This window comes from Artemia sp. Qi Xiang Cuo, chromosome 13 (genome assembly GCF_049724085.1).
Source record: "Artemia sp. Qi Xiang Cuo chromosome 13, ASM4972408v1, whole genome shotgun sequence".
In the NCBI taxonomy this organism is placed as follows: domain Eukaryota; kingdom Metazoa; phylum Arthropoda; class Branchiopoda; order Anostraca; family Artemiidae; genus Artemia; species Artemia sp. Qi Xiang Cuo.
In genome coordinates this window covers 53501129-53632301 of record NC_142806.1, presented here as the reverse complement: position 1 = coordinate 53632301, position 131173 = coordinate 53501129, and the positions used below count along the sequence as shown (strand labels likewise).

The 131173-nt window shown below is 35.3% G+C and overlaps 2 protein-coding genes across 4 annotated transcripts; one reads left to right on the top strand and one right to left on the bottom strand.

Annotated features, from left to right (window-relative positions):
- Window positions 1-13203: 13203 nt before the first annotated feature.
- On the top strand, window positions 13204-96750 carry LOC148945421 (uncharacterized). Of its 2 annotated transcripts, none has more exons than XM_089098643.1 (5): window positions 13204-13508; window positions 46981-47082; window positions 66599-66763; window positions 89803-89891; window positions 96007-96750. In XM_089098643.1, exons 1-5 carry the CDS (start codon window positions 13397-13399, stop codon window positions 96619-96621), a joined length of 1083 nt encoding a protein of 360 aa, XP_088954769.1. In that variant the 5' UTR covers window positions 13204-13396; the 3' UTR covers window positions 96622-96750. The 2 variants fall into 2 exon arrangements, with proteins under 2 accessions (XP_088954769.1, XP_088954770.1); XM_089098644.1 differs by lacking the exon at window positions 13204-13508 and adding an exon at window positions 27343-27361.
- A 9357-nt stretch (window positions 96751-106107) lies between these two features.
- LOC148945420 (U8-agatoxin-Ao1a-like) lies at window positions 106108-123906 on the bottom strand. Of its 2 annotated transcripts, none has more exons than XM_089098608.1 (3): window positions 123786-123906; window positions 118694-118781; window positions 106108-106454 (listed from the first exon to the last, which is right to left on the bottom strand). In XM_089098608.1, exons 1-3 carry the CDS (start codon window positions 123871-123873, stop codon window positions 106289-106291), a joined length of 342 nt encoding a protein of 113 aa, XP_088954734.1. In that variant the 5' UTR covers window positions 123874-123906; the 3' UTR covers window positions 106108-106288. The 2 variants fall into 2 exon arrangements, with proteins under 2 accessions (XP_088954734.1, XP_088954735.1); XM_089098609.1 differs by having other exon boundaries at window positions 106108-106427.
- Between the last annotated feature and the right edge of the window lie 7267 nt (window positions 123907-131173).

Here is a 131173-nt window from a genome sequence, read left to right as displayed (position 1 = left end):
TTAAAAGTAACTCAATTGTTCTGAATATAATTAGTTTTTGTACAGATAAAGTTACTCATCAAAGAGAGGAATATCAAATACTGCGAAATTGTGGAAATTTTTACATCGATACAACGTACAACACTTTAGAACTTAGGAAAAGGTTCAGAGCAACACAAAGAAAACATAACATAACATTGAATTCTGATTGTAGTTCCACATCTTTTGATTCAGCTTTAAACAACCATGTTTTCGATAACCCGGGCCATTCCGTACTATTTGAAGAAAAAATTCTAATTATCATTGATCTGGGAATTAAAAAATGATCATGAAGCAATTAAAATTTGATGAAAATTAAATAATAATACATCCTTAAATAGGGACTTGGGTGATGACACACTTAAGCCTATGGGCGCAAAGTTAATTGTGAAAAATGATTTAATAAAACATAAAATCATTAACCTGTCAAAATGAACCCGTAACCAAAAGATGTAAAAAGTATTAATCGTATTTATTTCATTGGTTTACTCTTGTTTTTCAGTTTATTTAACTTCGGGCGGAAGCTAATAGAAAATGCTTGCTTTATGAAAAGTTTCTGATTGGACCTAAAAAAAAAACAAAAAAAAATTTGCCTTTAACTGGAATCTAAATTTTGTTAAGGTACAAGTCTATTTGCCATTTTTTTTTTTTTTTTTTTTTTACTTTTCTGCAATATAAATAGACATGCTTCAAAAGATATAGAGGCCTCAGAGATACAGAGGCCTCAGAGATCTAAAATAACGTTTTACCTGATTTCTCTTTATTTTAATTAATGGCATAAAGAAAGAAAAACGAGCAAACATGGGGTTTTTATAGGCCAGATGAAAATACTGAAAAAACAAAGCGAATATTTCGAGAGGACAAACGCCTATCTTCTTCAGCGCGAAACGAAATAATGTATCCAAGGAAAGTGCCGAAGAGAAAAACACAAAAAACAAACGCGGAAAGTCAATGTGAAAAGAACCAAAAAACCAAAACTTAAAAGATGAATAAAATTCAATAAAAGCCAAAAATTAAAAGAATTAAAACCAAATACCTAACAACCATAAAAGCGAGTTATTCGCCAATATCCGCGATTTGCACAAAATCCAAAAAAATATGAACTGGCATCGACGAATACTAGCGAACAACTGACAAAGATAGGAAACAATTCATTCACTCAAAAAACAAATCGAACCAGCAATTAAATAAGTTGGAGAACTATGTCATTTGATTTCGGATTTTAATTAATGCATTTATCGTAGACACCCTTTGAGACCTAAGGGGTTGTTCACGTGTTTGTTTATATGACTGGGAAAGTGGTTAAAGGTTTATTTCAGGGATTACTAAAGGATCGGCTTCTCTTTTGAGAAAACCGAAATATGACTCGTTTATTCTTAAATCACCGGAATCTCTGTTTAAAGCTAGACCTAAATGTTGGTATTTATAAATTTCAACAGCTTCTCTGTAGTACTGGACAAGACCTTTAATTGGATTTGTTTGGGGAAAAGGTCGGCGTGAGAGGGGGGTTAGTTGCCCTCAAATCGCTTTCAACTATTGAAAAGGGCACTAGCTCTTTGGATTTCCAATAGAATGAGCCCTTTTTCAAATTTCTGTGACAAAGCTTTGAATAAAAACCTTATATGCCCCCAGGGCATAACTTACAACCCTTACCCTGAGGACTGTGGTGGGAGTATCATCCTAAAAGATATTATTTCCGACCCTTTCAACTCGTTGAACAAAATGGCTATCTCAAAATTTTGATTGGATGTGTCTGGATAAGTGGTGGGCGTGGCAGGGGTATTAGTTGCCTTCCAATCACTTTCGACTATTAAAAAGGGCACTAGCCATTTCAATTTCCAAGCAAATAAGCCCTTTTTGAAGTTTCTACGACAACGCTTTCTATAAGAACCTTATATGCCAGGGCATAACTTACAACCCTTACCCTGAGGGCTGTTGGGGGATTGTCATCCTCAAAGACCTAATTTCCAAAACTTCTTTCAACTACGTTGAACAAAATGGCTATCTCAAAATTTTGATTGGATGTGTTTGGGGAAAAGGCGGGCGTGAGAGGGAGTTAGTTGCCCTCAAATCAATTTTTACTATTAAAATTGGTTTACTATTAACTATTGTTTACTTTTGTTTACTATTGTTTACTATTGTAATTGGTTTACTATTAACTTGTGCCCATTTTAATAGTCGAAAGTGATTGAAGGGCAACTAACCCCCCTCTCACGGCAACCTTTTCCCCAAACACATCCAATCAAAGTTTTGAGATAGCCATTTTGTTCAACGTAGTTGAAACTTCTGGAAATTAGATCTTTGAGGATGACGACCCCCCCCACAACCCTCAGGGCAAGGGTTGTAAGTTGTGCCCTGGGGGCATATAAGGTTTTTATAGAAAGCGTTGTCGTAGAAACTACAAAAAGGGCTCATTTGATTGGAAATTAAAATGGCTTGTGCCCTTTTAATACTCGAAAGGGATTGGAGGGCAGCAATCACGTATTCTACCCCCTCCATTTCCCTAAACACATCCAATCAAAATTTTGAGATAGCCATTTTGTTCAGCGTAGTTGATTTCCAGATAGAAATTATGTTTTTGAGGAGGACATCCCACACATAGCCCCCAGGGCATGGGTATTAAGTTATGGCCTAGGAGCATATGAGGTTTTTATAAAAAGTTTTGTCATAGAAACTTCAAAAAAGGCTCATTTGATTGGAAACTGAAAGTGCTAGTGCCTTTTGTAATAGTCGAAAGTGATTGGAGGGTAACTAACCCCCTCTCACGCCCACCTTTTCCCCAAACACATCCAATAAAAAAATTTCGAGATAGCTATTTTGTTCAACGTAGCTTAAAATTCTAGAAATTAAGTCTCTGAGGATGACAACCCTCCCACAGCCCTCAGGGCAAGGGTTGTAAGTTATACCCAGGGGGCATATAAGGTTTTTATAGAAAGCGTTGTTGTAGAAACTTCAAAAAGGGATCATTTGATTTGAAATTGAAATGGCTAGTGCCCTTTTTAATATTCAAAAGTGTTTGGACGGCAACTGGCACCTCTTCCACGCCCACCATTTCTCAAGACACATCCAATCAAAATTTGTAGATAGCCATTTTGTTCAGAGTAGTTGAAAGATCCAGAAATTATATCTTTGAGGATGACACTCCCTTTCACGGCCCTCAAGGTAAGGGTTGTAAGTTATGCCCTGGGGGCATACAAGGTTTTTTTTGAAAGCTTTGTCGTAGAAACTAGAAAAAGGCCTCATTTGATTGGAAATTCAAAGGGCCAGTACCCTTTTTAATAGTCGAAAGATATTGGAGGGCAATTAACCCCCCTCTCACGCCGAACTTTTCTCCAAACACATCCAATCAAAATTTTTAGATAGCCATTTTGTTCAACGTAGTTAAAAGTTTTAGAAATTAGGTCTTTGAGGATGATAGTCTCCTCAGAGCCCTCAGGGCAAGGGTTGTAAGTTATGCCCTGGGGGCATATAAGGTTTTTATAGATAGCTATATTGAAGCAACTTCAAAATGGGTTCGTTCGCTTGGAAATTAGAAGGGCTTGTATTATTTTTAATAGTCGAAAGTGATTGGAGGATAACTAACACCCCTCTCACACCCACCATTTCTTCAAACACATCCAATCAAAATTTTGAGATAGCCATTTTGTTCGAAGTAGTTAAAAAGTCCGGAAATTATGTTTTTGAGTATGACACTCCCCCCACAGTCCTCAGGGTGAGGGTTGGAAATTGTGCCCTTGTGGCATTTAAGGTTTTTGCATAGAAAGCGTTGTCGTAGAAACTTCAAAAGCGGCTTATTCGATTGGAAATTGAAAAGGCTAGTGCCCTTTTTGATAGTCGAAACTCATTTTTTTATTATTTATAAAAAAAAACTTCCATTTAACCTGAAAGGTGCTTCTGTTTTGAGAGGTAAAAATTACAACAAAGTAGGAAAATGAAAGCTTCGGAAAGGGTGGGTCCATGGGCTGTTCTTAGGAGAATCTTTTTCCCAGCCCGAAAAAGGTTAAAAGCTACACCAATTACATGACTGGAAGCCAAACAATACCGAGTGGGGAGCCTAATTTTCCTTGGTGCCCCCCCCCCCCCCGAAAAAGAAAATGTTAATTCCAAATCATTCCCCGATTTTCAGTACTTCATTGACAGCGTTTTTTTTTCAGGATTTAAACTCATTCCACTCATTTCATTTTTTCTTTGATTTCATCCTGGGTGGCCAAAATTTGCAAATCTAATGGCTTTCGTTCACGGGAACAGTGTTGTTGGAAAGTCAACATTTTTTTTTTTTTTGCACAGTTTTATCACTCAAATACCCAGGTGACTGTTGTGATTGCCTAAACGAAAAAAAAACAGGGTTTTTTTTGTCGACTTTCGTCTTCCTGGCAAAATATTTTGGGCTCTGCAGAAATAGGTCAGACCAAGAGAACCACCAGGATGAATTCGTTAAAGAGAACTTCGAGGAGCATCATATGTAAGTGTCGGATGAAAGTGAACAGAGGGAAATATCTGTCATACACTTTCGATTTTCAAAATCACTTCGCGCGAAAGAACTAACATATCACATTCGAAGAGGTATAAGTAGATGGCGAAGCTTGCCACATTTGAACAGACTTTTAACGATGCCACTGTTTAGCAGCCTTGCGTCTGGAGTAATCCTTCGCTCTACTCTGTTAAAAGTTATTCAGATTGAGATTTTTGTTTCCTTCCCTATAAAACCTATAATTTTATTGCAAAAATACAGCCATAACTTAAACCAAAAGGAAGGGATACTTATATTATATCATACTTGTACTTTGTCCTAGAGAACGTTTTGAACTTGCATTAAACTAGAAAAATTTTCCTATTCCCGTGTCTTCCTGAATCATTTTAGTGTATTTTTCATTTAAAAATGCATATATTAGTTCGAAAATGTAATTTCGGTAAGTAGATTAAGTCGAATCTCAGCAATCGAATGATAGCGAAATTGTCGTCTAACGTCAAAACATTGCAGTCATGGGACTGCAGAAAAAGTACACCAAATACTTGTGAGGCAGTATAAGCCTTAGTCATTATTTTGCCAATTGGCACCACTGATGGCTTGTGCCACTCTTCTTGTGGCTTATACACCTAGGAAAAAGAACTTTTGAATTACTGAGATGAGATTTTTGCTGATAATGGTGATATTGTTTTGCAAGTAATCCAAAGAGTTTGCCATTGCCGTACTCTGAAAAACGCATCGTTACAATTATTGCCTTCTTCTGCAAGGAAAAGAAATTCTGCGAGTTGAGTATCCACGGCACTTACCAAAATAAACCTTTTCTCAAATTCTTTTATGCCTTAAAATTTTATATTGCTCGAAGAAGCATAATGGTGCTCTAAAATATCAAAATAACATTAGGTGATCTGTGCTTCGGTAATGTGCCTGTTATTCTTCAAGAAGTGACTAATTATTAGTTTTTTTTACAATGTTTAATTTAATTGAAATCTTTGAGATGAAATTTTCCAACAATTTTCTGGCTTAGTTTCACAACGACTTACAATTCTTCTAAAAAAAAACTGGCAATTCGAGAATCAAACAGTTCGTGGTAACAAACTCTAAGTAAGGAGCGACCCGGATCAATAGCAGCCGAAACTCTAAAAACGGGATTTTGATACCAATAGATGCATCAAAATAATTAAATTTTAATGCTGATTTCAAATATATAAGTTTCATCAAATTTACTCCTACCCATCAAAAGTTACGTGCCTGAGAAAATTTGGCTGATTTTCGAAAAAAGGGTAAAAGACCCCCTAAAAGTTATAGAGTCTTAATGAAAATCACACCATCAGATTCAGCGTATCAGAGAACCTACTGTAGAGGTTTCAAGCTCCTATCTGCAAAAATGTGGAATTTTGTATTTTTTGCCAGAAGAAAGATCACTTGTGTGTTTATTTGTTGTTTTTTTTTCCAGGGGTGATCGTATCGACCCAGTTGTCCTAGAATATCGTGAGACGGCTTATTGGAATGGAAATTAAAAGTTCTAGTGCCCTTTTTAATTGACCCGAAAATGCTTGGCACCTAGGCCCCCTCCCACGCTCATTTCTTTTCGAAAGTCACCCGATCAGAATTTTGAGATAGCTATTTTGTTCAGCATGGTCGAAAATATGATAACTTTGTCTTTTAGGATGACTTAATCCCCCAAATGAACTTTACCCAATGTTAACATATAGTATTGGTTATTGGGAAGTATACAGACGTTTTCAGGGGGATTTTTTCTGATAGTGGGCGGGGGGGTATGGGTTAGGGGTTATATGGGAGGATCTTTACATGGAGGAAGTTTTCATGTGGGAAGGGACAGTGCTATGAAGGTGGCGCCGGATTTCCCAGCATTATTTAAAAAAAAAGATCAGAAATTAAACAAAACAAAAAACAACTTTTTCAACTGAAAGTAAGGAGCAACATCAAAACTTAAAACGAACAGAAAATATTACATATATGATTGGGTTCACCCCCTAGTCAATACCTCGCTCTTTAAGCCAAAGATTGTTTAGTACTTTCATAAGAGCTATTTATTCTAATTAACGGCCTTTGTGATTAAGGGGTCATTTTTAAAGAATGCGAACAAAATTCAAACTTTAGCGTAAAGAGCGAGGTATTGACTGGGGGGCGAACCCCCTAAGATACGTATTAAAAATATATGAATATAGAACTTCGTTACGTAAGTTACGTATATTTATTACTAATAAAAACGTTCGTAAATAAAATTAAACAACGTTCGAGAAAGCCATTTAACCAAATAAAAGTAAAATTAATATGCAAATTAGGCGTTGATTATTCATGTAACCCTCCTCAACGCCTCGCTCTTTACACTAAAGTTTGACTTTCCCACAACTCTATTTTTTAAACAATAAAAAACTTAAGAGTAAAGAGCGAGGTGTTGAGGAGGAGACAGCCTCTTTCATATACAGAATAATTTCTGTTCGTTTTAAGTTTTAACATCGCTCCTTACTTTCAGTTAAAAAAAACTTTTTTTTTTTATTTAATGTATGGAAAGGTCTATTTTGTCATTAAATAAAATAAAAACAAGTTTTTTTTTAACTGAAAGTAAGGAACGGCGTTAAAACTTAAAACGAACATAAATTATTCGTATATGAAAGGGGCTGTCCTCTCCTCAACGCCTCGCTCTTTACGCTAAAGTTTGACTCTGTCTCACAGCTTTAATTTTTAAAACAATAAGAAACTTTAGCGTAAAGAGCGAGGCGTTGAGGAGGGGACAGCCCCTTTCATATACGGAATAATTTCTGTTCGTTTTAACGTCGTTCCTTACTTTCAGTTAAAAAAACTTGTTTTTTTTTATTTAATTTTTAAACGTTTTTGAATTAATGCAGGTTTTGATTTTGGCTCACCGTACATGAACAATTAGAACAGAATTTGCATACTAATTTTACTTTAAGTTGGTTAAATGGCTTTCTCGAAGCTTGGTTAATATTATTCACGAACTTCTTTATTAGTAAGAGATACACGTAACTTACGAATTAACATACGTAACGAAGTTCTATGGTCATATATTTTAATACGTATATTAGGGGGTTTGCCCCCTAGTCAATACCTTGCTCTTTAAACTAAAGTTCGAATTTTGTTCAGATTCTTTAAAAATGACCGCTTAATCAAAAAGGCCGTTAATTAGAATAAATAGATCTTATGAAATTACTAAAAAATCTTTGGCTTAAAGAGCGAGGTATTGACTAGGGGGTGAACCCAATCATATATGTAATATTTTCTGTTCGTTTAAAGTTTCGATGTTGCTGCTGTTGCAGCTGAAAAACTTGTTTTTTTTATATTTATTTTCTGATCTTTTTTTAAATAATGCTGGGAAATCCAGCGCCCCCTTCATCGCAATTTCCCTTCCGCCAAGATACCTTTCTTCATTGTCAGATTCTCGCACATAACTCCCGACCACCCCCCCACTACCAGAAAAAATCTCCTCTGAAAACGTCTGTATACTTCCCAATAACCAATACTATATGTTAGCAGTGGGTAAAGTTCATAACTTTCAGCCGTCCCCCTGGGAACTTCGGGGTATTAAGTCATCCTAAAAGACATACTTATAATATTTTAGAACATGCTAAACAAAATAGCTATCTCAAAATTTTGATCGGGTGATTTTGGAAAAAAAATGAGCGTAGGAGGGGGCCTAGTAGCCTTCCATTTTTTTTGGTCACTTAAAAAGGGCACTAGAAATTTTAATTTCCATTCCAATGAGCCCTCCCACGATATTCTAGGACCACTGGGTCGATACAATCACCCATGGGAAAAACAGAACAAAAAACAAACAAATAAAAACGCACCCGTGATCTTTCTTCTGGCTAAAAATGCAAAATTCCACATTTTTGCAGATAGGAGCTTGAAACCTCTACAGTAGGGTTATCTGATACGCTGAATATGATGGCATGATATTTAATAAGGTTCTATAAATTTTAGGGGGTCTTTCTCCCTTTTTTCGAAAATCAGCCAAATTTTCTCAGGCGCGTAACTTTTGATGAGTAGGACTAAACTTGATGAAAATTATATATTTGAAATCTGCATTAAAATCTAATTCTTTTGATATATCTATTTTTATCAAAATACCGTTTTCTAGAGTTTCGGTTACCATTGAGCCGGGTCGCTCCTTACTTACAGTTCGTTAACCCCGAACTGTTTGATTATAGAGTTCTTTAATGTAGTGGCAATCCTGTTCTCATGGGATTCGCTGATGTCAAATCTGTGACTGCCTGCATACCATAGGATTTGATATAGCGTTTACTAATTTTACAAATAATCTAGGTCTCAAGGGGTTTTCATTTCATAGCTGCTATTAATGGGAACATAATTTAGAAATGCGTTTCATAATACAAATGATGTTTATCTGGTAAGCTTAACTTTAAAAAAAAAAACACAGAAGAGACGAAGTTAGCATAGTAAATTATGAATAATTGACTTAATGCAAGTTCATGAGTAGGTATAAAACATTTAGTGCCTTATGAGTCGAATCATAATAGGGTTTTAACAAATGCGATTCATATTGTGTAGATTTCGCTTTGATCTTACATCATTTTCCAGGGTTTTCAGGCCGTCTTCCGAAATTCCCATAATTTTTTTCATGGACAAAAATTTCTAAATCAGGTAGGTACGAAATAGTCCTACTTCATCTTTTTTATTTCTATTAAATTCCTTATTATTTGCCTGTTTTTTCCTGTTTCCTCCCTCTCCAAATAGACTCATATATATGCTCCTAGTCTTTCTCACTCATCAACTAAAAATTCCACGGATGCCTCGGTATTCATAAGGCCATTGTTTTGAAATTACGATTCCATTATAAGTCACTAATCAAACAGTTCGTGATAACGAACAGTAAGTAAGGAGCGACCCGGCTCAATAGGAACCGAAACTCTAAAATATGGAATTTGGATACCAATAAATATATTAAAAGAATCGGCTTTTTATGATGATTTCAAATATATAACATTTCATTAAGTTTAGTCTTGCCCATGAAAGGTTACGAGCCTGAAAAAATGTTCCTGATTTCCAAAAAAAGGGGAAAACAGCCCCTAAAAGTCAAATGATCTTAATGAAAATCGCAGCATCAGATTCAGCGTATCAGAGAACCCTACTGTAGCCTATAGGTTTCATGCTCCTATCTACAAAAATGTGGAATTTTGTCTTTTTTGCCCGAAGAAAGATCACGGATGCGTGTTTTTTTTATCTTTATTTATTTTTTCCCCAGGGGTAATCGTATTGACCCAATGGTCCTGGAATATCGGGAGAGGGTTCATTCAAGCATAAATCAAAAGTTCTGATGCCCTTTTTAAGTGACCAAAAAGATTGGAGGGCAACTAGGCCCCCTCCCCGCCCCTTTCTTCCCTAAATTGGCCGATTAAAATTATACTGGATCTGTCTTGTTCAGCCTAAATGAAAAGTCAAGCAACTATGCCTTTGGAAATAACATGACCCCCCACCGCCCTAGGGGAAAGGTCTTTAAGTTATAAAATTTGCCCATTATTTGGGAATAGTACCTGTTATTGGGATGTAGGCATGTATTATCGGGTGGGGGGATTTTCTGTTTGGGTTTTTTCCGCGGGGGAATTTTCCACGGAGAGGAAAGTTTCCAGGGAGTGAGATTGTCAGGGGAAATTATACACTGGAAGAATTTACCAGAATTCTTACACAAGATTCTCTTTATATGTCTTGCTTTCTCTCTTCCGTCTCAATTTTACGCACGGAGTGAATAAGAATAATTGTCCGGGGTAAATTTTCACCGGAATTGAATTGTGTAGAGAATATTTCCGTAGGGACGGGGTTTCTCCGTGAAGGTGGGGCCAGATTTCCTGGTATTATTTAAAAAACGATCAGAAATTAAATAAAAAGTTTTTTTCAACTGAAAGTAAGCAGCAACATTAAAACTTAAAACGAGCAGAAATTATTACGTATGTAAAGGGGGTCGCCGCCGTCTCTGTCGGCGGCGGCGCGCCTTTGGCACGCCGGCGGCGTTACGACACTTCGGCGGCGTTCGACCGGACCTCTCGTCGGCGGCGTTCGGTCGATCCGCCGGCGCGGTGGCGGGGTCTAGTTGTTTAGGCTTTCCACTTAACCAATTTAAGCAAGATATCATTTTTACTAACAGAAGGGAATAACAAAGAATAAAAACTCAGACACAGTGAACTAAAAAGAATAGCTCATTAGTTTGCCTGTGTGATTATTAACTAAACGGGGAAATGTGTTTGTGTTTTTTGACCCTAATAGCGGTCCCTCGTTTGTGGAAAGAAGGCTCTTGTAAATTTTTCATCAGTTTAATAAACAAACTTACATGACAAATTCAAGTTTTCTAAACTTCCAGGCATCTTGAGAACCGAAATACATAGAAACCAGATTAATAAAATCTGGCCTTTAAGGCCTGGCCGAATTCGCTACATAGAGCCTTTTTTGTTTTCGCGGCCATAGTTTGAAAGCCCCAAGTTTAAATGGTAGTTCCAAAAAAACCGGTTCTTTAACAAGGGTGTCCAAATTCTTTCAGCCAAGCTATTTATAATAATTCCTTAAGAGTAGAGCTTGCCTTTGTGCTACTACAATAAAGCGAAATACCCCAAAAAATTACAGTACATGGGGGAAATCATAGAATCTTTTCCGTTAGTCACAGAAGAAGTGAAGTTTTGTTGGTACTCCTTTAGTATATCTACTCTTTTATATACTGCTAGTTTGGTTAATGCTAATGAAATAAAATGAAATAGGATGACTATATAATAGTTTAAAAACAAATTTGGGCTATATATTTGCACATTAGGGGGGTGGGGGGCAAAGCATAGCATATATTAAATACGTAACCTAACCTAAGTTCCCCCCCCCCTAAAAAAAACAAAAACAAAAAACAAAAAAACAACACTTTAAATATCGTATACGCAATTAAAACCACGCTATACATTGTATTTCAATACAGCGGTGTCTTGTATCATCCCGTAAAAACGGGTTTTTCAGGGCGTCTCCAGTTTGAGATACATAAAAGAGTAGGTATGCTAAAGGAGTACCATTTTTTTAACGCTAATGGAATAAAACAAAATAGGATGAAAATTTAATAGTTCAAAAACAAATTTAGGCTATATATTTGCACATTAGTGGTGGGGGTGGGGTAAAGCATAGCACACATTAAATACGTAACCTAACCTAGGTACATTTTGTTGCCCCTTCATCCCCAAAAAACTAACGGATTCTTGACTATTCTCGTATAGGCAGTGGTTTTGATCGGGGGAGGGGGCAAACCCACCCTCAATTTTGGAAAATAGCTTATTTGGGTCGGTTCCATTGAAAAATTCCCTTTCGTGGGTACTGTGCTAAAATCCAGGATACATGCGAGAAGTGAAGTTTGGTTAATGCTAATGAAATAAAGCGGTACTTTCCCATTATAAGGGCCTTTCTAAAAAGTCAACTTTGGTTAATGCCAAAGATATATAATAAAAAAGGAGGAATGTATAATAGTTTAGAAACAAATTTGGGCTATATATTTGCACGTTAGGGGGGTGGGGGTAAAGCATAGCATATATTAAATCCGTAACCTAACTTGACCTAGGTACCTCCCCCCCCCTAAACGCCAAAAAATCACAGTTTAATATTGTATAAGTGGTTAAAAGCTTGCATCCCTAGATTTCTAAAATACACTCTACTCTCCCCCCTAAATCTTCATGAACTGACGCCGATGCTTATAGGCGTCCTCCATTTCATCTCACTTAGATCAAAATGACAAAAATGATTACTATATTCGTAAAGAGCATAAAAAAAGGCATTGAGTGGTATATTCACTTTAGTCGCAACTCAATAATATGATTTGGTAAATATTAAATATTTACTAACGTCATCAGCTGGCAACACTAATTGGCAGTAGTTTGGGAAGTTTTGCAAGTAAAATCTTAACCGTATTAGACTACATTTTTGATACCATGCTTGGATTTGCTTTTAATAGTTAAAGTTGTAATTAGGCCTATACAACGTACCATCAAGTGATAGGCTATTGCTCATCTTATAAATTCTGTGATGAGGTATCTAAAGTAGCCTATGTGCCAAAAGGTAGCCTAGGCCTATCTGCCGGTAAAATTCTACCAAATCATATTATTGACTTACGAATAAAGTGAATATACCACTCGATGCCTTTTTTATGCTCTTTCCAAATATAATAATCATTTTTGTCGGAAATCAATTTTACCCCCACCCCTATATATACCAATTCAGGGTATATATTTGCACATTAGGGGGGATAAGGTGGGGCCGAATTTTAATTCTGATGTAAATGGGAGGTAAGCTTAAACTTTACCCCCACCCCCATAATGTACAAATATATACCCTGAATTGGTATTTAGGGGTGGGTTAAAATTCATTTCCGACAAAAATGATTATTATATTTGGAAAGAGCATAAAACAAGGCACCGAGTGGTATATTAAATTTTTTTGTAAGTCAATAGCATGATTAAGTAAAAATTTACCCAGGGGTGTAGGTACTTTAAGAGCTTGTAAATAAATTAATCTCAGCAAAAAACGTCAACCGATTGACTTTGTGTTTTACTCTTCACGCTATAATTTTTAGAGTCAGCCAACGACCTTATAAAAAAATGTTTTGTCATTACGTAAAAAGAATTTCATTTAAAAGGAAAATAGTTTGCCTTGGAGCAATTTACCTAAAGGCAGGTACTGCGCCGCTAGCCTTCTCTTAGCTATGTTTCAAAATTCCAGTTTTTACCTGGAGTCTCCTACGAAAGTTGTACCGAAAATTTACCTGGATATATTTTGCACCGAAAACGCGCTATTTGTGGATATGCACAAATCGATGTCTGATAAAGTTGTGATTGATTTGTGAAGAGTGTTTATTAATTTGTCAAAATTCCACGAAAAGATTTCCAAGATGAGGACATGGACAGCAAAAGGAATGTTGTTTCTGTTATAGCACAGACTTTTGCTGTGCTGGCGTTTTTGCTTGGCGCAGTTTCAATTGCGGCACCCTATTGGGGTGCCTGGAGTGGAGGTATTTTTTGCATTGTGGATTATTTAGGCTAAGCCGTTGGGGTAAAGTTCTACGAAATCATATTATTGACTTACGCATAAAGTGAATATACCACTCGATGACTTTTTTTATGCTGATTACGAATATAATAAGCATTTCTATCGCAAATGAATTTCAGCCCCCCCCCTATATATGCCAATTCAGGGTTAGGTTAGGTTAGGTTGGGTTAGGTATAGCCTATATAGGGGGGGGGGCTGAAATGCTTATTATATTCGTAATCAGCATAAAAAAGGCATCGAATGGTGTATTCACTTTAGTCCTAACTCAATAATATGATTTCGTAGAACTTTACCGCCGTTGGACTCTGTGGATGCTTTTGTTGGGAGGGAGAGTAGGTTTGAAAAAGTTATTTTTCGGCCAAAAAAGCAGTGTATTTATCAGGATATTGCAAGATTTTACCCTTTTATACATTGGTTTTGAAATAAGGGGTTAAATCTCGACCGAATTCCTTTTTTGTTATTAGGATAGGCTTCTAGTGCCCAGCCTAGACCTAGCTATGTCCAGGCCTGACTAATTCAAAGCAAGATGAACATCAAAGTGTACTACACAAATGACTAGGCCTTTGGAAGTAGTAACAACTTTTGAAAAAATTGGGATACTTTTTGGAAAATTTTCCGATTGACCTTTACTGAGATAACCCAAAAACAGACGGCTTTAGAATCAGAAGCTCATCATGTATCCAAATATAAAATTAATTTCCGGCGGAAACAAATTTTACCCCTCTCCCCTAATGTGCAAATATATACCCTGAATTGTGTATATGCAGTGAATTTTCCGCAAGTCTTTTTAACTGAAAGTAAGGAGCAACATTAAAACTTAAAACAAACAGAAATTATTCCGTATATGAAATGGGCTGTTCCCTCCTCAACGCCTTGCTCTCTGCGCTAAAGTTTTTTTTATTGTTTTAAAAAATAGAGTTGTGAGAAAGAGTCTAACTTTAGCTTAAAGAGCGAGGCGTTGAGGAGGGGACAGCCCCTTTCATTTACGGAATAATTTCTGTTCGTTTTAAGTTTAATGTTGCTCCATACTTTCAGTTAAAAAACTTGTTTTTTATTTAATTTTTGAACGTTTTTGAATTCATGAAGGTTTTGATTTTGACTCACCATACATGAATAATTAAAAAAAATTGCATATTAATTTTGCTTTTATTTGGGTAAATGACTTTCTCGAAAGTTGTTTAGTTTTATTTACGAACGTTTTTATTAGTAATAAATATACGTAACTTACGAATTAACTTACATAACCAACTTCTATATCTATATATTTTCATTACGTATATTAGGGGGTTTGCGCCCTAGTCAATACCTCGCTCTTTACGCTAAAGTTCAAATGTTGTTCCAATTCTTTAAGAATGACTCCTTAATCACAAAGGCCGTTAATTAGAATAAATAGCACTTATGAAAGTACTAAAAAATCTTTGGCTTAAAGAGCGAGGTATTGACTAGGGGGAGAACCCAATTATATACTTAATAATTTCTGTTCGTTTTAAGTTTTGACGTTGCTCCTTACTTTTAGTTGAAAAACTTGTTTTTTTTTTATTGAATTTCTGATCTTTTTTTAAAATAATGCTGGGAAATCTGGCGCCCCCTTCATAGTAATGTCCCTTCCCCCATGAAAACTTCCTCCATGGAACGATACTCCCACATAGCCCCCAACCTTTCCCCCCCTACCAGAAAAAAATCCCCCTTGAAAACGTCTGTATACTTCCCAATAACCAATACTATATGTAAACATTGGGTAAAGTTCATCACTATCAGCTCTCCCCGCGGAGATTTTGGGGGATTAAGTCATCCTATAAGATATATTGATTATATTTTCGACCATGCTGAACAAAATGGCTATCTCAAAATTTTGATCGTGTGACTTTGGGAAAAAACTGAGCGTGGGAGGGGGCCTAGTTGCCCTCCATTTTTTTGTCACTTAGAAAGGGCACTATAATTTTTAATTTCCGTTTGAATGACCCCTCCCACTATATTCTAGGACCATTGAGTCGATACGATCACCCCTGAAAAAAAATTTAAATAAACACGCATCCGTGATCTTTCTTCTGGCAAAAAATAAAAAATTCCACTTTTTTGCAGATATAAGCATGAAACTTCTAAAGGTAGGGTTTTCTGATACACTGAATCTGATGACGTAATTGTCATTAAGGCTCTAAATCTTTCAGGGTGTGTTTTCCCCTTTTTTTCGAAAATCAGCCACATTTTCTCAGGTGCGTAACTTTTGATGAGCAGGACTAAACTTGATGAGACTTATATATTTGAAATCAGTATTAAAATTTGATTCTTTTGATGTATCTATTGGTATCAAAATCCCGTTTTTTAGAGTTTCGGTTACTATTGAGCCGTGTCACTCTTTACCATGAACTGTTTGATTGATTTGATGGTTTATCAAAATAAAGGAAAATTCATTTATATACGATTAAGGGTAGGCTATATATTTGCACTTTAGGGGGGTTGAGGTAAAGTTCAATTTCGACGCAAATGAATGTTATATTTGGATACTGAAAAAAAACTCGAATTCTAAGGGTATGTCTAGCCTATTTTTTAGCTATCTCATCAGCAAGTTAATCGGAAAATTTACCAATTTTCTAACTGCTTCTCAATGAGGAAGCATGGAGTCCTGACCGAGGGCGGTTTGAAAGCTTTTAAACCACCCTAATTACACCACAATTTGTTTCTGCTGTTGCTGCCTATCGAATTTATAAAAATATTGGCGAGTCAAAGCTTTTTTTTCAATCTTCTCTATCATGGACAGGATTTACCTATTCACGGCCTTAAGTTGAATGCCTCATCAAGTCCCCCTATTGTTCCCCCTCCAAGGAACTAGGGGTAATTGACTTCACAGATACTGTTTTCTTTATTTTAAGAAATTCACAAACAACAAGAAGAAACATAAACTAGAACGAAATTTTCGTGACTTTCATATCCTTGGTCTATGAATGTTCCAGTAAGAAAACGACTTAAAAAAATTCTCAATCTGACATCATGAAACAAAAAAAATTGTCAACCACAACACTTTTACTTTTAACCATAATGTAAACTAGCCTATTGGGCCAATAAAAGTAGCCTAATGGACAAGGGCCTAGATTTACACGATTTTGAGGAGGTCGCCCATAAAAATATCCTGAAACTTATTGCTGTGATCTGAAAGCTACCTTGGCCAAGCATGACGAACTACGGAGCAACCAAGACCCCAATGTCGTTCTATCATACAAAAAATAAGAAGTTATTAGACAGTGATTAAATCACGGTCGCCCCTTAACCAAATTAAATAAAAAAAACAAGTTTTTTAAACTGAAAGTAAGGAGCGACATTAAAACTTAAAACGAACAGAAATTATTCCGTATATGAAAGGGGCTGTCCCCTCCTCAACGCCTCGCTCTTTACGCTAAAGTTTTTTATTGTTTTAAAAAATAAAGTTGTGAGACAGAGTCAAACTTTAGCGTAAAGAGCGAGGCGTTGAGGAGGGGACAGCCCCTTTCATATACGGAATAATTTCTGTTCGTTTTAAGTTTTAATGTCGCTCCTTACTTTCAGTTTAAAAAACTTGTTTTTTTTATTTAATTTCTGATCGTTTTTTAGTTAATGCAGCTTTTATTTGTATAAAAATTTTACTTTTCTTTTGCTAAATGGATGTCTTTACAAATTAACTTACGTAACTAACTTCTATATTCGTATATTTTTCTTCTGGCAAAAAATACAAAGTTGCAGATTTTTGCAGATATGAGCTTGAAACCTATGTAATAGGGTTTTCTGATACGCTGAATCTGACGGTGTGATTTTCATTAAAATTCTTTCACTTGTAGGGGATGTTTCCCCCTCTTTAAAAAATCGAGTAAATTTTCTCAGGCTCGTAGCCTTTGATGAGTAATACTAAACTTAATAAAATTTATATATTTAGGATCAGCATTATAAACACATTCTTTTGATACATTTATTGACATCAAAATTTCGTTTTTAAAAGTTTCGATTACTATTGAGCCGTATCGCTTGTTTTTTTATTGTTTTTTTTATTACGTATATGTTATTACTTATATGAAGGGGTTCTCCCTTAGTCAATACCACGCTCTTTACGTTAAAAGTTAAAAAAATTTTGATTCAGAAACCCCTGAATCACAAAGGCCGTTTAATTAGAATAGATAGCTCTTTTGAAAGCACTAAAAAAAACTGTAGCGTAAAGAGCGAGGTATTGACTTGGGGGAGAATCCCCTCACATACGTTATAATTTCTGTTCGTTTTAAGTTCTAATATTCCTTCTTACATTTCAGTTGAAAAAACCTGTTTATTTTTATTTAATTTCTGATCGTTTCTGAAATAATGCTTGGAAATCCGGCGCCCCCTTCATAGAAATGTCCCTTACCCCAAAGAAACATCCTCCACGGAAATATTCTCCAGAGTAACCCCTCCTCTAGCCCCCCCCCTCCAGAAAAACTCCTTCCTGAAAATGGTTGTATACATTCCAATAACCAATAAATAATGCTAGCAAGTCCGGAGCCCCCTTCATGGCAATTTCCCTTCCCCCATGAAAACTTCCTTCATGAACAGATCCTCCAACATAACCCCCGACCCAACCTTCCCTCCCACTAACAGAAAAAAAACCTCCTGAAAACTTCTGTATACTTACCAATAACCAATACTATATGTTAACATTGGGTAAAGTTCATAACTTTTAGCCCTCCCTCTGGGAAGTTCGGGGGATTAAGTCATCCTAAAAGACATATTTATCATATTTTCGACCATGCTGAACAAAAAGGTTATCCCCAAATTTTGATCGGGTGATTTTGGGAAAAAAATAAGCGTGGGAGGGGGCCTAGTTGCCCACCATTTTTCTGGTCACTTAAAAAGGGAACTAGAACTTTTAATTTCCGTTCCAATGAGCCCTCCCACGATATTCTAGGACCACTGGGTCGATACGATCACCCCTGGGGGAAAAAAAACAAAAAAAACAAAAAAACAAATAAAAACGCACCCGTGATCTTTCTTCTGGCAAAAAATGTAAAATTCCACATTTTTGTAGATAGGAGCTTGAAACCTCTACAGTAGGGTTCTCTGATACGCTGAATATGATGGTGTGATTTTCATTAAGGTCCTATAACTTTTAGGGGGTCTTTCCCCCTTTTTTTGAAAATCAGCCAAATTTTCTCAGGCACTTAACTTTTGATGGGTAGCACTAAACTTGATGAAAGTTATATATTTGAAATCAGCATTGAAATCTGATTCTTTTGATATATCTATTGGTATCAATAACCCGTTTTCTAGAGTTTCGGTTACCATTGAGCCGGGTCGCTCCTTACTTACAGTTTGTTACCACGAACTGTTTGATACATGTTGAGCTTAATCAGTATGATTTGGAACCTACACATAATATTTGCTAAAACTTTGATTTTGGACCCCCTACTGACCAGAAATACCAACATACTATTATGTAATAAAATTGTAAATTAAAATTCCTAGATTAACATGGAAGGGGTATCTATTATGTCACAAGCAAAGCAATATTTAACTTATCTTAAAATGACCGGATTCTTGCCGTTCGGAAGGGGTCACAATACACCTCATCCACACTTAGAACTTTTCATCTCTAGATCTGACATACAACATTAGGAGATAGTCCCACTGGCGGATCAAGGGGATATCCCACTCCCGTTCCCATAATTTTTTTCTGGCGCCCTCGTTACTTGTTCTTTTTTCACTCATTTTTAAAAATAAATTTGTCAATTTGGTCAATCATTGATGCCCTTGTCACATTCCCCCCCAAAAAAAAAAATTTTGCTCTAGATCTGCCATGGATAGCCCTCTTCCAAAGTTGCAGTTGCAAATTGGCTTTACAACTGGTGTCCTCGGAAATATTATCCCTGTCATGGTTGTCACTCCTCTTGAGTTGAACTTTATATTTTATCAGCAAATATATATTTTTCACACTAGACTGAAAGAATCTTTACCTTATGGCAAAATGGTTCTAGGCGTTTACCGCCCCGATAAATACCCTCTCCCCCGGAAAATACCCCCCTGTGGAAATTAAGGCTTTCCAAATTTGAGAATTTTATTTGAGTTTTTTTTTTTTTTCGTAGGGGGAACGAATTTTAGTACTAAAATTCGAGAACACCCCAGTTTTTTTTCGTTACTTTACAAATACATTTAGGCTATAGGTTTGCAAATTAGGGGGGGGGGGGGGTAAATTATAGCGGGTCTGCATGCAAAATATGTTTGGTACAATTATTATGCAGATTAAATAGGTAGATAGAGAGATGTATTTTAAGCCAAACTTAGGCCATAACATAGTAAAATAATATAGAAAGGCACAAATAACAATCTTTGATCACGATCACCATAAAACACTTAAATGAAACATTACATTTACTATTAGTACTATTTACTTTACTTTTTTTTTTTTTTTTTTTTTTTTTTTTTTTTTTTTTTTTTAGTTACAAAATTTCCAGATACCTCGCTATTGTTCTGTCACTTTTTTAGTGACCATGCCTAGAAGGAATTGTGTTCTGACTTCAAACTGTCCAAATACTTTACCACTCCCCCCACCCCCGGGGCGGATCCAGGATTTTTTAAGGGGGGGGGGGGCAAAAGAGGTTGTTCCGATAAACTTGCATTAGGAGCAAGTTTAATTGACACAATCTTGCGTTAATTAAGTAAATTACACTACTTTAGACTACGTTAGGGGGCGCGCGCCCCCTTGATCCGCCAAAGCCCCCCCGCCTGTGTGCAAATATATAGCCCAAATTATATATTTCCCATCTATTCTGTCACTTGTCTTGGTCTTGTCTCATACTAAGATGAAAGAAACTAACGAAGAAACCGGTTTGTTCTCGAGTTTTACACAGTGTAAACTTGAGTCAGTGGCTTATAATACACAAGCACCAAAATTCCTTGCCCCTACGGAAAAAATTAAAAATAAAACTCAAATAAAATTTTCAAATTTGGAAAGCCTTATTTTCCACGGGGGGTATTTTCCAGGGGGGGGGGTATTTTCCGCGGGGGGGGGGGTATTTCCCACGAGGGGGGGATAATCACCGGAAGGGATAAACGCCGGCCACCGGCAAAATACCCTTTTTGACGATTATTTTTGTCTCTTAGCTAATATGCCTCATAGTGACAGATTTTATGGTACTTGTGTATTATAGCGACCACTCTCAAGAAGTTGAGTTAGGTCAGTCATAATGAAATATACCAGAACATTATGAAAATAAAATATTTTAGGAACAAAATTGAGGAAACTATAACAGAGAATTATCGAAAACAGGCCGCCCAGAACGCATTATATTAAATACCTGAACTAACCAACTTAATTTAATAATTATTTAATAACCAACTTAATTATTTAATCAAAATATACCTGCATAGTAGTTTATCTCACTCAGGCTAAGCTGATTATCTCCGAGTGCACACAGAGAATCCGGTTTTTTTACAACAGATCAAGAGCAACAGTGTGGTCGCTATAATACACAAGTACCCATTTTATAAATGTCTGCTGTGAAGCCATGAATATTTTTAAGACCCTTCCCTCTATGAAGTCCAAGAATTTGAGCTACACATTACACCCATCATTTTATTTGGGTTTTATAATTCAAAAACCTCACTTTTCTCTCAGAACCTCACTTGATCATTGTAAACCATCAGTTTTCTTCCGTTTTTGCTATTAAATATCTTTCAAAACTTTTTAAAACTTATTTTAAATATATTGTATATATGTTTTATACATTTTAAATATATTTAAATAAACATATTTTCAGAACTTATCTCAGAATTGTATTTTTTTTTTGAAAAAAGGGTATTACTTTTTAGATGTACTTTTGAGTCATTACCTTGGCAAATAAGCATTAAAGTAGCAGAAAACGTACTAGAGGTAGAAACCTATGTTCCCGAGCTCTGACTAAACAAGGTCAAGTCACAGGAATATTTGAATAGGATTTATACTTATTTGCGTGTAATCGTAAGTGTATCAGGGCTCCGGTGATAATTAGACAATGCCCAGAGAATGCAATTGCGAAGAAATACCAAGGTTAGAAAAAGGAATCCCAAGCACTAAGTACCAATAATAATAGTATGTACATGGGCGTATTCAGGGGAGGGTTTAGGGGTTTCCCCCCCCCCCCCCGAAATGTTTGTCCGACTCGTAAAAACGTGATAAACATGCAAAAAACAGGTTTTTGTTACGTTTATTAAGGTTTTTTGTAGCCCCTCCCACCCTGAACAAAATGTCCGGATACAGCCCTGAGTATGTATATATAAATATAATTCATATGCTTTTCATGGTAATGTGTAACATAAATACCTTTCCTAAGGTCCCTAGCCCTGTTCAAAAACGGATACAAATCGTATGTGTGTAGGCAACCTGACGGCACGTACATATTCTTTGGAGTTTACCATTAGATTATGTTTATACCCAGATAATACTTTATTTTATTTAGTTGCCATTTTCCCTTCCTTTCTGAAGCTATCTTTAGGCACGACTCTGTATCAAGTGAAACAAATAGACCATGTCTATTAATTGTACGGATTTTGAACACATCAAACCATTTATATGCCACAAAGCGCCACAGTGCCACAAAACTACTCATTTGTCCATTAAGCTTTTATATTGAATTTTTTTGTTAACTAGAAAGCTTCTTTTTTTCTGGATGCTTCTTAGGCTCGTAATTTTTAATTTTTCATATTCAAATTGCCCCTGTGGAGAACCATGGGCTTAATTAGCGGTGTGGCTACTCGAAAATCCTTTACAACAAGCTGAATATCCTGACAGATAATGGTGAATATTCCTCCCTAGCTGGCCTCTTGCACACCTCTCTCAAAAAGTATTCTTGGAAATTTCTATCTTTCCTCGGAAAAGTTTCCCTCGCCTTAGGTATTGTTTCAACAAGCAAAATCCTGCTCACTGTAAAAGTAGTGTCAAGTAGCCCCACTATACTACTACTACTACTACTAACAACTCACCGCAGCACCTAGCTGCCTAAGGCCAACACAGCTACGCACGCTCCTCCTCCATCCCAATCTATTCAAAGCCTCCCTTTTTACGCCCCCCCATTTAGTTTCCATTTCCTTTAAATCTTTCGTTATGACGTCCTCCCACCCCAGACGAGGACGACCAGTTTTCCGTTTAGCCCTAGACGGTTGGCCGAAAAAAACAATCTTCGGCAATCTGTCATTCGCACAACGTGCCCTAGCCACCTCAACCTTTCTTTAGTTATAGCCCTAGAGAGCGGTATTGAACCACATTTTCGTATAGCCTATTGTTTGAAATACGGTCAGTCAGCCGGGTACCCAGAACAATCCTTAAGTAATTTCTCTGGAAAACATTACACCCCCCCCGGAAAAGACCCCGCACGCGGAAAAGACCCCGTGGAAAACACCCCCCCCCCCCCCGCAGAAAATAAGGCTTTCCAAATTTGAGAATTTTATTTGAGTTTCATTTTTTGAATGTCCGTAGGGAGACGGAGTTTTGTTACTAGTATATTATGTACAACTCACTCAAGTTTCTGCTGTGCAAAATTTGAGAACACGCCGGTTTGTCCGTTAGTTTCTTCGTTACTTTAGAAATAAATTTGGGTTATAGATTTGCACATTAGGGGGGGGGATAAAATATAGCGGGTCTGCATGCAAAATGTGTTTGGTATAATTATTCTGCATATTAGATGGATAGATAAATGAGTGTATTTTATAGGCAAATATACAGCCGTGACCACAATAAAATAACACAAATGAAAGGCACAAATAACATAAACTTTGATCAGCAATCATCATAAAACACTTAAATGAAACACTACATTAGCCTAATAATAGTACTTAATACTTAGAAAAAAGGTCATTTAAAAAAAAAAAAACTCAACGCTTGGAAAAAAACTTAAACGAAACATTACATTTACTATATGCTGTGATTTTTTTTCTTTTTTTTGTAGTTAACAAAATTCCCAGATACCTCGCTATTCTTCTGTAATTTTTTAGTGGCCATATACCAGGAAAGAATTGTTTTCTGACTTCAAACTGTCCAAATAATTTACCCCCCCCCCCCCGGTATATACCCCTCCGGACCCTCCCCCCCCCCACTTCCCGTGGAAAAGAAGGCTTTCCAAATTTGAGAATTTTATTTGAGTTTATTTTTTTTTTATTTCCGCAGGGGGATGGAGTTTTGGCACTTTTTTTTTCAGCTTAGCGCGAGACGAGACAAAGACAAGTGACAGAATATATGGGAAATATATAATTTGGGCTATAGGCCTATAATTTTCACATAGGGGGGGGGTACAGTATTTGGATAGTTTGAAGTCAGAAAACAATTCTTTCGAGGTATGTGGCCACTAAAAAATTACAGAAGAAAAGCGAGGTATCTGGAAATTTTGTTAAATAAAAAAAAATCCCAGTATAAAGTAAATGTGGTGTTTCATTTAAGTGTTTTTTCCAAGTGTTGAGTGTTTTTTTTTTCAATGACCGTATTTCCAAGTATTAATTACTATTATTGGGTTAATGTAATGTTCCATTTAAGTCTTTATGACGATCGCTGATCAAAGTTTATGTTATTTGTGCCTTTCATTTATGTTATTTTAATATGTTCACGGGCGTATATTTGGCTTTAAAATACACTTATCTATCTATCTAACATGCAGAATAATTGTACCTTACACATTTTGCATGCAGACCACTATACTTCCCCCCCCCACCCCTACTGGACAAATATATAGTCCAAATTTTTTTATAAAGTATCGACAAAACTAACGAAAAAACCGGTGTGTTCTCGAATTTTACACAGCCTAAGGTTGAGTGAGTGGCGCATAATACAAAAGCACCAAAATTCCTTCCCCCAACGGAAATTAAAAAAATAAAACTCAAAATTTGGAAAGCCTATTTTTCCGCGGGGGGTATTTTCCGGGGGGTAAACGCCACCCACCAATCAAACAATAGTATGCGGCACCGAGTAGGGGGGTGTACCTTTCCTCTACTATTTAAACAATACTCTTTTTTGGTATTTTCATTGAAAATGCCTTTTTTAGGTATTTTCATAGAAGGAATAGAAAAAAAACAGCCTCCGCTAGGTTTAGAAAATATATTCCCCCGCCCTACATTTTCGTGTTTTGAAGCCACTGCAGGCCCCAGATTCCAGCGTAATTTAAATATTTCGAAGAGATTTAAGTAAACACACGATTTGAATCGTTTTTTTTTATATTCCAAAATTGAAAAGGATCGCTATACAATTTTGTTTTTTTTTCACGATTCTCATGAATTTACAATACCATTTTACTTAATCTCTTTTTCTGCGCCTGCATACCTAGTTTTTTTTTCACTACGGTTATTGTAATCGTAGTGAATTTTTACAATAACCGTAGTGAATTTTTACAATAACCGTAGTGAAAGTTACAATAACCGTAGGTTATTGTAACCGTAGTGAATATTTAAATATAATATATAAAATTTGCAAATATTTGCAAATAACTATGCAAATAATTTTATTGTGCTCTGTTCTCGTTTCATTTAAGGCTAATCAAACAGTTCGTGGTAACGAACGGTAAGTAAGGAGTGACCCTGCTCAATAGTAACCGAAACTCTAAAAACGGAATTTTGATACCAGTAGATACATGAAAAGAATTGAATTTTTATTCTGATTTCAAATATATAAGTATCATTAAGTTTAGTTTTACCCATCAAAGGTTACGAGCCTGAGAAAATGTGCCTTGTTTTCGAAAAAAGGGAAAAACCTCTAAAAGTCACAGAATCTAAATGAATATCGCACCATTAGATCCAGCGTGTGTCCTAGAATATCGTGAGAGATCTCATTCGCATGGAAATTGAAAGTTCTAGTACCCTTTTTATGTGACCAAAAAGATTGGAAGGCAACTAGGCCCCATCCCCCACCCCTTTTCCCCAAAAATCGTCCGATTAAAAGTTTTAGATAGCCATTTTTTTCATCATAGTTGGAATGCCCAGTAACTATGCCTTTGGATATAACATACCCCCCCCCTACAGCCGCAGGGGAAAGGCCCTTAGGTTATAGAAATTGCCCGTTTACGCATAGTATTTGTTATTGGGAAGCTTGCATACATTTTAAAGTGGGGAGACGAATTTTCTGTTTTTTTTTCACGGGGGAACTTTCCATGAAGAGGGAAGTTTCCAGGGGGAAATTGTCAGAGGAAATTACACTGGGGGAATTTGCCACAATTCCTATTCGAAATTATTTGTATATTTCTTGCTTTTTTTTTGTCTCAATTTTACGCGTGAAGCTGTTAAGGGTAATTGTCCTGGGTAAGTTTTCACCGGAACTAAACTGAATTGTCTAGAGGGTATATCCGTGAGGAGGGTATTTCTCCGTGGAGGTGGGGCCGAATTTCCTGGGACTATTTAAAAGACAATTAGAAATTAAATAAAAAACAAGTTTTTTAACTGGAAGTAAGGAGCAACATTAAAACATTAAACGAACTGAAAGCATTACTTATATGAAAGGGGTTGCCTCCTCCTCAACACCTCGCTCTTTACGCTAAAGTTTGAATTTTGTCCCAACTCCTTGAGAATGACTCCTAAAACACAAGGTTCGTTTAATTAGAAAAATAAGAAGCTTTTTTCAAAAGTACCAAAAAAATTAGTGTAAAGAGCGAGGTGTTGAAGAGGAGGCAACCCCCTTTATGTACGTAGTAATTTCTGTTTCTTTCAAGTTTTAATGTTGCTCCTTACTTTCAGTTGAAAAAACTTGTTTCATTTTAATATAAACAATAAGTAGGCTAATACGCATTATTTATTTTAAAATGATGTCTTAATAAAGGTATTTATGTAAACTAGGTGAAGATGTATAATTCACATCACACTTTTTACTTTATTTATTTACTTTATTTATATTTTACTTTATTAACAATCACTTTTTACTTTATTTACGTTCAGTTTATTTCAGTGACGAAAGAGTTTACACGAATGCGCTATGAAAAAAACTTTTCTGGTTGACGTATAGATATCCAGGATTTTTGTTACGGGGGATTTTTACGCGTCGGAAAAAAATCAGGGGGAGTTCAATCAAGGTTGCCCCTTGGATACAGTCTTGAGAGTAGGCATGTAGAAAGTCTGATGATTTGTATGATTCTCTTTGCCAATCCTTGAACATTTTCTGTTTTTTTTTGTCTTTTGAAATCCCCCCCCCTAAATGCATTATCTGCTTTTACATCTGACATAGGGCAACATTTTCCATGGAATCAGTCAGTCATACGCAAGTGTGGTTCTTGTGGAGATAACTGACGATTTTGCCAGAATATAAAAAGCTCCAAAATTTCTTCTAAGGTCACCATTTTTGATACTTCCTTGGGGGGAATCTTTTGGATCAAATTGAGGAACTTCCCTGAAAGTAGTTGGTATAGTGGCATATATAGGTACACAGTCCTTGAGAGGGACAATATTGCCCGGAGGCCTCATGTTTTAAAGAGTGTATTTTGTTTTTCTTTAATTCACAGGGGGGGCGGGGCTGCATGGGGTTCTCTTTTTCTGTGCAGGGCACATGCATGTCGGAAATAAAATCCCAACTTTCCTGTCTTCAGGCCTGCTGGGTATTTGAAAAGTAGATTTTGAAAAATTCAATGCGCAACCTACTCAAAAAAGCGCCGAAATAGCGGAAATGTGCCCCATCTGGCCACTCTGATATACTTGCGTGTCCTGATAAATTTTTGGTGATAAGGAAGCTGAATTCTAAAAATATTTGTTACTCATGTCTTTCATTCTAAAAACCAGTTTTCTGATGTTCATTGTGTTTTAGGGTGAGAAAAATTTGAAAAGTGGATGAATTTTTGGGCTAGCATCACCTCAACTGAATTTTCCAGTTTGTCAACCCTACTGAAGGTATATGTCGCTATACACTTGCAGTTACTTCACTCAAAATGCAGGCAACTTTTTTTCTTGCCGAAATATAATGTAAAAGCTTTTAGGGTGGATACACTTTTTATTTTTGAGTAATTACAGTTCTGTTAAAGGTAAGCTACAATTTTGGTACTCCTGTATTAAACGCATTTTTTTATATACTGCAATGGAAACCAGTCCCGAAAAAACTGGTTTTGATGGGTTAATTTAAGACACCGCTATAGGGTAATACAATGTATAGCGTGGTTTTCATTGCGTATACGATATTTAAACTGTTGTTTTTTGTTTGGGGGGGGGGGGGTTTAGGGGGGAGGTACCTAGGCTAGGTTACGTAATAATATATACTTTGCTTTACCCCCCCCCCCCCTAATGTGCAAATATATAGCCTAAATTTGTTTCTAAACTATTATATATTCATCCTATTTTATTTTATTTCATCAGCATTAACCAAACTAGCAGTATATAAAAGAGTGCATTTAATACAGGAGTACCCAACTTTTCAACCTGAATCGCTTTGGAACTTTAGGCTCTGCTGTCAATTTGAAACTTTTTTTAAATTTTTCTCTGCTATCATATCTGTAAATAATACGGATTTCCCATTTTGGTACAAAGGACCCAAAAGAAAATTATGACATCATATCTTTCAAGTTATGATCTTGGCTCCTTTTATATATATATATATATATATATATATATATATATATATATATATATATATATATATATATATATATATATATATATATATTGTTTATGAATAAGCCCCTTTCATGACAAAAAATAATCCAAGTTTCGGGCCTAGTCTGTACGCCATGTAAATTGAAAAATGGTAGTTTTAATAAAAAAACTGAAAAGTTCCTGTGCAGAATTTTTTTTGTTTGGGGGGGGGCTGGCGGGATGAATAAAAACACATTCTATTTGATAATTTGGTTGAGAAACGGCCCAGAAATTTGGGAAGATTTAGGATTTCGGTAAGGGGGTGAAAGGCTCCCGTGAGGTAAGGCCCTGATTATTTTGTTTTCTTTTTCAGACCCCAAAAATGGCTAGAGTATGCTTTACCGAAAATAAAACATCTTGAATAGTTTTTCTTTAGTTATCCTGGCATTAGAAAATATCAAAATGAGTTTGTCTCATGCTTCCAGGAATTTTCGATATCAGTATATTTTTAAAAACCAATTTAGTTTTACTAGTTTCATACGTCATAACCCTCATCAATATATACTTTTTCCTATTGCTTTGAAAAGGGACTCCTTTGATCATGAAGAATATTGCAAGATTCTTTTTTGCTGAGTAAGACATATTTCGTTGATTAGCAACATTTCTCCACTTCAAAGGTCCTTGCATCTGCTCTGCGGAAGGGAAGTTCGGAGCCGGGGCCACAAATCTCCGGGCAAAGATCAATCCACTGATCCATCGCAGAATAAAAACTTAGAGAAAACCCGAAAATTTTTTTGCAACAGGAAGGACTGAACCACATTTCCCAGAATTGCTATTCTTTTAAAATTTGGACTTAGAGAATGGTTGCAATTTGTTATACAGTACTTCAAATGGCATTCAACTTCCTTATTTTTATCCTTGTTACGTCATATTGGCACCGTATCATGTTTAACGGCCATGGTTGCATGAATATTGCCAAAATATTTGGATTACGTGCCTTGTAATACGACAAATTAATTAAAAGTCTTTTGTTTAAAAACACGCTTGTCATTTAAAAGTGGAAAATGTTTTATTCATGGTTAAGAGGTACGAAGATTACCTTACACTGAAAGATCTTGACTGAAGATGGCTTTATTGATTTAGAGTTTTGACCTGCATTTGGGTGGAACCAGATATGACATCAGAATATTAAGTGGTCAATTATTAGAAATTTGGAAAAGACATTTACAGACTATTTTTTTTTCAATGCTGTTATGATTGGTACAATCCCTTTATATCGGCCTTTCTAAAAAGTCAAGTTTGGTTAATGCTAATGAAATAAAATAGGATGAATATATAATAGTTTAGAAACAAATTTGGGCTCTATATTTGCACATTAGGGGTGTGGGGGTAAAGCATTGCGTATATTAAATAGGTAAACTAATCTAGGTACCTTTTCCCCGTCTAAACTCCAAAAAACCACAGTTCAATATCGTATCCGCAATTAAAACCACGCTAGACAAAGTATTTATCACAGCGGTGTCTTGAATCATCTTGTAAAAACGGGTTTTTCAAAGCGTCTTTGGCGTTTGACTGTAACATCTCTTCTTGGACTTCTTTAGAGAGGCCCATATAAAGGGATTGTACCTTATGATTGCTATCCGTAGTAGGGATACTGGTTCATATCCATCGTAACTGTGCAAGGGGGGAGGAGGGTGCAGGGTGTGCCAGTCGGAGACATTTTGGAAGTTTCTAATCGTAGTGAAGACTTTGGGACAGTGGCGGATCCAGGAGAGGGGGGCGCCCCCCTAGCGTAGTCTAAAGTAGTGTAATTTACTTAATTAACCCAAGTTTGCGTTAATTAAACTTGCTCCCAACGCAAATTTATCGGATCAACCTTTTTTTGCCCCCCTCCTAAAATTTTTTATCGGCTCAACCTATTTTGCACCCCCCCCCCCCCGCTAAAAAAGATCCTGGATCCGCCCCTGCTTTGGGATGCTAAAAAGTATGCAATTGTATGAGTGTACGGGGATTTATTTGAAGGGGGCAAATAAAAGCAGTATATGAATTGTACGGAAAGTGAGGGGTTGTCCATTCGGGCCTCCCCCCAATACCGTGTGCGTGCCTGTGGCTATATGTCCTAAATCGTAACCAGAATTTTGTTCGGGGGGGGGGGGGGTGGTATCGAAAACGTTTATGGTCAGTGAGCCTACCAAATAACTTTTTTTTTAGGGGTGAGGGCTTTCCGTTCATTCTTAAGATCAGTTCACGAGTAGAAGAATTTTTTTATTTAGGGGAATAGATTTTTCATTTGCATTTTTACCCCTAAATCACGGGTCGGAGAAATATTTCAGGGGAGGGCTCAAACCTGGACAATAAACTTCCCCCTCCTGAAAAGGTTTCTGGTCCCAAGCAACTAGAGGCTTGTGAAAGAGACAATCAAACAATTCGTGGTAAAGAATTTGATAACAATGGATACCTCAAAAGAATTGAATTTTTATGCTAATTCCAAATTATAAAATTCATTAAGTTTGATATTACTCATCAAATCTTACGAGCCTGAAAAATTCTTCCTTATTTTCGAAAAAGAGGGGCACCCCCGAAAATTAAAGCGATCTTAATGAAAATCACACCGTAAGATTCAACATTTCAAAGAACACCACTGTAGAGTTTTCAAGTTCCTATCAATACAAAAATATTGAATTTTGTACTTTTTGACAGACGAAAAATCACATATGCGTGTTTTTTGTTGTGTTTTTTTTTTCTTCCAGAGAGGATCTTATCGAACCAATGGTCCTATAAGATCGGGAAAGGGCTCATTCGGACAAGAAATCAAAATTTTGATGCCTTTTTTGAGTATCCTAAAAGATTGGAGGGCAGCTAGCCCACTCCCACGCCCCGTTACTCCCCCAAAGACATCTGGTGATAGTTTTGAGATAGCCATTTGATTCAACATAGTTGAAAGGTCCAATAACTATGATAATAATTTGCCCATTGGATTTTTGTCGGGGGGAGGGATTTTCCGGACGAAATTTTGATCGGGAGGGGGGGGGGGTTCTTTGCATGATTCTAAAAATGATCAGAAATTAAATTTCACAAAATAAGTTGTTTCAACTTAAAACGAGCAGAAATTATTCCATATATGAGGGAAGCTGCCCCTTCCTCAGCCCTTGCTCTTGACACAACAGTTGTGACTTTTTGTCACAATTCTTTAAGAAAGACTGCTCAAAAACAAGGGCCGTTTAATTTGAATTAGAAGCATTTTTAAGGAACTTTAAGACTTTGGCCTAAAGAGCAGGGGTTGATAAAGGGGGCAGCTCCCCTCATATACAGAATGATTTCTATTCGTTTTAAGTCTTAATGTTGCTCCGTACTTTCTATTTCTTTCTGTTTATCCGTAGTTTTTCTTCTATTTGTACAAAATACATACCAATTTAAAATTTTGGAGTAGGTCCAGTGAAAAAAAAACTTGACATTATTTTCTCAATAAAACTAAACAAAAATAAAAAAATATAAATTAATCAAAAATGAATTGTAAATAATGTCTATCAATGAAAATTACGTAAAAATACTTAAATAGGTCACTATTTTTTTATTTTTTTTTCTGTCTTGATCATCAATATTGCGGGTTGAGCAGCCTCTGCTCAGTGTTGCCATAACTAGTGATTTATCACTATTTCTAGTTAATATTAATATTACCTAAAAAACAATCACCAAATCAGCGCATAAATAACTAGACTATTGAAGAAAATCTCTATATCAACCAAAAAATCACTAAAATCTAATGACTTTTTTCACCGGTGGCTATACTGCCTGTGATAGACGGTGCGAGTCTGCATAAAAGCTATTTATTTTAACATTTACGGTTGTCGTGGATGTCAATGATGCTCAAATGCTACCACAACTCAACATCAATTTAGTGCAACAACTTTCAAACTTTTCTGCTATTTGGTTGAAAACAAACTGTATACACATATGTTGTGTTTTGACGAACCAACAAACTTATAGATGAATGAACAGGTTATAAACAAATGAATAGAGCTTGTTAACCGAATATGATTTTTCCAAGCAGGATTCAACTGGATTTTTCTTCTGGTTGTATGTGGTTACATTTCGTAACTGTTGAATGGATCCTATCTTGTTCGACGTAGAATTTAAGAAAAGCAAATCCAAGTGTCTAACCACGTGATGAAAATCACTAAGCTATTTGTTCAGTTTACGACCCTGTTCACGGCAAGTTCGTTTGGTTTGATCACTTAATTTAGAGAATTATATCACTACATCTTTGAGTAGGGCCGTATCCAGGAATTTTGCTCGGGGGAAGGGTGTTTTTGGGAGGGGTATTAAAAAACTGTAAAAAAAGCATCAAAAATGTGACTTAATGCATTTGAATTATGTTTTTACGAGTCAGACAAATATTTTTTTTGGGGGGGGCTCAAATCCCTTAACGCCTCCCCTGAATACGGCCTTGCCTTTGAGCGGAAAAAATGACCGTTAGTCACATTTGAGAATGTGTTCCAATTACAGGGAAGGCGTCAGAACCTTAATACGTTAAGACTACTACCGTCGAGACCTCGAAAAAATTCAACACAATATCGGTAAAACATATGTCAGAACATAAACATGTCAGGACGTTAGCAATCACACTCCCTACCTATCAGAACATCGACACGTCAGTTCATCGACAGTCACAATCTCTACCCGTCAGAACGTCGACAGTCATAACATCGACACTTCAGTTCATCGACAATCACAATCGGTACCCGTCAGAACGTCGGCAGTCATAACATTGACACGTCATAACATCTAAAAAAAATTTCATAACGAAAATCCGTCAGAACCACTAACCGTCAGAACGTCGAAAGTCATAACATCGACACGTCACAACATCTAAAAAAGATTTTAGAACGAAAATCCGTCAGAACCACTAACCGTCAGAACGTCGACAGTCATAACATCGACACGTCATAACATCTAAAATTTTAAAACATTAGTTTTTGAGGGTTAAGGGGGGGGGGGCGGTACCTAGGTTAGTTTAGATTACGTATTTAATATATGCTATGCTTTACTCCCACCCCCCTGATGTGTAAATATATAGCCGAAATTCGTTTCTAAACTATTATATACTTATTACTATTATATAAAATTATATTTTTTTTTCATATCGAAAATCTGTCAGAACCACTAACCGTCAGAACGTCGACAGTTATAACATCGACACGTCATAATATCTAAAAAAGATTTCAGAACGAAAATCCGTCAGAACCACTAACCGTCAGAACGTCGACAGTTATAACATCGACACGTCATAACATCTAAAATTTTAAAACATTAGTTTTTGAGGGTTAAGGGGGGGGGGAGGTACCGAGGTTAGTTTAGATTACGTATTTAATATATGCTATGCTTTACCCCCACCCACCTGATGTGCAAATATATAGCCGAAATTCGTTTCTAAACTATTATATACTTATTACTATTATATAAAATTATATTTTTTTTCAGATCGAAAATCTGTCAGAACCACTAACCGTCAGAACGTCGACAGTTATAACATCGACATGTCATAACATCTAAAAAATTTTTCATAACGAAAATCTATCAGAACCACTAACCGTCAGAACGTCGACAGTCATAACTTCTAATTTTTTTTTAGATGTTATGACGTGTCGACGTTCTGACGGGTAGCGATTGTGACTGTCGATGAACTGAAGAGTCGATGTTATGACTGTCGACGTTCTGACGGGTGGCGATTATGACTGTCGATGTTATGATTGTCGACGTTCTGACGGGTAGCGATTGTGACTGTCGGTGAACTGACGAGTCGATGTTATGACTGTCGACGTTCTGACTGGTGGCGATTGTGACTGTCGATGTTATGATTGTCGACGTCCTGACGGGTAGCGATTGTGACTGTCGGTGAACTGACGAGTCGATGTTATGACTGTCGACGTTCTGACAGGTGGCGATTGTGACTGTCGATGTTATGATTGTCGACGTTCTGACGGGTAGCGATTGTGAATGTCGATATCCTGACGTGTTGATGTTATGACTGTCGATGTCCTGACGTGTCGATGTTCTGATGGATTTTCCTTGTCGAAGAAATGACGTTTAGTGCTTGTGACGGTTGTTCGAAATGGTAGCATCCCCAATTACGAACTTTTCAGCTTGGCAATAAATCTGTGAAATTTTTACAAGCTAGTTTGCTACCCATCCCTCCACGCTAATGATCTTCTTCAGCCTTTCTAATTAACTATAATTTCTAAAATTATAAATTTTAAACACGTAACGAAAATGCTTATTTTATTTACGAGTTTTAGTACAAATTAACGGTTTTCGAAGGCCGAGGTTAATTCTTTTTGCTATCTTTTATGAGTCGTTATTTTTATAAATTGATCGGGTCCAACCTTGAAATTTTGATTTGAAGTGAAATCCTACTTCAACTAAACCTATCTGCTGTGTCATGGAGAATTTAACTACCATAGTAACAACAATGACAAATTGAAAATTCAAAAAGGCAGCCGTTAAACTGCAAAGATTTTGAATTAAGAAAAGCTAGCAGACTCGGAAGAGCAAACCGTTTAGGGCGAAGACCTGTCTAAAATGTCCCCAAGACGATTTAGTTCAAAAACATTTTTGAAGTTAAATTTTGTGGCTAGAACAAAATAGTTTTTTATTAAATGACAATATGATTTTTAAGGTTCAAGACGTCACATTTATGTTTGGCGTTGGAAAATTTTTCATTAAATCTCCAAATCTACGCACTTGCAGATGGCAGGAAAAAAGCTTTGCAGTCAAGACACGAGTGCGCTATGCAGAGGTAATTTTATTGGGGGGGGGAGGGGGAACTTGCCCCGGGCGTAGAAATTTTAGAAGTGCAAAGCTTTAAAATAAATAATGTAACGGCTATAATTAGGCTATTTATAATTTTGAATTTTTTATCTTATTAAAATAAAGTAAAAGGTGCAGTTTGCTGCAAGCATAAGCAAATAAAATACGAAATTTTCATTTCCCCCGTATCTTCATCACCATTCCTAAAAAATAAAATTAAGAAAACTGAATTTATTTAATTTAATTTTTTTTTGTTGTAAAACTATGTATTCAAACTTCGTTAATAAATGAACATTTTGTTAATAAATGAAAGTTTTGTTTAAATTTTGCCTGAAAATTTTGGGAAACAAGGGGGAGGGGGCTAATCAAGATTTTCCCTGAGTGCAAGAGAGGCCAGGACCTGCCAGTGGTAATATGCCCCAAGTGTAAAACAGTGTGGTCGCTATAACACGTAAGTACCATGTGCTGCACTGTGGAAGGTTAAATTGCATGACTTGACAAGAAAGCCTTTCCCGAAAACCTATTGTAGACTGGAGTTTACCAGTTCCAGTAAAAGTGTTAAAATATACCAGTTCCTCTAAAGCGTTCTGTTACAATTTCCTATGTGACAAAATAATGTATAAAAGGACTATTACTTCGGTTGAAGTCAATTGTACACCCACGAGAGTCAGCTTTGTCTGGTTTGTATCCCATTTTCTTCACAATGGTGAAACCCCGGGGCTCTTTGTAACTTAATGCCCTTAAAGGCTTCAATAATTTTTAAATCGATCATCAGCCGATAATCGCTTGAAAGGGTAACCCTTTTCTCGGTAGGGTTACACTTTCAAAACCATCTATTTCCTTGTTACAAATACCGGTTAAATTTTCTGATGGGTAGTCATCTTGAAAGGATTGGGTTGAAGGAGGAAATGACAATTTTTTTATTTTTGAGCTGTTATCTATATCCGGATTAGCAAGCAGAGCCATCTGAGACGTTTTTTCACCATTCTAACAGTTTGCTATGATCTGCGCTTCTGTGAGTAGTATTTGCGATTCTCGACAGTCAAGCCACAAAAAAAGGAAAAAAATATCATGTTTTTTTTATAGGATAGTTGATCCTGTTTTTTGTACTTTTAAAATTCCCTTCGAAATACACATATTTCAAGAGGTTTCTTATAGACTCGTTCCAGCCCCAGCTGGGCTGTCAAGCTTTTTCCTACCAGTGTGTTGGCTATGTGTTATAACTTTATAACTATTCCTTCCAATTGCTCTTTGTCGATCCGGAGCACTGTAGAGAAATTTATATCTCTCTGCAGTGATCTGGAGCTATTATCAAGCCAGCTAATTGCTTTGTGTGATATACACAAACCGAGTTTGGACACTTTTATAAAACCACGTTTGGCATGTTGTTAACAAGCATTATTCATAATTTACAAATTTACAACTTTTCAAATAGGGATAAATTCTTTTACTAGACAGTGAAAACAGACAGAGTTTATCTGCTGATGATGATCACTGTTTATGTGATCGAAATATTCAGAGATTTTTTCATTGTTTTCACTGTCTAGTTAGAGGGTTAATCCCTATTTGATCTTCGAAAATAATTTAAAGATTTTGTCATTGTTTTCACTGTCTAGTTAGAGGGTTAATCCCTATTTGGTCTTCGAAAATAATTATTCATAATTATACCCATGAACATAGGATAATTAAAATCTTTTGCTTGTCTTCCCCTTCTTTCTTTAGTCGGTCAGTGCCCATGCTTTTGCACCATATCTAGCTACCCTTGACATAAACCATATCACTACCCCCGATTACCCATTGCTGCTGCCTTGAATACCCTTTGCCTTGACCTCACACGGATACTTTTGCTCTCTTGCACATTCCTAAATTGAGTGAAACCACTTGTGCTTTCGCAACAAGACTTACTACATCTTCACTGCACCTTCCATTCTTACTAAAACTAAATAAAAAAAAAGTTTTTTTTTAACTGAAAGTAAGAAGAAGGGGCTGTCCCCTCCACAACGCCTCGCTCTTTACGCTAAAGTTTGACTCTTTCTCACAACCCAATTTTTTCAAACAATAAAAAACTTTAGCGTAAAGAGCAAGGCGTTGAGGAGGGGACATCCTCTTTCATATACGGAATAATTTCTGTTCGTTTTAAGTTTTAATGTCGCTCCTTACTTTCAGTTAAAAAAAAACTCGTGTTTTTTTATTTAATTTCTGAACGTTTTTCAATTAATGTAGCTTTGAATTTGGTTCACCGTACATGAATAATTAAGATGTAATTTGCATATTAATTTTACTTTTTTTGGCTAAATGGCTTTCTCAAAATTTTGATCTGACGTAACTTACGAAATAACTTACATAATGAACTTCTATATTCGTATATTTTCATTACGTAATTCAGGGGTTTTCCCCCTTGTCAATACCTTGCTCTTTACGCTAAAGTTCGAATTCTGTTCTAATTCTAAAAGAATGACCCCTGACTCACAAAGGCCGTTTGATTAGAATAGATAGTTTTTTTGAAAGTACTAAAAAAAATTTAACGTAAAGAGTGACGTATTGACTAGGGGGAGACCCCCTCATATACGTAATAGTTTCTGTTCGTTTTAAGTTTTAATGTTGCTCCTTACTTTCAGTTAAGAAAACTTGCTTTTTTTTATTTAATTTCTGATCGTTTTGTGTTAAATAATGCTGGGAAATCCGGCCCCCCTCATAGAAATGACCCTTCCCCCATGACAATATCCTCCATGCATAGATCCTCCCACGTAGCCCCCTCCAGCGACCCCCCCCCCTCCGCACCAGAAAAAATATCTCCTGAAAACGTCTGCATACTTCCAAATAACAAATACTATGTGTAAATAATGGGAAAAGCTCATAACTTGCAGCCCTTCCCCCAGGAACTGTGGGGGATAAGTCATTCTCAAAGACATATTTATTAGGTTTTCGACTGTGCTGAACAAAATGGCTATCTCAAAATCTTGATCGGGTGACTTTGGGAAGAAATGAGCGTGGGAGGGGACCTAGTTGCCCTCCAATTTTTTGGTCAATTAAAAAGGGCGCTAGAACTTTTGATTTCCATTCGAATGAGCCCTCTCGCAATATTATATGAGCACTGGATCGATACGATCACCCCTGGAAAAAAAAAAAAAAAAATAAACAGGCATCCCTGATCTTTCTTCTGGCAAAAAACGCAAAATTCCACATTTTTGCTGATAGGAACTTGAAACCTCTACAGTAGGGTTCTCTGATACGCTGAATATGATGGTCTAATTTTCATTAAGATTCCATCATTTTAGGGGTAGTTTCCCCTTTTTTTCGAAAATAAGGCACATTTTTTCAGGCTCATAACTTTTGATGGGTAAGATTAAACTCGATGAAACTTAAATATTTGAGTTTAAAATCAGCATAAAAATCCGATTCTTTTGATGTATCTACTGGTATCAAAATTCCGTTTTTTAGAGTTTTGTTTACTATTGGTATTTGGTGGTGATTAGGGGAGGTGGGTGCAAAAATCGACGAATTATATGTACAATATGTTCAATAATTTCGGAGACCACACTGCCTTTCCATGACGATAAAATAAAAGTCCAAAATAGGGATAAAATCCTTTTTAATAGACAATGTATAGAAAATTCACAAAAAATACCAGATATTTCGGTCACATATACAGTGACCGTCATCAGTAGTAAAACTTTTTGTTTTACTACTAATGACGTAGTTTTACTACTGATATTTACTACTGACGTAGTTTTACTACGTAGTTTTACTACTGACAAATTATATGTACAATATGTTCAATAATTTCGGAGACCACACTGCCTTTCCATGACGATAAAATAAAAGTCCAAAATAGGGATAAAATCCTTTTTAATAGACAATGTATAGAAAATTCACAAAAAATACCAGATATTTCGGTCACATATACAGTGACCGTCATCAGTAGTAAAACTTTTTGTTTTACTACTGATGACGTAGTTTTACTACTGATAACGGTCACTGTATATGTGACCGAAATATCTGGTATTTTTTGTGAATTTTCTATACACTGTCTGTTAAAAAAGATTTTATCAATCTGTTCAATTGTAGGAAAAATCATAAAGCTTTTGAGATATCAAGGGGAGGGGGTAGTAGTGATGACAAAGCCCTCACTTGCCTGTTTCTTCAATTACTATAAAATATTCCGGCACTGGTGCATTATAAATAATACCACGCTATAAACTGTACAAGGAAACCAGACATGGAAACCTGTCAAACGGATATTTGCTATCTAAATTGACTGCAAAGCGTGATTTCTCATTTGCGTTTACAATATTTAAACTGTTGTTTTTTGGGGTTTAAGGGGGGAAGATATCTAGGTTAGGTATTTAATATATGGTATGCTTTACCCCTCCCCCCCCCCCCAATGTAAAAATATATAGCCCAACTTTGTTTCTAAACTATTATATATTCATCCTATTTTATTTCATTAGCATTAACCAAACTTGACTTCTTTCGTGTGTTATATATAATGCACCAGTACCAATATTTCTTATTATATGAATTAATTGAAAGTCCTAGCTTCGCGCCTTGTTTTTTTTACTATTATTGGCACGCTTGCACTTCTCTAAAATGTTCCGAAATCGCCTGCATATTAAAAGTCAGATAGGATGACATCTTAAATTCGTTGCCATCGCAATCCTACTTGTACTAAATTGATAAACTTTAATAAAACCTTTTCGTATACTGACGGATGGTCTGCGTTGCGCAGGTACCGATCTCCTGATTCACTGCCTTCGGCCGCGAGTGCAATACATGGTTGAGAGCAAATCAGCCAACGCTTCCCGTGTTTTCCCCCAGACTTCTCAAGGAACCCGTTTAAAGCTTAGTGGACTCTGGCTGAGCTTACAGGTCAAACCATTGTCCCCCGTACAGAACCAAATAACCAGCGACACCAGGACCCAAACCCCTGAGAACAGGGGTTTGGGTTTAAACCCCTGTTCTCAAGTCCAGTGTGCCTTCCATAAATGTATGGTGGGTTTATATATTTAGGCAGTTTTGGCTTGACTTCAAGTACTTTCCCCTCCAAAAAATTAAATAATACCCCCTTCGAAAGAAGTTTCCGACTACATCCGTGGCAGAAGAATAGAGCGAGAGGCGGTTAAAGAAATTAATTTTGAGTCGACACTTGCAATTTGCCCTTTTGGAAAATAGTTCAAGCTTCAAAAGTGTACTTCTAAAACATTGTTGCCGCCCCGGCCTAACCTCCAAGATGTTGGCAAATTTAGGTAGCAAAGTCAGATTTTCATATAATTTCAAGTTTTATTAACGAAGTACTATTGCTTGGCCATTTTCTTCTGAAAAGAGGTGCGTGTTCTTTAATTATTAACCAAGATCCAATAAAACTGTTGTTGAAAATAATCAATAGAGATATGAAGCTACGACAGGACAAAATTAAATATTAACTAAGGCAGGAGTTTACGATACTAAAGGGCAAAGAAACTAAGATCCACAAAAACTGTTTATGGTGAATAAGATCAATAGAGAGATGAAATTACGAAATGACAACATTAAATATTAATGATGAAGGGACAGAATATGACCTGCGCCCAGGCCATAGCCAAACATTATAAATTCTTGAAGAAGCGAAGCACGGAAAAAAAGAAATCTGATTGCTTGAATTGGTTAAGTGGAAACTTAAAGTACATTCCAACTTTGGAAAAAAGTTAGTAATATTTAATAAATATTTAGTTTTTCGTCCTAGGTGAGAGTAAATTAAATCTTCAAAAATTTTGTTTAGCATTAAATTTCAGCATTCAGTATTAAATTTTGCAATGCATTTTTATGAAAACGGTGCATTAGTATCTTTAGTGCATTAACTTCTGCACAATCATCACCAAATTAGGGGAATTGGATCAAAATTACCAAATTTATAAGAATAAATGAGTATTAATCCATTAACCCTCATATTTTTTCACATTGTCTTCATTATCCATTAAAATTACTCATATTTTAATAAACATTATAATGCGTATTAGGGCATTAGTTAATAAACCAGGTTCACAGTTAATTCGTATTACATTTGAAATGAATGTGTATTAAGTTAAAATCTCCACTAGGAACATGCTCTTTGACAACCATGTATATATCTTGGAAAAACGAAAATTTTGTTTAAAAAAAAGTAGATGGATTATGGCACCAGGCAGCTTAAGAAAGGTATTAATTAAAAAAAAACACATAAAATATTTCCGAGGGAAGCAAAGAGCGAAGTTGAAACTTAAAACGGACAAAAATTATCACTTCACAGACTATTTAATATATATTAAAATAACTAGTACAAATAAACCAACTAATTATGTTTCCCTATGCTTTTATGATTATACAAAACTAGCGCTTTACTGAAAACACAAAAGTCAAATATAAAAAACAGAATTATTGATTTAATAGTCAAAAGTGAGTATGTAGCCTGGCAACACTAAACGAATCTATAATGTTTTTCATAGTCCTACACCAGTTGTGACATTAGTAACTTTCAGTATACAATTAAAATTATCTTAAAAATACAAGAATAAAACTAAATATATCTTAATAACCGCGAAGTAATTGAACAGCATACAGAAATATTGGACTGATTTATCAAGCAGCATTTTGCTCTCACCAGCTATAATACCAATAATGGGTAATATACAATCTTAAATTGTAATAAATATGCTTTAGTATCACTTGAAATGAAGATCAAATAAGACATAATGTGAACTCTGGAAATCCGATTATTTATCACTATGCAAGAGTGAATTTCAAGCTATAATACAAATTCTAAAGCTTGTCTGTAGTCCTAATGTTGTCAAGGTAGCCTAACTTTCTACTTGTGTACAAACTAACCATGACCTGTCCTTTTAAAAACCAGTACAAGAGCCAGTCATTCAACTGAGGCATTGTAGAGAAGTAATACCAAATCAAACGTAAAAAAATAAAGAACATCCTAAAATGGATTGTTGCTTTATCTTAAAAGGGATTGATAATATTTTGAATCTATCAAAGGTTTCCTTAATTGGTTTGCTTTTACTGTACCAAATATCCTATATTATTTTGTATTTTCAGTAAAGCGCTAGTTTTGAATAATTATAAAAGCGTAGGGAAACATAATTAATTGGTTTATTTGTACTAGTTATATTAATATATATTAAATAGGCTGTGAAGTAATAGTTTTTTTCGTTTTAAGTTTTAACTGTGTTCTTTGCTTCCCTCGGAAAAACTTTGTTTTTTTAAATTAATCTTTGTTCGTATTTGATTAAAATTTAATGCAGAAACAACGCTGCCATGATCTTGTTTATCTACACGGAACAATGCATGCTCGTTTTAAGTTTTAATGTCACTTCTTAGTTTCAGTTGAAAACGTATTTTTAATATAATTCTAATTATCACCGTTCTAGGGGAGATAGGACAGCTCTAAAAAATGCTGCAAATAACCTTGACAGCTAAGACAAATTTTAGTATATAACATAAAGTTCATCATCCATACTTCACAAAACAATACATGTTTTTTAGGAATGTTTGTTTTTCGATGAGCAAAAAGCTGTTTTTACTCGGCCGACTTCCCCTGAAAAAGCCATAATGAAGACAGCGCTTTATAAATCACCTACTGACTAGCATAAACTAGAGGGCTTCTGTAACAAAAGAAAGCCGTTTAAGGGCTGATTTAAAAGCTTGTATTTATACTTAATCGCTTTTTATAAATTTGACTTGATAGCACATTCCCACAAAGTGCACTTTCGGTTGTTTCCCCAACTTTTTTAAATGAAACAAGTGCCTTTACCAATGAAATGACCAAAAAAGGTGATCTCAAAACCTAGGCAAGAGCAAAAACTAAGGGTGTGGATGGTAAAATTGATAAAAAGCACGTAGATATGAGTAGTAGGTTTAAAATCTGCCTTCCCGGGACATGCATTAAAAATGAGTGCCATTAAACATCACTTCTTAAAGTTCTGCTAACCCAATAGCCCCAAACTGTAAAAAAAAAATCGTTGGAGACTCAACAAAACTGTTTGTAATGTTTATCAACAACAAAATTGGAATTTCAATAGCTGAAATTGAATATTGAAGACCATTTTGGAATTGCATGGCCATAATTGAATTTCCAATTTGTTGAGAAACAAAAATGTTGAATTTTAAGATCCCTATTGGATATCCATCTTGTTTGCTGGATTTCCCGTTCTTTTATTGGATTTCCATCACTTGCGTTGTTCAATTTCCTAGGTCTACAGTCTAATATCTAGTTCTCAGGATTCAGTTTCCCTTTCTTCTTTCTGAAGCATCAATAAATAAAAAAAATAATCTCATTTATTTTTACAAGAACAGAAAATTACAACAAAAAAAATTCTTTCAGATAATATGACACCTCTTAACGGCTGCATTTTATCATGGTAGATAGAAATCAGTAAATCAATGGCGTAGTAGCAGGCCGACAGAAGACACTTGAGTAAGAAACATCTTCCAATCAGGTAAACAGTGACACTCGGACCTGAAGTGAAGATCAAATCAAATCGAGACACGAATCCAGTCTTTTCTGAATACCTTCGACTTACTCATCAGATCTCATCAAATTGATATTGATATTGATATTGACCCTGTGCAATATCAATTTGCGGGGCCCCAATGGTTATTACTAAAGACCAGGAATCATGTTTATGTCATTCATTTAATGGAATATTATTGTGTAGGTGTTTTTACGGTCTTAAATGCGATTTCAGGGTAAGTTTTCGCCATACAGTATCAGGGATCGTTCTGTGCAATATTTCTATGCTGCACAGAGATGGGAGAACATTCGCAAGGCCTTATATTTTTAGGTTATGCCTACACTGAGACGCGGGTCACGTATGCAGCACAGTCCCTCCATGCGTGGCGTAGTCCCTCCAAGGCTTGACACAGTTCGGCCATGCTTGAAACACTTTCGCAACGCTAAGAACGCGCCAGCCTGTGTATCTGATTCTTGACAATCGAAAATCCCTTGGGCTTTATGGATAAAAAGGGTAGAAAGTAAAAATTTTGCCATTATATTTCCCATTAGAAACTATTCCATAGGAGGGCCATGTGATTTTCTTTTCCATTTCTTTTCTTAGGCTTCCAATTTGAATTGGAGGAAATGCTAAAGAAAGTATTGTCTGAGATGCGGTTAATTATCTTACCTCAAACTGATACACTGCCTTACAACCCCCCCCCCCCCAACCAGTAATATCAGCCTCTTCAAAGCGTTTGTTTTGGCTGTTCAATCTGCTCTCCATTGATCCACACACACATTCTTGTTCTGTTTATTACTGATCCGGCCAAGGAATGGTGCCAAGTTCATTTTGAACTATTGACTGCATAATTTTTGACAATTTCTTCGCAAACTAAATAGTATGCTAGTCAACATGCCGTACCTGCAGCTGTTACTGAGTTACTAGAAGCTACTGAAATTTTGAGATGAGCAGCATAAGCTAAAAGATTGTTTTTTTGCCAGGTATTGATTTTTAAGTAATTACTTAGTACATAGTTGTAAGGAGATGCTGATCTAAGATTGCTTACCAAAAGCATAGCCGAGGGGTCGCTCTCTCTCAGAAGTCATGTAGACCAGGTGGCGCGTGCCAAGCTTGGTGGAACTGTGCCACATACGTCGTGTTCTGAGATGTACACCAGGTGGCTAGTGCCAAGTGTGCAAACTGTGCCACATACGTGGCGTTGTGAGATCCACACCAGGTGGCGCATGCCAAAGGTGGTGGAACTGTGCGGCATACCTGGCGTTCCGAGATGTACTCCAGGTGGCGGGAAGTCAGCGCCCCCTTAAGCATAACATGCTCTACTATTCACTGGTTGACAAAGCTCAGGGGGAAAGCTTCAGGACAAGTTGGTTCTTTGAAATTTTTTTCGCAGAGGGGGGGGGATGAAAACAAGAAACCACTGGTGAATTATACGAAAAATAGGAAATAAAGAGTAAAATTGTAAAAAAAAACTTCCTTTGAGCAAGCCCACTTCAGGTTCTTCTTTCTAAACCTTCAAGATCTTGCAAGTTACATAGTTTTATAAGTACAATTATATTATGATCTAATTTAAATTTCACAAAGGAGGGAAAGGCTTCCTTTACTAGGCACACAAACTTGTACCAACTATCAAATAAAGTAGCTTGTAAAAGTGTTTGTTTAGTGTCACCTTGATTTGCTTGTGTACTCTCATTTGTCATTTCCGTGTCTAAAAGTACTTAATGTCAAAGTAGTAGGTTCGGAGGGTTATTTGTCGATTTTGCCGACAAAGCTTTTGAGCCCTAAGTTGATCTGAGTTAGCTGGCCACTACACTTCTTACATACGTCGGAATCGACATTGTGTAAATTAAGATACACAAGATTTTGACAAAATCCTTTAAGAATTTCGCAAGGGATCACCCACTTTCCGCCACTTGGTGTACATATCTGTGCACCATGTGCGTGCCGTAGTGCTGCCACACTTAGCACGATCCCTGCAGTGACTGGCATAGTTCATCCGCGCTTGGCACACTTTTGCCACACTTAGCACGTGCCACCTGGTGTACATGAATTCTAAAAGTCCAGTAACCTCTCGGGATTTTATTGATTGTTTCAAGATATTCTATACGGTGATTCGTAAACCTTAAAGGTGTATATTGCCTTTTGGTCTAAAAAACCTTCTAAGATATATTGAAAAATTTTCAAGGGAAAAATTGCAACAAAATCTTTGAAGGGTTTTGTCAAAATCCTATGGGTTCTAACTTTCCGGCCCTGTCCAGATTTCGCCCTATTTTCTACAAAACGCCAAATGCAGACCTGAATCCAAAATCCTATGGGTTCTAACTTTCCGGCCCTTCCCAGATTTCGCCCTATTTTCTACAAAACGCCAAATGCAGACCCGCTCTAGGGTAGCTTCACACTCAACCAGATACACAGCCTACCAAGAGCTTTTCTCGAATAATCTTGTCCTGTGTCTGATAATACTTTTTTTCTTTACAACCAGCTTTCATGCAAATGTTTTTAGCCGCTTTAAGATTTGGAACCATTTCCCATTGTAACCTATGACTAAGGTTATGGGTCTTGTGCAGAGCCGCTCAAAGGGGAGGGGGGCATCTGGGTCATCTGCCCTGGGTGCCGTAGTTTGAGGGTTTCACGTCTGAGGTTTGCCCAACTTGATCAAATTTTTCGCTTTGATTCGGCCTTTTTTTGCTTATATTTGGGTCGGGACGGGGTGCTGTAATTAATTTTGCCTTGGGCACCACCGACCCTAGGAACGGCTCTGGTCTTGAGTATTAAAGCTTATTTCCTATCATTGGATAGTTTTTCTTTACTAATGATCAACCACTTTATATTCCTATTTTCCCTCAGACAAGCCCCAAAAATTTGTATCCTCCTAAAGTTCGGGGCTATGACCAAGAGACTAGTATACCTGGCAGGAATTAAGCGTATTGAGTTAGGCGATATGAAGTTTATTGAAGGACTAACTAGGGATTGACCAGATAACGTTGACCACACATCATTAGGACAATTATGATTCCCCCTAAAAATTCTGCTTAGGACTATGCTAAAGGTTGCAAGAATGAGGTATTTATATAGTTGATCGAAAAAGAAGAGTACTCAAGAAAAATTCCCTGGGAGAAGGGCTGCTAATTAAAAAATTGTTATTTTTTTTTACCGTACTTGCTGACAATCAATCAATCAATCAATTTATTCAATTGATAAACACAACAGAATACACTTCAATATAAACTCCCCCGTAAGGCTCCATGGCCAGGAAAAAAACAGGGGAGAAACAAAAATGAAACAAATACATAAAAAAAAAACATTTTAAAAATAATACATTCACTCCTTTAAGAAACTCAACACAAGAGAAAAATAAATAAATAAATAAGAAAAAAAATCATAAAATACAATGATCCACATAAAAAAGGAGAAGGAAAAATCCAAAAAACAAAAACTAAGCAGGGGACTACCAAGCAATCAATTTATTCCGCGTGGACTACCCTATGATCAATCAATCAATCAATTTATTCAACCAATAAATTTACGATAAAAACACTGACCTGAAAAATGCATTTTTCGTGTTTTGAACCCGTTCCTTTAGATTCAAATTGCATTTTAGCTCTATTAGTTTAGTTAATGTAGCTAATTAGCAAAAAAATAATCCTTTTTTCTGTATTTTAGGTGGTGATGCGGGGTACTTCGGATTGTGGGACGTTTGCAGCAACAACTACCTTCTTGGTGATGCCAGCTGCAGAGCTGGTGCTGCTCAATATAGACTATCCTGTAAGTTTTGTCTCTTTTTTCTCTTTCTTTTCATTTACCGGAAAAAACAATAATAAAAATGTATCTGGGATTTTTCTTTTGGCAAAAAATAAATTAGTACAAAATTTCACGTTTTGTAGATAGGAGATTGAAACCTCTACAGTAAGGGTCTCTGAACTTGATGGTTTGATTTTCATTAATATTGCTTGACCTTTTTGGGGTGCCCCCCCCCCATTTTTCCCCAAAAATACAAATTTTCTCAGGCTCGTAGCTTTTGCTGTGTAAGAATTAAACTTAATGAATTTTATATATTTGGAATCAGCGTAAAAAGCCAATTCTTTTAACATATTATTTGTTATCAAAAATTTTTCTTTTAGAGTTTCGGTTACTATTGGGCCGAGCTGCTCCTCACTTATGGTTCATTACCACAAACCGTTTGATTTTCTTAAGCGGTCAATAGTTATTTACTTAAAATTTCAGCATTGTAAACACAATTAGTAACAGTATTTGTAGTAGTAGTAGTAATAGTAATAGTACTAGTAGTAATAGTAGTAGTGGTAGTAGGCTATCAGTAGTAGTAGTAGTAATAGTAGTGATAGTAGTAGTAGTATTAGTAGTAGCAGAAGTAGTAGTAGTAGCAGTAGTTGTAGTAGAAGTATTTATAGTAGCAGTAGTAGTAGTCGCTAATTAGCGACTGTGTTTGAGCTTTTTATTTTGAGCTATATGATTTATCCTTGCCCTTAGTTTTATTTTTTCTGTTTGCTTTATCTCATATTCTATTTGAAAATGTTCATTATTTACTAGTAGACTTTTATTCATTTCTAGGTTAAATAATGCAATAGCTTGAATAAACGTTGAAGGTGCCTTTTTTCTATCCAGTTAATTATTTTTATTTTCTCTATTATTTTTTTCTTCTGTTGTGATAGCTTCATATAATCTTTTCATTGTGGGGTATTTCATTCTAAGGAATCTTAGAGATAAGTCTATAAAGGATTAGGACCTTTTCCCTCAAACTCTTGTTTTGTAACAAATGATGCTCCAGTGCCCCACTAGCGGCGAAGAAAATAAAATAAAAAAAGGAGACATCACTGCTTCCCATGGGGGAACGTGATTATCCTTGTTGTTCTAGATGGGGGAATGTAATTATCATAATCTGAGTTTTCAACTATGGCGTTTCCAATGGTGCACTTTTCATTTCGATGCGAAACCATTTTATCTAGGCCTAGCTTCAGGCTATTTTTTGAAATTATTTTCACGGAACTTTCTTTATTAGTTTAATTGAAATAATAATTACCATTTCTGAATCCGTTTGAGATGGCGATTCTTCCTCACTTTACAGTTTCTTCAAAATACGAGTTTTCTCGAGTTTGTTCTTTATTATGTGTAAGCATGCTGCAGCCACGATAGTATTTATTTTCCAGTTGGTTTTTCTTGACCACTCTTTTGGTTCTTTTTTTCCATATTTTTGCAGATCAAAGCTGCATAGTAAATAATTTACATATTAACAAATTAAACAAGTGAAAATATTAAAAAAACGGGTATAATATTGTAAACCAGTTTTTTTTATATTTTCAATTTGTTTAATTTCTAAGACAGCGTCGTGGCCTGAAGAAGTAGTTAATACATATTTGATGTCGCTTATTTATTCAGTAAACTTCATGTTGCATAAACTACGTTCCAGCTTCGGCAAAAGTTGAAAATATTTAATAAGAAATCAATTTTTCGTTCCAGGTGAGAGCGAGTTAACTGCTAGAACGATCGAAAATTAACTTCGTATTAAATTTTGCAATACATTTTTGTGAATACTGTTAACTAGCATGCATAGTGTAATAACTTCTGCACAATTATCACCAAACTGGGAAAAATAGAGGCAAATGACCAAATATATGAGAATTCATGAGTACTAGGGCATTAACACTAGGTCATTATAATTAATGAGTACTAGGTAATGAGTATTAGTTTATTATATTTTACTCATTACTCATTAAATTACGCGTGTATTAAGGGTTTAGTTAATAAATCGTTCATAGTTTGTAGTTAATTCGTAGTAAATTTGAGGTATACAGATATTGAATGAAATTTCCGCCTAAAATGTACCCATAGATCCTACCCAGTCGTTCCCTATTCCTTTATATGGAATGTAATTTCATCAGGGCAGGAAGCAAGCTCTTCCGCTGTTCCTGGTACAGTCATCTGGCAGGTGATAGGGTCGGGACGGCCTGCCTGAATTGGGTTGTATTTGTTTTTGCACTTCTACGCCAAAACCACTAAAAACAGCTCAAGTGAACCAAGCGCCACTTCCGAAAGCTAAAGGCCCGAGCTCCTTACGACCAAAAAGGCCACGCAGCGAGGTTTTTGCTATATATATATACATATATATATATACATATATATATATTTATATATATATATATATATATATATATATATATATATATATATATATATATATATATATATATATATATATATATATATATATATATATATATATATATATATATATATATATATATATATATATATATATATATATATATATATATATATATTTATATATATATATATATATATATATATATATATATATATTTATATATTATATATATCTATATATTTATATATCTATATATATATATATTATATATATATATATATATATATATATATATATATATATATATATATTTATATATCTATATATATATATATATATATATATATATATATATATATATATATATATATATATATATATATATATATATATATATATATATATATATATATATATATATATATATATATATATATATATATATATATATATATATATATATATATATATATATATATATATATATATATATATATATATATATATATATATATATATATATATATATATATATATATATATATATATATATATATATATATATATATATATATATATATATATATATATATATATATATATATATATATATATATATATATATATATATATATATATATATATATATATATATATATATATATATATGTATATATATATGACCTCTCGGCCCGCGGCCGGCTTCTACATATGGATTCTCATTGTCGCTTGTCTTCTAACCGCAGACAATTTGAGACAATTTACTGTCTTTTCATACGGCTGCAAAGATATTTGAAAAGACTTCTTTTGAAGGTTATGATATGTTGTAATCCCTTGTTAAAATATATACGAATATTTTTGCAATTACCAGTTTTTTGCTCTTTACGCAATTCAATATCTTTTCATACTGAGGTCTTTTCAAAGATATTTGATTATTAAAGCAATTCCAATTTTTAACAAAAATTTCTACTAAGCTTCAAATTTTTGGTTTTCTTTATTAAGGTTTTTGAATTGTTGTAATCCTTTTTTAACAAGCCGCCGGGCCCCGTCACTCGGCACGCGACAGGCTTCTATATATGGATTCTCTGTGTCGCTTGTCTTCTAACCGTAGACAATTTGAGACAATATACTGTCATTTCATACTGCGGTCTTTTCAGAGATATTTGATTATTAAAGCAAGTCCGATTTCTGTAACTCCTATTATCTACTAAGCTTCAAACTTTTGGTTTTCCTTTTTAAGGTTTTTGAACTGTTGTAATGCCTTGTTAAATATATATAAAAATGATTTTGCAATTACCAGTTTTTTGCTCTTTAAGCAATTTAATGTCTTTTCATACTGTTGTCTTCTCAAAGATATTTGATTATTCAAGCAAGTCCAAGTTCTAACAAAGATTCCTACTACGCTTCAAACTTTTGTTTTTTTTAAAGGTTTTTTAATTGTTGTAAACCCTTGTTAAAATACAAAAAAAAAATATTTTTGTAATTGCCAAGTTTTTTTGCTCTTTGCGCAATTTAATGTCTTTTCATACTGCAGTCTTTTCAAAGATATTTGATTATTGAATCAAGTCCGATTTCTAACAAAGATTTCTACTAACCTTCAAACTTTTGATTTTCTTTTTTGAGGTTTTGAATTGTTGTAATGCCTTGTTAAAATATATACAAATATATTTGCAATTACCAGTTTTTTGCTCTTTAAGCAATTTAATGTAATTTTTTCCATGCATGAAAATCTTCATTTTTTTCACATAAATGAGACAAGTGTGACAACAACATTATAATGCCGATGTATATAAAAATTACGTCACTTACATAATTTTTTTTCCAAAACTAAGGCTCTTAAAAAATTTCCTCAAACTTCTGATCTATCTAGATCTTTTTTTAGGCTAAAATATCCCAGGATGCCAATTTTCTCGAAGAAATATGGAACTGTTTTCGAGAAAAAATACATACATAAACATATATTGTTGCTCCTTTATAAACATAGCATATTATATATATATATATATATATATATATATATATATATATATATATATATATATATATATATATATATATATATATATATATATATATATATATATATATATATATATATATATATATATATATATATATGTATATAGGCTATATATATATATATATATATATATATATATATATATATATATATATGTGTGTGTGTATGTGTGTGCATGTTCTGTGTGTTGTGTGCGTGTATGTATATATACACCCTTTCATTTTTGTCACAACGTTATGTGTTTTATCAAGAGTTTCTGGACCCAAATATTTTAAAATTTTTTTGCTAAAATTGTTTGATTTATTTTGCTATCTCGAAAATTTTATTTCAGGTTAACGTAAAATCACAGGAAACAAATTTGGCAGATCTTTTTTTATAATATTTATTCACATTATTTATACAGAACAGGCAGTGTGCTCTTCAGGTAATAAATTTTAGAAAAACTATGTCTTAATTAATTTGTAATTTTAGAAAAACTAAGTTAAACTAAAAACTAAGTTAATATTCAGTTATTCATCGAATATTAGCCAATTTTAAATTAATGGTCGTTTTAAACCTTTTTGCGTCTTTGATGTTGTTCGTTTTCACAATTTTTTTTGCTCTTTTTTGTGCGTTTTTTTTATTTATTTATTTTTTAATCCCAAATGTGAATTGTATCAGTCTGGGCTTGGTACTATATATTCGTTTGGCAATAAAGTGGCTCTGGTGTTTTTAAGGTAACGTACTATAGCGTACGGTACTTACGGTAATATTACGGTAATATATTCGGCAGATAAATGCAGGTGTCCAAAACCGAAAAATTGAAAAGTAAGGCTTAAAATAAGAAAGGCAAGGTCATATTAACTCCATTAAAAATACAGGGGCATAACATTTTATATTGTCTACCCGTAGGCCTAATCGACCTCCTCTCAGCTAAGAAAACATTTATATGTGAAGAGAATTGCAAAATGTTTGTCTATCCGCTACATTTTTTGTTTCATTTTAATGCTCTATTTAGCTGCAGACGTAATGTTTTACTAATTTTTTTTGCTGCCTTTTTATGAGCTGTGAATTCGTTTATTCCTATTCAATTACCGTGAAAAATGCAATGTTGCAATAGTAGAAGAAAAATGTAATGCTCTTAACCTTTCATTCTTACACTCTGGTCGAATAAAAAGTAGGGAGCGGGAGGGGTTTAAATCAGCTGACACGACAGAAATGAGTGGGAAAACTCAAGTTAAGTCTGGATTAAAGTCTAAGGAAATCCCAGGATTGAATCGTCAAGAATACCCACCTCTTGTCTATTTACAGAAAAAATAAGGTTGTTCTTCCAGAGTTTCAGTTTAGATGGAGAAAATGATGTCATGACTTATCGAAAAATCTTTGAACTCTTAAAGCCACTGAATTACGGCCTCTGAATGCAGAAATACGAACCAAACTTTGTAAATCCGCTTGCTGAATGGCCTGCTAGCTATGTCTCGGATTCAGAGATGTAAAATAGCTTATAATAGAAAAAGAGAAAATGCTAAAAATTTAATTTTCCTTAAAATTTAATGACATCAGTACACTTTCAACTTAATTTGGTTTAGAGTTACTTGTTGATTTTCAGCCAATCTGCTCCCTACATTCGAAATCCAAAAAAAATTTCAAAGGAAAAAATGGGAGGCCAATATTCGTCTCGGTGGTAAAAAAAATATCTTCTGTTTTCCACAGTGTAGTGCTAAAAAAACCTTCAATTCATCTACCGTCTTTACTAATAATACTGCCTAGGTAAGTGAAGCTATCCACTTCATCAATCTTCTTGTTACCCAAGATCGCCTCTTAACCTTTATTTATTCCTAGTGTCAGTGATTTGGTTTTCTTTACATTAATTTTCCAATCTTTTCTTTTACCTTTGAATCTCAACACGTCCAAAATATGATTCATTTTTCAGTATAATCTAAGCCTAGGAGTTTTACTTTCCAATTTGCTTCCATACTCTCCCATAGTCTCTGCCGTTTTCCTTAGGACGAAGTCCATCGAAATGATTCATGTAAATGGGAATAAAACGCAACCTTGCTTAACTCCTGATTCAATACAAAAACAGTTACTAATCTAATTTCCTAAGCATATCTTAGCACTTAGCCTAACCGAAGCACTAGTCACTTTAGTGTCTTTGTCTGGTATACCATACAAGGATAGGACTTTCACTAAAGCTCTTCTATTGGCTGAATCAAACACTTGTTCATAATAAAACAGAATACTAATTTGTTGATGATGCAGACACTTCTCACTTATTAATCGAAAAGTGAAAATTCGGTGACGCATCCTCCACCCTTCCTAAGACTACATTGTCCTTCTCTTAGAGCTTTATTTGCAGCATCTCTAAGTCTGAAGAGTATCATTATATTAAGTAATTTGCTTCCTATGAACACCATTCTAATGCCTCAATATTTACCACACTCACTCTTGTCACCTTTATTATATTAAATAAAAAAATAAGTTTTTTTAACTGAAAGTAAGGAGCGACATTAAAACTTAAAACGAACAGAAATTATTCCGTATTTGAAAGGGGCTGTCCCCTCCTCAACGCCTTGCTCTTTACGCTAAAATTTGACTTTCTCACAACTCTATTTTTTTTAAACAATAAAAAACTTTAGCGTAAAGAGTGAGGCGTTTAGGAGGGGACAGCCTCTTTCGTTTACAGAATAATTTCTGTTTGTTTTAAGCTTTATTGTCGCTCCTTACTTTCAGTTAAAAAAATGGTTTTTTTATTTAATTTGTGAATGTTTTTGAATAAATGCAGGTTTTGATCTTATCCCGTATATGAAAGGGGCGGTCCTCTCCTCAACGCCTCGCTCTTTACGCTAAAGTTTTTTATTGCTTAGAAAAAATAGAGTTGTGAGAAAGTCAAACTTTAGCGTAAAGAGCAAGGCGTTGAAGAGGCGGACAGCCCCTTTCATATACGGAATAATATCTGTTCGTTTGGAATTTTAATGTTGCTCCTTACTTTCAGTTGAAAAAACTTGTTTTTTTAATTAATTTTTGAACTTTTTTGAATAAATGCAGGTTTTGATCTTATCCCGTATATGAAAGGGGCTGTCCCCTCCTCAACACCTCGCTCTTTACGCTAAAGTATTCTATTGTTTAAAAAAAGTAGAGTTGTGAGAAATTCAAACTTTAGCGTAAAGAGCAAGGCGTTGAGGAGGGGACAGCCCCTTTCATATACGTAGTAATTTCTGTTCGTTTTAATTTTTAATGTCGCTCCTTACTTTCAGTTAAAAAAAACTTGTTTTTTTTATTTAATTTTTGAACGTTTTTGAATAAATGCAGGTTTTGATCTTGGCTCACCGTACAAGAATAATTAAAACAAAATTTGCATATTAATTTACTTTTATTTGGTTAAATGGCTTTCTCGAAACTTGTTTCATTTTATTTACGAACGTTTTTATTAGTAATAAATATACGTAACTTACGAATTAACTTACGTAACGAACTTCTATATTCATATATTTTTAATACGTATATTAGGGGGTTCGCCCCCCAGTCAATATCTTGCTCTTTAAGCGAAAGTTCAAATATTGTTCCAAGTCTTAAAAAATGACCGCTTAATCACAGAGGCCGTTAATTAGAATAAATAGCTCTTATGAAAGTACTAAAAAATCTTTGGCTTAAAGAGTGAGGTATTGACTAGGGGTGAACCCAATCATATATGTAATATTTTCTGTTCGTTTAAAGTTTTGATGTTGCTGCTGTTGCAGTTGAAAAACTGGTTTTTTTTATATTTAATTTCTGATTTTTTTTTAAATAGTGCTGGGAAGTCCGGCGTCCCCTTCATAGCAATGTCCCTTCCCCCATGAAAACTTCCTTCATGGAAAGATCCTCCTACATAACCCCCGACCCCAGGCACGTACGCAGAATTTTTTTTCGGGGGGGGGGGGGCAATTTGTTTTGGGGGGGGGGGCAATTTGTTTCGGGGGGGGGGGCCAAATCCTTCAAACCCATTATTCTGTGAGAAAAATCAGAAAATTATGGGAAAATGAAAAAAATTGTGAGATTTCGGGGGGCGGGGGCCTGGGCCCGGAGGCCCCCCCCTGCGTACGTCCCCGCCCGACCCCCCCCCCCCACTACCAGTAAAAATCTCCCCTGAAAACGTCTGTACTGTATACTTCCCAATAACCAATACTATATGGTAACATCGGGTAAAATTCATAACTTTCAGCCCTCCTCCCGGGAACTTCGGGGGATTAAGTCATCCTAAAAGACATACTTATAATATTTTTCGAACATGCTGAACAAAATGGCTATCTAAAAATTTTGATCAGGAGGCTTTGGGAAAATAGATGAGCGTAGGAGGGGGCCGAGTTGCCCTCAATTTTTTTGATCACTTAAAAATGCCACTATAAATTTTAGTATCCGTTTTATTGAGTCCTCAGGCGATATTCGAAGACTATTCGGTAGATATGATTAACCCTGGGAAAAAAAAGAAAAAAAAACAACAAATAAACACGCATCCGTGATTTTTCTTCTGGCAAAAAATAGAAAATTCAACATTTTTTTAGATAGGAGCTTACAACCTTTACAATGGGGTGATCTGATATGCTGAATATGATGGTGTGATTTTCATTAAGGTTCTATGACTGTTAGGGGGTCTTTCCACCTTTTTTCGAAAATCAGCCAAATTTTCTCAGGCGGATCACTTTTGATAGGTAGGATCAAACTTGATGAAACTTATATATTTGAAATCAGCATTAAAATCCGATTCTTTTGATGTATCTATTTGTATCGAAATACCGTTTTCTCGAGTTCCGTTTACCATTGAGCCAGGTCCCAGTAACCAATACTATATGTTAACATTGGGTAGAGTTCATAACTTTCAGCCCTTCTCCAGGGGGCTTCGACGGATTAAGTCATCCTAAAAGACATAGTTATAAAACTTTTGACCTTGCTGAACAAAATGGGTATCTCAAATTTTTGATCGGATGACTTGATGGGGTAAAATTGACCTTGAGATGGGGCCTAGTTGGCCTCCATTTTTTTTGGTCTCTTAAATGGGGCACTAGAACTTCCGTTCGAATTACCCCTCCCATGATATTCTACGACCAATTGTTCGATAAGTTCAACCCTGGGAAAAAGAAAAAAAAACAAAAAAACAAATGAACACGCATCCGTGATCTTTCTTCCGGCAAAAAATGCAAAATTCTACATTTTTGTAGATAGGAGCTTGAAAACTATGCAGCGAGGTTTTCTGATACTTTGAACATGATAATGTAATTTTCACTTAGGTTCTATAATTTTTAAGGGGTCTTTTCTACTTTATTTAAAAATCAGGCAAATTTTCTCTTGCGCGTAGCTTTTAGTATATGGAACGAAAGTCGACGAAATCTATATATTTGAAATCAGAATAAATTTCCAATTCTTTTGATGTGCCTGTTGGTATCAAAATTTCGTGTTTTAGAGTTTCGGTTACTATTGAGCCGGGTCGCTCCTTACTTACAGTTCGTTACCACGAACTGTTTGAAAGGAGTTTAACTAAAGTATTCCTTATGTCGCTAGGTACTTCCCCTTTTAAAAGAAAATCCAATTCGTAATTTTTAGTAATTTACCTCTAACTCAACAACCACCATATTTTAAAAACTCGTTTATCACACTATCAGCACCCGGAGACTTATTATTTTTTAACACTTTTAGTATTGTCTCTAATTCTTCCTCGCAAAATAAATCTTCCTTCACTTCCAAATTGTCAAAAACTTTTTTATTCTTCTCTAAATCATTTCCTTTAACTTTATATCTCGGCTAAGCAAATTCTTAAAACGTTCCGCTCATCTCTCTTTAAATCTTTTCTTATCACTCAAATTGTCCCGATTCCTATCTTTAACTTGAGCAAGTCCAGATCGACTATTCCCTCTCAGTTCTATAACATGCCGTTACCATATTTTACGAGTATGTCGTTTGGCTGCATCTTCTAGATACTCAGCAATTTTATCTGTAATCTACTTTCCTTACATTTCTCTTATTATTATATGATCTATTACTCAACTACTTTTTGTTCAAGCTCCTCGTCTTTCCTACCAAACTTAAACGTTATCTCTGATATTCTTAGCTGTGTTTCTGTCTTTTCTCCCTAAGACACCATCTGCTACTTCACAAACAATTTTTCTAAAACTATTCCCTCCATCTTCTTCATTGTCTACTTTTAGACTCTTATGTTTAATATTCAACTGTTCTTGGAAAGTTATAATCAAAGTCTCATCCTAACAACGTCATAACCTCCGGGAAGGTAGTTACCATTCCTAAATTTCAGCTTCAAATTAATCCTAGACACTTTTAGATGGTGATATCCATTTTTAATATCAATAACAGCATTTCTGTATTCCCTACTACCTTGTATCGTTCCTGCCAGTCTTCGGTTTTAAAACCACATAAGCAATAAGGTAGGACTTATCATCATGCAAGCACCATATTAACTTATGGGTCATTTGACCATATACTGTATTAGTTAAAACTTTGCTAAGCCTACAAAATTGCAGTAGTCTTTAATCGTTGCTATTTTCCTTTCCAACACCAAATTTACATAGGCTACGAAACCATCTATCCTTATGTCTTAAACTCCCCCTAGTAGAAATACCATATACCTGGGAAATGTCTGGGATCCTGTCTGTTTGCTGTAGCTGTGAGTAAAATACACATGAGTCACTACTACCTCCATCAATCGGTTCTACAGGGGGTTTATACTACTATGACTGATACCTTGCACTTTTTGTCGTAAAATGAGCAGCTATCATTTTATTACGGATACTTTCTCAGCCTAAGCAAGGCTTTCGTATTCATCATAACCCCTGCTTCCTGCCTTTGCACCTATCCTTCCTGTCTGAGTAAATAAGTCCTAAATCACTTCATTTCATTTTTCCTCAAGGGGGTCACTACTCAATGTCATTCCGCAGTGCCATCTGTAGTCAGGGTTCTGGTTAGGCAAACTCGCTGAAGGTCCACCCTGGCGACGCTATGAGGCAACACCAGCAGGCATTTGCTTTTGGGGATAGGGACGGAGAAAGGAATTATGACGGAACAAAGACCTCAAACCAAGTCACAACACCGGAACAGCTCCAACTTCTTATTCGCAGTCTATCCTCGTCAGGGCATTCGACAGGAAACCCCCTCCCTCTAAATTTTTGTAAATTTGCGCTGCTGATAGACATTCGCTCGAACGGGTACACACAACCATCAATGACAAAACTGCCCTTTGAGAATTCTTCTGAAAAATATCCATCATATTTCTCCAACTTTCCCAAGCGAAAAAGACGCTACATGGCTTCTAGTGTTCTAATCTTAGTTCTAGACCAATTACTCACAATCTACCAGCATATTTTCTCTAATTAGAACAATTATAGCAAAATATGTCCAAAGAAACGTTTCCTGTTGGCATGGTGACAATGCTTGATAACGATGCGAAGGAAGTGAGTGAGGTGTAACGTAGCAACTATATCCTCAATTCTCCAGTTTATTTGACCATAATTCCAACTTTTTTTTAACTAACTGAAAGACCGAAAGGGTTTTTTGTCATTATTCACGGATGCATCGTTGACTTGATTCAATTAAAATATAATCCGGATACCAGACTTTCTTGTTCCGTGGCTTCCCTCCCCTTTTGTGTATTAAATTGGAAATCAAATTCGCTTAATAAGAATCAAAGGTACTTGGACAAATATATGGAACTTCAAACTCCAAGATCTCTGGGGTAGTAATAACTACCTGTGGGTATATTTTAAGGAGGAGGCCAGCCGACAGATATGTTTTGGAGAGGGAGAGAGCTAAGATTAGGAAAATAGTTGTTTTTTTAGTAATAAAGGGCGGGGTTTTACCAAATAAGAAGAAGAAGGATTTATTGAAAAAAAAACATATCAACAAAAAATTATTGCTGCCTCCCCTAAAAAGCAAAGCTTGTCCGTGGGGGAGGTAAAGAAAACAAAATCCTTAAAACAAAGAATACTTGGCCACCGACAGCACTAATACCATCACACTAAACAATAAATACAAAATAATATCATGTATTATACTTCCTCTGGGAACATCATATCAACAAAACCCCCAAAATAAATAAATCAATTAATCAGTCAAAACTCATATTCAACAAAAAGCAGTTCCTTAATGATTTTTCTAAAAATATTGGGGTCACCAATAGTCTTGATATCACTATTCAAACTATTCCATTTCCCCGTACCTCTATAAAAAACAGAAAAACATGAACGGGAAGATAAACTTCTGGGTACACAGAAGTCTCATGATACTACCTCTTGTATCATGAGAATGAGCAGTAGACCTAGTGGACAATAAATCCCCAAAACAACGAGGCTGAACATCCTGCTGCAGTCCAAAACTAAACCACAATATATAGAACTCACGAAGGCCTGCAGCCGGCAAAATTTTTAAAGTTGGGTAAATTTCTCTAACAGACATATGTGGAGATATACCGGCTAAAATTCTTACTGCATGGTTTTGTAGAACTCTTATTGGTTTTAAGGTAGAAGAAAAAGTAGACAGCCAAATACTTGAACAATAAAGTATATACGGGTGTATTAAAGAAAAATAAAGATGGCAAAGGACAGACTTGGGAAAAGAATGTTGGAGTTTCTTCATTATACCGAGATTTCTTGCCAGAATTTTGCTAGTTAAAGTAACATGTTCCTTAAAAGATAGAGTTTCATCTATTACAATCCCAAGGTATTTAAAAGACGCAGTCCGTTTTATAACGCCATTGGGCATATCTAATTCCTTGATCCATGGGTAAAAGTTTTATGATCGCGAGAAAATAATAAAGTTAGACTTAGCCATGTTAATCCTTAATTTATTTACCCTCAGCCAAGCTGTAATTCTATTAACTGATTCCTTCATGGAAATCTGCAGCAGCTCCGCTGTCTTAGCTGTGCTAATGGCTGTTGTGTCATCAGCAAAAAGTGAAACTGTTTCATTAGTCGGGTTTACCGTTAGTTCATTTATTCTATAGCAAAAATTATTCAGACAATTTGGTAAATCATTAATAAATATCAAGAATAATAGAGGACCGAGAACTGATCCTTGCGGAACACCTATTTCATTACGCTTTTTTTCGGAAGAAGTATCATTTAGTTGGACATACTGATAACGATTACTTAAAAAACTTCTTAAAAAATCTAATGATTTACCCCTCAAACCATACACCTCACACTTCTTAAGTAGAAGTTCATGATCCACAGTATCGAAAGCTTTCATCAGATATAAAAATATAGCAGCTATTTTAAAACCTTTATCTAACACCTCATTAATAATATTTGTCATATAAATAATTGTCTGTTCCATTGTCTTTTTTCTGCGTAACCCAATTTGTGTCTCTACCATTAACTTATGATCCTCCAAAAAACTCATCATTCTAACACTAACATATTTCTATAGAACACGGGAAATCATGAGTAATACAGAGATATCAGTCTATAATTTCCTGGATCATTTTGAATGCCACTCTTATGAATTGGGGTTATACAGGCAACTTTAAAACAGTCTGGGAATTTTCCTTGACGAAAACACTCATAAATTAACCCACATAAAACTTCAGCTATAACAGGAAAAATACATTTAAGTGTTTTTAGAGTAATATGATCGCTTCCAGATGAATTACTACGCAACCCATAAATAATTTTTTTTAATTTCATCAACTGTTAGAAGTCTAAGGTGAAGAGACACATCAATGGGGTCCCTCAGTAATGACTCGGACGTTGGATCACCACTATCAGGTACAACTGACATAGCTAGATTCAGACCAATATTCGAAAAATAACTCTGAAATTCATTGCATATGTCCTTTTCAGAATTCAAAGTCTTTCCCATTACACTAACTAATTCATCAGGTACACTATTTATTTTTAATCCAATCACTTCTTTTATTAGTCCCCAAGTTTTCTTAGGGCATCCTTCGACCTCCTTAAACTTTTTCTCAAAATATTTGTTTTTTTCATTTCTTAAAATTGTATTCAACCTATTTCGATAAATTTTATATAATTGCTTATTTTCTTGTGTCGGGTTAATTATTTGAGCTCTAAACAATTTATCTCTTATATTTATTTGCTTCAAAATCAAAGGACTAATCCAAGGTTTTTTACTTGAGTGCTTTCTATTAAACGGTTTCAATATGACTTCTTGACTTATCAAGCTCTGCAACTTTTCATAAAATAAAACAAACTTTGAATTTGCGTCCTGAACTTCGCCTAGAACATCGTACCAATCCACCTTTTCTATATCATTTTTAAGTTTTACCATCGCACTTTTACTGATCACTGGAATCCTTGATTTTCTGCCTTTAACCACCTTCGTGACAGTTCTAAAGCTAGCTGCAACTCCAAAGTGGTCGGATACATCGTTGATAAGGACCCTGGGAAGCCTCAAGGGCACATTAGAAAGGATATTATCCAGAAGCTTAGCTGATATTCCCATAATTCTTGTAGGGATATTTATACAAGGATGAAACCCATTCGACAGACTTCTATTAATAAATTCAGTGCTAGCAGATGACTGATCAATAAGGTCAATATTAAAATCCCCCATAATAAAACATGGCATAGAGTTAATCGGAAGTTTCATTAATAGTTCTTCAAATAGGTCCATAAAGTCTTGGAGCAGGCTCTGTGGAGGTCTATATACTACAACAATACAAAAATTCAAATTCTCTCTAGTTATACTTTCTCTCTATATATTGTAAGATCTTCTCTTATTGAAACCTTATAATCAGCCTGAATGTAAGCTGCTAGGCCTCCATGTTGGTAATACTCGCGATTCCTTACATATAAATTATAACCAGGGATATGTAGCAATTGCGAGTTATTATCATTTAAACGCGTTTGAGCTAAAGCGATCCCCTGAAAGACATTAGTATTTATTAATTCCGATAAAAAATTATGCTCAGAATTCAATCCCTGACAATTCAAATGAAAAATGTTAAGGCCAAAATGGCCCCTATCCCAATACAAGGGTAGTGCTTCCTCTTTAAAAATATACCTTGATGGTTCATTTGTGAAAATCTCAGTGGCATTAATATCTAAATTTCTATTTATCCTTTGATTAAACTGGCTGGAAAAATCAACCCTTCGACTTTCAAGTTACAGGACATTGCTGTTCCCAGGAGGAAAAACGATATCTCCAACCATCATCAATAAAAGTTAATGTATGTGACGGTAGAGGGTGGCGGTGACGGAAAAAATCTTTATCTACTAAACATATATCTAGACCTAGATAAATACAAAAAAAAATAACAAAATATATTCCGGCAAAGCGGACATACAATTTAAAAAAGCAAATTATTGCAAGCTTCATGGCACAAAGCAAAACCATTCAAAAAGACATCAGCCCGCTACCACCCACTCAAAATAATTTCACATTAACAAACATTTTAAATTATTTACTCAAAAATAAAAAAAGGTCTTTGGCATTTTTGTGCAATTTGGTATTGTTATGTGAGGGAGGGGGGAGTGACAGTTTGATGTATCCACCCGTTGATGTCCAGAAATGCTAGGTAGTTTGTGAATCGAGTTTAAAATTTAAAATTTAAAGTTGATAACTAGGAAGGTAATGGGGAGCAGTTTTAAGTGTCAGGGGTAAGGACCTTGTCAGGGTTTGTCAATGTCAATACGTGTCTAAAATCAAAATTTTACAGGAACTGAAAGATTTTTTTCAAAATTCTCAAAGAAAGTTATGTTAAATTCCAAAATTTTCAAAAAGCTCCTTTAATCTCTAGTCCAATTTTTCATTATTTACGGATGCTTTGACTAGGAATAAATGAATATAAATAGGCGATGTTGGGTTAAGGGAAGATTGATCAAGTGAACAGCTTCAATCGCTCGAGCAGCATTATTAGCACAAATGGTGGATACAGTGAAGATGTAAAGAATACAATAGCCAAGACACAGGGTACTTTTACTGAATACCTTGAATTAGGTATTTTTTTTCTTTCCAAGTCCGCATTGCCTTTCTATGACGAATAAATAAACGTTCAAATGGGGATAAGTCCATTTATTAGACAGTAAAACAGATACAAAAGTCGAGATATTTCGACCCCATATACAGCGATCGTCATCAGTAGGTATACTAAAGCATTAAAATTAAAACTAACATATTTATGCAGAACAAAATAATTACTTCTGGTTCATTCAATAGACTTGGAATATAGACTAGAGGAATTGTCAAAGATTAGTTATAGGTTCTCCTTTTAATTACCGTATATCAAACAAGAAGCTGTACGAAAAATATGGTTCCATATCATTTTCAAGGGCTATAACCAAAAAAAAGCTAAGATGACTAGGTTATGTTTTAATCTTGAACATTGGTGTCGCTTTAAGGAAATTCTGGGGAAGGCAAAATCTATTTTTCAAAATCTAGGGGCGGGGGTAATTTTTTTTTTCAATTTTCTGGATGAAAATATTAAAAAAGATATTTTTCAAAATCTAGGAGCAAAAGAGGAAAATAGTCTATGCTTGGCAATAGCCCCCCCCCCTAATTCACGCCCTTGTGGCAGACGAACAATAGACTTTGGGGCCAAAAAAATAGGTCATCCCCTAATGAGATGGCAATGTTTCCTAAGAAAGGATTTAAAGGGAACAGGAACTTCAAGTGAAGGGGAAAGGAGTGAAGCTATGAGCAGATTGAGGTAGAGGAAGAGTGTGCGTATCTGTATTGGTCTTGGGCGGATTGGTGCTGCGGTGAGGTGCTGCAGTTTTTATTTACATGCTCCTCCTTCTTAGTCTAGACGCCCCAGAACGCTATAAATTGTCTGTCAAAGTTTACTTCTACACTAGCCATCCATTTCGTGTTCGCTATTTGAACGAGCTGAAATAGCTATTTTTTTTTAAATGCTCAGAAGGGAACTAGTCTGTAGCGCCTTATGGAGTAGCATTTGCCCACTCAAATCTTCTACATTTTTTCATGCCAGTACCTCAAGGACCCAAACTTGTTCTTGACCAACATGTAGAAGATTCTAATGAGAGTATTTTCCGTGGTTGAATCTATTCAGCCTGTTTCTTATTTTTTAAACCAGGTATAATGCAAAGACATTTATATTAAATAGGTTCTGACAATACTGGCTATACATCATGTACGAAAAAAAATGAAAAAAAAGAGAAAAAATAAAGAAACTCTGGACCAAATCAAACGAGGTTAATCTCCAGCCACTAACTTATTTACTGACTGAAAATGAATAAGTCAATGGGAAGAGCAACCCACTTTATATACGTAATAATTTCTATTCGTTGTAATCTTGTAATCAATGGGAAGAGCCGAGGACTGTTAGAGACGACCTATAATGCAGTTTTGACCGTCTGGTTTGACTGTTAAGTGAATGTTTCACTTTATTTAATTCTATGCCTTCGTGAATTCTATGTATTGGGGTTTATTTTTGGACTGCAGCAGGATGTTCAGCCTCGTTGTTTGGGTGATTTATTGTCCATTAGGGCTACTGTTCATTCTCGTGATACAAGGGGTAGTGTGGACTTCTGTGTACCTAGAGGCATATCTTCCCGGTCATGTTTTTCTGTTTTTTTTTATAGAGGTACGCGGAATTATACACTGGGGGAATTTGCCAGAATTCGAAGTTCCTTTTATATGTCTTTCTCTTTTCCGTCCCAATTTTACGAGAGGAGTGGTTAAGAGTAATTGTCCGGGGTAAATTTTCACCGGGATTGAATTATTTTGAAGATATTTCCTCAAAATAATTACACATATAAAGGGAAATTATTACGTAAATAAAGGGGGTTGCCCCCTCCTCAATACCTCGCACTTTAAGCTAAAGTTTGAATTGTGTCCCAATTCTTTAAGAATGACTCCTGAAACACCAGGGCTGATTAATTAGAACAATAAGACGCTTTTTAAAAGTACTAAAAAACTTTAGTGTAAAGAGCCAAATGTTGAGGAGGGGGCAGCCCATTTTATATACGTAATAATTTCTGTTCGTTGTAATCTTGTAAGACGCTTTTTAAAAGTACTAAAAAACTTTAGCATAAAGAGCGAAGTATTGAGGAGGGGGCGACCCACTTTATATATGTAATAATTTCTGTTCGTTGTAATCTTGCTCCTTACTTTCAGTTGAAAAAAAAATGTTTTTTTATCTATTAACAGCCAGGGACGGTCTTCAATAAACAAGTTCCGGCATAAGCCAGAACCGGTCCTTCTCCCGCCCAGAGATAGATAGAACCACAATCATCATTGTGGTTTCTGGAAACGTCGGTTTCCCAACGAAACCTAGGCAACCAAATTACAGAAATAAATTTGTGGAATCCCTGTCTTGTATTTACTTCGAAATGGCCAAATATGATTGTTTTTATTTATTAATACACAGTAATTATTTCATCAGCCATACGAGATTATAAAACATTCTATAATAGTTTTTAGTTGTTCTAAAATATTAATTATAAGCTAGAAATGTGTGTAGATAAAATTATGTGTGTTTGTTTTATAGGCAAGAAAATTCAATTCATTTCAGATTTATAATATATAATCTTCTGCTTTTTTCTCTTATATTTCCAATATTTAATTTGATTTAATTTTAGACATATTACTTTGAATGGCAGTATATGGCAGTGTCACCAGGATGTAATTCCATATAATAAGCTCCGAAAATACATGAATTCCCATCGGGAAAGAACATAAATGCATATATTTAAAAACATATTTCTTTTTAAATATATTAATATGTATTATATATTTTATAAATAACAGAACATTTAGGTACTTTTATGATATACCCCTTACCCAATATTCTTCTAATAGGTTTCTCTGACGCTCAATGCTAATGAAATATATCAAACTATGATAAAAATCAAATACTTTAGAAAGAAATTTGGGATATATTTGCACATTAGGGGAGGGGGGGGGGTAAAGTATAGCGGGTCTGCATGACTAATGTGTTAGATACAATTATTCTGCATATTATATAGTAAGAATTGTTTTCTAACTTCACACTGCCCAAATACTTTACCTCCCCTCCTAACGTGTTAATATAAAGCCCAAATTATATATTTTCGACCTTGTCTCACGCTAAGCTGAAAGAAATTAACAAAAAAAACGGTTCTGCAAAGCGTCAATGAATGAACAACTTGAGCGGTAGGGGGTTAACCATTGTTTAATTTAGTTTGAAATATATTTTTTATATGTAGTTTTTCTTTTAGCCTGGACTCGAATTGGAGGAGGGATAGCATCTGGTGGTTTAACTTTTTGTGCACTATCCATGTTTTTGGGAATTCCAATTCTTTTAATGTTGCGGAGGAAAAACAGATTTTGTGTGCCCTTTAAACCAGCTGTCACATTCCGCCTCGTTTTTTCATCACTTTCCGGTAAGTAAACATTTGATTTTATAAAATAAATGAATTCGAAGACGGGGACGGATTATAGTTTTCGAGGTGTTGACGATGGATTTTCTCTTCTAAGATTGGTCCATAGACCCCCCCCCCTACACACTGAAAAAGTTACTCCCCAATTAGACGAATTGTTCAGTATGTTTCTATGAATTTTGACCGAACTTAACAATAAGATACACATCCTTCGATAATTTCTTTCAATGGAGTCTTCGGACTAACCTGTAGGGAGATTACCTCCTTCTACTATTGAAAAAGGGGGCAAATACTTATCGATATTGACAAAGGGGGCAAAGAGCAACGAAGCCAAAGGACGCTCAAACAATAAAACATACTACAGTTTCAAACTTGAAAAAAATATATGTCAAAACAGGCAAATTGTGTTTAAGATATGGAGAATGTGAGAATAAATTGTGTAAATTTTAAAAGTTTTCTGACTCAACTTAACTGATTATGGCTATGAGACTTGAGGCCCACTTACAATGAGACTTTACTAATACCAATATTTTTCTAGCACTCATTTTAGAAATCAGTTTAAACCAAACCTGTTCAGAATGGAGATTTAGGCATTTTCGATTGACAATTCAGTTTCTTGCTTTGGACTGTGACATTGTGAAAAGAAAAGCCAATTTTATAATTCAAATTGTAAAAAAATACCCACAATTGGATAGTGTATAGAAATCAATGTTGGCGCAATTTTTGAATAGTTGAAAAGATAGAAATCTATTACCCATTTTCTATAGCTCTACCTGACCTTTTCCCCCATCCTCGCAAAAAAAAAAAATCAGGCCTCAGATACATTAAAGACATTTTTAAGAATGATAGACACAAAATTAAAGATACAATTAGAAAAATTGAAGAATCTTGCTCTATAATTTCAAAGAAGAAAAACATTTCCATCTTCTAGAGCAACTTAAAATGTATACATATTGTAAGCTTTCGAGGTTTCCCTACAATCTAAAATCCCTTAATTCAAACACGGTTCTCAGTTTTGCAATCGAATCAGAAACTGATTTATAGATTGTGAATTGAAATCAATATCCATGAGTAAAATTGCGAATAGAAACCGAAATTTTACGATCGAATCTTCAGTATGAGAATCAGGATTGCCAACTGAAAAGGCCTATAGTTAGCGTACAGAGCTTAATCGAGCCAAGACTGAAGTTACAATCGATTTGAACTCAGTTAAGGCCGAGCCAATAAGAATTATTCATAGCATTTTCTGATTGGTTAATACTCAAGCCTTATCCATATAGAAAAAAACTAAAACAAAGTGAAATAATGGGAGGAGCTATTGAAGCTCGTCATAGCTCAAACACAATTGCACGACCAGAGAAACGATCCGAGATAAAGGATCTGACATAAAGATCCGAGATAAAGACAGGTATATGGGATAAGTAGGGCATTAATTGATTTCAGTGTTTAAGTTATCCTTTTCGAATGGTAAAATCTTTAGCATCAGCTAGCGCGGAGCTTTGGAAAGGACTGAATTTCGGTGTTAGTAAAATCTCATTGTGATTCAATCTTTACCGTTATCGAACTTCTAAGTAAATCTGCTCAAAGTTAAAGCACTTTTTCGGACAAAGGGATTTTTTCCTTACACACATTGCACACTTTTAATATTTAGCACGCATATAAAATATTGTGATACCTTATGGGGGTTGCCAAGGAAGCCCCAAAGTTTAGCCGAGGGGTCGCTACTGAAATTTTGCCTCTGTCTCCCATCCTAACTCTCATGATATTACATCTCTTATAAAAGAAATTAAGTATTACTATCGAATAAAATCACTATGAAAAGGGATTTTTTTTTGTGTTTCTAGTATTGTCCATAGAAAAAAACATCAAATACATAGTTTAAAAAAAAATACTATGACTAAAAGTAATTCAAATAAACTTTAAGTTCACCAATTTATTTAATGTTATTAAAGATCATGGCTCTTGTTAAACATTTGATGGTTCTTCTGCCTCCAACCAGTGATTGATAGTGGAAACACAGACTAATCAGACTAATATATTGCTTAAGAGAAACATTATGCTTCCAAATTTGTTTGATTACCTGATTTGTCTGAAGTCTCGTACCAAAACTCAAATCGAGTGAAGTGGGCAGTGTTTCTCTTGTATCAACTACATAATTCCCCTCTATATTTTAAGATGATTTTCAACAAAATTAATTTAAAAATGTTTACTGAATCGTAGCATTGGTGAAGCATATTTATTTATGATTAACTGGAAAAAAAAAACGTCACACAAAAGGTCAATGTGATTCAAGTGTGGTTTTTAGTATAGTGGCAGTACAGTGGGTTGATGGTCTGCTTGGTGATACGGGGCCCAGGGTTTGATCCCAACTGCCACAAGCTCTGACGATAGATTTGCTACCTATCCCTGTAAAAAAGGCTCAGCAACAGAAACGTCAATTTGACAGCCTATCAGTATTGTAGTGTGGAAAGAAAGTAATCCCTAATGTATGCTGTTATAGGTTACCAGATTATACTCTATTTAGAGAAGCATAGATTCAAACAAATTTTTGCATAATCTACCGCCATCTATGTAACGCAATAATCGGGAAAACTACACCTCGGCCGTTCAAACTTAAAGCTAGGAGTTTCACTGTGGCGAGGGGAGCAAAGGGCAGTCTTGGTAATTAAAAAAAAACAAAAAAACATTTTGTCAATACTCTTCATCCCCGGAAACCTTTGAAACCTTTTCTGGGTTTTATACTCCGCAAAAGAGTAGATTGAGACCTGTATTTTGGCCACGTAATATGTATTTTCAACTGTTTGAATTCAAACTAATAATAGAAGATATGTTACTGCTAATACAATAACGCCATCTAGTTAGTTTCTTAAATAGAAAATATCTTATTTCATAAAAAAGGAATTGTAATTTGATTGATTTTACGGAAGAAGCTTTGAATTAAAAAAAAATATCAGCACAAAGCTGCACAAAACTAACCTGGCACCTAGAATTCAGATATTACGTTTGAACTTGTTTAACCACAATCCCCCCTACTTACGGCATACTTACGGCATACCTACTTACGGAAGTGGTAAAGAAGGAGAGTTTATTTAAGTCAGTTTTTGTTTTGTTTATGTTGCTGTTTTTTTAGGAGGGGAGAAATAATTAATAATTGTGTTAAAATTATACTATGTGTATTATAAGATACTACTACTAATACTAACTAATCAGTGCAGCACAAAGCCGCTTGAGGCCAAAACAGCTTCACACGCTCCTCGCTCATCCCAACCTATTAAAACCCTCTCTTTTCATACCCTCACGAAAAGTTCCAATTTCAATTAAATTCTTCCTTACGACGTCCACCTACCCCATTCGGGGACGACCTGCTTTTCGTTTGGCCCAGGATGGTTGGCCGGAAAGGACAATCTTCGTCATTCTGTCATCCTCCATCCGCAGAACCTGTCCCAGCCATCTCAAAATTTTTCTTATTATAACCCTAGAAAGTGGGATAGAAGCACATTGTTTGTGCAGCTTACGGTTTGAAATACAGTCAGTCAAACGGGTAATCTAAGGAAACTATAGACATTTCCTCTGGAAAGCATCTGGCAAATTCTCCCCTGTCTTTCGAAGCGCCCATGTTTCAAAGCCGTAATTGACTACTGTAATCATTGTAGCTTCTAATATTCCAACTTTGGTTCGCAGACTTGTCTTCCTATTCTTCCGAACTTTTTTCAACTGTGAAAATTATCATTATAATTATTATTATTACAATAATATGACCATTATTGTTATTATTATTATTTTTCATCTAATAATGGTTGGCAGTTCTTATGTTGGGAGTGCCTCCGAATTCTGGCGCTTAGAGTTTTTGTGTCTAGCTGACTTTACTTTGTCACCATTTGACGTCCACGGGTATGTGTATTTTAGGGGTATTACTATTGCATTTTAGGGGTACTAGGGGTATTACTATGTGCATTTTAGGTAATCAAATGGCTTAAAAGCTTAAGTGTCTGTTCTAAATTTCAAATTATTACCCAAGTGACTTATCTGTGTTTAATTTATCAATGATACACATCAAAACATTCAAATGTTTGCACTCACTCTAAAAAGGCAAATTTATTCAGTTTAAATTTACTTATAAAAATTGCTAGCAGATGAAACAGAACAATTTTAGGAAAAAGAGAAAATATCCCAAAAAAAGCGTTCGAGCCTGATGGGAAATTACACCATTGCAATCAATGTATTTAAGAATCGCTGTGCAGAGTTTCAGGTGTTTAGCTGCTAAAATATAGAATTTGCGTTTTCCTTAGAACGAGTCATGGATATGTGTTCATTTTATTAGTGTTTTTTTAGTGCATATTTCGTTTCTCTCAGGGAAATCCAATCAAACTGTTCGCCATAAGGTGGAAAGTTAAAATGTATTTAAGCATGCATTTAAAATTCTAGTCCCCTTTTTGAGTAAGAAAAGAAATCGTGCCACAACAAAGTGTCGTTTTTTGGCACATTTTGTGCCGAAAGGCAACAGTGTCGGCTTGAATGGGGCTAACGTGTCAAGCAACACTCATCAGATAGTCAAGTGGCTTAGAATTTTCGATGACTCTTGCACATAACCTCCCAGTTTCCGAGGACTAAGTGTTATGTCGTGGCAATTATCACTGAACATATAGGTACTCTCTACAAAATAAGCGATTATCATAGACTCGTAAGTTATTTTTCCATATCTAGGCGCAAAAAATGAAAGGCAGGGTTCAACATTGCAAGCAATTGTTCGATGCACAAAGAGGAATATCCAGTGTTTAATGATTATTGCGCTTAAAACTGCAGGGCTGCAGAAAGATAACAAATCAAAAACTTGTGCAGGGAATTTAAACCATAAGCAGCCTATATTATTGCCCGGGCTATAATGTGGTTATTATTAGACAACGCTGTATGTCTATGGACCCTTCTTTTTGGTTGATTGTGTTTGGTTGTGCTGTGTGTCCTAGGTGATTGAATGGGTAAATAAGGTCAAGGACTCATTCAAGTGCTTATCTATCTTAATTACTAAAGTAGAAAAATAGTTGTTTATTTTCGTGTCACCAAATAATTACCTTTAACACATTATAGCAAATAAGCAGACAGAAAGTAAATAAAACCAAGTATTTCACGTGAAAGTAAAGAAAAAAAAGGACTTTGAAACGAAAAAAGGCCATCAATTTCTGTAAATAATTGGTGCAACGGGAGCTACCCCTCAACCTTCCACTGTTTATGCTGAATTTCAACTTTGCTTTGCTGAAAGACAATTATAATGTAACTATATGTCCCACGGATATTTACTGGTGTTTTATTTGCTTGTTGACTTTTTAAAAATTTGAACCAAAATTGTATCGTTTCCAGTTTTACTGAAAGCCTTATAAAGTATTACAAAGCTATTGCAAAGGAGGGACCGTATTTATTCTAGAAACATTTTACTATAGAATATATGTTTGAAATGTGCATTGTTTCCTTTAAAGTGCAATTTAAAACACAGCATACAGTGGTATCATTTCATGATTTTTTTAAGGGGGGGGGGAGGGGCTAAAATATATTTTTCAATATCTATGAGGGGTGAATTTGTGTTTTTTAATTTGTCAGTGAAAATACCAAAAAAGACATTTTCAATGAAAATACCCCAAATGAGGTATTTTTCAAAATCTACTGATTTGAAATCTATCTGATTATATAATCTATATTACAAAATCTATCCTGAATTGATACTACTGATAGCATAAAAAACATGGGATTGCAGTCCCTCTTTTGCAGAGTGATTCCTGTTCGTTTAAATTCATTATTACTCCTTACTTTTATATAAAAAGAAACTTGTTTTGTATTTAGTATGTGCTAGGAGCAACTTCGTTACTACGCACTTGACAGCGTATCAATGACTTGGAACAACCGGATGAAACCAATTTTGGTTGAAATTTTCACAAAGCGAACAATAATCATGGCTATACAGAATTATCTTCAGTTAATTTGCCTAATTGCTCGTCTTTTGAGGAAGTTTGGAAGTCTTTTAGGACTTTGGAAGATATAATCTGGCATGTTTTATCGTCAATCTTGGGGTTTTCTAGTGGCATCAATCGGGGAGGGGGGCATGTGTCCTCTAGAATTATTTTTCCCACCTAGATTTTGAACAATACCTTTTTGGGGGTATGTTTATTGAAGTTTGCCTTTTTTTTGTATTTTCATTGGAAAAATTAAAAAATTACGAATTTAACCCCCCCCCCTAGATTTTGAAGAATAAATTACCTCCTTTAAGTTTTCGTGAATTGACGCCTCCGGGTTTTTCTGTACCTCGGTAAAACTTAACTTCATACAAACATATGCCTGTGTATATGCCTATGCCATATGTCTGTGCCATATGCCTATGCCTCTACGCTCAGGAAGACAGGGAATGAAGGGAAACGGAGCACAGAGTTAGATTTTGTAATAGACGTAATGTTCTTGTTTATGCAATATGAATCAATTCAAAAAGTTGTATACTTAGCAATGCTGTTTCCAGACTTGATCTATCTCTCAGTAGTAAGCGCCCAATTACTTGAAAACCTAAACGCAAACCTACGCCTGAGGCATAGATATGTGTGTAAGTTTTCAAGTAATTTGGGTTACCAGGGTCATTTGCAAAGAGGTACCATTTCTATAGAAGCTATAGTAATTTGAAATATCATATGGAATTTGCTTGAAGGTATATACTTTGCGTACGCGCCCGTACCAAACAGGTTTTTCTGGTAGTCCTATTCTACAGGTCATTACACCTTTGCCAAGAGGAACGAGTATAACTTGATTGGTGATTATGATTTGAATTAAAGGAATAGTTCTATTTACAATTCATATTAGTAAGATAATTGAATTCAAATATAATATTTTATTTGCAAGTATATTAGTTAAAAAAAAAATGAGTGGTGCATTTACAATATTGGAGATTAATGATGGAACCGACAGCAGCAGCAGCAACGATATACGAGTACCCAATGTAGCTGTGGAAATAACTGCTGGCTGTAGACTATGTCTTGAATGGGACATTATGTATGCGAGATACGTGATATCTTTAAGCAAGTTTAAGCAGGAGGAGCAACTATGTTTTGCTGGAAAAGTGAATTTTCTCCATATAAATAAACTTCGGTCAGCATTAAAAGTCCTATCGAAATATATTGATGAGAACAAAATGCATCAGTGAATATTGTTATTGTAGTTATGTTCAATAAAAATTTTTATAAATCAATAATATTTTTCTTTCTTTCTATAGTAGACATGCGTATATTTTCTAGATTAAAAAAAGAAATTCTGTTTAGTCTGAAGTTGATCGTGAGAGAGTTAGGACTAAAAAAAAAAAATGGATAGATTCGAGAAAGATCGAATCATGAGGAATCTAGTTCTTATGGAAAAACATTTAATTCTAGATGATGATTTTCTAGAGTTGTCTATTCAAAGGAAGATATTTTCTCGAGGAATGCTTGTCGATATAATGAAAACTGATTCCGCATCATTATACTATTGTATGAAGCTTCTACAATGTGGTCCAAATGCATTTACACAATTTATTGATATATTGATCACGACACGATAAGATTATATTATGGATATGCTTTTAAACATTAGTTTTTAGAAATTTAGGACTTTTTTTCATAAGAAAGATGGTGCTCAAGGATGATTTACTACTCTCTCTCTCTCAGACAATTTTTTTTTGTTGCTAGCTCAGTTTCAGTGTGGCAGTGAGAGCGTTAACACATGACAAAATGTTCCATACATTTCCGTTATGTATGTACACACAGGGCAGCTGGTCTTCATGTGAGAATTGCACAATGATTGAGGAGTATGATGAAAAGTGTAGATTATGCAACCCGTGTAAATTGCATAGAGGATATGCTGTACAAATTAAAGGTTGTAATTCCTGTCTTGAAGAGGTGTGTGACTCTCATCCTAGAGGTCACCTATGCTCCAATTGTCATTATGATAAATGCATGCAGTGGGAGAGTACATATCCCGGTATGATTGGAAAGAATCCTAACCGTGATTTTAGTTTATTGCTACGAGAGTGGTATCGTCGTGGTTTTAGATTGTTCTGGGAGGAGGAACCGGGTCAACGATTCAACTGTTGGAACAACAAAAGAATATGGTTTCTACGTCATCGTTGTGAAGACAACGGGTGTTATGATTATAAACCCACTGATTTTTTTTTGGCTGTGACAGAATATGATTCGATACTTGAGGACACTGTTTGTGAAATTGCTTCAAATAGGCAAATTGAAACATGTGAATTCTATAGAATGAATGAGAATAGTATCATTGACTATACAAAAGGATATGACAAGAGTGAAGTTACACTCTACTGTACAAAATTTGACCTTGACTTCGCAGTACATCAGGATCAGTACACTGCGAATCCAAATAATCTACCTGCACTAGTTATTGTCAACAAATACCTAGTAGTGGATGAGATCTAAAGATTATAAAAGTCATTTTATCATGTATATAAATTTTTATTAATAAGCAATTTCACATACATCTTTATAGCATTTAATTCTTAGGGCACTAAAATCAATACTAAAAACACTTGTAAGTGTATTTTCCACTAGGAAGTCGTTCAATCGAGGTAAGTCAACGTAGATGTTGAGAAACTGCTTGCAGGTGTAGCCACGACATCTGAACATGAAAAAGAGAAGTGCATGAAAGGCACATATCTTAGTCGTTAAATCCTCTACTCTTCGTTGATTTTGAATAATGGTTTTCCCACTGCTTTCAATAAAGTTGCTGATGTGTGGAGTGTATAATTTATACGATAGGCCAAGAGGATCAAAAACATCTATACTCTTTACTGTTTGTAAGATGCCAAGCGAATGGTCAGTTTTCAGAGACAACGGACAGTTATTAACAATGAGTCGGGTACTGTTAGCACTTAGGATTTTTTCAATGAAGTCTAAAGGTATACGATAGAACATGTACTGGGACATGTATAGATCCATATTAAATACGTTGATTATTTGGTTTTTGTTCATGGTACTAGGTCTAGTAGAACACTGCCGTCGGGCGTGATTTCCCAATAAGTTTCAAATTGACTCAGTGATAGTAATGTGATACTCTCAGTCAGAGCATTGGCAAATGTAAACTCTAAACGTACAGTCCCAATTCGTACTATGGTCATATCTTGCATCCCTGGCTAGTCCAAAACAATAACCCCATGATTTTCTGAAAACATTAAATCAGTTAGTCCATTTTCAAATAGTTGAGTCATGACCTAGGGATTCCAGAGTCAACTCATAAAGAGTTTACTAGAATTTTTTGACAAAAGATAGAGTGTACAATGGAATACCAGTCATTTTGTAAAAGTCGCTGGATGGACCAAAAAAATTTTAGTAGTTGAGGAATTCTGCCAAGGATCACACGGTGCTCACACTCTTTAAAAAGGCCAATACAAATTTCCAATGGATATCTGCATTTATAAACGATGAATTACTCTAGCTATGAGAGTCGGTGGCTCTGTGACGTTGATGGGTGATCGTATGGGGAACAAGAAGTTTAATGTTGTTACCATTGGCTCTTATCTTCTCCAATGCCAATGCAACAGAGCTCATAATCTGCTGTTTTCGGACATGGAGAATTGCCTATGTGACAATGAAACTTGCATCGGGTTCTGCAGTAAGTATTTTTCTCAAAGCAAAATTTGATGGGTCCAGCTTTAGCTTCATGTCAATTTTGACATTTGGGAGTAGCCATTGGGATACATTTAATATCTCATGATTTAATTTTCCAACCAGATGATACTCCTGGGTCACTGCAGTAGTCAACTCACCGTCAGTATCAACACCTGTTCGATATTCATAGCCCAGCGATTGTCCTCTCATCTCCTTGTACTCCTTTGGCGTCATCATCAAAAATTTTATGTAGCTTGCATAGTTTGATAAATTATTGCTAGTGTTCACCAATGTTCCATTAATAAATACATTAATTTTTTTGAATAGATTGTGTAGAATAAAGTTGTCATAGGAGAGACCATCACTAGTATCTGAAGTTGTATTATCTGTCTTTTTCTTCGCCGTGACATTTAGATCAATAAATGTTGGCGACAAGTCAGTGAAATAGTCTTCATTGGAAAATATTTGAAAGTGTATATTTTCCGAGAGGGGTTGTTGAGGGTGAAATTGTTCATAGTAACCATATCTTGACGCTGACATCAACATTTTCAGCATTGAATAGATTCAATGAGGAACTGATTGATGGATATGATTCCTTGTGGGGGAGATAAGTCATCTTAAGAGAAGAAATCCTTCTTTGATCTAACAATCTTTTTGTTTTTCTTCTTCTTCTTCTGTTGCTTATTGGACTTTGGTGTTTTATTTATCAAGTTCCTTGTTTATGTCCTTTGCTTCCTACCTGGGTGTAGACTGATGATTGATTGACGCGAACGCATCCTTTTCAATCCCTCCCCATTTTGTCGAGATTTTAATTGTTCACCAACGGCTCTTGCTGAAGATCTAATATTTTCCTTAACACTCTCCTTGAAATTCTTGCCCGGCCCCCAGTCCTGTAGTGTGGAGGCAGCAAAATGTGATGCAGCAGGTACAAGATATTTTCTGGCAAGGGGTAGTGAAGAACAAAATAGCCTAGCAAACCAGCTACCAAGACCATAGCCAGACATTGCAGTACGCCCCTTGTAGTAGTCCAATCCATTGCCTATTTGACGTGGACTCAAAGCACCAACATAACAGTCAATATCAGGACAGACAAATGGAATTCTTCTATTGTCCATTTTTTAGGTGATTGTACCGTCGTCGTCGTTGACAATGGGTCGAAAATGACATGTAATCACTGCTAAGCCTTTTGAAATTGCTAGAGAATCACCTAATTCGGTTCTTAGTGTTAACTGACAGAGTTCCAAATAGGAAGTGTTTACGAGAATATACTGAAGATGCTCTATATTGTAGTGGTGAACATGTTCTTGGTTGGTTTTTCGTTCAAGAACTCGTAGGAGGTGGAAATTTGAATGACCAACCCTAGATGTTTCCACAAATGAAGGGTAGAGAAATATACAAGTGTCTGTGGAGAAAGCAGGTGGGTAGTCAGCAAAAATGAAATTAGTGTTTCCAGCACTTCTACCATTGATTATATTGAGCTTAAAGCCAAGAACGTCCTTTAGGTTATCATTGAGAATAACCTTTTCATTGGCAATAGGTGAACTAATGTAGATCTTGCCCTCCTCCTTTGAGTAGTTGAAATGAAAAGCTCCTTTTTTACGAGCAGAAATTCTTTTATTGATAGTACGACATAAATCATTCATGCAGGTGAGCTCCTCGTAGGGTAATTCAACATATGGATAATCCATCCAATTGATTTTTTGAATTTGTTCTTGATCACCTGGTGGTGGTGGCCAATCATAGGGTCTAATTTTTATTTCATATTTACGATCCTTTCTCAGGATTTCATAGTTATTTTTGAGAATACAGTCGACAAGAGCCACTTCATATGCACCGTCAAATTTGACGGCGGGTGAGAGTTTTGTCCAAAAATCACTTGTTGTATTCAAGTCATTGTAGAGAGGATCGGAAACGTTGGACATGAAAGTTACATAGAAATCATTGGGCATTGTCAATATCTTCAACACCAATCCAAGAATCAAAATCAGAGTTGTATCCTAGCCACCGAACAAGTAACTGTCTCTTATCCCTGCGAGTACGTCTCTTTAATATCTTTTCAATTTGATAGATTTCACTGGCATTTTTAACTTTTTGTAGTTCTTAGTCATAAAAGCCACCAAGAATCTCCTCATCTTTGGTATCACGCAGGCGATAAGTTATCGGTTTAGTGTCTAGGATTTTTGCCACCTTAAAAACTTCTTCGGACCAGAAGTAATTCCCCTTTTCAATAACATTAGCTTTTCTATTAATTCGAACGGCATCACCAACATTGAATTTATTTTTCATCTTCTTGACAGCCGACGATTCATTGGAATACGGTTTAAGAAAGTTGTCAATTGTATCATGATCAGAATGATGAACTCCCGTTGGCGTAGAATAGGACAATGATCGATGAGGTCGTTGATTATAAATCAACATGATTTTATCAAGATCACGAATAAAAGCCGATGTATTTTTCAATGTACAATATCTTGAAATTAAAAGTCGAATAGTTCTTATCAATCGTTCGGCCAATGCAGGCTTTATAGGACTGTGAGTATGATATAGCAGTGTACTATATTTCTCTAGTACTTTTGCAACATGGGGATTAACAAATTCACTACCGCGATCCGTTTGAATTTTTTTATACGAATCCTGTTGGAGAATACTTTCAATGGCCTGAGAAACTTCAACACCTCTCTTTGATCGCAATGGAATTGCATATGCATAACGACTATAAACACTGATTGCAAGTAGAATGTACTTGTACGGTGTATTGTGATGTCTTTGAAGCTCATCTAGAGTCAGGAGATCTGCTTGCATTATATGCAATGGGTAAAAGGCTTTAGTTTTTCGATATTGATTGGCACGAAGTCTATGATTTCTATGCAGAGTGTAACTTGATTCATTTTGTTGATAGTCTTGTACACTTTTAGTGTGAACACCAGTGACTTTGGAAAGAGTGGTGGGGGAGTTTAAACTCCCCGCCTCACCAATATCTTCATAAGCACCTTTCAGAACTTCAACCATTTCGAACTTAAAAACGTTGTGTAACGACCGCTACCCTTTTGTATACTGGACGTTGGTGGTGATGATGATGACTTGATACGTCTTCGCTTTTGTCTAGCTATCAGCGGTGTGCTAGTATTTTCCAAAATTGATTTAAAATCTTCTTCTTCAACTTTATTTTTTAATGGTGTCAATGTTGTTGTTGATGATGACGATGATGCATGTTCATTTATTTTTTTTAGAATTTGTCTATTAGCAATAAGACTTTTGGTAAAGTTTGATGTATTTAGAAAGTTTTATAGATGAGTGTCAAATGACGATAGTCCTTTACGATTTGTAACCATATCATAGATTAAATCAAGTAGATTATAGCTCTTGCCCTGAATTATTATCCCTGTCCCATTGCTCTCAACTTGAATGTGATCACGTTCCAAGAGATAGGCTAGGAGTCGTGTAATTTTTTCACGATATTTGTGGGTCATTAGATTTACAATTTTAAATACCATTGAATACCTTTACTCCATCTTCAATTTTGTTCCAGCAGAAGCAGCAGAATCCTGAGGAGATGATTCTTTTTTGGGATCAGCAGCAGGAGCAGCAGCAGTGCGCTTCGAGTGATAGGACTTGTGTTTGTCCACTCGGCAAAGTGCATCTTGAAGTAAAAGCAGTTTTTTATCATCCTCGATATTCTCATTGTCAAGGAATTTACTCAGATTGTTCTCAAAGTGTTCGACGGGCGAGAAAAGCGAGTTCTATTGGAGTCTATTTATAGGGTTTTGCCATTCTCTCTCTCTCTCTCTCTCTCTCTCTTTAGAGAAAACTATTTACAAGTCCTGCAAATATTGTCAGTAAAAGTGTGAAAAATCTACCGCCCGCCTGAAGAAGTCTTTTACTTTTGAAATTCTTTCCTTTCTTTTTAGAGGCCAATGTACGTACAATGGAACGATGTTGCTTTGCCTGTTGCTTAGCTACTTCTGGCAGTTGAGCTGTCCCTTTAGTCAAATGGCCAAACAGGCCAGATATTTGATTTCGAACCTTATTGGCAATGCCAGGTTTGAGCTTTTCCTTCATAAGTAGAGATGTCGAAGGTCTTAAAACTGTAAACACAAACTTATTTCCATGTTGCTTCTCCAGTATGAGGATAGCAAGTCATAGGTCTTTTTAGTATTCATAGGGAGATATACTGTAATTTCATTGTCAAAAATATCTGTGACGACACGCAGATCCTCGGGTGTATTTTGATTAAGATCCAATAGGATGTAGCCGGAGGGTTTATTAGTTGCCTGATTGTATGCTGAGAGCAGAAATTTGGGGGATCCCGGATAGATTTGTTTATTGAGAGTTATGAGCGAGAGAGAAGCACGAAAAGCTCTGTAGATGAGAGAGTTGTTACAGTTCAAAGCAAATGTTCGTATACATGTATTCTGATGAAAGAGGTTTTGTACAACTAGAGTAATGAAACTCTTTTTGATATAAGAGCGAACGGCGAACAGCTGTAATATTTCCTTGGACCACTGTTCAAAAGATTCACCCAGATCGTCAATAATCAACCAAGAGTTTTGTTCAATAACGCTGAAAACATCAAGTCCTTGTATGAATTGTATCTGCACCAACCCCAAGGTGGTGGGGGCAATCACTTTTATTTTATCATATGACTCCTGCCTAATACTATAGCAATAGTAGATATTTTTTGGCTTTTCCACAAAAATTTTATCACAATTTTTAATTATTTTAGTTAATAGTGTTGTTTTGACCGACATTGACTGTCCACACAGAAACGATATGAATGGTGTTTTAAATTGATAAATGTTCCCTTCAACAGTTCACTTGGACAACTAACTGTAGACTATGGCCGTCTATTGACTAAATAATTCCCCTATTACTAATACTACTACTCCGTTGAAGAATAATAATAACGGTAAGAATAAGAATAAGAAATAATAACATTTTCTTTTATTATATACATAAAAAGGCAAAAATACTTTAAAAAAAAAAATACTAAATTGAAAAAGGCACATTAAACATGAATAAAAAAAATACACTTTTTTTTTAATTTATTTATAATAAAAAAAACAACATTTACATAGCCACTAGAAAAAAAAAAAACACTTAAATAAATACACTTTTTTTTTCTGTTTATTTATTTATAAAAAAAAAATACAACATTTATTGGAATAATGTGCACACACACTTGTGAAATAATATCATACACTTTTACTTACACCATTTTAATTTTTGGGGTCCCCCCTCCCCCCGGGGGGCGGCCGCGGCGGGAGCCGGGGCCGGGAAGCACCGGGCACGGGGGGCCCGCTGGGGCGGGCCCGGGCTGGCATTAAATACTTTAAGTTGATCTGTCTTGAAAACACACACCCACACATTGAAAATTGATTTTGATAGAAAAAAAAAAGAATTAAAAAAAAACCTAATTACCCAAAAAAAAAAAACCTCCCACCCAATTTATACTTTTTTTTTTTTTTAGTGAATTTAAGTTAATTTTTTTATACCGAGTTGTTTTATTTAATCTATAAATTAAACTCGGGGTTAAATTAAAAAATTAACGGGTGTTAGTAACGTCACACCAACCACCACTAAATAGACTTTGTCCGATATGGCAGACATGGCGTTTTTCTCAACTCTAACTGTGTAGTTTTTAAATTGTAAAGAGCGAATCACCATGACTTTCGCCCTTGGCACTAAACTACGTTCCACACAGTTTCTATACACAGTCATGTCGAAATTATTTTTTACAAAGTGTGTAGTTACCCCCTTGCAAACTTGTTTGATATCCTTGCCGTGCGTTTCCACACAGTATACCTTCGGTCCAGGAAACACACCACTGGATATCAGATCACTACCCGTTTCAGATTTTAACATTAACAATTGATTTGGGGCCTGACGTTTCACTAGCTCTGGGTAGAGGGATTCGTCCCAGTTAGTGTAGTCCATTCGTGAGCTAATGTACTCACTATTTTCCAAATCATTCAATAGATTTTCAGTTTTGACTTTTAACAGGAGTGAATCAGTGTCCCCGTAATACACTTGAACTTGTCCCTCAATCGACCACTATAACTTGCATACATTATAATAAAACGACAACAAGAGTTTCTTGGATATTTCAGCTATTGCATTTCCCCCTGTAATATTTTTATTTAATACAACGTTTCTTTTCTTGCGATGTAGGAGCACCATATTAGAGTCTATGATTGTGAACGATGTGAAATTTGGATCCGCAATGATTCGAGCACAATCTTTGGGGTTGGTTACAATGTCACATTTACTTCTGTGTCGTACGCTGACGCACATTTTACCGACAGCTGAGTTCAAAATGAGTTTATAGACTTCTTTTTCAACTTTCGTTTTCGCTTGTGAACGCTTACTGACAAAGGTGTCAATAAAGTTTTCATGAAAGGCTTTTGATCAAATTGGAGGGCTCTATGAATCTTTGTGACCTTGAAACCATTGGACACCATCCATTTGAATAGCACGTGATGAACAACGATATTCTGTTTTGGGTTGAGGTCGGCAAAGAGTTTTTGTTTTGAAGGTACCCAGTGCATACTCCCATCCTCTACTAAAGATAATTTTTAGTGATTCGGAGATTCCCTCTCCATCGATCTATTTATTCACGGAAAAACAAAGTCTTTTACTGAGTCATGGATTTCCAGGGGTATTTCATCGTCAATTTAAAAAAACCATCACCGTGCCCCATTCTCCTCAACACTGGCAAAGTCGGGGAAATTCGAAGCACAGGGATTGTCAAGCCATTTATAATTGCCACACGGCAAACAGTAGTGAGACATTGCCGATGGGTAAAGGGAATTCATATCCAAAAAAACTGCGTCCGACTTTTCATCGGTGTGCTGTCCACTCGGATCAGTTTTCATGATACGATCCTCGTGAAAAACATACCCACCCCTCATTGATCTCTCAACAAACAGATGCTGATCCACCTCGGCGATCAGACCTATTTCTTCTTTGCTGATTTTAAGTATCAAGTCCATCACCAAATAGGGAGTGGAAAAATAATAACCTAAATCCAACCCAAATTCCCCATAGATTTTATCCGTATTTTTGCACACAATATCCAGAAGAGTGAGTACGTCACTGGCCAAGTATAGTTTACAATAATCCCACCCATTTTTACATCCACCCTTTGCCCAAACCCTCTTAGCAAATTCGTAGTCGCTAGTGGTGCACTCACTCTTAGTGAGAGCATTGTAAAAAGCTTCAATGGGTGGTAATGACACCTTATCTAGCCTCGAGCCAGAGTTGTAATAATCATATGGATATATACCCTTACAAGTTAATAAATAATACATTTCATCATCGGGGAAGCGCTGTTTGAGGAGGGGAAGCTATCAAAATTGTCACTTTTCTGTACCTGAATCAATTGACTTAAAGATTTGGGGAAGAAGCTAAAAGAGTCTAAAAAACAGATTTTATTCAGGCACGTGTTACCCATGTCAACTGTTTTCCACATGAATTCTAGCAGCAGTAGCTTCTCCGAGGATTTGGGTATGAGATTATATGAAAAAGAACCATCTATCCATGCGTCATCTACAACTCCTCCCTTGGCAATGCGAGCCAATGCCGGAAGAACAAACTTTAAGTCGTAATTGGAATTGTGTATAAAAACAAGTACGAAATATTGTTGTCTAACGTTTAAATTACATCACTGATGTGTTACCCCCCTAAAGTTACTCCCCCTGATGTAATTTCCTGCCATAAACGACCACGGTCGATCACATTCCTCCTCCCGCCATTTCCAACACCATAATCAAATTCTCCCTTGCAAACCCAACACATTTCACGATTTTTAATGGCCACTATGTCATCTGGTGATAGGAGCATAGGATAGTTTGTATAACGAAGGCACGAAATTGCACCGTTCGCTGTTTTGACTATACTGACCAATTCAGAGCTCATGCAGTCTTCACCGTCACTCAACATCTCCACTACCTCCAAAACTTGCATGGTATTATTGGAATCTCGTTGCGCGTGAGCTTAAGATACCCCTATGGCTTCATGTATTTTAACATGATTTGACGGATCGCACACGTCTGTCAGCTTAGCCTCGCAGTCCAAAGCGATCTTATTGCTCTGCAGGAGCGTGTTTTGAAAATTTTTAAAACGTAAGATCGCTCTATCTCCGCTTACCGTCTCCACAGCCTGGTATCCATGACGTTTACGTTGTTTCTTGTGATGATTTAACTTTAAATCAGAGCGAAATCTTGAGAGACATGTTGGACAGTAATAGCATACACTCCCTCGCCCCGTTTTACCCTCACTTAGAACCCTACTAATATCCGGAATCGGATTGAAATGACCAATTGAGTTGGAATCTGTGGGTGGGGTGTACAGAAGCCACACCCAATATTCTACTGATTCAATTGAAGGAGCCCGCACTGGAAATAATACACCCTTCTTATCGGAACGCTGACCCTCTTCAAATTCTGGTTCATACTGTAACACCGTGACACCTTAACTGACGGGGGATTATTATATCCCCCGACACTAGAGAGTTGAAAGGGTCACCGAATTTGGCGCTGTAGACCAATGTGTGATGCAAGGCAGAGTTGGAGAGAAAAAAAATCCGGACGAGGGGATACTGTTTCTGTTGTATTACTACATCTATCTATAGCATTGAGTGGAATGGTGGTGGGTGACAGAGAATTGTCAATAACACCGCTCCCAGTCTGTTCAATCACATTGGGGGGATGTGACATGAGGTTTCCTAGCACATGGTTCAATGTGTTTGGTGAATATTGGTCGAACAAGCAGATGGTGTCCTCTGACGGTATGTTGTTAAGAGGATCCAGTTCTTGTTTAGTTTTGAGCTCATCCCAAGATAAACAAAATCAACTAACGGCTACCCCCGAATTATCAAATCGGATCGTTTAGAAGCTTCAATCCTCCCAGCTAGATACTTAATCCCACACATAGTGAAAGAACCCACCGTCCTACTCCAAATACTCTAGAGCCAGTTTGGCTTCAACCCTGAACTCTGCTGGTGGTGACAGAATTGGTCCTGTAAATATAGTCGCTTCATCACTCAATGGTGTCGCTGGTGGTGCTATATTTTTAATCTGTAGAAAAAAAAAGTTTTATTTTTTATGTAAATTTTTTATAGTTAATAAACTTTGTCAATTTCTCATAGTCACTGTCACACTACCACTACCACCATCACCTGAACAATTAAAAGAAGAAGAAAAAAGTTACATTGCCTTATGTCTTTCATAATGTCAACTGAACATGTTAAAAAATATATATTTATTTTTTTATTATTATTTTTTAAGTCAGAAAAATGTAGTCTTATTCTTAGAAGGGTAAGTTAGAACAAGAGAATGATAAAAAAAACTAATGGTTTTATTCCAAAAATTTTTTTTAAAATAAAAATGCAAAATATGGGTCCAATTCGATTGTTTGAGCCTCTTCATTATAATTCTCAATGAAATTTGACCATCGTTCAAACGCTTGTTAATAATTAAATAAAAAAACAAATTTTTTTCAACTGAAAGTAAGGAGAAACACTAAAACTTAAAATGAACCAAAATTATTATTTAGATGAGGGGGGGTTCCCTCCTCCTCAACACCTCGCCTTTCCCGCTAGGTTAAGATTTTCTTTCGATTCTTTAAAAATGACCCCTGAATCAAACAGGTCACTTAACTAGAATATATAGCTGGGTTGAAAGCAATAGAAAAACTTTAGCCTAAAGAGTGAGGTATTGACGGAGGGGCGAACCCCCTCATATACGAAATAATTTCTGTTCTTTTTAAGTTTTAAAGTTGCTCCTTACTTTCAGTTGAAAAACTTTCAACTGAAAGTTTTATTTATTTAAACTCGTTTCTAGTTTAAATTTTAGTTTGAAATTGATTTTCTTATCGTTTTTAAATAGTGCTAGTAAATCTGACACCACCCAAATAGAAAATTTATCTACCCCCACTAACAATTACGCCTTGGAGAGAACCTCCCCCGTCACTCCCTCCCCCCAACCCTCCCTCGACCACAAAAAAAAAACTGTAAACCGCTGGCTACTTGCCAATAACCAATGCTATATGCAAACAATGGGCAAAGCTCATAACTTGCAGTCCTCCTCCCGAGCATGTGAGGGATAAAATCATCCTCAAAGACATAGTTATTAGATTTTTTTGAATAAATATGGTAATTTCAAACTTTTAATCCGGTGACTTTGGGAAAAAAATGATCCTAGGTGGGGGCTTAGTTGCCGTCCAAATCATTAGGTCAATTAAAAAGTACACTATAAATTTTAATTTATATTTTAATGCGGCCGCTCTCAATATTCTAGGACCTCTGGGTCGATACAGTCACCCCTGAAAAAAAAAAAAAAAATAAACACGCAAACTGATAAAAAAAAACTAATGGTTTTATTCCAAATTTTTTTTAAAAATTGAAGTTGACCTGGGCTAAATAAATGTTTGTAAGAGAGAAGAACTTTTTTCTCCATCCATATCAACAATTAAAGTGCAATTAAAATGTTGGATGGTCCTTTTTTAGAACCCTCCTCCCCTCCCCTCCCCTCCCCCTCTCCCGGGGCGGACTCATGGGAACCGGGAGCTTCCTTCGATGTAGGAGGATCGATACCCTTTCAAGTTGGGGGGTATCGGACTTCACAACACTGTTCAAATAGAACAGCCTCAAATTCTTTCTCGCAAACACCTAAGTGTTTCAATGAAATGATCAAAAACGGGTTCACCCAATATAATGTTTCTTGACATCGCTGTGAAGACATATTTGGAAATTATCAAAAAACCTTTCTCCCTGTGTAAATTGCTTATCGAAGATAGAAATCTTGCTATTTAACGTCCGCTTTGCAAGACACCCACTTAGAATTCAAATCGTATTAAAAAGCGATGGGAGATCTGATAAGTAGCGGATGCATGCAAATGCCTTAGCGCAAAAATACCAGTTTAAAAGTGCGCGTCAACTGTGAAGTACCAAATCGTTTTCGTTTTTTTTTTAAAATAGTTAGTTTTTGTCTAAAAGGAATATTGGAATTATTGCATTATAATTCATCTTGGTTAGAAGTTAAGAGGTAAGGTTGTTTTTTTTTTTTTTATAAATTCATGATAATCATTACTTTATATATATACCAGCTAATTTGGTTAATGAAAGAAAATGAAATAGTTTTTAGAAACAAATTCTAATTTTTACTCATCAAAAGCTATGCGCCAGATAAAATTTATCTTATTTTTGAAAATAGGGATAGAAAAAAAAAAATTTTGTATATACTTATAAATTATGAACGGGTTTCTATATATGAACTCCTTGGCAAAACTTGAATGGGGTTAAGTTCACAATCTTCTGTAGGCTGAGCTGAGACATTATATAAAGCAGTCCATTCCCTTTTCAAGTTCCTTCCAGCTGACATGGAGCTAACACTGGGGTCAGAGGACCCTGTCATTAAAAGATTCGCGGCCATTGGCTGGTCCAGGTCGTGTGTAGTTATAGCAGCGAATTTGATAACTGATGGTCTTGCAGCTTGCATTAATATACCTTCGCTATATCTTGCCTTCTTTTCAGAAGGGGGTATTGCATGTGTCCACTTCCTTGAAAAAAAAGGGTAAAATTTAACATGAAAAAAATGCATTTTGGGTTTGGAAAATAATTCAGTTTATGTTAGGCATTTAAAGTAGTGTAAAACATTTTTTTTTTCAATAGAGCTAAGCACTTTTCAAAAAAAATTACTAAAAAGGTTAACTTATCTTTATAAAAAACACACGGTAATGGCATCGGGGCCGGGAATTATTTACAAAAACACCCCTAAAAAAAAAAGCCGCCGTAAGCTTCAACCTATAAGAGAATTATTTAGTGGTTTCAGCTCCTAAAAACAATAGGATTCTAAGTATATAAGTACCCTTAGTTCTAGTGTTAGGAAAGAATTTCTTCCTTAACTTAACGGCAAGACAATTTCTTTTTTTATTATAATAATGAGAAAATTTTTACTCACCAGAAATTGCTTAGAATTATCCATTTTCTATGTAAATGCTTACAAAAAATGTCAGTTGTGTTATGTTCAATAAACTATTCAAAACTGTTGAAGAATCTAATTGAAACTTGAATATATACAAAAAATAATTGGCATCTAAAAAAGATACACCGGTTTTTCTGACACGGATTTAACCTAAAAAAAAAAACTTGTATAAAATGAAATTTAAATTTATTTAATTGTGTCAGAAAAAACTTGAGCCAGAACAGATTATACCCAACCTGTCTGGTAGGGGCGCGTACGCAAAGTATATACCTTCAAGCAAATTCCATATGATATTTCAAATTACTATAGCTTCTATAGAAATGGTACCTCTTTGCAAATAACCCTGGTAACCCAATTACTTGAAAACTTACACACATATCTATGCCTCAGGCGTAGGTTTGCGTTTAGGTTTTCAAGTAATTGGGTGCTTACTACTTCTCTCCCCCCCCCACCCTTCTCTCTCTCTCTTACTGGCATTATAGAAATTTAGGGGGGTGTATTTTCTTTTCGTTGCTTTACCGGTTCATTGAAAATGCCAAAAAGAGTTATTTTCCAATGGAAAAATCACAAAAAGATATTTTCCCAAATCTAGGGGGTGCCCCCCTCCTGTCCGCCTCCCAATTGACGCCAATGCACTCTCTCTCTCTCTCTCTATCTCTCTCTCTCTCTCTCGCTCTCTCTCTCTCACTCTCTCTCTCTCTCTCTCTCTCTCTCTCTCTCTCTCTCTCTCTCTCTCTCTCTCTCTCTCTCTCTCTCTCTCTCTCTCTCTCTGTCTCTCTCTTAGTAAAGGAAAACTAAGATTCAGAAAAGTTGAGAAAAGATGATTTTCAGAAAGTTGAGCATCACATTGTGTTAATAAAAACATTTTTTCTTTTTAATTATGCAGGAACAGGGGCGAATCTCCAGCATTTTTATTGGGGGGGAGAGATTGGTCCTTATCTGGATAGTCAAAGGGCATGGGATGTATAAAAAATTTCTCCACATTTTCGGGGGGGCAACTGCCCCCCTTACCACCACCAAACGACGCCCCTGTGTAGGAATGTAACTAAGGTAGGTGTGTCGAGATTCCTCGCCTTACCCAGTGACACCATTCTAGTTTTCTTTGGGGGGGGGCAAGAGATATAAAATTTCTTTGTAAAGCAAATGATGGGAATGTAAGAAAGACAATTCTTGTTCTTAAAAAAAAATGCTGGTGTCTTTTCTGCAATGAATTTGAACTTCAGAGTGATCATTACAATCTGGTTCTCCCTTAAAGTACCTCCCTGGTTCATAGATTTCGCGGCAAGTTTGCGTTAATTAAACTTGCTCCTAACGCAAGTTTGTCGGATCAATCTATTTTGCGCCCCCCCCCCTAAAAAAAAACTCCTGGATCCGGCACTGTATCCAACTATTCATTTCTAATTACGTAATGAACGCCATTTTACTTTTTCAGCACTGCTTTCCGCTGCCGGAGCTGCGTTATTTGCCATTCAACCTCAAGATGGTTATTTAGTAGAATTTACGTGGGCTTTCTATTCACAGGCAAGTAACATTATCTTGATAGCACCGTTGCCACGAGCAGTACTAATATACAACTTTTTGACTGTTTTCCCCCTATATATATATATATATATATATATATATATATATATATATATATATATATATATATATATATATATATATATATATATATATATATATATATATATATATATATATATATATATATATATATATATATATATATATATATATATATATATATAAGGTATATTTATCTACGTGGTGGAGGTTGTTTGGTGGAGAGTGGGGTTCTTTATATTTTGTCCTTAAAAAAAAATATCCGCCTTCTTTTCTGTTCAGCTGAGAAAGTTCCGTGGCAATAATGCCCAAAAGGTTTGCTTTTTTCAGTATTCTTGTATTTCCACTTAAACGTGACTCGAAACAAGTATGCAATATGAACTACAACAAAGGCTTGGACAAAAGACGTGACTAAGCTGACGTGATCCAATTATTTTTTTGCTTAATTTCAAGAAATTCCACGACCGAAAGTTACAAAAAACTAATTTTTATATCAACTGTAAAAACACGGAAAAGGTTGCTGGCTGCTTATATTCAATAGAACTTTCCATATATTCCGATGTGTATTTGGCAATGACGGTGACTCTCAAGCAAAGTGATACTAATGAACGAGTGTGTTGCCAGATTCTCTTCTTCGGTATCTCTCTCTCTCTCTCTCTCTCTCTCTCTCTCTCTCTCTCTCTCTCTCTCTCTCTCTCTCTCTCTCTCTCTCTCTCTCTCTCTCTCTCTCTCTCTCTCTCTCTCTCTCTCTCTCTCTCTCTCTCTCTCTCTCTCTCTCTCTCTCTCTCTCTCTCTCTCTCTCTCTCTCTCTCTCTCTCTCTCTCTCTCTCTCTCTCTCTCTCTCTCTCTCTCTCTCTCTCTCTCTCTCTCTCTCTCTCTCTCTCTCTCTCTCTCTCTCTCTCTCTCTCTCTCTCTCTCTCTCTCTCTCTCTCTCTCTCTCTCTCTCTCTCTCTCTCTCTCTCTCTCTCTCTCTCTCTCTCTCTCTCTCTCTCTCTCTCTCTCTCTCTCTCTCTCTCTCTCTCTCTCTCTCTCTCTCTCTCTCTCTCTCTCTCTCTCTCTCTCTCTCTCTCTCTCTCTCTCTCTCTCTCTCTCTCTCTCTCTCTCTCTCTCTCTCTCTCTCTCTCTCTCTCTCTCTCTCTCTCTCTCTCTCTCTCTCTCTCTCTCTCTCTCTCTCTCTCTCTCTCTCTCTCTCTCTCTCTCTCTCTCTCTCTCTCTCTCTCTCTCTCTCTCTCTCTCTCTCTCTCTCTCTCTCTCTCTCTCTCTCTCTCTCTCTCTCTCTCTCTCTCTCTCTCTCTCTCTCTCTCTCTCTCTCTCTCTCTCTCTCTCTCTCTCTCTCTCTCTCTCTCTCTCTCTCTCTCTCTCTCTCTCTCTCTCTCTCTCTCTCTCTCTCTCTCTCTCTCTCTCTCTCTCTCTCTCTCTCTCTCTCTCTCTCTCTCTCTCTCTCTCTCTCTCTCTCTCTCTCTCTCTCTCTCTCTCTCTCTCTCTCTCTCTCTCTCTCTCTCTCTCTCTCTCTCTCTCTCTCTCTCTCTCTCTCTCTCTCTCTCTCTCTCTCTCTCTCTCTCTCTCTCTCTCTCTCTCTCTCTCTCTCTCTCTCTCAACTCGACTTAAACTCGTGTTACTGTTGTCCGGAACGACGTCATATAATTTACCAGTGCCACTGTGTAACTAATTTAGAAAAAAACTGAAAAAGTTTAGGATTACTGGGAAATCTCGAAAATTAGACAAAGGGTGAATATGTGGATCGATAGTATTGATACTTTTCAAGACTTCTGTTCCACCGATACGATACCACTGATTATCGGTATTTATGCTATCGTATCGGGTGTTCACAACAGTATGACAAATCGAGCATATTTTTGGCGGTAGTTCCTCGATATTTTTCAAGACTTTTGTTCCACCGATACGGATCAGTATTTGTGCTATCATTTCGAGTGTTCATAACAGTATAGTAAATCGAGCATTTTTTGGCCATAGGTTCAAATTTGTCACTTTATTACTATTTAATTAACCAACTGTCAATTTATATTCAGTTCATAAATTGATTCTAATAATCCTTGCCATTCTTTAAAACAAACGAAGCATCACTTTTCCTAACAAGTACCATCAATTTACCTTCCATTTTGTACTTGCTGCTTGAATTTACAATTTCTATGTCGACAAGGACAGCCACGGACTTTTTTTCCTGTCATCAAAAATTGTCAATACTCCGACATAATACCAATATTTTACAAAGCGACTGCCCACCGTGTTGACGGAGAATCTAATCAAATGGCAAAATTCTTCGTGACCGTATCTGGTCATTGTAGCCGAATTGCAAATTTTAAGGATGGCCCTATGAATTTTTTTCAAAATATTTTTCAAATCCCGACTGAAATGCTCCTATCCCATTTCTTACAGTTCTTTCTTTTAAGTTTCGTTGCACGGAAGCAATTTTTAATCTGACTCGTCCATCTTTAAACACGGAACATTGACCCCCTTCTTCGGAAAATAACACATGGTGGTACTTGGATTATTTTAAAGGTGTTGACAAACAATTACGAAACATGACAAAGAATATTCTCCACGCACTAGCTGTCGATTAAGAATAAATATAGTCATCAGAATATTGAGGGGTCTCCAACTCTCCGCCTCCTGATGCACACCCTGGTAGCGCCACTTTCTCGCCATGCATGGCATAATTTCGCCACACCTTACTTCTGCGTGTCAGTTAAGGATCTTTTAGACACTCTTCTATCACGCGTGGCACGTGCCATTGGGTGAACTTGATTTTTGGAAGCGGGCCACCCCTTAGAGAGCAATTCTATTCTAGCATACTGCTGTCACGCCATTTCAAGCTGCAAAGAATCAATGATTTCGTAAACTTCAGTTTTCTCGTGGCGGGGGGGGGGGTGCAATATTACTTGAAGAGGGACAAATCTGTGAATTATGCGAAAAAATATTCGAAAATCTTGAGCCTTTGAATGGAGATAAAGGTCCCTGTGCGCACGCACTTGATTCTAAATACTCATAAATTATCTCGATTACACACAATATGCCCATGGTTCTTGCAAAAATATACGGAAATGACTTTATATCATTATGCTTTTATGTGATTAGGCCTGTTGATGCTTATTTTCAGAAAAATTAAAAACTTAAAAAGTAAAAATTTTGTTTACAAAAATTGCTAGCGTTTACTTTGGGACTTAAAAAAGCTGGTTTGTGTTATTGACATTTATTTTTAGTTTTGCAATTTATTTTTATGGAGTTTTAAATGTATTTTTAAGGTCCTGTGGCATTGGCTTAATTTCGTCAAAATGACGGGGGAGAGGGAAGTTACAGCCAAATTTCCCAATTCAAGTGAAAATGACATCGAAAACTGAAAAATGAGCCATGTATTGCCGTAAAGGCAAAAATATACAAAAAAAACTGACTTGTTTCTGTGGATGCTTGAATTAGGAAGGCTTATTTTAATTCTGACAAGATTTTTGAAGAAATCAAATTTCAGCTGGGGGTGGGGATAAACTGGGGTATGGTGGGGGGGGGGGCAAATTGAGGTCCGAAGGGCAGTTGCCCTCCCCTTCTGCTTCATAGCAAATTACGCCCCTGTACTGTGGTCTTGCATAATCAGTGTCACAATTTCTTGTCAGGAGCGCGCACAGGATTTTCTTTTGGAAGAGAAGGCATAACTTGAAAAAAACATAAAAATTGACGAATTATATGGAATATACAAAATAAATTATCCTTCTACTTCACAGGTCAAAGAGCCTCTGGAGGCATAGTATAGTATGCTATTGTATGTATATTTCATCGTGAATAGTATATTATCTTAAATGTAGGCAACAACTCCAGATTCTGGAAGGTGGGGCAATATATACCTGCTTCAAGTGATTCAACTGTAAACTAAATAAAATAAAAATATCTACGTAGTTTCATGCTTTTTTTCAGTTTTTCTTCTATTTCTGTGTACTATTATATCTAGGCTACGCATACTGATTGATGAGTGAGTGTTAGAGTCGGTGAAAATGGACTAACTCTGACCACTTTTACTTTCCTACCTGACTTAATATCGTATAACATCTGCTGTATCTGCAGAAGATATTAAATAACAGGGGTTGTCCAGAACGTAGCTTGTTTTCTCAATAAGATAGCAAGCCTAAGTGAAGAAAACCTTTTTAACTATTAATAACTATAAATAAAAATTTGAAAGTTAAACTTTTAAACTACGCTTTGAAAATAGTCTTTCAAATTCAAACGCACTTCATGAACCGAAGCAACTTACCTCCTACAAATTTGCCGACTAGCACTTTTTTTACTTATTTCGCATAACTGGGAGAAGGAACCCTACCGTTTTGGCGTTTGGGTACTCTGCCACTCAATATTTTCAATACTATGTCCTCCCTCACTCAATAGGAAAGAAAAATTGGTAGCTAGATTCATCTTTATATACAAAAGAGGCTATATATTAGGAATATATATATTCTCCAGGGAAATCAAGGAAGGGGTATTTTGGTGGGTAAAAGACCACCTATACACAAGAGAAGGTGCACGAGAATAACATCGCTGTGGTTAAGCTAGGAAATGAGGTTACTAGCTGTTTCCGTTTTGAATCAGGAATTAAGCAGGGTTGCGTTCCACCACTATTTAAATGAATAATTTTAATGAACTTTCTCCTAAGGAACACGGCAAAGACTATGGAGGAGTATGGAATCAAATGTGAAAGTAAAACTGTTGAAGACTTAGACTATGCTGATGATTTGAAAGATGATGAAAGTAGAATAGTGAAGCCCCAGAGGGGTTTTTCACAGTTGAAAAAAGTTTGGAAGAATAGGAACATACGTCGGCCGACCAAGATTAGAATATTGGAAGCTAAAGTGATGACAGTGGTCAATCGTGATTCTGGAACCTGGGTGCTTTCAAAGACTCCAGAAGATTTGTCATATGTTCTCCAGAGAAATTATCTACGGATTCCTTTGGATACCCATCTGACTGGCCGTATCTCAAACAGTAAGCTGTGCAAAAAATTGGTTCTATCCCAGTTTCTAGGGCTATAATGAAAAAAAAAGGTTGAGATGACTAGGATGAAAGAAGAAATATTGTCAAAGATCGTCCTTTTCTATCAACTACATAGGGCCAAACGAAAATCAGGTCGTCCCAGAATGGGAAGGGAGGAGGGCCAAACAAAGGACCAAACATAGGGCCAAACAAAAAGCAGGTCGTCCCGGAATGGGGAGGGAGGAGGGCCAAACATAGGACCAAACAAAGAGCAAAGCGTCACGGAATGGGGAGGGAGGAGGTCTTAAAGAAGGATTTAAAGGGAATAGGATCTTCTCGGGAGGGTGTAAAGAAAGAGGCTCTGAATAGATTTTGATATAGGAGGAGCGAGGGTAACTATTTTGACCTCAAGTGGCTTTATGCTGCAATGAGTTGTTAATAGTATTTGTAGTAGTGGTAAGATAATTGTCTCCACTGTATCTTGGATTATGATGAAAAGTGAATTTAGAACGTAATGCCAAGCTAAAGTTACTTTCTGGACAATCCTCGTAGATCAACTTCTGCAGGCATAATTTCTCAACAATTGTAACTAAAAGTATTGAGGAGATGATTAACCTTAATTAAGTTTTTCTTTTTTCAGTCATTTTTCGAAAAAAAAACCTTCTATTAGTTCGACCTTGTTCCTTACACTCCGAAATAATTTAGTCCCTTCCTAATTATAATTCTGTTTTCCCTGCCGATAAAAAGTAATAATCATATCCAGATTGACTAATATGAGCAATTCAAAAGAGTTTGCATGTGCAAAATTACAGGGTAGTAGATACCATTTTGGTTCACCACTCATCCAAAAAATAAAAGTAAAAAAAAAAAAAAAGTTAGAGATTGAATAATTTACGATACCCTTCTGAGCATAATATGGTTCTTCCAGTTGTTAGTTGTTTTTGCCAGCTTTAGATGCTACTTACTACAAATGATTTTCCAAATCTGGTATAAAAAACAACACAAAAGACAAACTTAAGAATAGATCTTCACATTAAATATAATAAATATAAATTTTTCTTTTGATATTATAAGGATAAGGTTATAATATTTTCTTTTTCAGGTCATTGTAATAGTATTGGAAATTTTGTTGACTGTTGCTAGTGCATACGAGTTCATATTCTCTCGGCAGCTAGATGGTGACCCAACTGATTATGAGCGTGATCCTCATGGACTCAATGCAATGACATTATCAAATCCTAGCTTTCGGGATGAGTCAGATGGCAGAAGACTTGCAGGAAGGAATCCTGGCTCATCTGGCCCCGGGAGGCCTGGCCAAAGAAGCGGCCATGTTCGCTCAAATTCGTTAAATCGATCCCATCGTGCACAAAATGGGGCCATCAGAAATTCTCGGAAGGGGAAGGGGCTACCTCCCCTTAATATAGCAGTAACAGACTCAAGTGCGAAGCCCTATGTTTCCATGAGTCCTAATACACCAAGTGGAGAAAGCAGCCTTAATGGCTCTGTAGACTCAGATAGTGTTGCTGGTTCAGTGTTGTCAAATGCATCAGTTAGTAGTCTAACAAAATCACCTCTAAGGTCTAGTTTAAAGAAACCACGACAGAATGGACTTGGAATAGCTAACCCTGCTTTTGCTGGCTCTTCGCCAAGCATAACGAGTCGTGGTAGTGTTAAAAAAGTGAAAATAGTTATTGAGCAGGAGAGTACACCCGTGTAGTTAAGTGATGAAAACATTAATCAAATTTGTGTTTTTCTAATGAAATACGGTCCAAATTGAGCTATCCCAGTGCTTTTTTTTGTGAACTTTTATACGGATATAGTAGCAATATAATTTCATAGTATAAAATGACCTAGAAAGTTCAGTTCATACAGTTTAGTTTTATTTTTAAGAATAATTTAAGCTGAATTTGATATAAGTGTTTGCCAGTCATTTAAGCATATTAAAATTATCAACTTGTATTTAACTCATTGGCATTAGAAAAAGTGGCTGTATCTAAAACTTTTTCCCCAATTGCTTTATTTTGTATTTTGTTTACTGTTCCATCAAACGGATCTTTCAGAGGCCAATTCGAGCAAGTCAATAAAGAAGCAGAGAAGAGTTCAAAAGGAAATTGGCTGCTATTTTGATTTTAAAAATCAAAGTGTGAAAAGGCTGTTTAAAAATGAAGATATGGCAACGTCAAAGGTAGACAAAACGAAATACAATAAAACTAATAAAGACACTAAAAGAAATAAGAAATAAAAGAAAATAAAAAGAAATAAGCTCCTATTTAGCTTTAACACAAAAAAAAGAAGGAAAAAAAGCTCAGTATTCGATGCTAGAACTTTTGTTTGTCATTTTCGATATTAAACTTTATTTTTAGAGAATATCCTTCTGGACTTAAGAAAAAAGTTAAAACTCGCTTAAAGGTTTTCTTGCCAAAATCTGAAAAATATAAAAAAATAACTGGGTCAAATTAGCTTAAGCTACCATAACAGATTGGAAGCAATTTAATCATGTTCCGCTTTTCTTTCCTCCGTGTTTCGAATATTTTAATTATTTTGATCCGTGTATTTCAATCCGTATTTCGAATATTTGTTATTATTTTCTTTTGTTAGTTTCAAAACTTTTCTGTTTGTTTTGAAAAACAAAATAGAAACTACAGTAAAAGTAACCATCAAAATATGAATGAACAAATTCTAAAATCTCGCCCCTACCCTCTCGACTAAGTGTCGATCTTGTGTGAAACTTCTGGCACCTGACTAATATGAGCCTTCAGAGTCCAAGTCAATTAACCCGGCTGTTATTATTTTACCTTAAAATAGTTAACTAAGAATTTTAATCTTCACTCTCTTAGGGAATGTCCAAAAATAAAAGACTTAACCAGTGCATCTAGTAATCTCAAATTTTTTCGTGAGTTTCCCGCCAAATTCTTCAAAAGAAAATTGGGTTTTCCAAAATCTCCCCAAAAGGAAACGTTTGTCAATAAACTAATGTTAACAGAAAATGTAACTTCGAATACCGAAATTTTTCGGCAGACCCTAATGTATTTTTGGGGAAATTCATGGAAACCCCAAAAAATTAGAGGATATTCAATGCGTTGGGTTTAACACCCTAAGATAATTTAATTAACAGTAATAAAACGTAGCTGAAGAAGCAAACGTAGCACTATGAGACTAAAATTGTAATACCAATTTATAATCTGTAGTAGGTCAAAAGTTTATCTAACCACCTCGGTTGCCACATCAAAGGTCCCTATTTTCCTCTTATTAGACCAAAAAGTTAAAAGTTAAAATAATTTAACTGAAATAATCTTCTTTGGCACTATCTTTATTGTTAGTTTATCGAAATAGATTTATTCAGATTCTAGACGAGTCATGTAAAAGACCGGTATTTTGAGGGCTTTACATTAAACTAAATCAAATCCATTTGCTATAATAGACTACCAGTCAATAAGAAACTAAATTTTAGCTACTCTAGGGCTAGTTCAAAGGTCAAAGCTGTTAAGCGATCTTATTAATTATTGCCAATATGGAACCCGGTTCCTTCTGGACGACTCTAAAAATTGGTCTATTTTTGTATATGTGATGGAACAACAAAAGAGTTTCCGGAAAAGGAGTTGGCCTCATTTTTCAAAAAAAACTTCTTGAGCAAGTTATTTCTCTTTGATAGGTTGTTTTCTTTAGCTGCTAATTCATTGTTTAATAATTTTAATAAATGAAAAGTTCATGTAAAACCCATCTTTGGGCCCAAAATTTTAAAAATTATTTTTAAAACAAAACTCACATTATGTAAACCATATTTCATTTTTCAAAAAGGAACAATCGGTTTCGTTTCTTGAAATGAAACGAAAGTAAAATCTTATTGAATATAGATAAACAGTTCATTCGGCTTAATTAAAACTATACAAAAGAGTACACATAAACTAAAGGGAAAAATAACGATAAATCTGATGAAAAAACATGATCAAATGTGCCAATTAAATTTTTAAAGTCAGATTTTAATGGCTATTCTTGAAACTAACTATACGGTACTGAGGCCATAGTTAATTTTTCAAAAAGATAACTATTTTTATTGAAATATACTTTACTGTTGCATTTTTTTCTTTAACTTGTTTAGTACCAAAAGGCCATAACTTTGAATAGTCCCGAAACTTTCATTTTATTGTCCACTATTGTAATCATTCACTCATTCGAAATATTTCCTATAATCCTTTCTTAGATGTCTTGCACAAAATTTGGTAAAAATATTCTAAATCGTTTTTGAAAATATATAAATTAGAATAAAGTAAGAAAAAGGTAGTATTAAATTGTCAATTTTCAGTTTTTTCAATTTAAATTAAGTTATCAGAATGTTAAAATTCTGGCTTTCAAATTTGTTCAAGTTTTCATAAGTTGAATTTCAATTTTTTTTAAATTAACCTTAAAAATGGTAAATATAATGAAACAGTGCTGTTAGACTTACCCTTCTTGAACCTTGGACTCAAAATTTTCAATACTAATTTTGAACCTGTTAACAAGGCATGCAAACTATATTAAATTTTTTGTAAAGAATTATTTTCTTGAAATAAGGTATCTTTTAGAGCAATTTGTTAAATTTGTTCAGTGCCTAAATAATTACAATCCTTTCGGCAAACGAAATGTGAAATATCATTTCAAGTTGCGTTTATTGTCTCATTACCAATTACATGCTCAAAAACTTAAAGTTAATTAATTATAATTCAATATTATAGATTATAATAGATTAATTATAACATATAATCTGGTACACATATTCTAAGTCATGTCTTACAGATGCATAATATAAACAATATACATTTTATAAACAATTATATAAACAAATTACATTTTCTTTTCGCGTTTGTTAATTCAAATTAAATGTACCAGATACGATTCATATTTGCAAAGGTTCAAAATTTGCAAAAAAAAAAAAATGTGGCAAAAACGTAAAACCACATTTGAAACAAGAAAAAATAGTGTTTTTAGTATCATCCTCCATAAGTTTTCAGTTCTCGTATTGATATTGCCGCGGCATCTTTTTTCCACCGTTGTACTGCCTTAGATGGCATTGTATATGCCCTATAGATTAATTATTAATTATGCAAATTCTCCCTTAAGGGCTCGGCACACGTAGCTGATTTAGGGAACCGATTTCAGCATCAGTGGACAAACGATAGCGGTAAAAAAAAATTTCTTGAAAGAAAAATTTATTGCGTGAGATTTTCAAAACAAAAAATCATGGACACAAATAGTCAACTGGAGTTTATTAATAGTTGCTTGATTGATCTCAGCTCAGTAGTGGGGTCTTTCACCACAGATACCTCTGGCTGACTATTTATTTGTGTCCCTATTTTTTTGGTGATAATCATGATGAAAATCAGCGCCCGAATCAGTTCCCGAAGTCAGCTACGTGTGTCCAGCCCTTAGGTTCGTTTTTGAGAAGAAACCAGCAACCTTAAAAGACAAACTTCAATTTCATCAATACTGAAGGGATTGCTTCTTTTGTGAGGCTACACTCTTTTTAGAAGCTTTGTTATATCCTTTTTAGCTTAGTATTCCATACTTTATATTAAGCCTTAAAAATATCTATCATTTCCTGTTGCTTCTTTTTGAGTGTCACCGCCAATTTCATATACAAATTAGAATTTGTGAAAAAATCTGTTTGAGGTAGTCACCAAAATGACAAATTGTACGAGACTTGAACCAAGACAATTTAGTTTAAACACATGTGAGAAAAAGTAAAATGGGGGGAGGGAGATATAGCTGTTATATAGCTTTTGCGAAAACTTGGAATTTTTTATGACACATTTATGTGACCATGCTGCTAAAATCTTACAGCCAATATGTCTGCCACTGTTCATCCATTTATCTAGTTTAACCTTGCTGTTAGTTAAACCTATGCTGTAAAACCTTGAGGTAAGTAAATACCTGTTTTAGTTTATGTCTTATAGTCTCTATGCAAGCCGTGGGATCAGCTCCGCTCAATTCACAACCGTAATAGAGAACTGACCATGCGTTTGTGGTAAATCTGTGTTTTAGAGGCTCAGATCCCTTAAATCCGCAACGAAACCAGTCCTAAAAATAAAATAAATTGTTGCTTTGCCTCGGGTTGCTAAGGCTAATTTATGTCTGTTATTATTATTACAGGTCGACTCACAAATATGTTTCCGAGGCTGGGGCCACTAAAACCCATTGTCTCTACTAGGTTCTTAAAAGAAGCTAGTCACTCATCTAGGTGGGTTTTCAGGGATAGTATTCTACGGGAGACGATTCCAAACAGATATGCAGCGTCTTCAGAAGATGTTCTTCAGGAACTTAATGTAGGGCAGGGGCGTAGCTCCAGCATATTTATTGGGGGGTCAAGAGGGTTCTACATCCGGAGAGTAAAGGGGCATGGGCTATAAAATATTTTTTCTCTAAATTATTGAGGGGCAAATGACCCCCCCCCCAAAAAAAAAGACGCCACTATTGCGAGGTGTTTTCTCTCGTAAGCAGTTTGTTCTCCGTCCTCCTTCATGTAGTAGTTTTTAATATAGTCTAGTTTACTACGTGAAAACTAAACTTTATGCAGTAACACGGACTAGTTATATTATAATTTACTAGGCTATAATTTCCTCGAGGACTGCCACTCCTCAAGGGGCAATAGATTTGACTGCAAGGTCCCCATTCTTGCGGGTACCCTGACAAGGTCGAGGCAACCCTTGGCAGATGCCATTTTCAATAGATCTGAATCTTACACTCTGCCGCAGCTGTCCTCCTAGAGAGGATCCTTCCACGATGGTGTTCTGCATGCAATTTAACGTTACCATGCGTCACCATGTAATTTAACCCATTGCTGGGAGAAGGTATGTAGCTCACGGAACGTGCTCATACGCAGGTGAGTCCTGCTGAGTGTCAAATCGAGGAGCCTTCTTTTTCCCGCGCCTGTATTTACAGTCCCCGGGCGAGGGTGCCCCAGTTTCTATTATGAATCCCCAAGGCCAATGTACCCCGTTGGTCCACGTCTCCTATGGAGGTACCCTACATATCTGTAGGACGTTTCCCTATCCACCATCTGGTGACGTGCTGAGTGGCCTGGGGAGGTCCTTACTGAGCATTAAATCTCAGTTACTGTTAATGTTCCCGAATAAGCTACAAATGACAATTTTTTCTCTCTAGACAGTTTTTTTTTAACGCGTCATAAATTTTCCACCGCTAGTGGGGAACTGGGCTATCATAGAGGTCTGTTTAAGGTTTCATTTGAAAGGAATTTACAATATCTACGTGCTTTTCAAGTAACAAAAGAGAGTACCTTAAATAAAATGCAATTTTGACTAAAAAACGGTATTTTCCGGTTAATTGAAAAAAATGTTTATCCAGGTAATAATTATAGAGACCACATAGCGTAGTCTATAAGCAGGAAAAATTGAATTATGTTGGGAGTATCTCTTATTTCTTCGGTCTGGACTGCTAAAAGGTAGATATAAACTTTGAAAACTTTTTGATTGTAAGCAATAATTTATAACCTAATTTATCAGTGTCTGACATTCCACTCTCCAATAAGATGATGTAGTGTCTTTGCCTGTGATATCAAACATTTACCAGCTTTATGGGCTTTCAGGCAGCTTGACAATTCTTGAAAAAATACTTCTGTGACAGTACTACGAATATCAGTGCTACGAATACAACAAAAAGTGATTTTCCTTGTTATTCAAGGTGGGAGGGGCCTGTTATTCTCCTAAACAGGGTTTTGAGTATGGCGTTTCCAATAGTGTACTTTTCGTTTCCCATCCCCATTTTTGAGAGATTTAAAGCTCTTTTTGGAAACTCCCATTAATTCGTATTAAATTTTTAATAATAAGATTAACCGAAATAATAGTTACCATTCCATTCCTGAATCAGTGTCAATAGACAATTTTTTTTTTCAAAGCACTATAATTAGCTTTTTGAAAAGGGTGTTAGCTCAGTGTTTTATTTTCAAACATTTCTTTGATTCGATAAGCTTTAGTGATAGCATTTTCGACGTACATAACTTTCTTTTTGCATTGTCTCTCATCCGGTTTTGGATTTCCCCAAGGCAATTGCCTTCAACTGCCCAGGGAGCACTTCAATATGTTCGGGGAACGCTGGCACTCTCTGATGCAACTTAAATTATTCCGTAAAAGAACTAAACATACAATTAATTTGGCACAAAGGAGTTCGATATAATGCAATAAAATTTGGATTGCATAGTCGGTGCTTATGTGTTACATAATACACACTCGAGAAATGAAGTTTGGTTAATGCTAATGAAATAAAACAGAATATGATGAAAATAAAACACTTTAGTAACAAAATCATGAAAACTACGACAAAGAATTATCGAAGGGAGCCACCCGTAGCTCATTATATTAAATACGTAACTTAAACTAACCTAGCCAAAATACCAACTAAATTTTAAATAAAATATAGCCATAATGTAGTTTGCCACCGAGCCAAAGCTAATTGTCTGGAATAAACACCGTGAAAACCGGTTATTGTGACAATACCCAATACATAAGACAATACTTTTGTCTCATGTTCGCGATAAAAGTTCTCGAGTGTGTATTATATAACACATAAGTACCGCATAGTCAAATAGGACACAAATGTGGCAAGGATGGGGCAATGTGTGGCAAGGTTCAAAAAAGTGGTAGGGTTAGGGCAAGATGTGTAAGCCTAGAGCAAACTTAGTTGCTCTGAAGAATAATTTTTTTTGTGGTTGTCATTAGTCTCTGACGCTTGTCCATCATCATCTGGAACTCTCAAATCACCAGCATGATCTAAGTATAGGAGAGTTTTAGTTTCTATTTTGATTCCATGCTCTCCCATAGCCTTTGCACGCTTCTCTGGACAAAATACATAAATTGATCCACACAAATGGTGATAGAATGCAATCTTGCTTAAATCATGATTCAGTATGAAACCAGGTACTAGCCTCATTTCCTACATGAACCGCATCAACATTGTTCTCGTGCATTACACTAATCATTTCCATTTATTTATCTGGTACAAGGATAGGACTCTCGCCAAAGCTCTTCTTTCAGCTGAGTCAAACGCTTACTCATAATCTATAAAGCTATATCAGGCACTTCTTAATTACTAATCTAAAATTGAAAATTTGGTCAACGCATCATCTCCCCTTCTTAAAACCCCACTGCGTTTCTCTCAAAACCTCGTCAACAGGGTCTCTAAGTCTAAAAAGGATCATCATACTTAGTAATTTACTTCCTGCAGAAACCAAGCTAATACTGTACTTGCTCTTATCAGCTTTCCTGAAGAGGAGTTTAATTAAAGCTTTTATAGAATCACTAGGCTCTTCTCCTTTTTCAAAAACCATATTCATATTCTTCAGAAATTTATTCTTAGCTATAAATCACCAAATTTATAAACTCATTTTTCACACAATCTGCGCCTAGGATTATTATTATTCATCCTTTCAGCGCTGTCTCTAATTCTTCCTGGCAAAATAAATCTTCCTTCATTTCCGAAGTATTACAAACCTTTAAAATCTTTTCTATGTCATCTCTTGTATCTCTATCGCGGTTTAGCGTTTTCTAAAACTGCCCGTCTCTCTTTAACTCTTTCCTTATCACTATTATGGCCTTGTTCCTATCTTTAACTTGGACAAGTCAGGGATCTAATTGTTTAAAATGGTTAAGTGGAAACTTTAATAACGATGCATATCTTAAAAACTATAAATTTTTTCCTAGTTTTTGATCTCTTTTATTTTTATTAACTTATCTCTTTGTTTTGTGTAATGTATAAATGGTTTCTAAAATTTGTTCGATTTTTCAAATTTTTTTAAATTTTAGACATCCTTCTTAATAACATCGTTTCTTACAATTTTTTTGTTTTAATCAAGAACAGGTAGTGCCGACACAGGCAAACTATGAATTATTTTTTATATCCCCGTTCCTGTGTTTTCTTTTTTTTTTCTCCGTCATTCTTCTCTGTTATTAAATATGAGATCTTGTTTGAACTGGTTAAGCGGAAACTTACACAGCCATATATATATATATATATATATATATATATATATATATATATATATATATATATATATATATATATATATATATATATATATATATATATATATATATATATATATATATATATATATATATATATATATATATATATATATATATATATATATATATATATATATATATATATATATATATATATATATATATATATATATATATATATATATATATATATATATATATATATTTATATATATCATAAAAATTTTAAAAATATTCAAACCGATTTTTAATAAAAGCTCTTCATGTGCAGTTACGCAGTTTTGATAATCACAGGAGCTAAGTTGAAAGAAGTTAAAAAGTTAAAAAGAAGTTAAGTTAAAAAGAAGGATACGTGAGTGATAAATCAATTAAAAATAATCTAAAATGTGTGGGACCAAATGACTGGAGAAGGTGAGAATTTCATTTAAAGGTGCAGGGGCGTTTTTTTTTTTTTGGGGGGGGGGGGGCAAAGGGGGCAGTTACCCCTCCAAAAATTTGGAGAAAAACTATTATATAGCCAGTGCCCCTTGACTATTCGGATGTGGACCCCTCTTGCCCCCAATAAAAATGCCGGAGATACTCCCCTGCAAAAGTGTAAAGGTGCAGTAGTTTTTAGGAATCAATGTCTGGTAATGTGTGAATTTTTGGGGCAAAAAGCGCTACCAATTTAAAGAAATCTTTTCGCTTGTTCATTCTCACAGTTCAACGTAGCAACACTAACAAAAAGGTGATAGTGTCTCATATTTTATTAGTGTCTCATACTTTTTGGCCTAAATTTTGATGGAAGAAAGGTAAGAACATTTTTTTCTAGTTTTGAAATATTTTATTTGATTAGCTTTTCTCTTTGTTTTATTCACTGCATGAATGATTTTTAATGTCTTCTCTTTTTGTTTTTATCTTTTACATTTTTTTTAAATAATATTATCACTTGCAACTTTTATTCTTGACCAGGAATAGTGATGACACACTCAAAATATGATTTTTTTTTTCGTTTACTTATCTATTTCTGAATTATTTTTGTCTTCATTATTAAGAAATGGTGTTGTTTCTGTTACTCATAATCAGACGGCAGGTTATGCCAAATAGAAAAAAAAAATGTATATATAAAATGACGAGTGTAGTCAATTTTCATAATACAATTATTTGAAGGAAATCGATATCCTATAATTGAAAAAAAAAACATCTTATGGGGGGCGAAGAAAGCAACACTTTATTATAAAAATAAACACATGCTACCGAAGAAAGAAATAAATTAATTAAAACAAACAGAGAGATATATGTAACTTGTTTTTATAATAATGAGCAGAGATGCAACTGTACACAGAAGATACTGGAATAACAATAAAGTAAAAGATCAATATTATTTTTTCATTATTTTCCCCATCGCTGGAAGATTCCTGCTCGGTGACATCTGCAGTTAGATCCCCAGAGATTGCAGCGACAGGTCGAGTTGTAACAACAATCGTGTGGTCGGTGGTCACAAGTCCCGCCTCGTCGGATACAGGATCGTCTGTAAACACGAAAAAAAGGGGAACGTCTACAGTTACATTAGCATTGTCCAGAAACACAATCAAAAGGGGAACAAATAAGGGAAGCGACCAAAATAATGTTTTATCAACGGTTTTACGTAACTTCTTTGGTATTGCTTTATTGATTATCCTTCAAGTGATGATAGTGATGGAAAATGATACCAAATAGTAACTCACAAAATCGTGAATTTAATTACATTTTATTATCAACCACATATATATTGTTGTATGCAATAAAAATTCAATATGATTTAATTAAAAACCTTTTTTCGAAGACATAACGGATTCGCATATAGCGCTTCGTGAGAGTTTATAGGCCTTTTTTGCGAGCTGGAAAGCGAAGCCAGGTCAGCTTTCCATAGGTTATTTAGGATTAAACGCGCGTAGCGGAAAGCAGCTAGGTGCGAGAAAACAAGAATTGGCTAGATTTGAAGGTGAATCCGGAATGCTAGTTGAAAGTATTTTCTTGGCTAATGGTTTTTGGCACTAAATTCAAAGTTGTTACGCTCATGAATATAACAAAACTTCCCTTTTACTTTGTTTCTTCAATTTTTTTATCTATCGCTTCAAGAAATTATAAGCATTTTTAAAAAATCTTACAAGATAATCACTGAAATGCAACAGCCCGCATAATTTCACTAGCCTGTCTTATAAGCTAGTTACGCTTTCCCTTGTTAATTTTTTTTGCATCTGTCACTTTTTGTGGCTAAAACACGTCTTGCCACGAAAAGCCCCTTATCATTCAGCGTTCATATTTTGGTAAATTTAGTGTTCTTTGAATTCACTCTTATTGCAACAGCTAGTGCAAACTATGAATTTCAAACCTTTGGACGCAAACTGTGTGTTTGCCAAGAATATGATAAATTTAACACTGTAGATGGCAGTCTATAATTCGTTCAGCAATGAAATTGTCAAGGAAAATTGTACTTGGGAGACGTTTGCTTTTTATCTTTTTTTTGGGGGGGGGGGGGTGATTCTCTTTGCAGCGGGTCATCCACGGTAAATCAAAAGGCAGTAATCCATGATATAAATTTTAAAGGAGAACGGATCGACTGAAAAATATGTTTTGTTTGTTCAAGGGCAATAAAAAAAATTGTTGTTTGTAAACAATATTTCATTAGGCATTTAAGGTAAGGAAAAATATACTTTGGTATTGAAATCTTCGATGACTACTGCTCAACTATTTTTGCAAGTTAAAAAAGAGGATATAACACACATAGGAAATAGTAGGAATTTCGAAAAGCCAAATATTTTTCCCATTGCTAGACGCTTTCTAGAGAAATTGCCTACGGACTGTTTTGAGTACCCGACTGACTGACCGTATCTCAAACAACAAGCATTGTGGGAAATCTGGTTCAATTCCCCTTTTTAGGGCTATAATGTGGGAAAGTATTAGATGGCTAGGACATGTTCTGCGGATGAACGTTAGCAGATTGCAAAAGATAATCCTTTTCGGCCAACCGTCTAGGGCCAAACGTAAAACAGGTCGTCCCCGAAAGGGGTGGGACGACGATGTAAGAAAACTTTAAGGGAAGTGGAAACTTCTTGGGACGGAGTAAAGAGGGAGGGTTTTAATAGACTGGACGAAGGAGGAGCGTATGCAATTCTGTTGGCCTCAAGCGGCTTGATGCTGCAGTGAGTTGTTAATAGTCGTAGTAGTCTGTTTGATAATTAAAAAAAGTAACAGACACAGGGGCATAAAGTTTTCATGATTCAGCTCAGATATTGATTTCTGAACCCCAGTGGTCGTATCTGCAGGGAACAACTACTTCCTTTAAAGTACGACACAATGTTGATGTGGAAAGAAGTTGCTCACCCTAAGATAGGGTAGAACACATATAAAGAATCGATAGAACTTGCTTAGTTTGAGGGAGTGGGCTACGGTGAGAAAAAATGTTACTTAATGCCGTTTTCATAACGACAGCCAAGATAGTCCTCATTAGTAATTTGGTTTATAGAGTGCACAGCTGTACTGACCTCAGACGGCTTGGTGAAATATCTATATATTCCTTGAAAATAAAAATAAATACAAACGAGGGGTGGGGTCAGATTCTGGATTTTACTTCCTCCCCTTGGAAGGTCAGAATAATAGAAAAAAAGACCCGAAAAAAGTATGATGTTTTTCTGGCAAAAATGGAAGCTTTATTCGAAACCTTTCCCCTATTGACAATATTTTTACAGGCTTATTTCTTCCCGACTGAACGCCTCTACGAAAGTCTATGCTTATATACCAAAGCAAATTACTAAAAGGGTGGGAAGTCAATTATTATTTGAAACCTAATACCATTTACAATTAACCTTTGTTTATAAGAAAATCAGCACCCTATTCCTATAGAAATATTTTTCTACGAATAGCTATAAGGCCTGGGATCCCTAATTACCGATCCTATCTCCATTTTCTATCGGTCATTTTTTTTTCTTTGCTTGTCTATGCGTTAATCTGTTTTTTTTTGTGTGTATGTATGTGTGTGTGTGTGTGTGTGTGTGTGTGTGTGTATGTGTGAGTGTGTGTGTCGGTGTGTGTGTGTGTGTGTGTGTGTGCATGTGTGTGTCGGTGTGTGTGTCGTGTGTGTGTGTGTGTGTGTGTGTGTGTATGTGTGCGTGTGTGTGTCGGTGTGTGTGTGTGTCTGTGTGTGTGTGTGTGTGTGTGTGTGTGTGTGTGTATGTGTGCGTGTGTGTGTCGGTGTGTGTGTGTGTGTGTGTATTTGTGCGTGTGTGTGTCGGTGTGTGTGTGTGTGTGTGTGTGTGTGTGTGTCGGTGTGTTTGTGTGTGTTTGTGTTTTTTGATGTTTGTTTGTGTGTCTGTGTTTGTTTGTCTTTTTGTTTTTGTGCGTTTGTGTTTGTGTGTGTGTTTTTTTGTTTTTGTATTTGTGTGTGTGTGTGTGGATGAGTGTATGTGTGTGTTTGTGTGTGTATGTATTTGTATGTGTGTGTATGTATCTGTGTGTGTGTGTGTGTGTGTGTGTGTGTGTGTGTGTGTGTGTGTGTGTGTGTGTGTGTGTGTGTGTGTGTGTGTGTGTGTGTGTGTGTGTGTGTGTGTGTGTGTGTGTGTGTGTGTGTGTGTGTGTGTGTGTGTGTGTGTGTGTGTGTGTGTGTGTGTGTGTGTGTGTGTGTGTGTGTGTGTGTGTGTGTGTTCCATCAAACAAGCAAGGCTTTATGAGAAATTTTCAACGAGCATAACTTGTTGTGATTAAACACCGACATAGTATTTTCTCTGCGGATGGGAGCTAGGGGGATATGTTGAAGAGAGCAGATGCTTCACCAAAATATCAAAAATAGGCAAATTATCTGAAAAATCCGTGTAGGCGAGGCTGACCTACTTACATATTTGGGTAGGGTCTAATCTTTAGTGCCAATACATGAGCCGAATCGAACAGCAATAGAAGCTTGTTCCCTATCGTATGAAGTGTTTCTCTTTTTCTTTAAACTGGCAACACTTTTTATAAATTGGTAAAACTTCTATCAATGTGTTGTTGGTATTTTGTTATGTTTATGGTTTTTGCAAATATCTATTAACTGCTACGATTACTACTACTGAAAATTTATCGCATTACAAGATAAAATGCTGTCCATAATTAATAATAAAGAGGGAAAAAAAGATGCAGTAAAAAGCCGCGAAAGAATAAACATGCCCAAACTTGATTGGAATACCCACAAGAGGAACACTGAGCACTTAGTGAGGAGCAGCTTTATAAGGTGCCGCACCTCCATTTGAAATGGTCTCTAAAGGGAAATTGTCCCTGAAAATCATATCTTTTGAATGCTTTGAAAGGGAGCTAGAGGGTTAAAACAAATGAAAAAAAAAAAAACAACAAAAGTTGAAGAACTGGTAGTTAATGTTCTACTGATTTCATCACCTCCGAAATTTAGATGTCTTTTATCACGATTGTCTCCGTCACGTTCAACGCCATGAACGAGTATCTAACACTTAGATCCGTAAGCGTTGTAAACAACCGTACCCATCCTCGGAAATTGTAAAGAGAAGACGACTCGTGTAGCTGTTCCTTTGTCTAAGGTATAATGACCACCCATGCATTTCGAACTCTGTTATTAAAGCGCAGTTGCTCGTAAATTGCAAACGTTGCCCTGAATGCCAGAAGAAAGATTGTTCGTCAATGGTAAAAAACGATGCAGAAGCGCTTGGGAGCTTCCTGCTCTTCGGTCGGCTTTAGGACATAGATTGGCTGTACCAAGTTGAAGCCGTTGCGCATTACCATGCCTCATTAACGACTTCTTTTGGTGAAATTATGCATGGTGGGTGAGGTGGAGCAGTGTCTATTCCCGTTAACATTAAGTATTTCCATAGTGATCTAAAGAAAATTTCGAATCTAATTCTCAATTCCCTAAATTAGATGTCCTCAATGAATTATTTCAAAGACTCCTTATTCCTATATTAACTTATTGACATTGCTACAATCTGCATATTCCTTTCTAAGATGGCGGAAGCTGCAAAGTCTTGTCGCTCTGGCGTCAATGGTCGGCCATATTTAACGATGATAACTAAGAAGAAAAAAAAATGTTGACAGTTAACACCGGACATAAGCCTAATAAGCTGACGTTTTTAACGTTGTTTTTGGTTGCAAGATTTGTAACGACCCAGACGAGAATTTTAGCAAATTGAATTTGTAGTAATATACTGCAACTACTACTACTAACAACCCACTGCAGCACCAAGCCACCAAACACCATCATAACTGCACCTGCTCTTACTGCATCCCAGCCTATTCAAAGCTTCCCTCCTTACATCCTCCCGTAAAGTACTAATTTCCTTTAGATACTTTCTTACGACTCCTTCCCACCCTGTTGGGGGGGGGGGGCGAACTACTTTTCGTACAGCCCAAGATGGATGGCCGAAAAAGCAGTAACATCCTTTAGAAAAAAAATTATTTTCTCGTGCAAGTTACTCTTTGATCAGAAACACTACTACTACTAACAGCTCACCGCTGCACCAAACCGCCTGAGGCCAAGAAAGCTACGCACACTCCTCCTCCATCCCCATCTATTTAATGCTTCCCTCTTTAAACCCTCCCAGGAAGTTCCCATTTCCTTTACATCTTTCTTTATGACATTCTCCCACCCCAACCGCAGAAGACTTGCTTTCTGTTTAGCCCAAGAAGGTTGGCCGAAAAGAAAATCTTTGGCAATATGTGATTATTCACCAGCAAGACGTGCCCTAGCCATCTCAACCTTTCTCTCATTATAACCCTAGAAAGCGGGATTGAACCACACTTTTCGTACAGCCTTTTGTTTGAAATAAGGTCAGTCAGCCGAGTACCCAGAACAATCCGTAGGCAATTTCTCTTGAAAACATCTAGCAAATCTTCGTCCGCTTTCCAAAGCGCCCATGCTTCAGAGCCATATTTGACCACTGGCTATATTTGGCCATATTTAACCAGAAATGACATTAAAGAACCTTATTTTATTTCAGATGATCAAACATAATTGGTCGAAAGAAATAAGTGACGAAAAGAAATGGTATAGCTGTCATCTGAATTTCTGAAAACGTCTTTTTTTTGTATTTTCATTGAAAAAATAAAAAAAATCCCTGCCCCTCTCCTATATTTCTTGAATTGTGTCATGGGGAGATTTGTTATTGATATCTGCAATATAGTAAATCTTAAGTGTACAATTTCATAAATAGTATGAGGTATCTCTGTCTGGTATCATAAGGTATTAGGCTGGTATCTTTATCGTATTTGTCAGGTATAAGATTATAGGGTATATGACTGTCAACTACCACTTTGCCATTGTATCTCCTGGCTCTTCTCGGATCCTCTGACGAAAGGAATAAGTACTCATGAAAATTCCACGTCTTTTATTATTTGGAGATTTATTTTTAGTTCTTTTCTACAAATTAAATAAAAAAAAAACAAGTTTTTTAACTGAAAATAAGGAGCGACATTAAAGCTTAAAACGAACAGAAATTATTCCGTATATGAAAGGGGCTGTTCCCTCCTCAACGCCTCGCTCTTTACGCTAAAGTTTTTTATTGTTTTTAAAAATAAAGTTGTGAGACAGAGTCAAGCTTTAGGTGTAAACTTGATGTGGAAAAGTTTTCAGTTGAAAAGTTTTTCAGTTGAAAACTTGTTATTTCTGATCGTTATTTAATTTCTGATCGTTTTTAAAAATAATGCTGGGCAATTCGGCACCCCCTTCATAGCAATTTCCCTTCCCCCATGAAAACTTCCTCCATAGAAAGATCCTCCCACGTAACCCCCAACCCACCCACCACCACTACGAAAAAATACCTCCTGAAAACGTCTGTATACTTTCCAATAACCAATACTATATATAAACATTGGGCAAAGTTCATAGCTTGCAGCCCTTCCCCCGGGTACTGTGGGGGATTAAGTAATCCTCAAAGACATAGTTATTATACTTTTTGATTTTGCTGAATAAAATGGTTATATCAAAATTTTGATTAAGTGACTTTGGGAAATAAATGAGCGTGGGAGGCGCCCTAGTTGTCCTCCATATTTTGGTCAGTTAAAAAGGGCACTAGAACTTTTAATTTTCGTTCTAATGAGCCCTGCCGCGATATTCTAGGACCACTGTGTTGATACGATCACCCCTGGAAAAAAAAAAAATAATAAACACGCATCCGTGATCTTTCTTCTGGCAAAACATATAAAATTCCACATTTCTGCAGTTAGGAGCTTGAAACCTTTACAGGTGGGTTCTCTGATACGCTGAATTTGATGGTGTGATTTTCATTAAAGTTCTATGACTTTTAGGGGGTGTTTCCCCTTTTTTCAAAAATAATGCAAATTTTCTCAGGCGTGTAACTTTTGATGGCTAAGACTAAACTTGATGAAACTTATATATTTGAAATTAGCGTAAAAATCTGATTCTTTTGATGTATCTATTGGATAAAAACTCCGTTTTTAGACTTTCGGTTACTATTGAGCCGGATCGCTCCTTACTTACAGTTCGTTACCACGAGCTGTTTGATAGTTAAATATGCCAATTATCTTCAAATGCTCTACTCGGATCCCATGATGAAAGAATAAGTGGTCATCTAGCTTGAAGATTCACATCTTTTATTATTTACAGATATATTTTAAGTTCTCTTCTACAAATAGTCAAATATGACAATTGTCTTCAAATGCTCTACTCGGATCCCCTGATGAAAGGATGAGTGCTCATCTAGCTTGGGTATTCCACATATTTTATTATTTGCAGGTTTATTTTCAGTTCTCTTTTACAAATAGTCAAATATGTCAATTGTCCTCAAATGCTCTACTCGGATCCCCTGATGAAAAGAATAAGTGCTCATCTAGCTTGAAGATTCCACATCTTTTATTATTCAGAAATTTATTTTCGGCTCTCTTCTACAAACAGTCAAATATGCCAAATGTCTTTACTCGGATTCCCTGATGAAAGAATAAGTACTCATCTAGCTTGAAGATTCCACATCTTTTGTTATTTGGAGGTTCATTTTCAGTTCTCTTCTAAAACTAGTCAGCTTTGTTATGATAGTTTAGCTTGAAGATAACCCTGTTGTCACATCTAAAGGCTGCGTGATATTTTTACGCTTTTGAGGTAATCGCTAAAAACAGTTTGGTAAGTTTTTCTCATAGGGAGGATCAGCAGGGTAGTGTAGATCAGAGAGATTAAAGTGTAATTGATCTTAAGAGACTACACGGATCCTCCCTTTGTGGTTAACTTAGCAAACGGTTTTAAGTGATTATTAGATTAATGTAGAACATGGGTGGATAAAAAAAAAAGGCTGTTCTATAAAACAGATAATATGTTACGCCTTGTTTAAAATATATTTTGAATGGTTATTTACATTTTCAAAATTATTGTCGAACTTGATCCTTAAAATCAGATGATAATCACAGGTCAAAATGCGGGGAAAAGTTCATTCGACCTCACAGTCTTTAGCCTTGTTTTGATAATTCTAAATCTAAAAACAGACATATTTATGTTGTCTAAAATATTTTGTTGATAGTTTTTACAATTTTCTAAATTGTTGTCAAATTTGATTCTTAAAAGTAGATAATGACCACAGAAGAAAATGGGAGGGGGGGGGGATTTCAGTCGACATCGCAGTCCTTAGCTCTGTTTTGTTGATCCTAAATTCACCAAAAGTAGTTTCACAAATGATTTGTGAGAAATACAAGTTGAAATATATACGCAGCTTAATAGAGCCATTTGTATTCGGCAGAGCACAAATTCAATCACAGTAAGAGCGAAGAGGAAAATCACAGGAAGAGCTTAGTCTAATATACTTCCGCTGTGGAAACTGTGTTTTAATTTTATTGGTCATTTTTTTTACGCCAATCGTCATGTTTTCTTTTTTATCCATTCATACTATTCCTTAAGCATTTCTCAGAGAGAGGTGCCAAATAAACCCCCCCCCCCCTTTTACCCATTTTTTTTGTTCGTCGGTTTTCGTTATGTCAAATTGTGAGCCAGCAAAAAGAAAGGAAGACCTGATTGGCACTTTTGTATGAAATTTTAAGTAAGTAACAGAAATGAAATTGTTTGATTCACAACTTTTGTACAAGTAAGCTTTTTATCCCACTGGGGTAAGGGTCTATAAGCACAGTTTAGGCATTTATTGTATGATTTTACAAAATTAGAACATTGTATCTCTTTTTCTAGATGTTTAGTATTAGATAGGAGTATATCAGGTTCGACCGCTTCGTCATAAATCCCCACAGACCTCAAGATCATTCAGATAAATCCTCAAGATCAGCTGCCACTAGAATGTCCCCTAGAGTGTTGAATTGAAACATAAGGACTGTTTGTCAGAAGTCGACGGAATCTTAAAGTAAAAAACAGTAGCTATTTTGAAAAAAGTTACATATTTGAAACTATCAAAGGAGAATAAAGTTTTAGGCTCTGAAAAATAAAAAAGAAGAAATACCGTGGTTCGAAAAAAATTACTGAATTTTCTTTGCATAGCTAATATGTGCAAACCGAAAATACTTATAGACAGTTTAAACTACTACTACTACTACTACTAACAACTCACCGCAGCACCATGCCGCCTAAGACCAACACAGCTACGCAAGCTCCTTCTCCACCTCAATCTATTCAAAGCCTCCCTTTTTACACCCGCCCACGAAGTTCCCATATCGTTTAAATCTTTCTTTATGACGTCCTCCCTCCCCAGACGAGGACGACCTGCTTTCCCTTTAGCCCTAGACGGTTGGCCACAAAAAACAATCTTCGGCAATCTGTCATCCGTCATCCTCACAATGTGTCCTAGCCACCTCAACCTTTCTTTCATTATAGCCCTAGAGAGCGGTATTGAACCCCAATTTTCATATAACCTATTGTTTGAAATACGTCAGTCAGCCGGGTACCTAGAACTAGAACAATCCTTAAGCGATTTCTCTGGAAAACATCTAGCAAATCTTCATCCGCTTTTCGGAGCGTTCATGCTTCAGAGCCATATTTGACCACTGTCATCACTGTAACTTCTAACATTCTAATCTTGGTTTGCAGACTTGAAAGTAAAAATTGGTTCTATTGATTGAATTGAACAAAAACTTATGATTTGTGTGATTTGACCATAAAAATCTACAGCAGAACGTAAGAAAACAACTCCTCAGTCCCTCCCTATAAAACAAATTACGAAAGACTTTTAGGGAATTCAAAAAAACAAATTCTAATGATGTTCGGCAGAGATTTTATGTTCAGATAGGTTTAACTACAATTCTATAACCCTTAGTCTTCTTTACAAAATTAAAACTGTATCTATGACTCTAACTATATCCCCTGAATGGGCTAAATCATAAAATTAACAACCTAGGTCCTGAGACATGACGAAACCCTTGATGAAAACCTTTGTGTGATGGATTTTTTGTTACACCTTAGCAATAATATTCCATTTCTACAGAATAGGCTTTGTTTTCTATTGTGTCGAGATAAATGTATATATATATATATATATATATATATATATATATATATATATATATATATATATATATATACATACATACATACATATACACATACATATATATATATATATATATATATATATATATATATATATATATATATATATATATATATATATATATATATATATATATATATATACATATATATATATATATATATATATATATATATATATATATATATATATATATATATATATATATATATATATATATATATATATACATACATAAATAAATAAGCAATAATATTCCATTTCTACGGAATAGGCTTTGTTTTCTATTGTGTCGAGATAAATGTATATATATATATATATATATATATATATATATATATATATATATATATATATATATATATATATATATATATATATATATATATATATATATATATATATATATATATATATATATATATATATATATATATATATATATATATATATATATATATATATATATATATATATATATATATATATATATATATATATATATATATATATATATATATATATATATATATATATATATATATATATATATATATATATATATATATATATATATATATATATATATATATATATATATATATATATATATATATATATATATTATGTTTAAGAGGTAATTACTTGGCAAAAAAAAAAAAAAAAAAAAAAAAAAAAAAAAAAAAAAAAAAAAAAAAACTGTCGTCCTAATCCAGCAATTGAGACAAATGTGCACTTGAACGAGGCTTTTACCTTACCCATCTATCCAACTACCTAGGACCAAACAGTATACCCAAACCGTCAACCAAATAGAAATGTCCAAGTCCATGCAAAGTCGTCATCAATAAATGTAAGTCGTTGTAAATTTACAAGCAAAAGCACCTTAAATTTAGCAAAATATTTCCAAGCAGAACCTTCCATTTAGGGCTCACCAGAAGAAATACCACCTGCCTTAACGGGTTTCGAGGCTTTACTTTCTTTACCCGGCACGGTGGAGCCTCTACCATAAGAATTATATGGTAACCCATGTCAGGTAAAACTTGTGAAATACATGCATACTAGTCAAGCTATTAAAAATTACATACAAAAAGTGTTTCAATGTTTCAATATATATATATATATATATATATATATATATATATATATATATATATATATATATATATATATATATATATATATATATATATATATATATATATATATATATATATATATATATATATATATATATATATATATATATATATATATATATTTTTTTTTTTATATATATATATATATATATATATATATATATATATATATATATATATATATATATATATATATATATATATATATATATATATATATATATATATATATATATATATATATATATATATATATATATATATATATATATATATGTGTGTGTGTGTGTGTTTGTGTGTGTGTGTTTGTGTGTGTGCATTGAATGTCAAATGTAAGGGAAAAAGCGCCTCGCAAGATTTTGGGTCCTAACATCAGGAGAAAGTCTTTCAGACCGATTCTCTTCATACCTCCTGTTTCATGCTTCCCCCTCTCTGGTATTCAAAAATAATAAACTCTACTGGGCCTTCTCTGCTACAGTTCATTCATTGACTTGAGGTATTTTCATGATAGTACAACTTTCAACCAATCAATTTAATCAATTACCTTAATTTTAAGCAAACTGGTAAATGTCACACCTCAGATCATCTTTGGTCATCGCTAGTAATTCTGCATATCCATGCTTTTGCAATGACTACTGGCTTTAGCGTGTTTTTTTTTTGTAAAATTATTGATATTAATATTTAAAATATCTTCACAGGTCATTATTAAACACACAAAAGAGCATGTTTATTGGCTGGTATGTTCAAATAAAAAGGATTAGCAAAGAAAATACAAAATATCAGACATTCTACTACAATTTCTTTCGCGGCCGACAGACCGAAAACCGACCGGCTTAGGTGGACCCCCTCCCACCTTCGTTCATATATACCAGCCCCCTGTCAACTTAAGTAACTTTTAATTCAGAAGTACAATGAGACAGGCACGTGCTTAGAAGGGGGAGGGGGCTTTTGGGCTAGTATCTCATTCAGATCCTTGGAATTTTCCTATCATTTCTTATATTTTCCTTATAATTTGCTTATTTAAAATTATCAATGACATCTAATAATTACAGATGTTTTAATTAGTTTTAAATTATTTTCATCATTCACAACTATTGCAGACTGTCACTTTAAGATATACGTGGCTTTAGAAGACCACGGTAGTAGTATGTCAAATGTCGGACAGGAGGATACGGTGTATAATATATACTCACTTTTGAGTGACAACTAGGGATGGCAAAGTCTCATATCCTCCGGAATATCCGTCACCATCCGAATAAGCAAGGTCGTCAACTTCATTTTCTAAAAAAGAACGTCTATTTAGGCTAGACTAAATTCTTTTTTAAATAAATATATATTTAATAATAATATAAATATATATAATAACAATAATAATAATAATAATAATAATAATAGAATAATAATAATATACCAATATAATAATATAATAATAAAATAACAATAAAATAATATAATAATAATATATATATACATATTTTAATATATATAAATAAATATATATTGGAGCTGCTAATTGCAATTACTATATGCATACTCCTTATCAACACGGCTTCAATGTATTGGTGTTCCAAGTGATCCGATTACTGTTTACACTTTGGCATTCTAGAATCAAAACGCCTTCCTCCAAAAAATCTAGTTCTGTGTTGACAAAAACCAATCTTCACTCTCTATGATTATCTACCCAAATATATCGACTGATGAAGTCAGTGACACCACTAGACGCTTCCATTATTTTCATACTATACATTGAAACAAAAGCATTTGTTACAATGTCCATATAGTCCCATACCCTAAAAGCACAATTATATAAGATTTATTTCTTCAAAGAAAGTATTATTATTTTAGACAGTCAAACTGTTGCCAGTGAGTTTGTGCAGATGGGAGATAAAATAAATGTTGACAAACGAAAAAATTGCATAAAAGATCCGGGGAAGCAGTATTTACAGAGAAATAAAAAGAAAAGCGTCAAAGATTCGGGGAAATATGATTTACAGAGAAAATGAAGAAGAAGCAAAAAATTCTTTTTTGGAAAAGGAAAATTGTGTCCATTTTCATCACAATCTTCACAATCTGGAGATTCAGTGATATATGATTTTTTCTATTATGAAGTTTCCACTTTTTCAATAAAAAAAAAAAAAAAAAAAACAGATTTTATTTTTAGTGTCCTACCTATTTAGTGAGCAAGAATGTTTTTTATTATAAAATCATAAAAGTTAGCGAAAATTTTCATTGGGAAGTATTGAAGCTCCCCTTTTCCATCCATAAGCCTCAATATTGGGATGAAAATGGACACGATAATTTCTTTTTCAAAAAGTAAATTTCTTTCTTTTTTTCTTCTTTTCCTCTGTAAATAATTTCCCCCCATATCTCGAGATTGCGATGAAAATGATCAAGATTTTTCTTTTCCAAAAATAGAATTTTTTTTTCTTCTTTTTCTCTGTAAATCATATTTCACTAGAACTTTAAATTTCCGTTCAAACGGGCCCTCTGCCTATATTCTATGAGCAATGGTTCGATATGATCACCCCTGGGAAAAACAAACAAAAAACAAACCAACAAATAAATACGCATCCGGGATCCACAAAATACAAATTCCACATTTTTGTTGATAGAAGCTTGAAACCACTACAGGAGGGTTCTCTAATACGCTGAATGTTGTGATACGATTTCCATTGAGATTCCTTGACTTTTATGGGATGTTTCCCCCTTTTTCATAAATAAGGCAAATTTTCTCAGGTTCGTATCTTTCGAAGGCTAACACTAAACTGAACGAATCTTATATATTTGGAATCAGCATAATAAGCTAATTCTTTTGATGTATCTATTGAAATAAAAATTCCATTTTTTCGATTCGGTCACTATTGAGCTGCGTCTCTCCTTACTACACCGTTACCACAAACTGTTTGATAGTTGAGCTATAGTCAACTTCATGTGTTTTACCTTCCATAGTTACAGCTACTCTGATCATTTTACCCTCCATCTGAAGTTGACTTTTCATAAATCCTGCCTGAAGGATGCTAGGAATTACATTTATTACTTAGACTTAGGTCTTCCCACGCCTAGAGGAGCACAAGGTGGCAACGGTAGACCTCAATTTCAGCTGGTCTTGTACCAGGGATCAGAGCTCATTCAGGGTAGTTTTAAGACTTGCCACCTCTTTCTCCAAAGACCGACCTAGTGTATTGCGCTGTCCTTCTCTCATTCGAAGACCGGGTGTGGTCAAACATCATACATTGTGTGGCATAAGTTTTTCATTTATTTTTGACAAAGATGGTCGTAGTTTATTTGATAGGATTCCATTCAAAATCCTCTCATAGTTTTTGGAATTGGTATAAAAATTTTCAAACGATTTGTCATACTGACAAAGATGCCGACGTTCAGACCTTGTCAGAGCTACAGTTAACTGAAATCAAGTCAACTACCGCAGTTCAGGGTCTGAACGCACTCTAAATATACTGAGTGTGTATTCCGGAGCTCAATTATCATTAATGTAAATTAGTAATTTTTTTTCATTCCAAAACAAAAGGTAACGAAAATTTATAAGGGCTAGATTTGTTGTTTTCTAAACTAACTGTTATAACAAATTACCATTATTGGTAATAGTGTTCTAGAACACTCCCTGAGTTTAAGTGATTAGGTCAAGTCAATTATATGAATAAATTTGACAAATTTTACATAGCAACTTTCGCATTAAAACAAGTAAGTTGAAGAAGCTAAATACATTATTCTGATTTGGAAGAAACTTCAGGCACATTTGAGTTTCTTGCCTTGCTAAAACAGGTATATAAAACTTATGTATTTCAGATTAAAATAAAACTTATATATATATATATATATATATATATATATATATATATATATATATATATATATATATATATATATATATATATATATATATATATATATATATATATAGATATAGATATAGATATGGAACTTCTTGGGAGGTTGTAAACAGGGAAGTTTTAAATATAGCGGCGTTGAGAAGAAGCGTGTGCATCTTAGTTGGCCTCTGGCGACTCGTTTCTGCATTCAGTTGTTAGTAGCAGACACACACATATATATATATATATATATATATATATATATATATATATATATATATATATATATATATATATATATATATATATCAGGGCCGTATCCGGGATTTTTGTTCAGGGGGGGGGTTTACTAATTTTTTACTTTTTTTTGGGGGGGGGGGGTTACTAATTTTTGACTCAGTTTTCGACTAATTTTACTGATTTTTACCTAGGTTTTACTAATTTTCGACTTATTTTCGAGTCGGTCAAAAATTTCGGCGGGGGGGGGGGTTAAACCGGGTAAATATCCGTACCTTACGTAACGAACTTCTATATCCATTTATTTTTAATACGTATATTAGAGGGTTCATCCCCTAGTCAATACTTTGCTCCTTAAGCTAAAGTTCGAATTTTGTTCCAATTCTTTAAAAATGACCCCTTAATCACAAATTCCGTAATTAGAATAAATAGCTCTTATGAAAGTACTAAAAAATCTTTGGCTTAAAGAGCGAGGTATTGACTATGGGGTAAACCCAATCATATACGTAATGTTTTCTGTCGTTTCAAGTTTTGATGTTGCTCCTTACTTTCAGTTGGAAGACTTGTTTTTTATATAATTTCTGATCTTTTTTTTAAATAATGCTGGAAAATCCGACGCCCCTTCATATCAATGTCCCTTCCCCCATGAAAGCTTCCTTCATGGAAAGATCGTCCCACATAACCCTCGACCCACCAACCCCCCGCTACCATAAAAAATCCCCCCTGAAAACGTCTGTATACTTCCCAATAACCAATACTATATGTTAACATTGGGTAAAGTTCATAACTTTAAGCCCTCCCCCGAGGACTTCGGGTTATTCAATTATCTTAAAAGACAGAGTTATTACATTTTCGACAATACTGAACAAAATGGCTATTTCACAATTTTGATCAGGTGAATTTGGGAAAAAAATTAGCGCAGGAGAGGGCCTAGTTGCCCTCAATTTTTTTGGTCACTTAAAAGGGGCACTAGAACAATCAATTTTCGTTCCAATGAGCCCTCCCACGATATTATACGACGACTGGGTCGATACAATCAATCCTGGAAAAAAACAACAACAAATAAACACGCATCCGTGATCTTTCTTCTGGTAAAAAAAATACAAAACTCCACATTTTTGCAGATAGGAGCTTGAAACATCTACAGTAGGGTTCTCTGATACGCAGAATCTGATGGTGTGATTTTCATTAAGGTACTATAACTTTTAGGGGGTATTTCCTCCTTTTTTCGAAAATCAGGAAAATTTTCTCAGGCGTGTATCTTTCGATGGGTAGGACTAAACTTGATGAAACTTATATATTTGAAATCAGCATTAAAATCTAATTCTTTTGATGTATCTATTGGCATCAAAATTTCGTTTTCTAGAGTTTCGGTTACTACTGAGCCGGGTCGCTCCTTACTTACAGTTCGTTACCCCGAACTGTTTGACAGTACAAAAAATTACATTAAAGACAAGTCAGTATAAGTCCTTCAAATTATGTAAGTAAAATAGCCAAGAATAAAAATGGCAGTCAATGTGGAGAACAATGACATACTGGAGATGCTTTAAATGCTTCAAATTAAAAAAAAGTTGGAGGAAATTAGAGGAAAGCGATTAACCACTAATGGAACATTTTGAACGCAAACATGAATCAAAATGCGCCCTAGGAGCTTCGGACTCCTTTTACTAGACTTAAAAGTATATGTATCAATGAAAAATCCAACTTACTCACATACAACTTGTTTATCCGTGTACACCCAACTCTGTTAAGTCAATCTATATCTGCTAAATATGGCAAAAAAAAAAAAAAAAAAAAAAAAAAAAAAAAAAAGGCTACGGAAGGATACATCAACGAGGAATTTGCACCCGAAAAGGACTCGTTTACTTTCATTGACACTAAACAGTGTGAACTATATTTCTTATTTCAAAATTGGACGTCCTAAGTCCTAAAACCTCCTGGTTGCAATTGTCCGTGGTTGCACGTGGTTAAATCCGTTTGAACAAAGACGTATCGTCCGCCTATATTGGAAAAATTAACAGGGTAAATATAATATATTTTTTTTTTAATCGAGCTGGGTACTTCCGAAATCGAATTTCGCCGGAAGAGAATACATCTTACACTTTCTATGGACGATCTACTACATTCTTGTCTTTACTTGAAATTAATCTATCTTCTGTCCAGCATAGAAATTCATAAGAAAACAGAAAAAGACATCAAATAAATTTAATAAACTGACTACCTTCTCCTGTGTCGTAAATGTTAGCCGAAACACAATGTAAAACAATTAACATGATCAAAATAGCGAATGACAATTTGACTTGTTTCATCTTTATTGTATCGCTCAACTGACCGAAATATGACTGGATTCTGCCCTTACATGCTTTCTAACTGAAAGGACTGCGCACATGGAAAGCAGAAATTGCAGCTGAGTTTCAAATGGTGACATCACGCTCCTACGCAATTCATCTGACAAAGACATATCCCCCGACACCTTCTCAAAAGATATCATCTTGAGGTATCCCTCCTGGAGGGAATTGTAGGACTAAATAAATACTATAGAAAGCGTGGATGTATGAAGCTTGATTATTAATTTGGATGGGTAAGACGAGCCATAGAGGGCATTTTGAGTGAAAAAGAGCAATCCAAGGGCTATTCACTGTACAAAGACTAATTAAGAAAAGGGAATTTGGTCTTAAAGAATGACCAAGAATGATGATAATCAGTGGCGTCAATTTACGAAAATTTAGGGGGAAAGGGCAAAATGTATTTTTCGAAATATGAGGGGCAAATTTTTTCTATTGCATCAGTGAAAATGAAAAAAACAGGCATTGTTTAATGATAATACAAAAAAGAGTATTTTTGAAATAGAGGAGAAAGGCAAAATAATTTATGTGGGAAAATGCCCCCTACCCCCCAACTGATACTCCTGTTGATAATCCTTTGAAATACAAAAGTCATTTGCTTCAAAAAGAGCTGGACTTACTAATAAAAAAAACTATATGAGAGCAGCAGTTAAATTTGTGCTCCTACGTAAGAATTGCTTTAACACGACATGTTGAAGTATCTTGTAATTTGGCTTATTCACTATTGTTCCCTCTTACGTAAGAGCACAAATTTAACTCCTGCTTATGGCACCAAACAGCTTAAGGAGTAACTGTCCTTTGAAGGTGTTGTCTATATAAACCAACAGATTGGTAATGTTAATGTTTGTATACCTTAGCAAGGGTCGTAAGTTATGCCCTGGTAGCACATAAGGTTTTTATAGAAGGTGTTGTCGTAGAAACTTCAAAAAAGGCTCATTTGATTGGAAATTTAAAGGGCTAGCGCCCTTTTTAATACTAGAAAGGGATTGGAGGGCAACTAACCCCCCTATCACGCCCACATTTCCCAAAAACACATCCAATCAAAATTTTAGATATAGCTATTTTATTCAACAGAGTTTTAAGTTCTGTAAATTAGGTCTTTGAGGATGACAACCCCCTCACAGTCCTCAGGACAAGGGTTGTAAGTTTTGCCCTGGGGGCACATAAAGTTTTATAGAACGGGTTGTCGTAGAAACTTTAAAAAGCATTCGATTAGAAATTGAAATGGCTAGTGCCCTTTTAAATAGTCGAAAGTAATTGGAAGGCAACAAACACCCCTACAGGAGAACATCTTTAGTTCAACTTTTCGTACCGAAGCTGATCCATTCCCAGAGGATAGACATTGACTTGAAGCTCTTTGACTTGCATGCAAGTTGTAACTTAAAAAGAATCTCAAATCAGTTTATCTGCTATAATTCTATGGGTAATGTCCAGAAGCATCTTTTCTACACTTAGATACTTTTCTGTGAGACTTATATCAATATTTGGTTCCAAAGGCATTTTGGAACAAGCGTTTTCATGCTTGAAGATAAATAAGTCTATAAGTAAGTCACTGTTGACTAATGCCAATCAGGGTTGCCACCCAGTGAGAAAAAGATCACTAGATTACTGAAAAAATCACTAAATTAGCACATAAATCACAAGATTATTGACCAGAAATCACTAGAATTATAATACCCTTTATCTTTGTAATTAATAATTGTTTTGTTTCTTTACCATGTTCTATACAGGCGCACCTGCAGGAAGGGGGAAAATTACCCCCTAGATGTGGAAAAAGATCTTTAGATTGACGTTTTGTTTTTTCTCACCCTTGAAATTTCGAGAAATGCCTTTTTGCAGCTTTATGCAGAGAATCGTCGCTTTTCCCTGTATGTTCCTGTATTGATACCCTTGGCTTATCCCCAATCACTGACAATTGGTTATCGGTGATCTAATCGAAATATTTGCTTTTTGTTTTTAATTTATTTTCCTTGTCGAGCCGAAACCCCCCAGTTTTTCTAAAAAAAATGTAGAAACTATTTTCCTTTTTACTCTAGTTGAGCTAGTATAATTACTGGGACACCAGCAACAATTTTGAAAATGGCCTTTTTATAACTTCATGGAAAAAATGTGTCCCACTCTTCACAACTTTCGATAAGCATCGGTCTTATTGCTTCCTAAAAACAGTGGCACTTGTTAATTATACGGAACACGCCCAATAAGTAAAGTAAGGCTAATCCTAATGAAGTATACCAAAATATAATGCAAATATAATACTTTAATTTATACAATAATATAATTTGGGCTATATATTTGCACATTCAGGGGGTGTGGGGGTAAAGTAACCTAACCTTGCGCCCACCCCCCTTATGAGTAAATATATAGCCCAAGTTATACAAGTCCAATGCATTCTGTCACCCGTTATTTATCTTTGTGGCTGTGAAACTGGTTTTCATAGATTGTACGTTATCCTTAGCAAATTATCCTTAATATACTTTCATCCCCAGATCTATCCTCAGGGGCTGCGTGGGTCATGTTAAACCTTAAGATATAATTTTGGAATCTTTCAATTATGCTAAACAAAATGGCTATCTCAAACTTTTGATCGAACAATTTTGGAAGAAAAAAGGGACGTGGGAGGGGGCTAGTAGCCGTCCAATCTTTTTGGTCAAATGAAAGGGACACCAGAAATTTTAATTTCCGTGTAAATGAGTCCTTTCCCGATATCTAGGACCGTTGCTTCGATACGATCACCCCTGGAAAAAAAAACAACAACAAAATAACATCCACCCGTGATTTTTCCTCTGGCAAATAATACAAAATTAAACGATTTTGTATAAAGTAATTTGAAATATGTACATTACGGCTCGCTGATATGCCGAATTTAATGGTTTAACTTAAATCAAAATTCTTTCACTTTTATTGAGTGTTTCACCCCTCTTTCAAAATCAGGCAAATTTTCACGGTTTCTTAGCCTTTTATGGGTAGAACTAAGCTTAATGAATCTTATATATTTGGAATCAACATAGTAAGCCGATGGTATATTGATTGATATAAAAATTTCATTTCTGAAATGTCTGTCACTATCGAGTCTTGCAGTTCCATTCTTATAGTTCCTAACGACAAACTATTTGATATAATAGAACACAAATCCCATAATCTAATGAATAGGAAGTAATCTGCATACATTAGGTGTTTCAATTACAAATAAGAGAAGTTTTAGAATTATCGGAGTTTCGATTAGATATTAAAAGTAGAAATTAAAATCGTTAGACAATTCCCAGAGTAGATGATCCCCATTACTTCCAACCGACTTCAATCATCAAACTACAATCGATTTAATCTATCTAGTTATATTAAAAATCCTATTATAAAAAGCACCAAGTCCTATTTTCTATTTCAATGATTTATTTCTTTGTTTTATATTTGATGTATACCTACCTTCTCATTTTCCAATTACTCCATTCCTGTTCTATTGGCAGATGAAGAGGGTGTATTCATATCCACCATTCACTCGGCTTGCAAAGGTTTTAACAGAAGAAAATGTATTTAGAACTGATAGATTACATAGAAAAAAACATGAATATGAAGGCAAAAATTCAACCTGAGAAAATGTTGTAAAATAGGAAGCATAGAACATTTTTCGAACTTTGCGATTAACTAAGTGCTCCTATTATCTCGATGATAACGCTCTGGGGTCATATATAATATGGACATATGGTGGGAAATCGGAAGTTTCAAAGGCGGTATATTTGCATATATGCCAATTTTGACCACATTAGGAATTGTAATGAACCACTAGTTTTTTTATTAATTAGCTTCCTGTATAATTTATCCGATTGAATCATGAATCTACATGCTAAATAGTGAGAAATCACTAGATTTATAAAAAAAATCTCTGGTTTTAGAAATAAATCTAGAAATAAGCTAGAAATAAATCACTAGGCAACATCAAAAATGGCTAGAAATAGCGATAAATCACTAGGGGTGGCAACCCTGATGCCAATTTGAATGCCTTCATGAGAGTCACGATCAGTAAGCTGGTACCACGGTTGATATTACTGTCCAAATCTACGAATAGTAATATCCTTCTTATTAAGTATATTTGGATTTTGGGTCAGACTTTTAAATACAAAAGATTCGGTTTTCCTTTATCATTTTCGGTTTTACTTATCATTTAAGTTGGTAACAATTATGCATTGTTAAACGTTGTAACTGTTTCATCTTGAAATTATAAAATATATTGTGCTTTGTATTATAATTTAAATATTGTTAAAACAATGCAGAGTTTTTAATTAACAGTAAATCCTCTCCTTTCTTTTACTTTAAAATATTATACGTTTTGAGTTTAAATCTACTCATGAATACCTAATTTTTTTTATTTGATCCTCTCGCAGAACCTCATGGGCATCAATTGGAAAGGCTGAGGCACTTATGTCCCCTACACTTGTTTGCCCCCTCCCCAAGATTTTGAATAAGATGCAATAGAAACTGAATGGGTTATACCCAGGTATATCATAGCCTTAAAAGTGATAATACATCCTTAATCAACGGTTACTACAGAGCAGCAGCTATGAGACTCTCCTCTGTATAAGGAGGATCAAAGTTCAAGTCACTCTGTTGTAACCATGGACAAACAATGCCTGAATCACCAGGAACATTCCCAATTCGGTTGGGGTCTTTGGTCGAGAAACTGACCATTTGACAAGTTCGTGTTTTTTCAGATGATCAATAATTTGTTTTTGGTATTTCTGGATGACTGGTTTTTTTCGGCTTGACATGGGAACTGAATTTGAACTATTTATAATAAGATTTGAACCTCTTCTGGTTATATCAGAAGAGTTACAAGTAGGTAGGTAGGCATACTTTTTTTTAAGGCATTTCGGGGGAGGCATTTCTTTAGGGTGAAGGCTCGTTTAAACGTCATATTAAAAGTCACATCATATTTGAAAGCCACATCATCGTATTTGAAATTGCAGACTATGCAAGAAATCCTTGAAGGACAGAGAAATTTAAGATTTGAAATCCAGAAGGGGTATAGGCCTATAGGTTTTCGTCACAATCACGTGCCTGAATCCAAGATGAAAATTTTGTTCAGTGGTTTAATCGATCAAATAAATGAAAAAATATATGCAATTGGGAAGATTTTTTGACGATAATTGTATGACAAAATTAAATTAACAATTCGATTTTTCAAACATGTCGCTTATTGTTGGTTGCTTATGGTTGGTTGCTAGTGCCGGCAACCAACCTAAATCAGATATATTTTTTTTTATTTTCATTCGTTTGTAGTTCTAAACATTCAGCCTTTTCTCTGGTATGCTCTACAACTCTCTATGTAAGAATAACCACGTGCTTTTATTATTTTATTTCCTTTGTTATATATGGGAAAACAGTTTAAAATATTTCAATCACAACCAAAAATGGTTGACAAAAACGGCTGGCACATGGGCTCTAAGCTTCGATCATGGTGAAGCTTGTTTGAACCTTGCAGATGGGCCTTGGAACATACCTTCGACCTAATACGAAGGTCTTACCCTATTTTCAGTCTCATCGTTTTTAGTGCAACCTGATTTAGCACATACGGATGTTTTATCCAAGAGAAGCAAATTATCTAATCACGCTTATAGGTGGCTTACCAGGATCCTTCTCTCTCTAGACCACTGCCGCCCATCACTCATTTAGACCTAAATCGTGCAGTTTTCAAATATCAGAACTTGGAGGATTGCTTAGAGGATTCTCAATACTTTTTAACATGTATTTTATAAATTTGAGTTACTAAAGTTAAGGGCGGTATTTTCAGTGCAAATACAAAGGGTTGTACAATGATTATTGGGGATTTCTAAATATATACACCTTGTTGCCACCGATCATGCTTTTGACGGACCTCCTTTTCCTGTTGTGTCACCACCTTGTTGCCACCTGCCCTGTATGTGAAGCGGCTAAGACCGGAAACAGCGAAAACAGAGTTCCCCAATAATCCAAAAGCATGTTTTTCCAGGTATTTTAAATTTACATTTTTCGTACCCTATTTGAAAAAAAAAATTTAAAGTCCGTTTAGTAGGCTTAAGTTTTCAGAAAAGTTACTCTCCAACAAGAATACCCGTTTGGAATTTTCCAGAAAGATAGTGACGCTAGTTTATTCCGAGGTGATTCAATAAAACCTTGTATTTTATCAATGAGTGAAATTTCAGTGCTCAAATGTGCAAGTGGTGTTTTCCAAGTGAATCCATAGGGTTGTAGACTGACTGATTGATGGATAATTCTATTGGGTTTTGTTTGTTTTAGTGGGCTTGTTTGGGCTGAAAAACATCTTCCTATTTGAGTTATCTTTTATAGGCTGCCTCTGGATTATGGTATAATATTTGCAGGCATGAATATAGGCTATAATGAGTCGGAGGTAAAAGGCTTGAGATTGCTTGTTCGGGATTTCGACTCTTGTTTATAGAAGAGAGTTGCTAAGTGTGGAAAACCGTGATGAATACAATCAATCGAATATGACATCATACCCCAGAAAAGCAACCTTTTTTTAAAAGATGTGTGTGATATATAATCGTGGTTGCAGTGATAGGTAAAGACGAGCACGGGTCATGGTAACCAAAAATAGCCTGAAACCCCCTAAAGATGGTGTCGAATCGAAACACAAAGAACACCATTAGAATTCCTTTGGCCAAAACCCCTAAAAAGGAAACTTTCAATCCCTTGGCTTGAACAACATCTTTTTTTTCGTTTTTCCTTTGCTGCTAGCTGGGCATTGGAGCATCGTAGAGAGCTGTTTAAGGCCTCATTTGTAATGAAATTGCTACATTCAGTCACTTTTGTAATTAACAAATTGCAGCCTCTACAGTCTAAAGTATGTACCGGGAAGGTATTTTGAAGTACCTACCTCCACTCCTTCGCCCTCTAGAGGATCCTGACCTTTGATGACCTTTAAAAATATGTGTATTATAAAAGTGAAACCATTTCAGCTTCACAACTTCGCTCAATCCTAATTTATAAGGTTTTAAAGATATGCAAATAGATTTCCTAAATTGTGAAAAAAAACCCATTAATATTGGCTTAAAATTATACTCAAATAGCAGGAATTTCATTTTCAAAACTAATGCTAGACAAAAAGAAACTGATAAATGAAAATTAAGGTAAAATATTGCTTGCAGATGCACCACAACTTAAATGCTTATGTCACGCTACTTAATTGACTTTTGATTAATTGGCAAAGGCTTATGCTTTTACGCTACTTAATCGGCTATCACATTTAGTTTTTAAACATAAAGTCAAATGGGTG

Excerpts from the sequence above, each read along its gene's own strand:
- LOC148945421 (XM_089098643.1), top strand. The coding sequence starts at position 13,397 with ATGGACAGCAAAAGGAATGTTGTTTCTGTTATAGCACAGACTTTTGCT. Across the intron at positions 13,509-46,980 it reads TTGGGGTGCCTGGAGTGGAG|GTGGTGATGCGGGGTACTTC; the intron begins GTATTTTTTGCA and ends TCTGTATTTTAG. Across the intron at positions 47,083-66,598 it reads TGCTCAATATAGACTATCCT|CCTGGACTCGAATTGGAGGA; the intron begins GTAAGTTTTGTC and ends TTTTTCTTTTAG.
- LOC148945420 (XM_089098608.1), bottom strand. The coding sequence starts at position 123,873 with ATGAAACAAGTCAAATTGTCATTCGCTATTTTGATCATGTTAATTGTT. Across the intron at positions 118,782-123,785 it reads CATTTACGACACAGGAGAAG|AAAATGAAGTTGACGACCTT; the intron begins GTAGTCAGTTTA and ends GTTCTTTTTTAG. Across the intron at positions 106,455-118,693 it reads TCCCTAGTTGTCACTCAAAA|ACGTTCCCCTTTTTTTCGTG; the intron begins GTGAGTATATAT and ends ATGTAACTGTAG.